The 103426-nt window shown below is 34.0% G+C and overlaps 5 protein-coding genes and 1 non-coding gene across 10 annotated transcripts; 4 read left to right on the top strand and 2 right to left on the bottom strand.

Moving 5' to 3' along the window:
- Positions 1 to 1164: 1164 nt before the first annotated feature.
- LOC132553686 (protein rolling stone-like) lies at positions 1165 to 9859 on the bottom strand. 2 transcript variants are annotated; one of them, XM_060217949.1, is made up of 5 exons: positions 9799 to 9859; positions 4635 to 4874; positions 3355 to 3565; positions 2710 to 2826; positions 1165 to 2130 (listed from the first exon to the last, which is right to left on the bottom strand). In XM_060217949.1, exons 2-5 carry the CDS (start codon positions 4845 to 4847, stop codon positions 1760 to 1762), a joined length of 912 nt encoding a protein of 303 aa, XP_060073932.1. In that variant the 5' UTR covers positions 4848 to 4874; positions 9799 to 9859; the 3' UTR covers positions 1165 to 1759. The 2 variants fall into 2 exon arrangements, with proteins under 2 accessions (XP_060073932.1, XP_060073940.1); XM_060217957.1 differs by lacking the exon at positions 9799 to 9859 and adding an exon at positions 5806 to 5861.
- Positions 9287 to 15402, top strand: LOC132553700 (uncharacterized). Its single transcript, XM_060217970.1, has 6 exons — positions 9287 to 9462; positions 12163 to 12380; positions 12872 to 13077; positions 13533 to 13630; positions 14173 to 14296; positions 14733 to 15402. Exons 1-6 carry the CDS (start codon positions 9287 to 9289, stop codon positions 14793 to 14795), a joined length of 885 nt encoding a protein of 294 aa, XP_060073953.1. The 3' UTR covers positions 14796 to 15402.
- A 7187-nt stretch (positions 15403 to 22589) lies between these two features.
- Positions 22590 to 27604, top strand: LOC132554560 (uncharacterized). Its single transcript, XM_060218888.1, has 4 exons — positions 22590 to 22903; positions 24142 to 24259; positions 25093 to 25335; positions 27388 to 27604. Exons 1-4 carry the CDS (start codon positions 22590 to 22592, stop codon positions 27499 to 27501), a joined length of 789 nt encoding a protein of 262 aa, XP_060074871.1. The 3' UTR covers positions 27502 to 27604.
- Positions 27605 to 39432: 11828 nt separating this feature from the next.
- Trnaa-agc (transfer RNA alanine (anticodon AGC)) lies at positions 39433 to 39505 on the top strand. Its single transcript has one exon. It is a non-coding gene; the product is annotated as a tRNA-Ala (tRNA).
- An 8351-nt stretch (positions 39506 to 47856) lies between these two features.
- Positions 47857 to 91750, top strand: LOC132554056 (E3 ubiquitin-protein ligase NEDD4-like). Of its 4 annotated transcripts, none has more exons than XM_060218363.1 (26): positions 47857 to 47943; positions 48045 to 48130; positions 49494 to 49578; positions 51142 to 51180; positions 54411 to 54464; positions 55857 to 55969; positions 57610 to 57624; positions 61099 to 61210; positions 62099 to 62283; positions 63120 to 63233; positions 64151 to 64328; positions 65686 to 65742; positions 69352 to 69471; positions 71627 to 71749; positions 74162 to 74216; positions 74405 to 74457; positions 74916 to 74981; positions 75205 to 75311; positions 77427 to 77549; positions 82175 to 82296; positions 83707 to 83777; positions 84104 to 84199; positions 84623 to 84696; positions 84940 to 85168; positions 85323 to 85492; positions 87132 to 91750. In XM_060218363.1, exons 1-26 carry the CDS (start codon positions 47902 to 47904, stop codon positions 87232 to 87234), a joined length of 2592 nt encoding a protein of 863 aa, XP_060074346.1. In that variant the 5' UTR covers positions 47857 to 47901; the 3' UTR covers positions 87235 to 91750. The 4 variants fall into 4 exon arrangements, with proteins under 4 accessions (XP_060074346.1, XP_060074338.1, XP_060074360.1 ...); XM_060218355.1 differs by having other exon boundaries at positions 61099 to 61219; XM_060218377.1 differs by lacking the exon at positions 57610 to 57624.
- A 280-nt stretch (positions 91751 to 92030) lies between these two features.
- On the bottom strand, positions 92031 to 102160 carry LOC132553828 (transcriptional repressor p66 alpha-like). Its single transcript, XM_060218111.1, has 4 exons — positions 101988 to 102160; positions 100596 to 100672; positions 99769 to 99846; positions 92031 to 97346 (listed from the first exon to the last, which is right to left on the bottom strand). The coding sequence occupies exons 2-4, from the start codon at positions 100652 to 100654 to the stop codon at positions 95192 to 95194; spliced, it is 2292 nt and encodes a 763-aa protein (XP_060074094.1). The 5' UTR covers positions 100655 to 100672; positions 101988 to 102160; the 3' UTR covers positions 92031 to 95191.
- Between the last annotated feature and the right edge of the window lie 1266 nt (positions 102161 to 103426).

The raw sequence follows: 103426 nt of genomic DNA, 5'->3' as shown, positions 1-103426 counted from the left end.
ACAGAACATTAACATGTAAAAAGCACTGAGATTAAATTCCAAATTTAAAACTTATTCATAGTTTTTGTTAGGGTTAAGTGTTGCATTGTGTAAAATTAATTACCGAGGTAATATGATAAGTTTAGAGCAAGTAATTTGTATTGCATAGGATAACACATTTTATTCCTGTAGTAACTGATTACATCCACATACATTATACAGCAAATAAACAACAAAAATAATTCACAAAACAGTGGACACACATTATGTAAAAGATTGTTTCAAAGAGCAGCACAGCAGTTCACTAGCTAAATAATCTCAAATAAAGAATGACTCCCGAGTCCACTTATATCACTTGCATTGATAATGGCAGAAAATGCATCAAAATTGATACTGGTAACTTATAAGGCATGGGTATATATACACGTATATAAATTGCTGTACATTCTATGGAAAATATGACATATACAAACAGATAAAGGCAATATATCATGTTAGAATAAATGTTGTCTCACATTTTGATTACACAAGTAAACAAAATTTGCCATCAAGTGGTTCCTAAAGGATGACAGAGCAGGTTCATTCAATGAGCTTTTCTGAATTTGGAAAGCCTAAATAGGAAAACACTGGATTATAAAGTAGACTTACAAAATCATGCACTAGTGTAATCGTTAACAAATAAATCTTGGGACAGTTACAATATTCAAATTTTAAGGATATTGTTATTTTGTTTGAAACTGATATAGCTATCATGGCATACATGGATACAGTAAAACCTTCTTTAACTGAGCCATCTAATCTCGATCCATATCTTTAGTAACATTGACATTTGGTCCTAGCATTTCCATCACACCGGTATATCATATCAGTTAAAGAACATCTGTATCTTGTCAATTTTGATAACCTGCAGTGTCTATTTTTTTTATTTTTTTTCCACAAGTTTCCTACATAAATTGATATTTCAGAAGTTGAAATTTACCAATCCCCACGAACAAGATCATTCCAGACAACATACAGTTCAGACACATGTTATACTGGAAAATGATGGAAGTCCTTCAAACAGGACTTTCTGTAAGGACTGTTGTTCTATGGAGTAAAATTTGTAATTCTTTCTTTTCATGAAGATTTCTTGCATTAATGCCAGAGATTACAACAAAAATATTTGTGTAAGATAAAACTGGGTAAATTTTAATAGAGATTTTTCAATTACCTTCTCTAATAAGCACATTTTATGGAACAGAAGACAAAATGACTAAATGCTAAAAATTCAAACATAAGACATTAATATATTTATGAATAATATTACATCAACAAAATGAGTTATTGTGCCCTCACATTCAAAGAAGAAAAATGAAAGGTCAAAAATAATATGTGTATTGCACCAATGTACAAGAAGCATTTAAAATTGGTAATGTTGTCAAGTGTATTTAATATACTACAATGCCCTTTCTTCAAAAATGGATCAGTTTCCTGTAGTTTTTACCAAGAGCTTACCTGTCTTTCAAAATCTGTGATAAAACTCTACTATGCCTTGTATTAATTTATCGCAGTTAATAATAAAGAGATTCACAACTTATGTAGAAAAGGCTGACTTTTAAGTATTGAATAATTCCAACACTCGCCAATAAGCACCAAAGTACACCATATTAAACATACAAAAATAATTTTACAAAAAGTGAAATCAAAATCAAGTTTCTTCTATATGTACATTTCAGTAAAGATAAGAAAAAAATAGAAACAATAGTTCAAAATAAATAACAAATTTACAAATATTTATGCTTCAATTTGACATTGATTGGCGCTTATCCATGGTCCGCAAAAATCTGTGAATGAAGACTCGAAACCTGTACAAGAAAAACACCATGCTGTGTAATAGAGGGGCTACTAACGAAGCTATCACTACTATGTAGGCTAATGCAGTGCCAGGTTTCTCTCCGTAGTTTAGAGGCTTGTAAATGTAGGGATTTCCATGATGACTTGTACCGCCAGCTAGAAAATACACAAAGGTAAAGAGGCTATAAATGCAGCCAAAAGCACTAGTGTAAATACATTGTAGGAGTCTGGTGGGTGTCCTGGTCACTAGTGTGTCAATTAACACAAACACAGCATTCACACCATGGCTATTGAGATTTATAAATGTATATCCAGAACCTGAAAAAGAAATTGAAAGTTAATATAAATTATTTTCAATTTAATATTTGCAATGATCAATATCATAAGCTTCTAAATTTACTGACTTATAACCATAACTGATATCTCTTATGTAAATTATATATAAAATGACAGTTGTATCATATTGTAAATAATTGGCGTAATTACTAGAACATCAATTAATAGTAATTAAATGTCAACATACTAAACATAAATAGATATTGATAAGAAGTTCTCTAAACAACAGGTCAAGTAGACACTTCTCACCTAGTATTCAATGTTTTTTGCAATCACATCAAAATAAAACTTCCTCAAACCTATTTTTCCACACTGACAGATCCTTGTTTGAAAGATATTTACCCATTAGAGTTTAACTTAGAAATTAAAACCAAAAAAACATTTTCTGTTTCAAAATTGTAAAGAAAATTAATTATGTACTGAATTGAACAACAATTTTTCATAATAAAACCAAATATAACACTCTATTATAATGTGCAATCAACAACTGAACACAAAGTTATTTCATGCTGAGAATATTATAATTTTTTTTTTAATTGTGTTTCAGCTCTGATGACTTACCATCATAGGCTATGGTCCAAAATAAAATGGTAACTATTTGAGCAGAGCCAGCAGAAATAATGTGTAGAAGCCATTGCAGTTTGATTCGTGGTGCATTCTTCAGTTCTGCATTAATATCTGTAATGAAACCCAAACCCTTTTCAGTAAGAGTCAATACAAATATTGGTGAAGAAATTGAGCTGTACAACTGTTATCACATTCTATTCAATATTATATTATTTTGTTAATAACATATATTGATCACACCATACACAAATTCCCTTAAAATGCTGCCGAGGAATTTGTGGCTATTTTTTGTTCTGTTATGTAAATCTTATAATCCAAATTAATAAATTCATATTTCCATTCTATTCTGATAAGTGATGTTGACCAGTACTTCTGCTCATAGTTTGTAGTTCTTTTCCTTCTTTAGGACAATGAAATGCCAGGTGTTGAAAATTGTACTTCACATGTTCTCATGTCTTTGAAGCAACAGTGTCAATTAATGTTTATCGCATGTTCATACCTTTTTTCCTCCTTCTTTAGGACAATGTAGTGTCAGACATTTACTGTTTATCGGGTGTTCTTACCTTTTATTTACTTTATATTTTGAGGACAATATAATGATGGGAACATTTAGTTTTTGCTTTTGTTTGTGTTTCTTACCTTTCTTTTCCTTCTTTAAAGCAATGTAGTGCCACACATTTACTGCACGGAGGATCTGACAAAAGGTCAAGATGTAGAAAGACCAGTAAGTCAACATTATGAATATCTTCCAACCAAGATTTCCCCCAAAGGCTGTATAAAACACCATGATGGAAAAATAGAAGGCCACAATAGTCCTGTATATTGCATAAGGCACCGGATTGTCACTCCACTGAAATCAAGTAGAAGACGATTTAAACACCATTTAGGCATATCAGAAATAGAAGCACCTGTTAAAATGTATAGTGATATTGGGGAGTTTAAAAGTTGACTTAAATAACAACGATTTTTTTTATACAGTACTTTTCATTATCTTCATGTGCAAATATGTGTGAATCTAACCCTATTCTATATTTAGTATTCAGAGCTTTTCATGAATCTATGTACTCAAGTAAGATGAAACTATTGCCACATCTTATAGTAAAAAATTACTAAACTTGCAATATTGAGTACAACTAAAATGTTGTAGATATCATCACCTTGTCCTGTAATAAGTCTATCCCCTGACTTTGAGTGAGAAGTTATGTATTAGCTCCCCTTGTGCTTTTTCAGAAGACAAATATCATACACTTTAAACAGACCAAGAGGCCCGTACCAGTCTGATCAGTCACATGTGTTGTACTACAGGTAACTTTAAATATGATAAGGTATACAAATCCTGAGACATACCTATGATTCAACGAATACCAAAATAACCATATATAAAATAGTTCAGTAACCAGTTGTAATTCTAAAAGGGTGACTGTTTCAAAAGTCCCCATATGGTGTGACCCTACCTGAGCAATCCTGAATGAAGATATCTTTGTAGTATTAAAAATGCCTTTAACCACCTTGATTTTTCAGTGGCAAGGATCTGAAATTAATTGCTCTAACCTTTGAGGAACCAGATCTGAAGGTTAGCTAAAACCAGCAATTTTGGCAATCTTGTAGAACTGTTATCAGTCTTACACCAAATTCCAGCAAAATCTCTCGAATGATTTATATTTGTTATTGACAACAAGTAAAGCCTATGAACAGCCTCTTTTACTGGTTCTGATTGAGTCAGATCGACCCCAAAATAATTATAATGCTGTCATATTTATATGTAGATAATGACCATGCAATTAGCTTTTGACACTGCATAATTTTAGAAGTCAAATTACAAATCTGAAGGGTCACAACATGTCTATGGATTGCTCTGATGACTCACTAAAATGCAAATTCAATATGAAATTGTTAGCATATGTTTTGTAAGAAGTTACCTGTGACAGTACAAAATCTTCCGGGCAAGCATGGTCCAATCCATAGCGAGGTTCATAAAGTTCTGAGGAGCGGATGCCACTCTTTCCAGATGGTCTACCTTTCTTGTCAGTAAGTGAGTAGTAGGCATAGCGAGTATAGGTTGTTAGAGCGCGATGAGCCATCCGCATACCACCATTGGTAGCGTCTACAAACTTGGCTGTAATCTTAAACATCACTAGACTTATGGCTAGGCGAACCACCTGCAACATAAACAACAGCAGAATTCTAACTGTTCATGAAATATAAATGAAAATTCGAATTGAATTGTGTGCTAGGTATACTGGTTTAATCCTTACAGGTGATTCAATAGCTGTACGTCTATAACTGCCAACCTTTCAGATTTTTCAAGAATTAATGTAGAGGAATGATAAAAACATCTTTCAAGTAGTTAACAAGTGTTTGACATTCAACCTGCAATGTGTATTTTTAAGTATGTGCAGTCTACAGACCCAATAACAAGATATCTATACCAAATAATACAACATCTGTATCAAAGGACAATCTATAGACACAGCTAATTGGATTTTATGATTCTAAAATTAACTACTGTCATGTAATTAACTAAAGCAAGCGTAAAGGTTTGTGCAGAATAGCAATCTGACAATATTCAACTTCATGAATTCTCATCCCCCCCCCCCCCCCCCCCCCCCCACCCCAACTTCTTGCTGGTTTGGGTGTATGTTACACTTATAGATATTCAGAATTAAAAGAATTAAAAAGTAATTTGATTCATTCTAAAATTTCAAATAGCTCTGTCTTCCAATAACAGATGTGATGATTAATGTTCTTTTGCCCAATGATTTACCAGTATATGAAATAGCTAGCCCACGATGTATTTTAGGAGTAGACTATAAAAAGAGAGAGAGTAAAATATCAGTCACATCAGTCTAAAAGGATTCCTTATTTAAATTCATACAGTAATATATGTCAAATCTTATAACACACAGATCATACCTTCCAAGTCATACAGTGCAGATATTTATGTTCCAGTACAAAAATACACTACTGTTATAACACAGTTTGATCTTCCTTTTCAAACATCAATTTTTCCTTATTTGTCTTATTCTGCTTCAATTATGCAATCATATATGTGAGGGTGATGGAATCTTACTATATATAGATTATACAGACCTGCTTTTAATGAATTCCCTGAAGTGAATAATGCTGTGTAAAAAGCACATGTATGACCCACAGACATGGACTGGTATTTATGTAAAGTAACGTGTTGTGAAAGCCCAGTGACATCACTAACATTTCCACAAAGGATGTAATTAAGTGTACATGATAAGTTGATAGCATAAGGACATGCACATGAATCATGGTACAAAGATCAGGTGGTTCAATACAGGAAATCGTCACAACAGTCAATATGTAGCCATCCAATCCAGTATAGACTTAGTGTGGATACAATAACTACAACAACACAATATACTATTTCTAAAATGTATCAAAGCCATTAGCTACGTAGTTAGGTTCAATGTATAATATCATATCTATTCAACAATATAATGTATTATATGTATATAACCCTTCAGGGCAAATAGGATTTGATAACAATAAAATACTAAACCAAAAAATATATACATATAACAGAATGTTAATTTATAATATACCTATCTTCACCAATACCGTAAATGACCATAAAAAGGTAAATAGGATTTGATAACAATAAAATACTAAACCAACAAATATATACATGTAACAGAAAGTTAATTTTTAATATACCTATCTTCACCAATACCGTAAATGACCATAAAAGGGTAAATAGGATTTGATAATAATAAAATACTAAACCAACAAATATATACATGTAACAGAAAGTTAAGGCTAAATTTATAATATACCTATCTTCACCAATACCGTAAATGACCATAAAAAGGTAAATAGGATTTGATAATAATAAAATACTAAACCAACAAATATATACATGTAACAGAAAGTTAAGGCTAAATTTATGATATACCTATCTTCACCAATACCGTAAATGACCATAAAAGGGTAAATAGGATTTGATAACAATAAAATACTAAACCAACAAATATATACATGTAACAGAAAGTTAAGGCTAAATTTATAATATACCTATCTTCACCAATACCGTAAATGACCATAAAAGGGTAAATTGGATTTGATAATAATAAAATACTAAACCAACAAATATATACATGTAACTGAAAGTTATGGCTAAATTTATAATATACCTATCTTTACCATTACCGTAAATGACCATAAAAGGGTAAATTGGATTTGATAATAATAACTTACTGAACCAACAAATATATACATGTAACTGAAAGTTATGGCTAAATTTATAATATATATCTTTACCAACCAACATAATATATACTTGTATATACATGTAACAGAAAGTTAAGGCTAAATTTATAATATACCTATCTTCACCAATACCGTAAATGACCATAAAAGGGTAAATAGGATTTGATAACAATAAAATACTAAACCAACAAATATATACTTGTAACTGAAAGTTATGGCTAAATTTATAATATACCTATCTTTACCAGTACCGTAAATGACCATAAAAAGGTAAATAGGATTTGATAACAATAAAATACTAAACCAACAAATATATACATGTAACAGAAAGTTAATTTATAATATACCTATCTTCACCAATACCGTAAATGACCATAAAAGGGTAAATAGGATTTGATAATAATAAAATACTAAACCAACAAATATATACATGTAACTGAAAGTTATGGCTAAATTTATAATATACCTATCTTTACCAGTACCGTAAATGACCATAAAAGGGTAAATAGGATTTGATAACAATAAAATACTAAACTAACAACTATAAAGCTTTATCAGACAATACACATATAGGATAAACATATTGAAACCAATAATTATATAGCTACAGATTATCTAGGTAAAGAATTAAATAAATGATAACTCTCTTCATCAGTTAAATGTAATGGATCTAACAACATCATAGCCATGATCGGCAGAAAAATACATACGGTTAGGACAACTCCTCTGTGTATATTACCCTTGAAATCAGTAAACATTAATGAACGGCCATATGTTTGCGTCATCTTTTTGTTGACAAGGATCCAACTTTGTAAGAATATATTTGTTATGAATATGTGTGTACCAGCTAGTTTTATGTCGCTCAGCTTTATGTCCATGTTTATACACAATGACATTAACTTCGAATGAAAATATTGTCATTTAAAATATACTAACACATACTGGAGGTTTTGAACAACTATTAAACACATGTACAGACTACACACCACATATATGTCATCTATAAATACAATATTGCAATTTGTTAGAATTTGTTCACTGCACATTTGTCTCATTAAGATAATATGATGGTCATTTGTAGAGTTGACAAACCTTTGAAAAATATTTTAATTAACCAAGGGTATAAAGTATTAATATGGCCAATAGCCAATTGAAGTGTTATCTAGTGTGTAAACATTTAATCTTAGGTCAAGGTTAATCCTCGTCTTTAAATAATATTTTTGCTTGTGAATTAAACACCATTGTAAATAAACAGCTACATCAAATAAATAGTTCAGACAGTTTTAAATGCTATCTAAATGGCCGAAAAAAAAAATTGTTTCCAGTAACATGTAGGAAAAATTAAATCAACATTAAGTAGGTGAAAAATTTTAACAAATAATCTGATACAGTTAATATATAGGTGAGAAATTTTAATATTTTAACATTTCATTTCTTCTTTGGAAATTACTTTAAAAGTTTAAGCACAAAATATTAGGGTATGCAGAGCTTTACAGTAGAACTGGTACTGGAAATATTTTGTGTGAATTGTGGTCAGGTTATTGTCATGATCATTGTGCATGTGACAAGTAAAGGTTTAAATTACATGATAATTTATGCTCGTTTTATCTGCTACAAATCAACAAAATCTTCTGGACCATATTCAAATCTCTTTCCAAACAAACATACAAATACTGTAAGGATTATATTGTTTAGGCAATAGCAGACTTGAAAGCAATCCATTTTTACTAATAAGTTTAACAAAATTGACAACACTTTCTATGACATTTTATAACCAATGCACTATTGTACATTTACATTTTTACATCCAAAGAAAAAGTGTATCATTTTTTGTATAAATCACAAATTTTATTGTCTCCATTGCCAGAGACGTATATATACGTCTCTGCCATTGCTTATTGTGTGGCAAAATTTAGAACATATGTAAATTCCTGCTCAACTATATGACATAAATACTGTATGCTGTAGTCAATAGAGAACAAAGTCGGTTATATAAGTTATCCTGGCATATAGTTAGATAACAAAAATGAATAATTTTTCTGTTGATAAAGTTTCACCTTGGCTACATTGGGTCATGTTAAAATGCATTTTTTTGTTGCGAATGTTGAAAGAACTTGGCATGTGAACATTGAAGACATCATCTGAAACAAACACTTTGGTATGCGTTTCCATTTCAAATGATCCTGCATTTCATTGACTAATTATTAATCAGCGGTAGTAACTATCACCGAAATGCAGGACAATTACCCATGTGCGGGGATCGTGCCCAACCTATTTAAACACTCCCGCTTTTACCGGTCACGAGACTCGACACACATGACAGTAACTCCTGAAAATGGCTGCCAGAGCCAAGCGATCGACACATTTAGAAGCATGGTCAGTCATGATTCTGTGCGTCTGGGGCTCCGGACTTATTGCAACCACGACATGTGATGATGTTAAACACTTTACAGCCACCGATTCGTGCCAACCTCCTGCTATGGAGTTCGATATCGAGAACATTACGAAAGGGTAAATGTTCCTATTACTCGACGTGCCCTTTTCTAGTTTTGCGGAAATATATTTGTAAGAGTTATATAAGTATTTTGTTAGTGTAATTATGAATTTGCAGCCTCAGTCTTTTCTGAAACGGATATAACTGTATAGGCTTATTCTACTCAGCATGTTTAACGATGTCAAAATCGTATTGCAAATCGACATGTTGACAAACAAAAAATGTCTTCCGTACAGGCTTTTAAGCCTAGGTTAAAATGCTACAGCTGACGGAAACGTCGCCTGTCCTTTCAGACATGTACTAATTAGAGTATTCATAAATCGTAAACTGTAAATAAACGTTCTCTGACTTACATATTGTTTACGGTGGTCCCTTTCAACGCAAAATGCCTGAAGTATTGAGGTCACTCAACCTCCAACTAGAGAAACGGAATTTGTTGACAGAACGGGTTTCTACGGTCACGTGGGATGAGACATTCGTACGAGTTATCTCCCATCCAATAGTTTGTGTAGAATGGCTCTGGCTGATCGTTTCAATAAATTTATATATATATATTTAAACTTGTACTCAGCGAAAATTTTAAAACAAGACGTATTATACAATCTTATTAAATTGACATTTAATACTGAGAAATCAAATCTAACTGATTTTTTTTAATGAGCGAGAATAAAAAAAAGATGTATGTATAACAAGGAAACATAATAAACATTGTACACCACTGATATAACAGGGTTGAATTTTAATGTGTCAATTTAATTATTTACCCTCCTAAAATTTCCTCAATATATTATGGTATAGATTTATCTATCTGTCTACTGTATCCCATGTCTGGACTGCTGTGATCTACAATCAGTTTTCAATTAATATATCTCTTGATGTCAATCATTGATTGGACTTTTCTATTGCTTTGTTTTCGACATTATGACTCGAAAATCAGCTAGTATCTTGTTACAACACCTTTTTATAGGTCTACAAAAAATTTAGCAAGATGTGTTATGGCGTTGCCCTTTTTGCCATCTATTCGTTCCTTGGAACTTTTCTTTGTTCTGAGGTGACTAATTAACAGTGAAGACTAATCAATGAGCTGTCTGTCTGGTTTGCATGGCTAATCTAGCTCTTTTACATTTGGTTAAGGTTAATTGTATAAGTATGACATGATATACTGATTCCTAAATAGCAGCTATCCGTCAATTTATTACCATATGATTCAATATTCTGTTTTTCTTGAACAGCATTAAAACTGGACATTTAAGTTACACTTTATGAAGTTGTATTCTTTGTTATCACATTATTATCGTAACATGAGTAATGAGAATTCTCAGTGATGATTCAATTGGACATAATATGACTGACATTTTGACACAAAACTATATTTTGTTTTGGTATAGGATGGGCCTGTCTGGATATTGTTTAGACCAATTTGTTCCTTTAAATCAGTGTATAGTTAAATGCTCGTATTATATATTAATAAATACATATATATTAACATTTTGCCCCAATTAAAAAAAAAGAAAGAAAAAAAGTTCATAAATTTTTTTTTTTATTCAAGTACAAATTGTCCTGGGTCTTAATATGTTACTGATGAAATGTTTTTGTCGTCATCCAAATATAACTGAAATATTTGTAATCCATGAATGCAGCACAAAACGTTACCTACCTTTAACATTAAGTGAATGATCATCCTCACCAGTTGTTCAACCTTAGAAGTTTCCTCACACTTGTATCATTGTAGTTCTTCCTGTTAAACAAACCAGCAAGTTCCTGGTCACATGTTTGAATTCACGGAAAAGCAAGTAATACAGCTGTCACTATGGTTACTGCATCCTCATTATATATATATTGATACATGTGCAGTATTTGTCTGTGTCTTTGACAGTGACCAGGTAGACAAGCTGTTATGTCGCCCACTCTAAACAGGGTTTTAGTATGTAGGTATAGCTCAGTAACATACTTAGCCTTAGGCTACCTGAATCTTGTTAGTTATCGGGTACGTTCCACTAACAACATGCAGAGTTCTGACAGAACATCCGTACATACCTGTAGTATAGCTATTGATCACTTCCTCGATCATCATTCATTTCTGATTTAATTTAATTATCTAATTTTCATGCATGCATTATATACATACAGCTACTGCAAAAGACCCTTAGTTGTATGTTACGTGTTTCTATCTAGGTCAACTGGAGTATAGAGTAAGGATCTTCCAGTTCATATAAGATTATGACACAAGTTTCAGTTAACTGAGCATATTGTAAAACTCTCCTAATTTATCTCCCATCTAATGGAAATGATTGTAAGATTTTGATAATCATACTTGACGAGATATTTTTGAAGGAATTCTAGAAACTGTGTAGACTGATACAGAATCTAAATTGGTGATATTCTCAATTGATTATTATTTTTATATTGGTGGCATCCAAATGCCTATAATTCCATGCAAGCTATAAGGCATCACAATTGAAATGTTCAGAAAATAGTGGTACTGTAAGGTGTTACACTGGTAACAGTGTGGTTATGTAATGAAAGCCGACGTAATTTGTTACACATTATTGGTAAAATAAAGTCTCATCAGAAATTTGAAAACTGTACATGTTTATGTAATTTAAGATGGAGTTGTATGTAAAAATGTTTTGATGGGAAAGTGACACAGTTTGATTTAATTAAATTAATTAAATTGAAAAAATAATTGATTTTCTGTTTATGATAAATGTTTACAGATCATGGACGTTCACAGAGAAAAGCAAGAACTGTGTGGGGAGTGTTGATGGTTCGGCTGGCAGCCTCTCCAACTGTACCTATACCATGGCGTTCTGTCAAATGTTACCCAACTGTAGCAGCGGTAGTATGTGTGTAGAAACGTTCAACGCAACTGGTAAAAATGACACTACCAAGCTTGTGCAAGGAGGCTATGTGGCAAACCCATTCAGTGTCACAGGTTAGCTTGATTTATATTGAATTAAGAAAACGAAAAAAAAGAAAGACTTCTGCATGCATTCAAATCATTCAATGCAATATAAATTGTAGCCGCTATATTGGAGCATAGTGTGTGCAAAAAAAGGAGAAATGTATACTGATATAAATTAGAATCTTCTTCATAACAATTAGAGAATTACATTTGCATATTCTTGCAAAGAATCTGCACACTTGCTTTTAATGATAGGCAAGGTGTGATTACCATTATGTTGATACCAGGGTAATTGGAATACTGTGATATCACTACTAAAACAAAACCCTGACAAAAATGTATGTCTTAGTTTCCAAATAAAATTTCACATACCTTTTAAAAGGATTTTAAAAGCTGCTTCCTTAATACATGTTTTCTGATCACTGATAATTTCAACTCAGTTTTTGTTTAGAATATCATTTGTTGTGCAACAAAATTGAAACACGATATTTTTACTCCTTTAATGAGAAGTCTTTTGACAGATACCTCTCTCAATGGTGGATTTCTAGCACGTTTTACTAAGGGAAGTAACTACACGAAATCAAATGGCACCTGGTGTCAGTTGTCTGCAGACATCAACTTTGAATGTAACAGGATGCAATACTGGGTTCCTTATGAAGGCAGAGAAACAACATCTGTTCCACAGAATGCCCTGAAACTAGTGAAATTTGACAAAGAAAGATGTCAGGTGAATAATGATAATGATTTTAACATAGAAATATTTCATAGACACAAAACAGCACACTGACACTGATAGTTCCTGTAACACATAAGTTTCAACTGCATGTGTTAAGTACCTAGATACACATGATTTGTTTCCCTAGACACTCAAAGTTTACTACCCTTAACACACTGTTGGTTCACAATGAGATACTCAAGGTTCACAATCCTAGACACTCAAAGTTTACTACCCTTAACACTGTTGGTTCACAACCAGTTACTCAAGGTTCACAATCTTAGACACTCTGGGGTCACTGATGCTATTTTCAATCATCTTTATTATGAAGGATCAAAGGAGTATGAAGTGCTATGTAAGGTGCTTCAATGTTCATCCATAAAAATAATCTAAACTATGGTATTTAGTTAAAGCATATAAATATGTTCTAACCTTCTGTCCATGTAATGAACATTGTTTTTTTACAGCTGCAGGTAACAGTTGAGTATGCCGGTGCCTGTATCAGCATCACTCCAGCCACTGCCATTTCCGAGACCTTGTCTGCTGGAACAGTGCTTATCATCATGTAAGTATAAAGCTGTGTTGGAGATCTCTCCACCAAGTATAAAAATAGCATGTGTTTTAGTGACATACATCATACTTCTGTGGTAAATCATTCCAGATTCATGACTGATTCAAGTATTGCTGAATATTTGAGGTTGTTTCTATATATATATAGCAGTTAGATGTGGAGGAAACAAAAACTTCCTTGTAAGCAAATTTGCAGACATCAAGTACAGTATCTGATTTGGGAGACAGTTCAATGTGTACTTATTGTAAACATGTACTTAGATATAGGTTTATATATAAATCTGTACTGTTAGTGGTTATATTACTGTAAGTGGTTAGATTACTGTAAGTGGATGTAAAGCACAGCTATCTAAGCCATTTTTGTTTGACTGTCCTCTTATCACTCATTCTAGTAATGTCATTGGTTTAGGTGATAACAATGGAGTGTTGTCTACTAAATTTCACCAGTCCCATCACAATTATTGAGTTATGGCCCTTTGTTGGAATCTTGTGGTTGGCTGATCAGACATATACAATTGTACTCTCATTGATTTGTAGATTTTTTGTATCCCTGGCTGTGTATTTTTCTTGTGGCATCCTCATAAATCTATTACGAGGATTCCACGGAAAGGACCTTCTACCACAGTCAGAGTTCTGGACACAGCTTCCAGTTCTTATTGCTGTAAGTTTACAACAAATAGATTTAATTCATTCAAAGGGAACGGGTGTGGATTGTGTTTTTTCAAGGGAGACAATCATTACTACTAATACCAGACCCAACATGTTTAGTCCTATACCTTTATTGTACATTGTAGTAATTTACTGATGCCAACACTTGGATGGAACAATTCAAAGATAGTAGTGAAATATGGAATCAGGAATAGATTAGATGATGAACTTTATTTCTTTTCCATTCAGTTTTTGACTGTCTCAATAATTATGTATATTCCTGACACAGGAAATGATGTTTTGATAATCTTTTATTCTCTGTTAGGAATTTGATTGTTTTAGAAATGGAGGCAACATCAATAATGGTTTAAAAATCTGTCTTTATGTATACATGTACTGACTAGTTCTATAAAGTGAAAATTTGATCAGAGTTTTGTATCTTCCCACAGGATGGATTTCTTTTCACCTGCTGTTGTAAAACTGAGGAAAAAGATGGTTATGACAGTATTTGATAATTCCAGATGATGTCAAAGTATGGAAATATATGTTAATTGAGGAAAGAAATAGTCAAAGAATTGTGATACTGTGAACACAGGAAAAGTTCTACTGATGGAGGGGACAGGAAACGTAAGACACTACTGGCCCCCAAAGATATGTGATACTGGAAATGCAGGGAACTTCATACTCATGAAATGAGTCATGAAATAGACGGCGAAAAAGAATCTATCCAATCGCTATTCTTTATAGACTATACACCAGACTTTAGATTATCCAATGAAATGGTTGCATAATATAGTATATATCCTAGATTGTGATAAAGCCTGCGATCTTGTTGATGTCGTTAAGTTATAGAAGTTAAATGCACACATTTTTTTCCAATATACACACTGGTTGTAAAGATACATTTTTTTACTGTTGAATTGTTCAGTGATTTGTTGATTTGCTTTACGACAAACTGATGTTACAAGTAATGTAGTATATAAAGTTGCTTGGTTCAATTATAACACATATAAAAACCTATATCTCAATACAGGATGTACATTGTATGATGTTCAAAGTCTAAAAAAGGTTGTTGTGCAAATACTAATATGATTGATGAAGGAAACTTTTAATACTACATGTACAGGAACATTATGGGAAATAATGTTTAGGTGTAATTCCATACCATTAATGTAGATATTGTAACATGTCTCTCCTGTAATAAGCCCAGGGGCTAATACATTATCTTGGACTCAAAGTCAGGAAATGGATTTAAAACAGGACAAAAAAGCCCAGGGGCTAACACATCACCTTAGACTTACTACCGATGAAGGGAAGGTGTGAACGTTTCAAGTACTGTAGTACTGAACAAAGTATTGATAGTATTGTACTGAAGTACTTCACCAATCGAATTCCTTAAATTTATGCAACAAGCTCTCTGATTGGCAGAGCCAAGTCTAGATCGATTGTGGGTGGAGCCAGGTGAAAAAATACTGTGCAGACATCGGCATTTTACAAACACTCGACTGTCGCGAGAGGTTAATTGGAAGAGTCCAAGTCACAGGTGGCTTCAGATCAGACCTAATTGGGTTGTCCCATTTTTTTCGTTCTACACCCAATGATACCTTGCTTTTCCATCGATGGTACAACGAGAAAACGAAAGTTACTCCGTACTAAACTAATTTACGTACAAAATATATATCAACTGGTTAGATCACTGGGACCGGAGAATTCATAACATCTTAACAGTGAATATAGTCATATAGTCATTTTGTACTAGTTTTATTTATTTATTTATTTTTTTTTTTGAAAGGGGGGGGGGAGGGTTGGCTCAAAATATTTCGGTTTAAGCCCAAGCTCTATTATATGTAACAAAGAATTACGAATTACCTGGGACCTCCTGATATATACCGATAATTCATACTGCATTAAAAAATAAAGGAATTCTGTGGTCCCATATATTTTTTATTTTATTTTTTATCTTTCCATCGAAAATTATACATATCCGCAACATGTGAAAAAACTTTGAAGTTGCTTGGGCGGAATATCTAGAGCATTTACTACTGCAAGTTCCAGAAATTCTGACACAAGTCGGGTATTTGCCCGAAGCCTCTGTCTCATGACATTGAATACATATTCAGTTACGCTGTATTCCGGGGAATAAGGCGGCTGAAAAACCAGGGACACGCCATATTCTTTCATCATATTTCTTAAAATGCGCTCTCCCTGTCTATGGTGATGGAATCCACAATTATCCATCACAACCACATCGCCTTGTACAAAAACAGGATTCCCCATATCGTTCGTATCGGACATAATTTCGTCGAAGAAAATTTTGCGTACTGTTGCCGTCGTACATTTTTCCAGCGATTACTTAGTAATTGTTATGTAACTGATAGTGTACAATAACTCCGCCTACCGGAACAAATTGGGTGTCAGATCAACTATTCAGGTTGTCTAAACTCCGCCCCCGACCAATCACAGAGGTCGTTGTATACTTGACTCGATTATTTGAATACTTCAATACAACAGTATCAATACTTTGTTCAATACTATAGTAAGTGTGTCGTTCACACCTTCCCTTCATCGGTAGTAAAGGAATCGACTAATGACAAGACAATGATCCCAATGGGCTCACACATCATCAAAGGATTGGCTTAATACAGCAGTGGTTTATAGTTCTACTGAATACCAATGTATACATAACCACACATGGGGTAATTCTGTGATATCTAACATATCTGCAAAGATACTACTGGGAAATCTTTAATTGTTCTGTACAATACAAATTGGATATTAAACAGACAGCATTTCACATCTGACCTGTATATATATATATATATATATGTGAACAACAGTTGTTGAACAAGTGATATCATTTACCTAGAGATATATCTATAGTAAGCTATACATTAAACAGGTTGTATTACAGGTAATGTTTAGCTCACCTGCCTAATGGCAAAGTGAGCTCATGCTGTGGCGGAGTATTCAGTGTGCATTCACATTTCCCTTTCATTGATCCAGTAACCAAAAGATCCAGGGGGTACTCATTTTTGTTCTGAGGCATGCTGGGATCAAGTGCTACAAAATTTGTTTAAATGATTGACCTTGACCCACTTTCAAGTTCAAAGGGTCAAATGTGTTAGTAATGTAAAGTTTCTTCTTTTCAACAAGCAATAGGTCCTGGGTCTTGGTATTTGTGTTGTAGCAAGTTGGAGGAATAGGCTTTCAAATATGCAAACTTTGACTTTATGAACTAAAAAACAAAAGCTTCAGAACAGGTGAGCAATTCTTCCTGATTATATGACGATATTTTTTTAAAAAAGGAAAAAACAATTATCATATCCACAAAGAGTTCTGATTAATGTTTTATGGTTGATCTGTGTGTGTGCTTGTTTGACATATTTTGTATTTCATACAGTGATAGATTACACGTAAAACTGTCTAGTTGATGTTTGTTTAAAATCATATCACTTTGTTGATAAGTTGAAATTCAGTAATGATGTTTATGTGTGATATACTGAAGCTTTGTATAGCTTTTGTTAGATATTGTTCTCTTCACAACATTCGGTTTCTTACAAACAAGGTATACAATACCCATGTACCCCATCATCAGCCCTTATACACATGCCACATTACCGTTTTGTCTTTGATATATCATTTACTGTTCTTCATTAAAGGAGGATATACACTTCTCCACAGCTAAAAAGAAGTTACAGATTACATTCCATTGTACATCAAAGAATCGTCAATAATTTTGTAATAGCCTGATTGTATAGAAGATTAACATATGCTAAAAAAATCATCCTTAATTGATAACAATTTAGAATTGAGGTGTATTATTGTCATAACCGATGTAAAAATTCTCAATCCAATAGTCATCAGGGTTTTCTTTTGCTGTTCTTATCATTATGTTTCTTGTTTACCTGTATATACCAGAAAACAAGTTCAAAATGTATCTACAGAACATATCTATGAAGTGGATCAATGTAAATACTATCTAGAGAGTGATGTGAGTTTTATATACATACAGAGAGGTGTGAGTGTTATACATACAGAGAGGTGTGAGTGTTATACATACAGAGAGATGTGAGTGTTATACATACAGAGAGGTGTGAGTGTTATACATACAGAGAGGTGTGAGTGTTATACATACAGAGAGATGTGAGTGTTATACATACAGAGAGGTGTGAGTGTTATACATACAGAGAGATGTGAGTGTTATACATACAGAGAGGTGTGAGTGTTATACATACAGAGAGGTGTGAGTGTTATACATACAGAGAGGTGTGAGTGTTATACATACAGAGAGGTGTGAGTGTTATACATACAGAGAGATGTGAGTGTTATACATACAGAGAGGTGTGAGTGTTATACATACAGAGAGATGTGAGTGTTATACATACAGAGAGGTGTGAGTGTAATACATACAGAGAGGTGTGAGTGTTATACATACAGAGAGATGTGAGGGTTATACATACAGAAGGGTGCAAGTGTTATACAAACTAAGGTTGGAGTGTTATACATACAGAGAGGTGTGATTTTTATACATACAAAGAGGTGTGTGAGTGTTATACATAAAGAGGGGTGTGAATGTTATACATACAGAGAGGTGTGAATGTTATACATACAGAGAGGTGTGAATGTTATACATACAGAGAGGTGTGAATGTTATACATACAGATAGGTGTGAGTGTTATACATACAGAGGGGTGTGAGTGTTATACATACAGATAGGTGTGAGTGTTATACATACAGAGAGGTGTGAGTGTTATATATATACAGAGAGATGTGAGTGTTATACATACAGGGGAGTGTGAGTGTTATACATACAGAGAGGTGTGAGTGTTATACATACAGAGAGGTGTGAGTGTTATACATACAGAGAGTTGTGAGAGTTATACATACAGAGAGGTGTGAGTGTTATACATACAGAGGAGTGTGAGTGTTATACATACATTGAGGCTTGACTGTTATACATACAGCAATGTGTGAATGTTGCACATACAAGAGGATGTTAAATATACAGAAGTTGCAACTGTTATATATTCAGTGAGTTGTGAGTGCTATATATAGAATGAAAAGTATTTTCTATACGCATAGATACTTCCTATTAGTGCAGTGGGAGAGTGTCTGACTGGAAGGTGTTTTTTCATTGCTATTACATACTAATTCATATATATTGTACAATGTAGAAATACATTCCATATCAGTAATAATGAATAAAATTAATAGAAAACTGATGTTACTTTTCTTGTATTTTTTTCCGAATACATCTTCCTGTTGTTTGGACCAGTATAACGATTACCACAATACAAGCTCCATCACAAACATGATCAAATATCTACACTGGCCAACACTTTACATTCGCCGCTTGCAACACAGGCTAATTATGACCTACAAAATAGTACATGGCCTTGTTGCACTAAAAATCTCCTCCCTGTCAACTTGATGACTTAATCAAGCCATCACAACTCATATGCTTTCAGACACACCCCTCCACAGACTGCTTTAGACACTCCTTCTATTCAAAATCTATCATACAATGGAACTCCCTCAGTCTTGTTTCTGCCGACACTGCTGACGCCTTCAAATCACTTGTAACAGTGTCGTACCTATCTCATTACTCAAATTCTTCTTATCTCTAAAAATATATGTCTTTTTAATCAACCCTTGGGACTAATCGTCAGAATTGACGGCCCCCAAGTACTACTGCTACGAGACATATTTCGGTCTCTTATAGAGTTGGCACATGTACAGTAGTCAAAATGATATGAAAACAAATATTTGATAGAAAATAAATTAAGCTTAAATAATATCAAAATTATTTAAACAAGATAAATGAAATAAGTGTTTTGTCTCTCCTAGTACTCGAATTCCTTTTGGCCTGGTCGACCCACACAGAGACGTATATTGTGCTATATATGTCTGACCCACACTATTAAAGGGAGCTAATCAATCTTTTCCAAATAAGAAGTAGGATCTAATAAATAAATAAAAAATACTAGGCCTACTTGACGAACGCGTATTATAATTTATTGATGGTATATCGCAAATGCACATACTTAATGAATATAATGGTGATTTTCTTCATTCCATGCTTATCTGTTTAGACATGTCTGGTGTTGGACGATAATCTATTTTTAGACTATAATACTGCTTATGTAATACGGGAATTTCCGCCAAGTTCCCTGAGGTTTGTTTTGGGCGCCATATTGAAAAGTTGAAATTGCGAAGAAAAGACGGATATTGGTTAAGAAAAGTAAGTTTGGAAGTGTCTAGATTTCTTATTTACGCCGATGCATTTTTTATGTAACTAAGTGATGTAAGGAGGACATTTCTTAGAATAATCTTTGGTATTTGTCTGTATCACGCCATATCACAAAGATGGTAAAATTTTGTCTGCCTGTGCATTGAGGTAGCTTTTGTGCTGCTTTTTATTTCGTTACAGTAATGTAGGACTACAGTACAGTAGCCAAATGATTGAAACAAATATGGTAACAAGTCTCAATCTGTGTGATCATGTCGCTTATACAGGTCTAGTATACATTTTGTCATAAAAGCTACGTAAGAACAGGGACGTATAATACAGATACGTCGCTGGTAAGAACAAAACAACGAAGTGTTTAATTTACTTCAAGATTGGGCCCAGTTTCCCACGTATCGTGACAGTGGTAATAACAGTACATTGTATGAAGAATATATGATATTTACCAGGGACGTCCCTGGATTTACATATAGGACTTTTAAGTACAAATTACACAAATAGTGGTCGGCTATCATAATAAATTTACAAAGACAAACATTCATGGATAAAGACATTACATGACTCAACCATCAGAATTATTAGCTCCATATAGGCTTTTTTCCCCCCACTGTAGGTTAATTAACAAAGATGTGAGCATGTAAGCTCTTAGTCAGAAGGGTTCTGACTATCCATCAACAATTTTGTTTTTGTCTTGATCATGGTCGATTAGTCCAGAACCCTCCAGACTGGCCCATACTTATATGTTAAGACAAGTAATCCTGAATTCAGCTGGGTATTCATGATCAGTAGCTCTCTCTCTCTCTCTCTCTATATATATATAGACTATGTATTCATGGTCTGTTTTAGACTCCAAAATATGATTCAAGAGTTGATGTAACAGATACAGAGATGATTTTAGTAATAAAATAATCATCTTGTATCTGACCAGCAGATACAGAGTATCGAGAGATAATTTTATTAATTGAATAATCATTTCGTAACCAACCAACAAATATAAGAATGTTTGGGTGAATTTTATTCGTTTGCACACAGAGACCAGTCAGAATCATTTTGAGACAGGGTCTCTTTGCAGCCTATTAGCTTATGGTTATATCTCACTGAATAACATACAGGAAGCTCATCGCATGACTTCAAAAACAATTGGAGTAATGTGCCTTACCCAAGGAAACAACCACATCAACATAGATGGGTCTTGGCTTCCAGAGAAACTATAGCCAGACTGCCACGGGTAGGGAACGTTGATCCATACACCTCAGATAGTCACCAGAGCTAAGTGCATTAGAGAAAAATACAACCTTAACAGGTCTTATGATCATGAAGATCGAAGATGTGGTGGTTTAATCAGGGCCAGTTTGTGTATTGTAGTAAGTCCAATCTATTTTCAATAGCTCTACTATACTTAGAGACTTCCATGAAATAGCCCAGACTGGCTGTGAGTGACAAACCCAGCTAAAAACACAATAGATTTATGTAGATTTTATAACATAATTGGACACTGACTGGGCAGTTTTCTTTTCTGTTATTTTACAAAATGCCAACTACTACTAGGTGAACATGAAACATATCTATCTTGTAATATCATGTAAACAAAGATTGAATAGACCAAACAAACGGTTGAAGTTTGACAGTTTGAATTTTCAATAATTATAGTAGGATGAAAAGAATAGAATACATGGTAACTGTCTTAAAATATAAGTTGCTTTTAGGCTCGCATCAGGAAGAAGAAGTGGCACGCCGAAGCTTGCCATTTTGTCTTTCTTCACTTTCGTCATATACATTTTAAGACACTGACCACATCTTCTATATATAGCTTCATATTGGTTGAAATCTACATCGATATCACATGTGTAAAGCTACGCTTATTCTGATGTGTCAGGCTACACTTCATAGTTGTAAATTATAGCTAACCTGACTTCATGGCAGTACAGCTGCAATACCACACTAACTTCTCAGGTGTAAATCAAAGCTGCATTCACTGGTGTAAAGCTACACATCAAAAGATATGAACCCCAAAATCAATAAGCATAAAAATGCAATATAACATGTATATTTTTCAGGCATGAATACAGAAGGAAAAGGTGATCATGATCAACAGGCAGACGATGCACATGATGGTACAGTGGTTCACCAGAGGAGGAGACATCGCTCTTTTACCGAAAAAAGACGAAACTCTATGAATCTTACTCCGTTAGTTATGCCAGGAAATGAGTCCAGCTCATTTGGTGGATTTAGTTTTCCATCACAGTTCAGCAGAAAGGAAGACATTAAAGAAGAAAGCAAGGAGTTGTTTGAACATTTTGTATATGATGAAATCAGTAGAGAACATCTGCATCTGCCTGATGATGTAGTGACATCAACATTGTCAGGGACAAGGTAATTAGGTAGAGTCTGATACAGCCTGGTGATGTAGTGACATCAACATTGTCAGGGACAAGGTAATTAGGTAGAGTCTGATACAGCCTGGTGATGTAGTGACATCATCATTGTCAGGAACAAGGTAATTAGGTAGAGTCTGATACAGCCTGATGATGTAGTGACATCATCATTGTCAGGAACAAGGTAATTAGGTAGAGTCTGATACAGCCTGATGATGTAGTGACATCAACATTGTCAGGAACAAGGTAATTAGGTAGAGTCTGATACAGCCTGGTGATGTAGTGACATCAACATTGTCAGGGACAAGGTAATTAGGTAGAGTCTGATACAGCCTGATGATGTAGTGACATCAACATTGTCAGGAACAAGGTAATTAGGTAGAGTCTGATACAGCCTGATGATGTAGTGACATCAACATTGTCAGGAACAAGGTAATTAGGTAGAGTCTGATACAGCCTGGTGATGTAGTGACATCAACATTGTCAGGAACAAGGTAATTAGGTAGAGTCTGATACAGCCTGGTGATGTAGTGACATCAACATTGTCAGGAACAAGGTAATAAGGTAGAGTCTGATACAGCCTGGTGATGTAGTGACATCAACATTGTCAGGAACAAGGTAATAAGGTAGAGTCTGATACAGCCTGGTGATGTAGTGACATCAACATTGTCAGGAACAAGGTAATAAGGTAGAGTCTGATACAGCCTGGTGATGTAGTGACATCAACATTGTCAGGAACAAGGTAATTAGGTAGAGTCTGATACAGCCTGGTGATGTAGTGACATCAACATTGTCAGGGACAAGGTAATTAGGTAGAGTCTGATACAGCCTGGTGATGTAGTGACATCAACATTGTCAGGAACAAGGTAATTAGGTAGAGTCTGATACAGCCTGGTGATGTAGTGACATCAACATTGTCAGGAACAAGGTAATTAGGTAGAGTCTGATACAGCCTGATGATGTAGTGACATCAACATTGTCAGGAACAAGGTAATTAGGTAGAGTCTGATACAGCCTGGTGATGTAGTGTCAGCAACATTGTCAGGAACAAGGTAATAAGGTAGAGTCTGATACATTGTAACTGAATTTATAGCAATTTTAGGTTGTTTTTTTTATCTTTCGAACTTTTCCCATTTGACTTTTAGATTTTCCACATGCTATATCCATAAGAATGTCTTGAGGAATGTGCTTTTCCTTTTGTTGACCCATTCAAAGACAGTTTCCTTTCTACTACAGTACACCACAGGGATATAAAAATCCCAAATGGGCAAAATATGGCCGGGAGCTTAGAATAATGGCTGATGAATTTGCAAAGACCAAGGAACGACAGCGAATAAAACAACGAGCTGGAGATGTAAGTTTAAATTATTTCTGAACAAGAATGTATTCCAGTCCCAGGTTAAAGATAACAGGAAAACTTAAATTTCTTGTCATATTATAAAGCATGCAAAATTGAAAGAAATCAGTTGAAAACTGATGGAATAGATCTCATTTCCATTTGGAAAAACAAAACATGGTGATTAAGCCTTCCTACTTTAAAAGAAATCACCTAAAAACTGTGAGAGAAAATCTCCAGACACAAGATTTAGTTTACGAAAACATGGGGCAGTAACTTTTACTAACCAAGTCGAATTAGACTGTATAGCTACCATTCATGGTGATTAAGCTCAACAAATTTGAGAGAAATCATTTGAAAACAGATCTAGGTCTTCAGAAAGAATAACATCTTGAAAACCAAACAAGGAAAGTAACTCTTCTAGAGAGACTGTTAAATTAAGCTGCCATTCAATAAGATATAGTGTCATTTTTGGTGATTAAGATGACAAAGTCACCAAGAAGTTAAGACTGAGAGAGGAGATTTTACATTATGAAAACAACACAAAGAAACACCTTTTCCAAATACAGTAAAATTAATGTTCAGAAAAATGCAACTTCATGTCATTTTGATTAAGCATACCATTTTGAAAAATATTGGTTGAAAAATCTGAAAGGAGATCTCTGTAAAATTAAAGCCTATGATGGATACATTTACCATACCATACCATGTCCTTTAAGAATTATTGACAAGTGTTTAAATCTCTGACGTCACTCTGGATTTTCATGTATAGATGTTTATTTTAAATGTGCTGTATATTTTGACATGTTTTATTTCTATCCTGTTAGATTTAAATTCTTCTTCTTTTTCAGGTGGACATGAATTCAGCTACCTATGAAAGTTTCAGTGACATGTTATCAGAGCTATTCTTCAGCAATGTGTTGTCTTCAGCTATAACGAGGGAGAGACTTGTTGTTCTCTTCTTCTTCTGTTCAGATATTGTGATACGCTCCCTGAAGGCAAAAGCTACAGACTTATTTAAAAAGTTTATTGAGTGGTCCACACGCTTCATAACTAGTAAAGTTGCTGAGACGGTTGCACGTCTTGGAGGCTGGGTAAGAATTTTTATTTTCCATTTTTTTTTTTTTTTTATATATCTATATAAAGATATTTGCAATATTATTGAATTTAATGTATTTCTTCACCAATCTATTTCCTTAGAAGTAATATTATGTCATCAGATACTATGCAAAGAGATGAAAAATATATTAATAAGTACTGTCGGAGGTCTATTTCAAATTTTTCCTGACATTAAGTTCAAATGTAAAGAGACTTTGATATACATGTAGAAAGAATGTAGTTTAATATCCGAGATATTACCTGGCAGCAGCATTGGTTTGTCTGTTGGTACTAACAAACTAATATAAAGGACCTAGTGTAGTCATAGTAAACAGCAGAGGTCATGGCTGATTAGATTGTTAAAGGGTACTGGGGCATTAATTGAATGCATGAACTTTGAATATTATCATTAGAGCCTGTTAAATTATATATGTTTATACACTATATATATACAATGTATAAATATTTTTTAACTTCATCTCATGGATGACATATATAGCTATTTATGTAATACAACTGATATAATGTATTCCTGTTTAGTTGAATATGAATGTGGGTTTTAAATTTGCTTTATTCACATTTTTAAAGGACAACATGAAATTAGATACCCACAAATTTCATACATTTAATCAAAATCTTTGAAATTCTGGATCTTCTTATGCTTGTATATGGTTTAGTTATTTAAGTTCAGTTTGGTCCAGTTCATAAGTATTATGATCTGGTGTCTATGTATACTTGCATGACATATAATTACTGAGATTTTCATTCACTGTTTGCTTAATCTTTTTTTTATAAGGAATATTGCAAAATTGATTTCATTTCTTTTAGCTGTACAGTAGGTACATTAATAATCATGTATAGACATGAACTCCTATTTACTGCCAAAGGCAGGGTAGCTCAGAATGTAAGTTTTCTGTTTCGATATTTTTCACCATATGATAAATTGTGAAACATCATGAGTCTTCTTGATTCATTTATTTACACACTATCACACTTGTGTGCTATGACTTGTATACATCTTACTCATGTACATACATCATCATAATCATCTTTATCATCATGCACATGTATCTACTACTTCCTGCACACAAACTCACTCATCAACATTCACACCCACTTACACTCACATAGCAAACTTACGTGTACTTAACAAAATACTCACACACACAAGCACAAAATCTTATCACCTACACTTATCAAAGATATTTCCTCACTCACATATACTCACTCATGAATACATATACATAGAAAAACCATTGTACATCCTAAACAAAGAAAGATAGAGAATTGGGAGGGTTATAATCATTATTAAATAAAAATAGCACTAATTTTGTGGAAATTTAATAAATTTAAAGACAGTTTGGTATAGACAAGCCATGGCCATTGGGAAAAGACTTGTTAGCATACATACTATAGTACTGGTATATATATAATGGGTATCCATTTTTTCCAATTATTCTCATTTTTTTTTTTTTTTTTCATAATAGTGTTTTTGCTACAGATGTTGTACTTTTGAACATGGAAATGATCCTTAATCTTATTTATAAGAGCATTTAAATTAAGAGATTTTTGTAGACATCTTGACTTATAAACATAGTGTTCAATGAGAATTAAAATTTTGTTATCTGCAGTGTTAGCATTAGGATGGATAATTCCAAATGAACATGTTTCTTTGTTTATCCAGAAAGGAATCAGAAGAATATCAAGAAGAGATTCAAATTTCTCCAATAGAGTCTGTACCTCTATACACTCCCATAGACAGTGAAGGATTGTTTCTCTTTCCATATTACACAGTGTACATAAAGGTCTAGGAATTAGATTTATATTGAAAAGAAAGGAGTTCGTAACCAGAATGTGATGTATAATCCTTACTTGATCTGTAGCTTAGAACTTTCTGTAATGGTAAACAGAATTATTAATATATTTTTCCACTTCTGATTATCAAAGTCAAAATCATCACTCCATTTCCGAATACCTGTAGGGGTCGGTGCTGGTTTAATAATAGAATTGTAGACATTTGATAATGACCTAAACTCTTTGTTTTTCAGGGATCTGTCATGAGGACATCTGGCCGTCTATTTACCAATATTCTTATAATTAGTGCCTGTATTGTTCTGGCATTTGCTGTGGGAAAGGTGATCTCCCGCAGAAACTCTGGATAGAAAGAAAAGACAATGAAACTAGTCACGCATACGGCAGGCACTGCATACACTGACCACCACACAGCATCAGAAGGATTAAATGTTTGTTTCAAGCTGTAAACATACTGATGAGAATGTTTATGTAAATATGCCACTTCCTTTATATGTATTATGTTTACTTATTCATTAATGAAACTTAGAAATAGGTCCTGATGAATTCAGATACACGTAATTATAAATACCTTTATGGCAACAGAAATTGAATTATAAAAATGTATAATTAGTGCACAAGGCTAATCCATTTTTGTCGATGACAGCTGGATTGGGAGCGTTTTAAGATTCCTGTGTTCAAGAGTCTTCAATTTCAAAATTTCACCAAGATTCTGATATCTAGTTAGGACAGATAGTCATTAACTTGCATGCAAAAATAAACAGCATTAATTTAGAATGCAACTGCTTTTTACAGAGCAAGATAATTCCTAGTAACAAAATAGTAAAAGTACAAATTTGAAAAAGAAGCTGAAAATTTATACAGAAAAAAATCATATGGAATAGGCTTATTTTTTAATGTTTGAGATATATATTGGCACTTTTCTGTGATTTTGTCATGTATATGGACTAGTACAATTTAAGCTCACATAATTAAGTGTAAAATCCTTTTAATGACTTGGAACAAACAATGAATTTTCATTGCTGAAGTAAATTCTGTATTCAGATAAGAGGATATATACATGATACAATTTCAGGTGTTGATATTCAGTCTTGCCAACCCTTTTTATCAACTTTCAAACAGTGGCTTTCTCTTGTAATTTCTTTTTCAATGAAAGATACATGTATTTTTATAAAAAGTGTCACTAATGGTTTTTGTCAGTAAGAGCACACTATGCTTTTTGTATATAGTAAACACATAGATATAAATGATTTTACCTACACCAATGGAGTTATTGTTCTTGAATACAACCTTTATATTTTGGAAAGAAGATAATTCACTATTTTTTATTGGGTAGATATACACTATGTAAATATTTGTTAAGGAATAATGTTGTTTGACCAATGGGGCCAAATGAGAAGTGAAAGATATCCTCACAGATTGTATGAATGAGTACACACTTACACATTCAGTCTTTATAGACTGGTCATCTCGTGATACATGTAAATATTTTTTTTAACCAAATATGTTCAATATCTATTACAGTGCAACATAACAAGCTGTCTGAAATAATTCCTGTGTAGAATTCAGTATAAATTTGATATTTTAACAAAGTCCTATTGTGTACAAAAATTCTGTATAAATTATACTGTTTAACAAAGTGCTATTGTGTTTTAATGTTCTGTATAAATAAAACCCTGTAAGTCCAGGTTTTTTTTATGAAAATCTTTATAAACAAGCTAAAGACTTTCAGATGAGTTGTATGAGATCCCTGAAGAACTGATTCCTGTCCAATACAATACATAAACCAGGTCTTTGGTAATTTCTCACTTTTTGTTTGCTGATAGAAATGGTGATATTAACACTGAAAAGATTGAGAAGAAAAAAAGTTACATAGATTATTGTTTTTGATTTTTTTTAGGAGTGCTACAATATATTGCCAGGTATATCTTATATTCTCTATGACAAATTATATTGTTTTGCTTACAAAAGGCACTAGAATACCTTATGTATAATTATATATTTGAAGTTACAATACACTACTTAACAAATTTTCATTCTCTGCACAAATTGTCTTCCTGGTCAGACAAAATAATATCCAAAGCATAATGCTGTGAATGTTACACCTACACAAAAAGTGCTAAATTTGTATTGAATTGTTGAAATGAACATTGTAATTAGAATACAATCAGTTATAAAGAATACAGGATAACAATAGATCGTTAATGGTCAGATTACATTTTCAAACTTACTGATCTTAGGTCGAATGGAGAAAATGAAGCATAGGTTCACTATACTGCTGTTATGGGCCATCCGATTTGTTCTTTAAGGTGGAAAATCACAATCTAGTCTTCTTGTATTTAGAAATATTGTGCAAAGATAAAATATAATAGCACTATTTATTTTTCCTTTATTTTTGTGTAGTAAGTAAATTCTATGAATTATGTACTCAGCAGAATGTTGATTTAATTTTTTTTAATTAGATTTTTATCATGTTATTCACTTTAAAAGTGATGATTCAATATGGTTTTCAAGCATTATATTCTCTTACATTTATCTGGGATAATCTTGTGTCTGTTTGATGAACTGACAGAATAATACCCTGCATAATGAAACTTATACAATCTTACAGTCCCTAGGAGCTGAGTTAGATCTTATCCCAACAGAAAGATGATGAAGTTGGCAACTATTTGGCTAATCTTATATTTGCCAACTTTATTATCTTTCCTTTGGGCTGAGAGCTCCCTATTTGGCTAACATTTGGGAGAATGATTATTTTTCTTTCACTCTGCTGGCTATCTTACATATACATTTGTATGTTTTGTTGTCCAAATGCTGTTCATTGTTGACATGACACCATTTATTTGAAAGAGGAATTCCTGTCTCAATTCTGGGGTCAGACAAAGAAAACTCAAATAGGTAAAATGCATGGATACAGAGGTCCAGTGAAAAGGAAAACAGCATATTAGGAGGTCATGTGTACAGCTTTCTTTAATACTGTTATTTCAAATATTCTATATTCATTTAAGTGTACTAATCTAAAGGGTCTTGTGTTTTTACCATTAGTAGATTATTTTGGTTGTTTACATGTTCATATGTATTCTAGTTTTTGGTAATCATTCAGAAAGCAGTCCTTGGGTGTTGGTAGTGAGCGGGAACAATCAATTAAATCTGTCATTGATCTCAGAATATTTTATACAGCATGCCATATCATCTTATATAGAAGGGTATTCATAACAAAAAATGTACAGGATGTTGTAGTCTGTACTGATGATAGTGAAACATTGTGTTCATTCCCTATTCTTAACTTTGAAGGAAATGATATTTTTTCTACTGGTGTTGTTTTGATGTCAGTTGCACAGTAATATAATTCAGTTCAAAATTCAATGACTTGTGGAGTCTTTGATAAATAAAGGTGTATCCAATTACAACAATCTTATATACATCAAATAGATTTTTTTTTTATTCAATCTGTAGAGCTTGGCCAAGATATCGTAATTGCAATTTTAATGATTACATTTTTTTTAACACATCTTACAGTAATATAAAAACCATAGATTTTACTTATATTGAACACTTTTGAAATTGTTCTCTTTACATTTTATTAATCTACCTTATAAAAATTGCCAAAAGAGCATTTAATGTAGATAACTAACAGAACCATAGAGACAGCTTCTTCTTTTGATTTCGAATGATAGAATTAATTGTAGAAATTGGCAATTTATAAATTTCAATTTGTGAAGTTTTGTATTTCATTTCAGTGACAGAAATCACATGGAAACCATATCCATCACGCATTTAACAATGAAAGCTCTGTTTTTTAGAGATATTAAGAATCAACTTTTATTGTGTTGATATTCCCTTTTATTCCTCATGTTCAATTCAACTCAACAGCATACATATTGAAGTATTTAAATCGAGACTGTAGAAATTATAATAGGTACTTGTATTTGAACAGTAGATAACTAGTATGTTAACATGGGTGTCTAAATGTATATACAAGTGTGTTTCCAATATTCCTCTAGGATGATCTCATGTTTATTGCTCAAGTATCAATAGTCAATAGGACAAGATAATATGTTCAAAACATCTTGACGTGCAATGTTTTTTTCTTTTTTCTTCAAAATATTTATTCTTTTTCACCCAATACTGCTGCTCAAGAATCAAGACTTTTTTAAGACAAAATGAAAATCTAGATGGAAAATCAAGAATTCTATTTACCGGTATATAGAGACCTTTCGTTTTTTTTTTTTTTTAGACAATTACGGTATATGCTGGTGTTGGATAAGGTCTATATATTGATGATAAGATTTTTTTCATTTACCTTAGCATCATATAACATGGTATTTCTGTATGATTTTTAAATAGTTATTTGATCATGTCCTGTAACACAGTAGTTCTGTGTGACTTTTTTATTGATCAGTAATTGACCAGCATGAATTTTAAAGCTTAAGAGAAACTAAATCTAGTTTTCAATCGCTTTTTTGTGAAAGTATTTATAGGCCACCTGCTTTTAAACAATTTGTGGGTTGTTTCCTGTAGACTTTTACGCTGTGCATCATTTTGATAAATAACATTATGAACAAGATTGTCGTTCCAAAAAGACATTTTTTTGGTATGTACATGTCCTGTCCTAGGTTAACAAATGAAATTTCTAGGTTTCTCATAGGCTAATATTTTAAGCCAACCATCTTCAGATCCTGGGCTGTTCAAATCGCCATTCGTCAATGGTCTGGCATCTGTCTGTTTGTCCTTCAAAAATTCTTGTTACCACTCATATATAAATGGTGAAGATTATCTTTTTACAACAATTGCAAGACAAGTTATGATAACTTCTAATAATCATTATATTTGATTTGGGTGGAAGTGTGAAAAGTCTTACTGTGGGAGTAACCGAGATATTCAATGGGAAACCCCACATGGTCAGATGTTGACCCCATACCGTTCACATCTGTTTAAGGAATCAAATCCCCAGTCTAGTTAAAATGCAAATTTGTTACCACTGCCACCTAATCACCAGAAGTTCCACATTATTTGAATCAATAAATGAAATTTGGACCTACTTTCAAAACCATGTCATATAAATATGACCCTCACTGTCTTTTCATCACTAATAACATTAGGTGATCGGTGAAAGATAAAAGACCCTTGGGCTCTTGTTTACATGTGATGTAGAATCAGAAATTGATGCATGATTATGAAGTTTTCAGCATTTCCATCTCAGCAATCAATTTGTATAATTTATCTTTTAATACATATGATGCGAGTCTAGATCCCTACCAAACATGTAAGTCAGAGGTTGAATAACTGTAATTTTGTAATAACACAGTTGTCTTTTGATAGCACAGTATCCATATGATAAATATAACACAGTGGTCATGTGATAAAACAGTAGTCATATGTTAAATACTACACAGTGGTCATGTGATAAAACAGTAGTCATGGGGTAAATATAACACAGTGGTCATGTGATAAAACAGTAGTCATGGGATAAATATAACACAGTGGTCATGTGATAAAACAGTAGTCATATGTTAAATACTACACAGTGGTCATGTGATAAAACAGTAGTCATGGGATAAATATAACACAGTGGTCATGTGATAAAACAGTAGTCATATGTTAAATACTACACAGTGGTCATGTGATAAAACAGTAGTCATGGGATAAATATAACACAGTGGTCATGTGATAAAACAGTAGTCATATGTTAAATACTACACAGTGGTCATGTGATAAAACAGTAGTCATGGGATAAATATAACACAGTGGTCATGTGATAAAACAGTAGTCATATGTTAAATACTACACAGTGGTCATGTGATAAAACAGTAGTCATGGGATAAATATAACACAGTGGTCATGTGATAAATATAACACAGTGGTCATGTGATAAAACAGTAGTCATGGGATAAATATAACACAGTGGTCATGTGATAAATATAACACAGTGGTCATGTGATAAATATAACACAGTGGTCATGTGATAAAACAGTAGTCATATGTTAAATACTACACAGTGGTCATGTGATAAAACAGTAGTCATGGGATAAATATAACACAGTGGTCATGTGATAAAACAGTAGTCATATGTTAAATACTACACAGTGGTCATGTGATAAAACAGTAGTCATGGGATAAATATGATACAGTGGTCATGTGATAAAACAGTAGTCATAGGATAAATATGACACAGTGGTCATTTGATAACACAGTAGTCATGTGATAAATATGACACAGTGGTCATGTGATAAAAAAAGTAGTCGTAGGTAAAATATTACACAATAGTCATGGGATGAGTATGATACAGTGGTCATGTGATGAATATAACAGTGGTCATGTGATAAAAAATTAGTCATAGGATAAATATGACACAGTGGTCATGTGATAAATATAACAGTGGTCATGTGATAAATATAACAGTGGTCATGTGATAAAACAGTAGTCATGGGATAAATATATCACAATGGTCATGTGATTAATATTACACAGTGGTCATAAATATATGAATATAATACAGGTCATGTGATAACAGTCATTGGTTAAATACAACACAAAGGTCATGTGATATAATGCAGTGTATTTGATCTAAGTGGCAGCTTTTTTATGAATTTGTATTTACCTGACTGAGCTCACATTTGATAATAGCTGGATTTTTTTTCCTCACCAGACACCATTAATCATGTATTAAGTATGTAGAATTAAATCACAATAGGCAAAGGAGCCAGGTTAATCAATTTATTTGATGCTTGACGGGTTTCGCCCTACTTTTGGCTTCTTCAGGACATCATTCATGTATTATTAGTAACATTCTAGATTTATACTTAAAGAACTACGATGCGATTGACTAATTTATCAAATTAAATGTTGAAAATCATCACTTTTCATTTGCATACATATATTTTACTGTCAGTTAATGGTTTTGAATCTTGGGCAATGAAAAAAAAAAAATCATTATAGTCACTTACAAGAATTCAAATGTTCTTGTGACTGGTTAGCAGCTCTAAAGATTTCATAGATGTATCGTCTTATTGAGGTGTCAAAGGTGATAGTGAAAAAACAGATACTTCAACATCACCAGAGATGTGTCTCATTAAATTAATTATAAATCCATGTATCATTCCTTAGTTATACACAGCTTTAATGATAGAACAATTGCAGAAGAGAGTATGACATGATTATCTCCCCTTATCCAAGTTTGCCTGTAATGATTTTGATGTATTCCACAAATAGTACACATGGGTATTTTTTATAGAACAGCCTTTATATAAAGCTCAATTTGACTGATGTGATGAATTATATATATTCCTATCAAAAAAGTGAAGAAAAATATCAAATAAGGAAAAAATATACCAGAATTGATTTTATTATAGGAAATTTGTACAGTGTACTTGTACTCAAGTACATAAATATTGTATATCTGGGTTATTTAAGTGTTTTGTATAATAAATAGTGAATTTCACAGCTAGAATGCATTTTGTTACTTAATGAATGAAGGATTCATTTTGAAAGAAATACATCATATTTGTACATGTTGGAATTAAAATGATAAAATTTTTCACAAGACATGCATGTTTTTTAATTGTTTTTAGCTCTCTTGCCCAAATTGTATGTGGGCTTATGCTGGTGTCCATCATCAACTCTTCTCTTCAAATGACTTCTTTTCCATAACGAATTGGCCAAAGGCGACACTTTATTGGGCCAGTAGCTTTCTGGGATGAAGGGATAGCAAGTTATGTTCTAATGAATATCTGAGAGTCCCACTTTGCACTTTGCAGAGGTCAAATGTGTTAAGATCTTAAATAACTAAGAAGCCCATTTTCAAAGTTACATGGGACAAATATGATAAGAACTTCACAACTTCTTCAAGGGGAAAAAACCTCAAGTCATGCTATTTGTCTAGTAGCACACATTTGACTACAATCTTTTCTGTACCTGAATACGTTTTGGACTGGTCAGAGAAACAATATGGTTGATAGGTAACCATCTTGGACTTTGACCGTTGGAAGGTTGTAACTGCTATTCCATCAAGAATCCCCTCAGCTGCTGGGGTTGTCAGTAGATACAGTGAAAGTACACATGTAGAGAGTTCTGTTTCAACCTGTGGTGATGTTATTCGGCAAGGAAAACCTACATATACGATTTGAAATAGATCTGTCGAGCATCTTATGACAAATCATAATTGTCAAAAACCAGACTTCTGACATGTTAACAAAATCTTAATTCAAATTCAAAATTGATGGAAACAAGAAGAGATAAGAACAAAGGACCAGGTGTTCAGTGGAGTGAGCATCTTCTGCTTCAATAAACCAGATGAAGCATCCATCACATCCATCTCCATATTACACAAGAATAAGATTTGTATTACAATAAAATGATGTTGAAGAGTTGCACTTCATAAGTAATTTTGAAGTAAGTTGACAATGTTTGACATATGAGTTATACATCTCATTGAATATTACATGTACTAAATAAGTCAAAGATTCAAAGACATCTGAACATATCTTATCCTCTCATCCTTTTTCTTACTGACGTGAATACCCAAGGAAAGATAACTTGGGGGTAACCAGAAGGTGTAACCCTATTAAGAGTAGTTAAGTCAATCCATCTAAAGATATGTTAATATGTAACCTTCTCTCTGCTCAGACACTGACTCATGAGTGATACAAATTATTCATTTACAATAACATGTACTGAGCTTAGCCTACATCTAGTCAAGTACCATGCTATTCTGTCATTGAAGACCATATCATTGTATTTATGAGGATGAAATAAACACCTACAAATAACACTAATACATTGAATGAATGCACCAGTATCATTATAATGGAGTAAAGCATTAACACTCTTTAATGATTTATCATATAAATTGTTATTTTCTTGAGTCAAAATTTTCATTGTTTTCATTTTGAAACCAGATAATTAAATTTAAGGAATTAAAAGTTTGTGATCTAGATGTAAATGGATATCAAATTTTTGCGAATATCGAATGTAAAGTTTCCAATACATGATCGCTGATTTACCAGTTGATCACCAGTATGATTCATACAAACCGTAATGATTGATGCTTATATAAGTAATCTGTACCAACATAGCATTTAATCTGTTTCATACAAGTGTATTATCTGCAATATCCTTGGATATAAAGACAAGACAGAGCTGGCCAGTCACAGTACCATTATTTAGTCTTTAGATAGTTTTATAATACCACAAAACTGAGCTGGCCAGTCAGAGTACGAATATTTAGTCTTTATATACAGCTTTATGATACCACAAAACAGAGCTGGCTAGTCAGAATATCAATATTTAGCCTTTAGATAGTTTTATAATACCACAAAACAGAGCTGGCCAGTCAGAGTACCAATATTTAGTCTTTATATACAGCTTTATGATACCACAAAACAGAGCTGGCTAGTCAGAATATCAATATTTAGCCTTTAGATAGTTTTATAATACCACAAAACTGAGCTGGCCAGTCAGAGTATGAATATTTAGTCTTTATATACAGCTTTATGATACCACAAAACTTTATATACAGCTTTATGTTTTATAATACCACAAAACAGAGTCAGCTTTATGATACCACAAAACAGAGCTGGCTAGTCAGAATATCAATATTTAGTCTTTAGATAGTTTTATAATACCATAAAACTGAGCTGGCTAGTCAGAGTACCAATATTTAGTCTTTAGATAGTTTTATCGTGACAGTGTGTTATTTATGCTTTTTAATTTTACCTAAGTACTAGGGCATGTTTTGACAATGTCAGAAATGCATATTTTATATCTTCTGACATGGGTCAGGTTGTTACCTTTATATGTATTTTTAATAGGTAACATGTCTATATGTCTGACATGGGTCAGATATTTATGATGTTTCATTTTTACTTATAGAATGCCAGGTAAGTATGTCTTGTGATGTGAATTGTACTCACTATTACCTGTATGAATCCCATATATGGTAAATACATGTACATGCACAAGTTTGACCTATGACAGCCACTGACCTGTCCAGTGAACCGACATTGACGATTTTGATTGGCTAGATTCCATCATGAGAGGGAAAGTAAGCTTGATTTGAACATCGGTATTCAGTTCTTTGTTAGGGAACAGATTTAGATTCCCAAGGGGAAAGATGCATTTTTAATTAGAAAGAAACGGAGATACATTATAATTGGTAAGTTATATGTTTATTAATATTTCAGAATATTGTAGTTAATTTATTGTTTAATATATATTACAATAAATTAGTCCTGTAGAATAAATGTATTTTTTTAATATAAAGTATATAGAATAATACTTGTATCATTTTTCTCTTTGGAAGTTTGGCTATCCCAAGTTTATCTGCAGTACTACAAAGTTGCCTGATCATATTTTTAATTCTCAATTTGTGTTGTCTATTGTCATGTTAAACGGTATATGACAAGTATTAAGTAGTTGTATTAATTTTATAGATAATTGGAGAGTGATAGCGGGAGACAGCATAGTTTCAAGTGTGTATATTAGAGAACCTCTATAAACCTCTACACCATATGTAGGGTGAGTTTACTATATAAAATTATTACGTTGAAATGTATATTTGATGTTAATGAATATGAAATATGGATAGTATATGTATGTTTCAGGAAAGTAAGACAATTTAGTCATAGAAGTATTTTCTGTGTTTTGTATTATTTAATCATATAACAGTACTGTATAAGTAATGTTAATTTAAATAATCTAATTATGTTGTAAAGTTGGTAAACAATTTGTATTTGCCATAATTTAGATAATAGAGGAAAAAATAGGTAATTATACAGTGCGAGAGTTATGTCCCCTGATGTGTGTGCAATACTAAGTGTTTGTCTTTGTTTCTTTTCTAGGGTTTTTTATGCATTGAATAAATGTTATTAAGAAGAAAACAAATTTTGGCATGGTGTTTTCACCCTGTTACATTATAATACCACAAAACAGAGCTGGCCAGTCAGAGTACCAATATTTAGTCTTTATATACAGTTTTATAATATCACAAAACAGAGCTGGCTAGTCAGAATATCAATATTTAGCCTTTAGATAGTTTTATAATACCACAAAACAGAGCTGGCCAGTCAGAGTACCAATATTTAGTCTTTATATACAGTTTTATAATATCACAAAACTGAACTGGCTAGTCAGAGTATCAATATTTAGTCTTTATATACAGTTTTATAATATCACAGGTAATATTTACATGTCTTTTCATTTGATGTATGTCTTATTATTTTACAAGCATGTTAATTCCTGTGAAAAAGCGACAATATTGTCAAGAAAATAACTGCATATATGATGGTCCCTTTTTCCAGGAAGTGTGTACATGATGGTGAAGGACATAGAGACTAGGACAGGGTAGGAATATGATAATGATGAGGTATTTCTTTTACCTGAGTAGCTGTGGTGGCCTGCTGAATTGCCTGCTGGCAAAAATCCTGTGTGGTGCCAGATGCACCTGCAGGCCTTTGTGCGGAGGTGGAACATCCTTGAAAAATAATGCAGATTTATTGGATATCAGACTCCAAAAAGGTGAATTGTAGAGTTGGTTAAATAAATACAAATAGTTCTGTTGAACAGCAAATATTGAAGACATTAGAATACCAAAGAGAAGTTTTGAAATACTGTCAAACCTGTCTTAGAAGGCCACCTTTATACAAAGGCCATCTGTTGGTAAAAACCACTTTTTGATTCCCTATGTAATGCAACTTATAGTAATTGAACATCTATATAAAGACCACCTGTGTATAAAGGCCACTTTTCTTTACTCCCTTGAGTGACTTTATATACAGGTTTGACTGTATCAGAATAACATGATAGGTTGATACCAGTTCTAATGAAGTGGACATATCAATGGAGAGATCATGATTACAAAATCAGTGGTATTGTATTCTGAAGAGGTGACCACACCAAAGAATACAATCTCATTTATTTATTATTATTATTCTGTGTATTCTTGTTCTGTTGTGTCGATATCACATTTCTAGAGTTTTTTAAAATAAAAGTTGACCAGTATTCAAGCAGACAAAATACTGATGTTTGTAAAAATGAAGTTTAAAACCGGTAGATTCTCTGACTACCAGGTCCAGATGAGGGTTTTGCGGCAAATCATCTGACATCCGTGCGGAATATTTATCGTATCTAACGTCACACATTTTCCTGCAAACTGCTCTAAGAACCCTAGATTGTACGAACATACAAATCACTAAACGGCGGCCTCAACCGTATCGATCTATTTTAAGCCATCCAACAATGGCACTAAGCTATATAAATATACTTTTACTATCTAAATGATATCTGGGGAATTAGCTCAAGTGGTAGAGCGCTCGCTTAGCATGTGAGAGGTACCGGGATCGATACCCGGATTCTCCACCATATTTTTCTTTTCTTATTTTTTTTTATTAACAGTAAATTTTAATTGCAGCACTTTTTCAAACCGTTCATTTAAAGCATACTTCTAAGTTAACATTTTAGTGGATGATTTCGGTAAAGTGAAAGTCACCATACAAACACAGATTCCACTAGAAATATTTTATTTGATATAAGTGTTTTACAGATAATAATATTTAAATCAGGTACTGAGCGCTGCTCGGTTACACGATGATGACAGCTGTTTATTGAATATCTTGCATATCTTAAATATGACATAGACAATATATGTATATCTTCAGTATAAAATGGAAAAGTAGTCAAAAATAATATACATTGTACCCATTGTATGAGATGATCTTATTTCATTAAACATGGGATCAACATTGCTAGTTAAATTGGCTTTGCATACTAAGTTCTCACATAAATGCACACAGAAGAATATTTCTTCCTCGTGAATATTTAACAGGCCTCATCGTTAGGTTTAGTAGACTTTATGGTACTTACCCAGAAATGTCGACACCGTCGAAGGCAGGCTCATGGTAAATAACTGTTACCATGGTGTCGTTCATATCTAGATTCCAAAAACGCCATGGTGTTATTAGCGACTTTGTTCACTATTTGATCAACAAAATCAAAGCTGTAGGACTTATCCTCGAATATCAGGAACGTTTTCTGAAGGTGAATGGCCAAATGTCTCCCGAATACACCAACAGGATATTCCATGTTCTCCAGTCCTTTCATTATTTGTCCTGATTATTGGGCCATATGTCCTAATATTGTCCCCGAGATAGGGAAGTAGTAATCGCCAAGCTTTAAGGACTGCACCCGTGACCACAGCAACAGTACCGAGGGCGATATCACTTTTGTCCGGTACGTTGCGTTTTCAGCAGAAATTGATTACTTACTGAAAAGTAATATATCATTAGAAAATGTAATATTTAAATGTTCAGCGCTCAAATGAAAAAATTGATATTGATTCATTAATGTGTTATCATTAATTTTTTCCCAAAGAAAATGAGCTGACTTTTAAATTGTCTAATAACCGACCTAAACAAAGTATGTTTCTATAATAAATGCTTAATTCAGGAGATAATTTTGAATCGTTGTTTGACAAAAAATAAATAATATTATGCGAAGGATTAGGACATAATGGCTGTCCGACAGACATACAGAAATTGCCGGCAAAACTAAAATTAAGCGACAATTTTTAGAAATTTGACATTGGCTTTAAAGAACAAAGACGTTCTCTCAACGCTAAATGCAATCAGTTTCGTAATGATTGGAAGCTTGTGTTGTTTTGTTTTTTGATATGAATTAACCTCAAATATCTGTATGGTTTTCCCCCACAAAGGTGAACTTACCATAGACTTAACTAAAACATTACTTTTGTCATAGCTGAATTCAAATAATCCAAAACTCAAACTATTTCTCTTTTAATTGCATAAGAGTGTATCTCAATACTTCTCATTTCAGTACAAATTTTGTTCACGCCAATAAAAAATCTCCGATCCAGAAAAAAAAATCTTCAAGAAGAGATTTGATTGTTCCACTTTCTACACTATAGGACTCGTCAGAGATGATATATCACACAGCTTTTTCCTCTCTCTTGGACTCGTCAGTAATGCTACATCATACAGCTGTTTTGACTCTGTATGAATCGTCAGTGACGCTACATCATACAGCTGTTTTGACTCTGTATGAATCGTCAGTGACGCTACATCATACAGCTGTTTTGACTCTGTATAAATCGTCAGTGACGCTACATCATACAGCTGTTTTGAGACTCTGTATGAATCGTCATTGATGTTTTCATCAAACAGCTGTTTCGTCCTTCTAGCACTCGTCAGTAGCGTTAGAGCCTGAAGTCTATGAGTCGAGCTAGGAATATCAAATCGTATGTTGAGAACTTTGTAATGTATTTTAGACATAACAGCAAACAAACCGATATTTTATTACAACGACCCTTTACACTTTACTCAAGATTACTCATGGTCTGCATTATCATGGCTTTTTATTTCTGTCAATTTCCGATATAGTATACTGCTGTCCGTCACCTTTTCCGTTACCATGTAATACAGTAGTTAAGCATGTTCAGTTTGAAAAGGTTTCTCGAATTTACATTTAGCGGTTGTTTTTTTTTCATGATAAACAGAATGGTAATACATTATAATATATTTATAACAATAATAATCTTTGACTACCAACTAACTTACTGCTCTCTATTATTTCGTTATAAATAACTCAATGTCATTCTTCTGTAGGTCCTGATTCCCATGTTGTTGTTATCAGGGGAAATCGATATGATTTGTAACTTGTTCAATCCATTGTAATATTATTTCAATGAGACGTGATAAAAGCGTTTGTAACGATATGTCTGACTGCAAGGTTCCGTTTCCAGGTTTTAAAGGCCTGTATTGTATTATCATCACACAGCGAAAGTTATAACCTTTTAAGGGTTGTCAGGGTACCAGGGAAATCCCCTAATGGGGAGGGGGTATAGTCTGAAAACTTTAAACAATACATATCCGTGCCACAATGGTTTTCTTTTACATCCGATCAATAAATCCCATAAATCAAACATTTTCTATATTTACTATGTATGTTACCCAATGTTCTGTTCTACATAAACCTAATTAATGACGTTATACCAACTTAAATATCGAATTAAAAGTCTGTCATACTTACCCGAGGTAAACCTCACCCTCTCTTGACGAGAAATACTAAATCTAATTTAAAAGACTACATAGGATTAGATACCGGGAAAACATGATAGACATGGACCGGCGTTTCTTTAGGTAGTCTACAAGGCTGATATCACTCGGAGGACGGTAATCTTTTCTAGAGTTATCAAAAATAAGTTTAATTCATTTGAACAGAGGTAATATTTAGCAGAATTAATGTACTGCTGATTTCTGACTGCTTCAGGTTGTCTTACATTAATGATTTGAAAAAAAAAAAACATAGGGCATGGGCGAATTAATTGTTTAACAGGCGGATTATGTTATTTAAACGGGTGTTCATACGCCTCTATCTGCATGTCAAAGCTTCAAATAACCATCATCCCTAAAATGTGAGACTGTGGCTTATTTTCAAGCATTCAGGGTATGGTAAGGCTGCTTATATACACAACATTAATTATAGGAACTTTGACCGACGGAGTTGGTGCCTGAAGTACTATGTAGGTTGATGAATAATGCTCTGATAGATAAGGCTTTTTGATGGTTGATGTTGAGAAGTAATCAAAAAAGATTTACATATCTTTATGAACATACTTTCCCTTTGACGATTTACTGTTGTTTCGTTCTCTATTTATGTGGGTTTTTTATTGTTTATGTATGCTTGTGTTTATAGTTTGATGTCTATGTACGTTATCACTTTAATATTGTACAACGTCAAGTCGAAGACTTTAGAAGCTGATATCACTTGTGACAAGTTCTTTTCTTGAATAAAGGCAATAAACACGTTCGACCAAGCACCGTGTTTATTTATTTATTTAATTATTCTTTTCCACGAGATGAAATATAAACGTTATTTATCAAGAAACAGTTAATATTCAATTTGATACATTTTTTCACGCCTTTCATTTATATATTTAAATTGTACCCTGAGTGTAATTTTATATTTAGATATAATGTTAAGAATGCCGTAAAAAATTGAATATGCGTGCTTCATTACAGGCATGGCTTTACTCCACCTGATATACTTATATGTTCGTATCAAATAATTTAGTATAAAGTATTCAACACGTGAAACATGTTCTATATTGACCAGGAGCAATACAATACAGTAAAGCGAGAGCTTCGTGCCATAAGGCACTCTGGGAGATTTTCTGTTTTTAGTTGTAAATGTTGATCGGTCAAAATAAATTAAAATGTCGTAACTTATTACATGTACTTTCACAGAGTAGAAATATCCTTTCTTTTTGATAGTAAAACAACATATTTCACCGCGAAAATGTAATAAATCATTATATTCATTACAAATGTATAACTCATATATCTCTACAATAAATAAACCTTAATTCACGTCCCCCCTCCCAAAAAAAAGACGAAAAGACTGAAAATTAACAGTAATTAAGGTTTGTTAATTATTGTATTTCAGTCGGGGCGCAAACACGAAAAGATGGGAATCAATATTTGTTAATTCTCGTATTTTCGGGGAGGAAACACGTAAACAGTAATTAACGTTAAGTAATTCTGGTATTTTCGGGACAAAAAGGCGATGTTATTTAACCAGAAAAAAAAAGAAAATTAATGTCACTGATTACCAGGCATTTGTTTAATCTTTTCGCTTATGATTAGTCGTCAAATTAGCCAATTTGTATTACATGAATTATAACTCCTATTATAACACATAAATGATAACTCGTATTATATAACTTTTATGATAACCCCTGTTATATTACAACATGACAACTACTCCTGGCTCTGAGGGGGTACCCGTGTACAGCTCGCTGTTAGAGCAAAACTTGCTATTTTAAGGTAGCATATGATGAGACTCTTCAAAAAAGTTCAGTTAACATTCCTGTATCTGGTACGTTTTTTCTGTACAGCTCGATATGTGTTTTTGGTTTGGTGCCCTTGGACGAAAAATGGCAAATATTAAGTTTTATTCAAATAACATGCAAAGATAAAGTCTTAGATCCAATAGTACTTTTAACTTGCATGTTTAGACGTAGCTGATACATTTCTATCATGGTTTAATGTAATGCACTACGTTTTGCCAATTTTCGCCGAAAAATCATTTTCAGTTTGAAGGGCATTGAAAGTATGCAGACTCCCCCAAGGTCTACTTTTTATGATGTGATGACCAAAGTTGGTCAAAAACATCCTTAGGGGGTCCTGATTAAAGGGAACTCTCCAGATTTGGTCTCCTTTGTAGGGTTTGTTGACACATGGGGTCAATATAAACAAGGGTTACCCCTACTCCCCAAAAAACGGATTTTACCAAACCTGAAGAACTTCTACAGACATCAAGATCTTGTAATACAATACTAAGCATCTGCAAGCCTATGAATGGTATAAACCTAGGCCCATCCATCAGAGGATGATCAAGTTCATTGAAGGAAAAGGAAATCCTCTCGCAGCTGGTTCGTCCACGAAATTGTCCAACTTCGTAACGAAAGAGATGCCAGATGACGTGAGAAGTCACATGCTGAATGCTACCTCAAAAGGGAAAGAGAAATACCTGATGTTTAGAAAGGAGAGATTTCTGGACAAGACAAGTAGGATCAGTGACTGCATTCATCGCACCAGTTTGAAGACAATGAAGTCTATCCGCAACAAGCCACAGAAGACAACAGAATGTGAAGGAGCTGAATATAGCAGAAAGGAACATTGAAATTGCTCGGGAACGTGGTCTCACTACTGATGATCTCTTACAGTATGATGATGCGCCATCCCTAGTGTTATTTGATGATAAAGGATTGATGACAAAGCCAGCCAAGAGTCAACTGGTGAAGGAATTAGAGGTGTACCTGAAACAAGAAGATTACAGCTACGCTTCAACAAGCGAACATGGCGAACATTCGAAAGATCAATGCTTCAAAACTGTCAGCATTCAGCGACCTCCTGGAGAGTTTCACATCATTCACGGACGCTCATCGTAAGAATGGTCGATGTGACTTTGTCTTTAATGTGTATTCTGAAGCTGCATCTGTGAAAGATAGTGAGAGGCAGACAAGATCTGAAACCAAGCCAATAGAGTTGAGTTCCATTGAGCCGTCGACACAGCTTCCCAAGAATATAGACAGTTTCTGGGGTTCGAACACGAACAAAGCTCACCCTTGAGAAGTTGATCCACACCCATATCCGGTCCCACTGTTCTACCCCCTTGCAGCAGTATCCAGTGGTACTCAGCCAGGTCAGCAGTGATGGACAGTGTTACAGGGTCTACCGAGGCAAGGAGAACACTTTGCCAGAGCTCCAGTCTACTTTTGAGGAAGCAGATCTCCGAATCATTCTACATGTGATGCACTCACTTGAGAATGGGCACAGCATTTGTGTTGTGATGTCCGGGGATACGGATGTAATTGTTGCCCTTCTTTAACACATGCAAGTCTTCTTTCGAAAGGGTCTGAAAGAGTTGTGGGTTCGTGCTGGTGTCGGAGATTCAACTCGCTTTATACCCATACTCTGCATGATCGCCTGGAATCGGACCTCTGTTCAGTACTACCGGCTGTACACAGCTTGACTGGATGTAATATAACAAGTGAAGTAGGAACCAAGAAGGCTTCATTGAAGGCTGAACCTGAGAAATATCTGAAGCAGTTTGGGAAAACTAGGAATCTTCCTCCAACAACTGTGAAGGATGTAGAAAGGTACTTGGTCAAGGTGATGAACAAGGGACGTGAAGCAACAATTTTCAATGAATTGCGGGCGGAAGTCTACCACCACAACATGGGTAGTTCCCATCACAATCTTCCGCCCACAACCCAAGGACTAGAACCGCATATCAAGAGAAGCTTCTACAATTCGTACATAATCATGAATGCCATAGAGATTCACAGCGGAGAAGTGTCGTTGAAGCCAGAGGAATTTGCCTACAAGAATGACGAGCAACAATTGATCCCCGAAACATCATTGAAAACCCTGGAGGCTCACTGGACAGTTGTGTGCTCATGTGCCAAATGTGCGAGGTTTTCATGCCCCTGTAGGACTTTGAAACCAAAATGCGTGAATTTCTGCAAATGCAGGAAAGACTCCAAAAATGAGAGCAAGAATCCCTTCCAGAAGTAGATTAGAATCAAAGTAACGGTAGATTAGAATCAAAGGAAATTTTGATGAGAACTGCCCTTGGTGTGATGGAAAACCCAGCTCTCATACATGTTTCTGTGAAATTCTTTATTGTCAGTAGGCCTCTCACTCTTTCATGACACCTAAGCTGGGTTGATATCAGAGTGTTCTGCTCCTTTTCATTATTTGTACGGTAATAAGCCTCCTGTGAGGCTGGATCGTCTTGTTTTTGACATTTTAGGTCTTTTGCGATTATGCAAATGAGATTGATGTCTGATTGGATTGATACTAATGCCAATGAATCTATTAGTGTCCAAAACATATGCCTAGACCCCCCAAAAAACTCCTCTCTCAATTATCTTGAGAGGTAGAGCCATTTGTGTGAATTCGGTAAAATCCGGTTTTGGGGGTAGAGGTAACCCTTGTTTACATTGACCCTCTGTATCACCAAACCCTGCAAAGGAGACCAAATCTGAAGAGTTCCTTTTAATCAGGACCCCCTAAGGATAATTTTGACCAATTTTGGTCATCATAACATAAATAGTAAACCTTGGGGGAGTCTGCAAACTTTCAGTGCTATTCAAACTGAAAATCATTTTTCGGCAAATATCGGCAAAAAAAAAATGACATTTCACCACGAGAAACATATTTTATTGCATTCAAACTTGTCAAGAATGTGTAAAATATATCTAGAAATGCTAATTAAAGGTACCTTTGGGATCTAAGGCTTCCTGGTTGTTTGTATTTCAAGACAAGTCAGTATTTCCAGTTTTTGCCCAAGGGCATCCAGCCCGAATCACATATCGAGTTGTACAGAAAAAAACGTACCAGATTCAGGAATGTTAACTGAACTTTTTTGAAGAGTCTCATCATATGCTACCAGAAAATGGCAAGTTTTGGTGTAACAGAGAGATATCCATGGGAACCCCCAGAGCCTATAAGTAAACATGAAAACTCCTGGTAACACAAGGATGAAATATACATGAAGTATGATAACTCATTGTTACCATTATGGTGAATTAGGTAACACATGTACGCGAATTCATCAACTTGTGTTTTTACGTATTATATAGAATCTAGTGATTTATTACAGAGACATATATAACATATATAGGTCTCCGTTTATTATAAGCGGTTTATAATTTCATTGGCACAGTATTATTTTGGGGCATTGAAAAATCACGTGCACGGTACGGCGCCAATGTAATATATTTCTAAATATTCACTATCAACGCTACGGCGATATGAAAAGAAAATGACTAGGTTTTCGTCACTTATGGTATATGTTATCGAATCTTGTGACTGAGTAGTTTCGCAATGTCATATACCTGTGTTTGATGTCGTCAATGTATTGCATAAGTCCAATATTTTGCGTCATGAAAAACTACAAATAAAAAAGAAGTCTGAAGGGCTGAAAATACCAATAAAAAGCAATGTAAATCTATTAAAACAGACTTATAGGTAAAAGTGACACGAAACACGAATTTCGGTCAACTTTTTATTTTGTAAGCAAGTGCGTGAACTGATTTAGAAGTGCAGGGCTGGGTTACTTATTTCGTAACATCCGGGATCTTCATCGTTTCTGCCCATGCGCAATAGAAATGGGTCCTATGGAATATCAACATTGACGAAAGGACTGCGAACGAAAATTTAATATCTTGTATGGCAGGTCACACGCAAATTCTAGGCTTACCCGAATTGTCGGTAAGGATGCTACTAACTGACGCATTTATCGATTCACCTGTCACTATGATAATCTCCTTTTATTTCTTATTTCACCTAAATTCTCATTTGACATATTTCAGTCGGATCAACCGGGGACAACTCGGGTTTTGCGGATCAAAGTCATCAACGGAACAAATTTGGCTAAAAAAGATATATTTGGTGCAAGGTAAGATGATCAGTTAGACATTAAAGCCACGTTTAGTTATGCATGCTTACAAACAGGTGGCAGCATGCTGGGTAATATGTGTAAATTTAAGTGTCCAAATTAGGTTGCCCTACATACATTTGGCAGGGCTAGTGTCATGTGAGTAACTTACTATTATTTAGCCGTCTAAATTTGGTGACATGTTTACACGTCGTTAAAGAAGTACTTCTATAGCCGTCTGGTATTCTGTCGGATTTCCTCCTCCAAAAGGAATGTTCCTGTAGGGGAGGAAGGAGCCTTCCTAAAGAGAGAGAGAGAGAAACTAAAGGTTAAATAGGTTTAGTCCAGCTACTAGTTAAAAACAAGTTGATAAACAGAGGAAAAGCTAATATGAATACAATTAAGTATAACAGCAGTTATTTGTTATGAACCAATCGAGTCCAAAGGACAGTATGAGATTGATGCAACTTATTATTGATGTCGGTCACCACTGGCAGAGGGGGAAGCACCAAGCACATGCCCCCACTAAAATTGGCCAAGTGACCATTTTTTGTAAGAAAAATAAACTGAAAATTCATCATCACACATGTTGATAGGTCTAGTACACCTTAATCACATACGAACTGGGGATATTAAATGTTTGTATTCATAGGAATTTGGGCTATGCCCCGAATCTGACCTGATATCAGTGATTTCATTTGCAAATTTGTTTACTTCTACTACATAAGCTCTTTAGTTCTCGCTCTCTTAAACCTTTGCAACCAGTCTCAAAACTTGACATGGATAAAAAAAAAATCATCAACAAAAACGTAACCTATGAAATTTTGTTTTATGATTTGTCAAAATTCAAGATACATATGTTTTCTTTTGTCAACATTTATCTCTGGTACCCAAAACTGAAAAACCAAACACTAGGAAATGGACACATAAAAGTTTCTGAGAAGTGTTCCTCCCTTTCTTTCAAGATATATCAGTAAAAAGCCTTTTCATTCAAAATCCAAGAAGCAATTTTTATCTTATCAAGGTCGCAGATTAAAGTTGCATTTACCCAGCTACGCACAGAGGAAAATCTATGTATGATGAGAATGATCTCTAGAACTCTTTGCAAGAAATAGCAATAGGAGATTTTGAAGGATATTATTTTGGAGGATATCATAGTCAGACGAGGTGCCTTCAGGCACGTAGTTGCCTGTGCAAAAATATTTTTCAGTTCTAAAAATTTGCACCTCCTCTAACTTCAAATCCTGGACGCACCCCTCAACACCTGCATACTATATGTAGCCTAGTTAGAAATAATTGGCTTAAATATTATGAAATGATTCGGTGTTCAACCAATTTGTTTGATGCAATTAACATTTCAAAAACATTTCATAATCTTTTTCAGTGACCCTTATGTGAAAATCAGCTTGTACCGAGGTGATAGGGAAGCTGGTGTTATTGACAGTGTTTGTACCGCTGTCATCAAGAAGGTAAATACTGGAATTATCAGCGATACACATGCCTATAACATCAAATTTTTTTTTTTAACATATTTTTGGCGTCGGAACATTGTTTATCTTGACTGTTGTTTATAAAGATGTTCACGCTCGGTTAAAGCCGCGTGGGTCACATGACAAAGTCATTTACATCCGCCGCAAAGAAAAAATCAATTACGAGGTAAACAAACCCACATGTCTTATGTATGACACTTGCTTTTGCGCCTTTCTTCTAATTCTTGTTTGCAGTAAATGATTCTATAGTGTTATAACATATGATTTTAAACAATCAATCTTGGTCATTCGTTTTGTTTTGGCTTTGTTGTGCCAGAATTATCTATGTCAGTCGAGGGCGCTAAACTAGTGAGGCCCCAAAGGGGGTAAATACAATCGGGGAAAAAAAAGTCATTGTGCAGGAATGTACAGGAATGGGTACTTTGTCTGTACACATTAATTTATATTGCACTGATTATTATGAAGGCTATGCTTATCATCATGGTTGTTATTCTTACAGTAACACCAGAACTGTCATATTTTTACACTTAGAACGAATACCCCCCATTGGACCACATCTTGCAGTCAACAACAAACACACGTCAATAGTAAATTCAAGCGAATATCACAACTATTTTCATTCAACATTTATCTGACAACACTTTTAGTAGTGTTGTTCATAACATTTTTGCGCGTGAAACACTGGATGCTGGATTATAATAAATTACAGGCAGATACGTTATAATTATAAGGCTAACGTTAAGCTAACCAGTCAAGCAGCAGCTTTGCAAAATCCGAATCCGCATTCAGTCCAAGATTCTCCTTCATCTTTAGTCATCTATCTATCTCCTGTCTAATATAAATTCTTGTCTGTCCTCTTTTCTGGTCTGACTCCTTCCTATTACGCTTTCTGGCACTTCTGTAAGGTAACTTTAAGGTCCGTGTCACCTTTTTGTATTTGCGTCTGCCATATTGCTTCTTTCTAGGCATATAAGCATGGGCAGCATCAGGGTTACGAGTGTTAATGTATGAATTAGATCAGGACCGCAATGTTTACATTCTTTATTTTTCAGATATCAATAAAAAATGGTTGCTGTGACATTTAATTTTAGTAATTAACAGAAAGTCTTAGTTTTGTAACATGCTATTGGAAAATATAACATTTTACATCTTTTTCTAATAGCGTTTTTTAATATTATAGTTGCTTTAATAGGTTATGTCATTTCAATAAACTCATTCATTCACAATATCATACCATTTAATTAAATTTTTTTTGTGTGCAAGTGTAACAGAACAGGAAAAAAATATGATATCTAACAGGATTAAATTCCTAGTCTCTGGCATGATAATCTATGGATGTACAAACTTAACAATTAACACTATGTAACAAGCCACACATTAAAGTGCAAATTATACAAAGTGGACACCCAATTACCGGTAATAGAAGAAAAATCATAAGGAACACACAAGATCAATTCTAGTGTCATTGTTTGATTAAAAACATAACTTTGACATGGTCAAGTGGTTAAACACTTCAATGGTTTAATTTTATTTACTTTTCAGACATTGAACCCAAAATGGAATGAAGAATTTCAGTTCAGAGTAAGTACAAGTAAAACATGTTGATTAACATAGATTAGATAAAACTGTTTTTGTGTAGCTTATATTACATGTAAGCAGCTACCAGCTCTGGTTGAAAGCTGTACCAAAATATTTGCCAATGGATGCACAATGATGGAAAGTGAATGATTATTTTTGACATGTTATTTCAAGACTGACCTATATGTTCAATACATAAGTTAGATTGTTTGATTGATTTGGTCAGTGATAATTGATGTATCACAAGAAGAGTGTCTGTTACATGTACCAGGGTTTCCAAAAATTTAAAATACAGAGGGTCCTTAAACGCCTCCATATTGTAGGAGAACAGAGGGTCCTCAAACACCCTCATAGTTCAGAAATATCAAAGTCCTTAAACACCTCAATATTGTAGCAGAATAGAGGGTCCTGAAACACCTCTATATTATAGGAGAACAGAGGGTCCTTAAAGACCTTCATGTTGTAGGAGAACAGAGGGTCCTAAAACAGCTTCATATTTCAGAAATATCGAAAGTCCTTAAACACCTCAATATGGAAGGACAACAGAGGGTCCTTAAACAGCTTCATATTGTAGAACAGGGTCCTTAAACACCTTCATATTGTAGAACATAGGGTCCTTAAACACCTCCATATTGTAGAACAGATGGTCCTTAAACACCCTCATATTGTAGGAGAACAGAGGGTCCTTAAACACCTTCATGTTGTAGGAGAACAGAGGGTCCTTAAGCACCTCCATATTGTAGAACAGAGGGTCCTTAAACACCTCCATATTGTAGGAGAACAGAGGGTCCTTAAACAGCTTCATATTGTAGGAGAACAGAGGGTCCTTAAACACCTTCATGCTGTAGGAGAACAGAGGGTTCTTAAACACCTTCATATTGTAGAACAGAGGGTTCTTAAACAGCTTCATATTGTAGGAGAACAGAGGGTCCTTAAACACCTTCATATTGTAATGTAGGAGAACAGAGGGTCCTTAAACACCTTCATATTCTATTGTAGAAGAACAGAGGGTCCTTAACACCTTCATTTTGGAGAACAGAGGGTCCTTAAACACCTTCATTTTGTAGAATAGAGGGTCCTTAAACACCTTCATATTGTAGGATTTTTTAATCAAGAAGATTCAGTCAAGGATTGTATTTTTTTTTGCATGGATGAATTACCAGGAAAGTGAACCTTGTGTAAATGCAGTGACTGTAAAGCAGTACATGTATCATTAGCATGAGTTTACTTTCCTTCATCATTCCATGCAACCATTTCAAAAAATCCTGCAACTCCATTGTACTTCAGTTGACCCTGCAGCACAATGTAGTGGCACTTTGTAATACTGTAGCAGGTGTTGTATATGTGGGTAAACATATACGGAAAAGCTGCAAGCATGCTTCATTTGTTGCCAGGCAACAATAATCATAAATTCAAAATTCAATTGATTATCACAATATAGGTATGCTGAAATCAGACATTTTGAAAATTCACTTTCATCTTCAATGAATATGAAATTTGATTTTTATAATGAACAACTTTCACAAGTGTTCTTTATTTAGTATGGGTTGTATTGCACAGCAGTAACAGCACTATGATTTTGTAAGTTGGACACTCAAGGGAGTTTCATTACATTGTCAGATTTTGAAAACGCATTGATAAAGTGGAATTTGACTTTCATATACTAATACAAGATAATGAAAATGCTGTCATGAATGGTTACAGGTTTAGTGTCCTTGACGTTTGTATTGATTGACTCAAAGTGTGTATTGATTGACTCAAAGTGTGTATTGATTGACTCAAAGTGTGTATTGATTGACTCAAAGTGTGTATTGATTGACTCAAAGTGTGTATTGATGGACTCAAAGTGTGTATTGATGGGCTCAAAGTGTGTATTGATTGACTCAAAGTGTAGTGATGGGCTCAAAGTTTGTATTGATTGACTCAAAGTTTGTATTGATTGACTCAAAGTTTGTATTGATTGACTCAAAGTTTGTATTGGTCGACTCAAAGTGTAGTGATGGGCTCAAAGTTTGTATTGATGGGCTCAAAGTTTGTATTGATTGACTCAAAGTTTGTATTGATTGACTCAAAGTGTGTATTGGTTGACTCAAAGTTTGTATTGATTGACTCAAAGTGTGTATTGATTGGCTCAAAGTGTGTATTGTTTGACTCAAAGTGTGTATTGATTGACTCAAAGTGTGTATTGATTGACTCAGAGTGCAAATGCAGCTGAAGCAGTCATGGCAAAAGTTTTAAGATCAGGCTGCATGTTGAAAGGCATGCATTGTGGTAGGATCATTCAGCCCAGACGATCTTCACTCATGACTGGCATTTGAGTTGTCAAATAACAACATATTTTAGTTTGGAAAAGATGTGGCATTTGAATTACCAAATAACAACATATTTTAGTTTGGAAAAGATGTGGCATTTGAATTACCAAATAACAACATATTTTAGTTTGGAAAAGATGTGGCATTTGAATTGTAAAAGAACAACATATTTTAGTTTGGAAAAGATGTGGCATTTGAATTGTCAAATAACAACATATTTTAGTTGGGAAAAGATGTCATATTTATTTGACCACTTGCACACACTGTTTGGTACTGTAATAATGAAATCTTGACTGTTGGATTATTTCATAATGAGTCTGGTATAAGCTTTGAACAAACTATTACAGGTATGTAGAATCATTGTTGATGTGATGGTGCTTTTTTTAGAAATGTCAGCGTTTTATCAGATCATCATCATCATCTGTTTTTAAACTGACTGCTCCACACTGGTATTTTTCATTAGCATATAAGTCTTACTCTTATATAGATAAGTTATATAGATACAGACAATATTTTAAATCCTTCTGTTTTTATGCTTTCTCTTTTATGGAAGGTTATATTTATATGGAAGGCATTATGATGTTACCCAGATCTGTTACTCCTATTGTATCCTGTTCCAAAGCAACAAATCAGTGTCTTATCTTGAAAACCTCTCTACAAATTTTAAAACTTTGTTCATATTTACTCCATATTTTCATAACATTACACCCTATTATGTCAAGGTGGTCATTGGCGAAGGTTAAAGGGTTAAAGGTCAAAGCTGACATATTGCGCATTGGAGGGGAATTAATGTCGTAGTTATTTTGCAGCTACATTACTTCAACATATCTAAGGTGTTTTGTATGTAGGTAAAGCTCTTTTCTGTTCAAAATCCTCATCCCATGTGTTATGTGATAATGAAATATTTATGTTATATTTCAGGTAAACCCAAGAGACAATGTGTTATTGTTTGAAGTGTTTGACTCCAATAGAGTGGTGAGTATCAGATAATACAAGTGAGTCTTAGATAACCAGGAGGTCCAGATTGAGGAATTTCTGATACCGTAAATATTCGCGTATAGTGCACACTTTTTTAAGCTGAAACTGTTGTGTCAAAAAGAGGATGCGCACTATACGCAGGTACATGCCATTCCTGGGGTTATCATTCCCGAGTTCTGCATCCGCCATATTGGATTACCTCCCTTCACATAGTTATATGTAAAAGTCGTCGGTCTTATATGATAGTTTGGAGATAAAAACAACAATAAAATCACCAAAAATAAATTTCGAATGTTTTAATCATCTGCCATTCACGCTAGCATTACGGTGAATCTAATTTTTTTTTCGTTTCCCGTCGGTCTTACTATTGGTCGGGGCTATATTAGTGTCTGAATTTCTGCCTCATTTTGATGATGTATCTGTGGAATTCAATGAATCCGGAAGTTTTTAGGCAATTGTCGTTCTGTTCATAAATCAGATAGCCCATCCCACCGATGCCCAAAGTTGGTGACCCCATGACCTCTCTTAATCTGCATGGCCCGATGCCGGGATATCGGTGATCGCATACAAAGTTATACAGCTCTCTCTCTCCATCTCTGGGTGTTTCGCTGTCGCACCTATGTCAGCCCTTCTGGTCAGTGGTTGGGACTTTAGACGGTCTTTTCTTTCTTCCATGCCTTGATATTTCACTCTGGAATGTCGAAGTGGCGACCGGCGGCACGAAACTACAGTCTCTCGGCGTAGTCAAATGGCGTTCGTAGTTTCCCCATGTCGAAGTTGGTGTAAACAATCTATTATTTAATACCTTCGGATACCGCGGTGGGTACAGATACCATGAAAGATCATGCCTATACTGAACAAACCACCTGCTTTTATGGGGACAAGGTAGGATTGAAAATGTTCAGACAGTTAAAACAACATCGTTTTCTGACCAATATTACGCGTTCAGCCCAAGCCGGGTGTCATCAGTCTCCTCGTACTCAACGTGTTAACTGTAATTAACCGTTAATTATACAATCAGCCAAGCCTTTCATGCTTGTTAGGTCACCTGGGTAAATTTGTTTACTGAAGGTAATTACATGTGTTAGGGTCCCGCCCATTGTGGTTTCCTAATTATCAATGGATCAGTCCACATCAAATGTTTCGTCGCAGTGACCAGTCAATTAATTTTTCTGTAGATTTTTTTTTTTTTAATCTGATCTCCAAAAAGTACCTGCGCACTATACATGAGTGCGCACTATACGCGAATATTTACGGTATTTCATATATAACAGACATAGTGGGATTAGAATGGAACAATAAAGTCTAAAAATTTTCATCATAATTTCAATATTAATAAACAGTAAGATATTAAGAGTTTAATTTTGTAAAGTACATATTTTATCTCAGACCCGAGATGACTTTTTGGGATTGGTGGAGATCCCCCTGGCACACACCAGTATTGCCTGTGAAAGACCGGGTCGTGATTTAGCAGCCAAAGACTACATCCTCAGACCACGCAGGTAGGTGGACTTAATTAATTGTTAACTGCAGAGCAGCTATTTATAAACCGAACCACAGCTACAACTAACTTTAGATGTTCAGTATATTAAGGTATTTTATGGGCATCTGAGAAAGAGTTGGTAGTTGTCAATATCATATAAAATAACTCTATGATAATGCTTATACCAGATATCATTCAAGAATTGTCTTAACCATAGATATTGATATAAAAAGAAAAAGGATCTTTGGTCTGGAAATGAGTTTGCACAGTGCTTTCTTTGAAAGTGAAATGTAGATCACTGATGGAAGACAAAAGGCAGGTTCACCTGGTAGTTTATCTGATGGATAGATTATTTTGTCTTTTGAGAGATTGATAGATTATTTTGTCTTTGAGAGATTGATAGATTATTTTGTCTTTGACAGATTGGTAGATTATTTTGTCTTTGACAGATTGGTAGATTATTTTGTCTTTTGAGAGATTGATAGATTATTTTGTCTTTGAGAGATTGATAGATTATTTTGTCTTTGACAGATTGATAGATCATTTTGTCTTTGAGAGATTGATAGATTATTTTGTCTTTGACAGATTGATAGATCATTTTGTCTTTGACAGATTGATAGATTATTTTGTCTTTGAGAGATTGATAGATTATTTTGTCTTTGACAGATTGATAGATTATTTTGTCTTTGAGAGATTGATAGATTATTTTGTCTTTGAGAGATTGATAGATTATTTTGTCTTTGAGAGATTGATAGATTATTTTGTCTTTGAGAGATTGATAGATTATTTTGTCTTTTGTCTTTGACAGATTGATAGATTATTTTGTCTTTGAGAGATTGATAGATTATTTTGTCTTTGACAGATTGATAGATCATTTTGTCTTTGACAGATTGATAGATCATTTTGTCTTTGACAGATTGATAGATCATTTTGTCTTTGACAGATTGATAGATCATTTTGTCTTTGAGAGATTGATAGATTATTTTGTCTTTGAGAGATTGATAGATCATTTTGTCTTTGACAGATTGATAGATTATTTTGTCTTTGACAGATTGATAGATTATTTTGTCTTTGACAGATTGGTAGATTATTTTGTCTTTGAGAGATTGATAGATTATTTTGTCTTTTGTCTTTGACAGATTGATAGATTATTTTGTCTTTGAGAGATTGATGGATTATTTTGTCTTTGAGTGATTGCTATAACACAATAGTTTTTTCCCAACCTTCATTTGTTTTGCATTTGAGCAAAAATTTGATATTTTATTTCATTTAGGTTTAATTTAATAGTGTTTGTTTTCAATGAATATGTTTTTCTGATATCCTTGTAGAAGCAATATGTCTTTTTACTGAAAAATTATAGAACTTTTTTTAGTTTCTTAACCTTCTTTAAAAAATGCTTGAATAAATTACATGTTTCTTTGACAAACACAGTCACACTCTGTAATGTCTTAGATTCCACTCTTTTAATGACTTTTTGCTCTAGAATCCTGCACTGATAAAAAATCAGATAAATTTTAAACTTCAGAAAGTTTTGAAGTGAAAGTTATATTTCCAGTAATTAGATGTATTAGATACTGAGTGAATATATATAAAAATCCATTCTATTACTGTCAGATGATTTTTATAAGTTAAGAAGTTAATATTTTTTGCTATAAACAGAAGATGGAATCGATTGTAAGTAGTTAAGATGGCCTCTGATTTTATTCATTTATTTTTGTGGATGACCACTTTTTCTTTCTCTGACCACCAGGAATGGCCGCACTGGACAGCATGTCTGTGCTGTATACTAACTGACTGACCAGTTATATACAAATCTTCTGTTTTCAATATCAGCCACCCAGTATCATTTTAACATAGTTTACAAATGTACTGTCCTTAGAATTGCAATGCTTCATTGCTGGAAATATAATTGTGGAGCACAATCCAGTACACTGTTTACATTGTAATAGTTCCTGAACAGAAACACCTAGGTACACATAGTGCATTCAACTGTTATCATTTCATGCTGCTTCCCCTTTACTGTTGACATTTGTGAGGTTTGGCTTTTTTTTTTTTTAAGTAAAACTGATGATTTTTGCAGTTTTATAGGTTTACTTCAGTTATCTTCCTTTGTAGTCTGTTGTAGAGACTTTGTTTAATAGTCTACTGAGCTCGTCTGGCTTGATGGACAAAAGATGTAATTTCACCATCTTCTTTTTGCAGTTTTAACAGTACCTATATTCAAATTTCAAAATTCTAATGAGCAAAATAAACCAATTTGAACTTGGCATACATATTAGTGAAAAGTTTGAAACACTTTGAACTCTTATTTCTGACAGGAAAAAAAGATTTTTGAAGTTAGATGTTACCTGTCATGAAAATATCCCCTATAATGATGTAACATAGTCTGAATATATACCTTCACATTTCTGGACAATCTGCATGTGCAAGAGGTCAAATTTCTACCTATACTATATAAAACATTCTGAAATTTGAATTTCAACAATACTTTATTTAAAAATCCATTTCTTAGAAGACATTCAATTCATTATTTCTGGCATGGATCAATTACATTCTATATCTACATAACTATATTTTCTGTACAAAAGTCACTCCCTAGTTATAACCACAGACAAAACTCCCATTACTTTCATTAATTACTCCATACTATTAACAAGTAATGACTATACTAGGAATCTTTTACATTAACCTTTCATGTAAAATACTATTGTTACCGATGAAATAATAAGTTTTGCAATAAACGTTAATGTATTTCTAATAAGAAAATCTCTTGTCTGAAGGACTGATACCTTTCTAAAACACCCATATATTTTGCTGTTTGTACGTGAATTGGATAAATGTTTATTGTTTATTTATAAACCCCAACATATTCCTTGTTTTAGTATTAAAGTTCTGATTTCTCAAAAATGATGGTTTAAGTTTTACTTAAGAATAGTCTTCCTGTTTTTCTCATTTCATTATATGAAAAACAACTCCATATTTCTTTTTCTTAGATTTGATATAAAAAAAAAAAAACATTCTGGAATTATACAAGTGTTTGAAACAAAGAGTTCACTTAAATACACTTACCAGAACCTTTATTTACATCAGCCAGACAAATGTGCTTCTAAAATATTATTTGTTGATGTTGTAACTCAGGAAAGTGTTTGATATCTTTGCTAGGATTTATCATATAATATTGGTACATGAAGACAACAACAAGGACCAATATTCTCTTTATTGATAGGATATTATACCTGGTATATATAGTTTGATATTCCTGTTTATTTCCAACTAGACATTTACCAACAGTTAGAGGTGGTAACCAATAAAAACACCACCCCTTTCCTGGTCTTTACAACAGTTGTCTCATTGCAACCAAAGAGAGAGACTGAAGTTTTACTTTGTGCATCATATTAAAGGAAAATTAGCTCAATTTCTCTTAAAGTATCAAGTGTTTATAATATATAGTTACTGTAGATTTTTTGGTGTACAACCAAAATTGGGTCAAAAATTCAAAATGTTTGTCTAATTTTCAGGTGAAAACGAAGTCTCAGTTGAATAGGAGAATAAGTAATTTGTTGACTGTCAATTTACCAGTCAGTAAACAGTGTTCTGGTCTCATATGTGCTTTTGGCACTTTTTGGACTTAGTCATGTTGGCGACAATCAGACATCATTGAAGAATTAAAAAAAAAGAAAAAGATGCATCAGAAATCAGAAACCAAAATGACACCATCTAGAACATTGAAAGGTTCTGTACTCAATTACGATAAAGATAATAGGATGAAAATGCACCTTTAAAAACTTATGTTTAAAAAAGACTCTAAATCAAGGATATGCAACCATATGTCATGAACTAATTTGGAAGGAACGTGTTTTGCAGTACATCACAATAGTTAACATGTTATCACGTACCTACCTGATTTTCGACACAACATTTTCATGAAACAGATGAGGATATTAAATTGGAACAAATCACAAATATTCATTACATGAAACAATAGAGCACAGGAGACTTCATTAGGACTATATGCATTAACATTCACAAAGTCCTTTTTATAATTGAATTAAAGATAGAAATTTTGTTACCTGATGGTAGACAGAGGTACAAGCATTATTACCTGGTGGTAGACAGAGGTACAAGTATTGTAACCTGGTGGTAGACAGAGATACAAGTATTGTTACCTGGTGGTAGACAGAGGTACAAGTATTGTTACCTGGTGGTAGACAGAGGTACAAGTATTGTTACCTGGTGGTAGACAGAGATACAAGTATTGTTACCTGATGGTAGACAGAGGTACAAGTATTGTAACCTGATGGTAGACAGAGGTACAAGTATTGTTACCTGATGGTAGACAGAGGTACAAGTATTGTTACCTGATGGTAGACAGAGGTACAAATATTGTTACCTGGTGGTAGACAGAGGTTCAAGTAACAGAGGTACAAGTATTGTTACCTGGTGGTAGACAGAGGTACAAATATTGTTACCTGATGGTAGACGGGGGTACAATTATTGTTACCTGATGGTAGACAGAGGTACAATTATTGTAACCTGGTGGTAGACAGAGATACAAGTATTGTTACCTGATGGTAGACAGAGATACAAGTATTGTTACCTGATGGTAGACAGAGATACAAGTATTGTTACCTGATGGTAGACAGAGGTACAAGTATTGTAACCTGATGGTAGACAGAGATACAAGTATTGTTACCTGATGGTAGACAGAGATACAAGTATTGTTACCTGATGGTAGACAGAGATACAAGTATTGTTACCTGATGGTAGACAGAGATACAAGTATTGTTACCTGATGGTAGACAGAGATACAAGTATTGTTACCTGATGGTAGACAGAGATACAAGTATTGTTACCTGATGGTAGACAGAGATACAAGTATTGTTACCTGTAGAATTATCTTAGGTTAAATGTTTTATTTCTTTTATTTCAGAATAAAAAATCCTTTATGTGTAATCACAATGAAATTACAGTTGTGTAAAGCATTCAGATTTACAGCCGTCATAAATCCTACAATAGGAACTATTGTAGGTCTGTACATAAATCATGCAACAACACAAATATATTGAAATTGATTTTTCCTTTAGAAGTTCTAATTAATTTGAAATACATTGATGTGATAAGTAACATACACAAATTTCCATGTTGCAGTGTAAAATCAAGGGTCAAGGGCCACCTATGGCTGTATCTGGCTTTGTTACCATTGTCGGACACAGAGGAAGAGGAAGGTGAAGATACAGCAGCTGGACAACCACAACAAGAGGTGAGTCAGGTACATTTAATTGTTTTATTTATATGTATATATTTACTTTCTTGGTAATGGGAAAATGGTCATCCTTACAAGGTGTTTAACCCATAGTTTAGGATGAACTATAGCAGTCAGGCCCCAGTTGCTCCAAGCCTGGTTATGCTCATAAAGTTGTTATGGAAAATTTAAAAACAAAATTGGGAATGTTTCATGCAATTTCACAGCTGTAGATTTTTGAAACAGGTCAGATTGATGCATTTCAAATATCTATTTGGCTTTGAAAGTTTTTGTATTTTCATTTGCAGCTAGTTGATTTTTCCTCATAAAATTGTAAACTCTTAATGTAGTTTTGAGTAAATGTAAACAGACTTCTTATTGTGGTTTCCTTCCACCTTGGAGATTGGCCAAGTTGTTTTATTTCGGTTAGTTAGTAAATCATGTATCTGAAACACAGAAATATGTTTTGTTCTCATGAAAACCTCATCATTAATATTGACTTAAAAAATACATCTGCAGAGTTACTTCCCTTACATTTAAAAAAATGTTAGTTTCACAAATGTTCCCTGAAATGGTCAATTCATAATCGTAAAATTTTCCATACAAAAGCATTACAGAACTAAAGAACAATGTTCTTGTCAGTTTTTCTTGAACTCCATCAAAGCTTTTTAATGGACAAACGTCACGTAAATAAGATGTATGAAAATTTATACTACACGTCCTTCCACAGATTTTTGAGTTGTTCCAGTATCTTTATTATAGTAGTAAAAAGTATCCAAATATTTCTTCTAAGTATCGCATTAAACTTAAAATATATTATTGAATATGAAGAAGTTTAAGTATATTTTATATAGCTCATATAAAGATTGCTACAAGTATGCTTATAATATTTGAAAATATTTGCAGTCAGGATGGGAGTTTTTAGACATGAACAATAGTTTAAATGAGGCTGGTGCCTCTGGCCCCACCCAGGAGGCTACAAATGCTGAGCCCCTACCACCAGGCTGGGAGATGCGAACCCATCCGGAAACCCATAGGAAATACTACATCAATCATACCACACGTACCACACAATGGGATCCTCCTACTGGGTAAGTATACATAAGTATTACATGTTTTCTTCAACTAATATACAGATGTGGTAATGTTCAACACACCAAATACTTTGTGTGCTTGTCGTGCATACATCATGTGCACACACACGCACACACACTCTACAGACCTAGCACCCACACGAGCGATAGGACCGCACATTTTGTGGGATTTGGTGAAAATGGTTGGCTGACATTACTGATTGAAAATTTAAATGGAAATTTTCTGTAGCTATAACTAAACAGCAATCACAGGCATATTTAATTTCATCAGTGATTACAAAAGTAAATATTAACACTGGACCCTACATTAATTAGTCTTTCTATTGTATAGTTTCAGAAAGTGACAAGTAGTGTTTGTGTCTAGAGCAACAAAAATGACCTGTATACAGGTATATATGTGACATGTCCAGATAGGTACTGTCTAGGTCTCCTGTGTAACAAACACAGCACTGAAGATTTACCTGAGAATATATCTTTTGTTTACAAATTAATGGCAAAATGAGTGTAATACAGAAATATTCAAAATAAACAAACCCTATCCCACACTTATCTATAAGTAATTTTTCAACCACAATAGTATCACACATCTGTTCCATAGCTTATTTTGCCCAGTTTACTTATCGTGTATACATCTTGCTCACATCTGTAACACTGTGCAATCCCACAACTGTAGAAACATACTTTGAGTAGCAAGGATGCTTTTTTCTTACCAGGTTAAAATATGGCTGAACCTGAAAGAAGATAGCAGCTTCAGGTCTGGACCAAGACTTACCTATTGAAAATTTGATATGTATGAACTTAACTGGACTTGATAAAGATTTGTTTTGTTACAGGGTATTAGGAAGCAGTGACCTCCCTGCAGGCTGGCAGGAACGAATGGACTCCAATGGGAGGACATACTATGTCAACACACAGACCAGATCCACACAGTGGGAAAGACCTTTAGGGTATGAACTAGAAACCACATGTCATATCAGTTTATGTCAAGTTTCTGTTATCACATTTTCTTGAAACGCCACTATCTCTCACTATATATTCTCAGTAAATTTGTATCTGACATTGTCAGTTACTTTCATGTGAGCAATGCTTAACATTGCTTCTTTTCAGTGACAATAAAAAAATACAGGTAGATCGCATGTTAATAAGAGCTTTGGATTCATGCCTTGATGACCATTAGTCACACATGAACATGTTAGTGTAATAAGGCTTAATTCCTTTTTGCCTACTATCTAGATAATGCAGGCAGATGATTATGTAATTGTATTCATCTTTGATCTAGTCGAAATTTCACTTGGAATGTTTTCTTCTGTTTTGTAGTTTTTCAGAATCGACCACTTTCTAGATTAAGTTTATGTGAAGACATTCTAATCCTGATTAGTTCTCTTTGAAATTTACTGTTATCTATTCCTCTCATAGGAATGAATGGATGTTGTCTAAATTTGGTCTGAAACATTCTTGGGTGTAGGAGATTCAGTTCTGTATAAAGATTGGATTCCATCCCCATAGGATGGGAGGGATGGGGTCCAATTGCAAGTTTTTAAAAATCCATCTTCTGTTCAAGGATGTTTTCCAAGTTTGATCTGAAGCACTTTTTATGTACAGTATAGTGAATCTGACTTCTGTTTGACCACAAGGGTGGGACCCAATTTGAGCACTTTATGGAATGATCAAATTTTAGAGGCATAATTCATTTATGCTTATTAAAATTGTTTTATCACAGTTTGACACTTGTCATGAAAATGAAAAATCCTTGTCTCATAGGTCTTGTTTTCTTGTCAGGGTTCAGTTGGTATAGGTCTAGTACTAATATGTACTATTGTTTAATGAACTCGTGTTATTACACATATTATCTCATATATTACAGAAGTAATTCCACAGAAGAAGAAACAGCTGGGGAGGATCTACGTCAGCAACAAAGAAATGTGGCAGCCCAAATGTATCGGGCTCGACGACACATCAGTGTGGAAGACACTATTAGTATGCAAGGAGACACGGATAGTCCAACACCAACTCCACGCCCTGCATCTACTGGTCAAACAGAGGTAAGTCTGCACACTCCAGTGGATGGTAGACTGGGGACATTGATGGGCTTACACATATTGCTTAGATTCTGTCTGTGAACATTATTTATTTCTTTTCACAGCAATAGAGTCTTTCTTTTTGTAATATGCAGTCAAACTTGGTTAATTTGAAGTCATTGGAATTGTGATGTGAAAAACCCTAAGAGGTATCAGAGAATTTATGTTAAAGAAGTTTGAACGTTTTAGCTTAATGAAATTTAAATATATGTTACACTAAATAAGTAATAACATTTACATGCAAGTGTTAGCTCAGGCCTTACAGTAATCAGATGGATGTTTCAGATCGGAAATGGAAGTAAATACATGTACAACAAAAATCACTGCATTGGAGTGTCAAGGTAGTTAGAAGATATTGATGAGCACCACAGCTCACACAAAAGCAATAAACATCATCAGTAAATCCTACTTAGCACCTTCTCATTGGTATATCATTCATTGGCTATTTATATCAAAGTTCAACTGTGCAGGTAGGTTCCTTGTGACCCATATTTCCACATCAAAATGTCTCAAGATTTTGGGTGTCAGTAAAGGGCTTTCCCAAATTGTTGTTTACTGTTCATCATCATTCTTAATGAAGTCTTATTCATAATATGAGCATGTTTTTATTGTGGCAATAGTCAGATAGATTTTCTTTTCCAAATTGAAGTGATAACAGGGCATAGTGTGCACAATGATAACAATAATAGTAATTTTTGTAAGATTTTTTTCTGATGAGCCCACAGCACCATGTCCATAATTTTGAAGAGTCCAGTTACACAGAGATATCATAGGTGCTCAAAAATTTGAGTAAGTCCTATAGGGAAAGTATGGAGACCAGGACTCAAATGTTTGAGTTTAAAAGATCACTGAGTGTTCTGAGACACAAAATGACTGTGTTAATATTTTGTCAAAATAAATAAGATTTCTATTTTTGGGACCAACTTTTTATCAGAATTTTTCCAGATTTAAGTTTTATGAGTTTTTTGTTACTTAGATAGAGAGAGAATTTTGTTGGGGCCAACCAAGTATTTAAGAGTTCAATATAATATTCAAATAATAATGATAAGTTCAAATTAACAAATTTGGAATGTATTATTAGAAAAAACAAATTTTTAACACATTTTAGAATTTTTGTGTTAAAGGTGAAAGCTAATTTTTGATGTCAATTAAAATTCCGGTGCAATTTCCCTACTAATCAATAATATTGTTATATACCACGGAAAGCTTTATCATTGATCCAAACAACAATGGAAAAACATATACTGTACATCACCAAAAAAGAATTATTATAAACAAAAAATGATAGCCTTTCTAAATTGAATGGAACTGGCGTTTCCAGATCAGAAATCAACTCAACCGTCACAGATTTGCATCAGTAAACTCAGCTCCCAGATTAGTAAGTATTAGAGGAAGTGTGCTTATGACCTGTTATCCAATTTGATTGCATTTTTCTTACATTTTTTTTTTCTGTAAATTATTGAATGGGCTATGCATTATTTAAAGGCATGTCAGCTACAGAAATGAAAGGATTTTCTACTCTTGTTACATTTTGTAAAAATGAAGCCTTGTTACACTTTCCCTATCCAACAGAATGTTGTTGTTTTTTTTTTGAAGGCTGATATACTTTACATTCATAACTTATTGAAAAAAATTATTGACTTATATATACTATACTGTACTTGTATATTACAAAAAAATGAATTAATGAATATTGAATCCAATTCAAATCTTTTTAATCTGTGTTTCTTTACAATATCAAGTCAAATGGATAATTAGTATAATTATGATTTATCTAACAAAAACTAATCAATTACCTTATCATTCCTTAACCTCAGGAAGGGTTGACTGTGACATTGTATTGTGTTATCTACAAAATATTGATATCATTTATCATGAAAGAAAAATGCAGTTCAGATAAAAAGTTTGATGCATATCCTGCAAGATAAGATTCCATCAACACTTAATGCTTGCTTAATCCTATGCTAAGAATTATTCACTCTGTGTGTCTCACAGGTACTGACCATGCTAATTGTTTGATGTTGATGTGATTTGATGGATTTAGGCCTGAACCTAAACACTATTTAACAAGATATATTTGAATAATTAGAACTGAATGGATTGAATAACATATTAATTATTATATAATATGTAGAAGAGATTTGTCCATTGAAAAATTGTACAAGGTATGTGAGAAATCCCTTAGCAGAAATAGTTCATATTCACACTAAAGTATCACAGCATCAACTTGTACACTTGATTGAAATTGATGGTTATTATTAATTTTCAAGGATATATAAACTTATCACAAGTGTTTACATTCATCATTTCTTCTGAATAAGGGATATGTCTAACGTATGTGAATCAATTTATTTATATTTGAAAGAATGATTTTCTGTTTAGTTTATGTAGAAAGTTGTTACGATATAGAGGATCTAATCATTCTATAAGGAGTTGACTTCAGGACAGATGTCTCTCATTGCATTGACCTGAGGATTTAATTGTCTCCCTCCATTGTGACTTGAGGATTTAGTTACCTCCCTTTGCTCTGACCTGAATATTCAATGTATCTCTTTACTATGAATGATGATCTAGTTATATCCCTCAGTATGATATGATGATTCAGTTATCTCCTTTCACTCTGATCAAAGCATTTAGTTATCTCCCTTCACTATGACCAGGGGATTTAATTATCTTCCTTCACTATAACCAGGGGATTTAATTATCTCCCTTTACTATGTCCCAATGATTTAGTTATCTTCCTTTTTTATGTCCTGAGGATTCAGGTGTCTCCCATTGGATTTAGTTATTCCTCATCACTATGTCAGGAGGATTCTGGTTTCTCCCTTCACTATAATCAGGGGATTAATTATCTCCCTTTACTATGACCAAAGGATTTAGTTATGTCCCTTCTTTATGTCAGGAGGATTCAGGTGTCTCCCATTGGATTTAGTTATTCCTCATCACTATGTCAGGAGGATTCTGGTTTCTCCCTTCACTCTGTCCAAAGGATTTAGTAATCTCCAATCACTTTGTCACAATGATTTGTCTCCCTTCACACTGACTTTTATTTTACAGTTGTCTCCTTTCCTTTCAACCTTGCTGACTGGGTTGTTTCTCATTCTTAAGATTATACTTGTTCAACTGCACGTTATCCCAAAGCTAGCTTCAAACTTATGCTCATTAAATTTAATACTTGTATAATTGTAGTGATCTTGCTGCAAGTAAAATCAATAAAACAGTTAACATGCTAGACCACCTAGTCCCATTGTGACATAGGCGTTGGTGCTTTATATGAGGTCGAGGTGTCTGGTATTTGCTAGATTGTATACTGACTACCAGTTTAGCTGGCACTGCTTAACTCTCAGAGATGCAATACAAATCATCCGTCACAAAGCTATTCTATTCTTCCCATTATCTATTCTAAACCACTCCTTGTTTAAGGTGTACCATCTTCACAGATCTGGACTCATGCATGTGAAAATCTTGAAAGACAAAGCATTGTGATCCTATGTACCTCTTACAGAGCCATGAAGTCAGTCCAATATTTTCTTCATTTAGCATGTTATTTATTGTTTACATTTGTCATAAAAATCATTGAGGTTGATGTTGTAGATTGTAAAGTTGTTTAAGACTGATGAGAGTTAATAATCCTGTAGAATTTGGTACATTCTCTTTCTGTTCCTTTGCTAGTCAGATTTGCTTTGTCATTATATGTTCTTTTAAATTTTACTTGATATTTTAACAGTCCATTTTCTTGATATCTTAAGTCTGATTTGAAAACATGATATTTATTCTTCAATATTGAATTTTGTGATGTTAAATTTTAAAACATATGAATGCTATCTACTCTCTGTTTAAGTAGTAAGTTACTTCTTGGCTTATAAAAGGCTTTGTGGTTTGATTAGAGAAGATTTGTGGTTGAGCTGAGTGTAATTTTCTCATGATACCAGATAATTAAATAAGTTGAGATGAAGTAATCCAACAAATGAGGGCAGGTTCGTCTGTGTATTTATTAGGTAGTTGGTCTACTGGTTTCGCCAATTTAAGTCGGGCGTTCAAAAAATACATAGAAGAACGCGCCCTAGTCTGTTGGATTGATTCATCTCAACTTAAGCTCACCTCATCTATCCCTTGCATACCATCGGGTATCTAGATGAAAGGCGTAGGACCTTTGGATTCCCCTTTGACTGAGCAGAGACGTTGGCTCTAAATGGTATACATTAATAAATAAGGTTATATCTTTTAAGTGTGAATATAATTGGGCAAGAGAAAGGAATAAAGGCATATTTCCTCTCTGGGATCTAAATTATAGGTAGTGTGCTGGAGTATTATGATCCATTGGTTATAATAATTAAAATTTAACATTCACTATTAATGATGATTTTTTGTTATCTGTGTTACTACTAGTTATTACAGAGATTGACAGCAGACTTCAAATTGACTTAATTAAAGAAATGTTTTACTAATAAATATAGACTAAGATAATATTTCTGTGCATAAATGTTTGAATAAGAAATATTGACCTCAGCTTATTTATTTCCAGGTAGAATTGAGTATATAATCAACTATTTTTTTAATCAATCAATTATCCATCATCTTTTACTGAAGAAATTGATTGAACTTTCATTGTGAAGTGATTTGTAATGCAATATGAAAATATCAGTTAGGCAAATTTTTCTTGTTAGGTCTGATTTAAAAAAATATATTGTCCTTTCAAATTTTTACACTGTATTGATGTTACAGTTGTAGAGGTATCAGAATATAGATCAATGGATTTGATCACCTGTGTTTTAAGGACATTCTGCTACTTAATTGACATCATGGTTGCAACCTTTCAATATATACAATCTGCAATAATTCTATGTGACGGGTGATGGTTCATATTTTTTAGGTGTACTAGTCTAAGACTAATTATAAGTGCTGTGTCAATTATTTCTTGGTAAAAGGCACTAGATATAGGGTGCGGCAAACAGGAACATCATTATTGTGGCTTTTATATTACCAGCAACCCAGTGCCACAGGAGGCGATTTAGATGAGGAACCACTAGGGCCGGGCTGGGCAATGGGTATGGCGCCAAACGGTCGTGTCTTTTTCATTGATCACAACACCATGAAAACCACATGGGTAAGTAATGCAGTGGTAAACAGATTATAGCAAAGAAGAATTAAAACAACTACAGTTTGTGAGAGTTTGACTAAAGAAGACACTAACCACATTTTAAAATTCAATTTTCTAATAATTCATTCACGATCAAAATGAAAATGATGAATTTAAAACATTACTAATTGTGTCAATCTTCTCTTAAATAGACCAAAGTCAATTTTGTGGGAAAAGTTTTGTACTAAGATTATTTAGATTCTCAATGTTGGAGATAGTGACAACGATGTGGTGGTCATAACATTGAACTCATAGAGGCTGTATCTGGACTACTAGCTGTAAATGTTGTTATAGCATTGTATCTAGACTGCTAGCTGTAAATGTTGTTATAGACGTTGTATCTGGACTGCTAGCTGTAAATGTTGTCATAGACGTTGTAACTGGACTGCTAGCTGTAAATGTTGTTATAGACGTTGTATCTGGACTGCTAGCTGTAAATGTTGTCATAGACGTTGTATCTGGACTGCTAGCTGTAAATGTTGTCATAGACGTTGTATCTGGACTGCTAGCTGTAAATGTTGTCATAGACGTTGTATCTGGACTGCTAGCTGTAAATGTTGTCATAGACGTTGTATCTGGACTGCTAGCTGTAAATGTTGTCATAGACGTTGTATCTGGACTGCTAGCTGTAAATGTTGTCATAGACGTTGTATCTGGACTGCTAGCTGTAAATGTTGTCATAGACGTTGTATCTGGACTGCTAGCTGTAAATGTTGTCATAGACGTTGTATCTGGACTGCTAGCTGTAAATGTTGTCATAGATGTTGTATCTGGACTGCTAGCTGTAAATGTTGTCATAGACGTTGTATCTGGACTGCTAGCTGTAAATGTTGTCATAGACGTTGTATCTGGACTGCTAGCTGTAAATGTTGTCATAGACGTTGTATCTGGACTGCTAGCTGTAAATGTTGTCATAGACGTTGTATCTGGACTGCTAGCTGTAAATGTTGTCATAGACGTTGTATCTAGACGTTGTATCTGGACTGCTAGCTGTAAATGTTGTCATAGACGTTGTATCTGGACTGCTAGCTGTAAATGTTGTCATAGACGTTGTATCTGGACTACTAGCTGTAAATGTTGTTATAGACGTTGTAACTGGACTGCTAGCTGTAAATGTTGTTATAGACATTGTATCTGGACTGCTAGCTGTAAATGTTGTCATAGACGTTGTATCTGGACTGCTAGCTGTAAATGTTGTCATAGACGTTGTATCTGGACTGCTAGCTGTAAATGTTGTCATAGACGTTGTATCTGGACTGCTAGCTGTAAATGTTGTCATAGACGTTGTATCTGGACTGCTAGCTGTAAATGTTGTTATAGACATAGACATGTATCTGGACTGCTAGCTGTAAATGTTGTCATAGACGTTGTATCTGGACTGCTAGCTGTAAATGTTGTCATAGACGTTGTATCTGGACTGCTAGCTGTAAATGTTGTCATAGACGTTGTATCTGGACTGCTAGCTGTAAATGTTGTTATAGACGTTGTATCTGGACTGCTAGCTGTAAATGTTGTCATAGACATTGTATCTGGACTGCTAGCTGTAAATGTTGTTATAAATGTTGTTATAGACGTTGTATCTGGACTGCTAGCTGTAAATGTTGTTATAGACGTTGTAACTGGACTGCTAGCTGTAAATGTTGTTATAAATGTTGTTATAGACGTTGTATCTGGACTGCTAGCTGTAAATGTTGTTATAGACGTTGTATCTGGACTGCTAGCTGTAAATGTTGTCATAGAAATGTTGTATAGACATTGTATCTGACTGCTAGCTGTAAATGTTGTTATTGTTGTTATAGACATAGAAATGTTGTTATAAATGTTGTTATAGACGTTGTATCTGGACTGCTAGCTGTAAATGTTGTTATAGACGTTGTATCTGGACTGCTAGCTGTAAATGTTGTTGTAGAGGTTGTATCTGGACTGCTAGCTGTAAATGTTGTTATAGAGGTTGTAACTGGACTGCTAGCTGTAAATGTTGTTATAGATGTTGTATCTGGACTGCTAGCTGTAAATGTTATTATTGTTGTTCTACTAGTTTTGTTGTCTCAGCTACATCTAGTAATGATTCTGTGGTAGCAGATCTGTGACTTCCTTGTCTAACTGTCACCTTGACCTTTAGGAGGATCCTAGAAAAGCCACGACTAGGACTGCCAGTATGAGAAGTCAGCACGGAGATATGCCAAATGTAGTCACCAGGGCGTCCTCAAATGAAGACCTTCTTGTAAATTTGGGGCCATTACCTGTAAGTAACGAATCACTACTAGTTGAGTTTAGTTTACATGATGGATTACCAGTAAATATTTAACAAGTATTGCAAGACACTAAGGAATGTTTACATATTTTGGATGACTGACTAGTCCACAAACTTCCATATCGCTGAAGAAACCTGCATTATTTGTCCCATTTACCATACAAATAGCCCTTTTATTACACCATATTAGTACCTCAGGATTGAGATGAAAACAATCCACTTTTTCAACATGAAGAATTCAAAGTTGATTGACCCTTTTGTGACACTTTCCAATGTTTTCGGAGTTGACATTTCCCTGTGGTGTTTAAAGTGTGTTTTTACGATTCACTAGACGAAGCATAGGTGGGAAATTTTGTAAACAAAAGCAATTTTAAAAAGATTGATATATTAGATAAGGGCGGAGGAACACGATGATCACTCCGTAATGGTATAAACACCAATAGCAGTATTATAAATTTTGGACAGTTAGTAGTAATAATTATGATTATCATTGGTTTTACAGAACGTAAACATAGTTTATAGCATCCTTTTTGTTTTCTTAATTTCATGACATATTTATGTCAGATTCTAAAGAACCTGTGGAATGGATTGAGGTACTGGCAGTAAAAGTTTAAAGAAGGCTAGAGGTTAGGCTATGTCAGTACTTTTTGAAGGGAAATCTAGGTGTAATTTTGTAAAATTATGGTGTAAGTGAGTGATAAGTTAATATCATATTGCATTACTGTCAGACAGATGCATCAAAATGTAGAAACAGCTGTATTGCTCTGCAGATACAATAAGTTAAGAGCTGAACATAAAGTAATGGAGAGGTACAAGGTCTTAGGGCATTAGCTACCTGGAATCCTTGGAACTGTGCTTCAGCTACAATGTCATTTTATAACAGTGCCAGCTATATAATCAATCATAATTTGAAAAAAAAGTTTAGTGAGTTTATACTTATTGATGTCAAAGTCAAAATTTAAATAGAAATTGAAAAAAAAGATGATTTTTCAATAAGACTGAAAAATATAAAAGAAAACATGGAGATAGTTTTCCAATAAAAAAAAGACCAGGTTCACAATGTATGGATATATAAATCTGAGAATTTTCAGTATCTTCTGGTAAAGATTTTTTTGCTGGTAGGAACAAAATATGTTCACAGCATATTTCACCACATGCTTGATATTTACTTGGTACACAGCATATTTCACCACATGCTTGATATTTACTTGGTATCAGTAATTGTAACCAGTTCTGTTTCATCCAAGGTGGCAAGTCATTCTTACGATTGACAAATAGATGAATGGAGATAATGGTATTATGACATCACAATATATCAAGTCAACTCATTGCCCTTGACTCAAGGCATTGTATACTAAAATGTTGACTGAGGCAACTACAAGAATTAAATTGACAATAAAATGAATGAGGTAAAATATTGCTATATTGGATCTGTTACCAATACTATTATCTAGGTCATTTTGAACCCATTACCAATGTCTTGATGTCAGTAAATATTGCTGTATTGAACCTCAATCTTGATGTCAGTAAATATTGCTGTATTGGTCCTCGATCTTGATGTCAGTAAATATTGCTGTATTGGACATCGATCTTGATGTCCGTAAATATTGCTGTAGTGGACCTCAATCTTGATGTCAGTAAATATTGCTGTATTGGACCTCGATCTTGATGTCAATAAATATTGCTGTATTGGTCCTCGATCTTGATGTCAATAAATATTGCTGTATTGGACCTCGATCTTGATGTCAGTAAACATTGCTGTATTGGACCTCGATCTTGATGTCAGTAAACATTGCTGTATTGGTCCTCGATCTTGATGTCAATAAATATTGCTGTATTGGACCTCGATCTTGATGTCAGTAAACATTGCTGTATTGGTCCTCGATCTTGATGTCAGTAATAGTCAGTTGGAAGATTAAGACTCAACCCTAGTTGTTGCTAAAAATGTTGAGTTAGTTTAACTTGGTGACTGGTACATACTGAAATATTGTACCTTCAAAACTTTATCAATCAGATGTATTTGTCAAACTAAACACTGTAAATCTTTCTTTTTGATTGCATATCAATAAGATATATTTGTCAAACTAAAGCACTGTTAATCTTTCTTTTTGATTGCATATCAATTAGATATATTTGTCAAACTAAAGTACTGTTAATCTTTCTTTTTGATTGCATATCAATTAGATATATTTGTCAAACTAAAGCACTGTTAATCTTTCTTTTTGATTGCATATCAATTAGATATATTTGTCAAACTAAAGCACTGTTAATCTTTCTTTTTGATTGCATATCAATTAGATATATTTGTCAAACTAAAGCACTGTTAATCTTTCTTTTTGATTGCATATCAATTAGATATATTTGTCAAACTAAAGCACTGTTAATCTTTCTTTTTGATTTCAGGCTGGATGGGAAGAGAGAACCCACTCGGACGGCAGAGTATTCTACATAAATCACTGTAAGCTTCATTGGTAAACAAAACATATCTGACAAAAGTGTCAGAAAAAATAGGAAATTGTGAACTTTCTGAATTATGATCTTTAACAATCTAAATACATAATCTATTAAAAATGTCACTGTTATATCCTAACTCTTGATCTTTATTTCCTGAAAAGTTCCTTCTGATATATGTTTTTGTTTCCGCAGCAACCAAAACGACCCAATGGGAAGACCCTCGTCTACAGAAGTTAGGAGGACAGGTAAAAAGCTTCCTTTTTAAGAGACAGGTTTATTCTTGTATGAAGTCATGATTTGTGTGGACTTTGGTTAGCCATAGTGATCAAAGTGTTTTTAACTTAAAAAATTTTCATTGATCTGTTATTTATTTCAATTCAATTCAACAGACCCGAGGGTCCAATTACAGAATTGATAACAATGGAAACAAAGTTATATTAAAATATCACAGAGGGTTAAGGGTTGGATAATATTTCAAATTCGTGATGCACAATATTGCAAACTTTGAAAGTGGATTATTAAACTGATAACAAGGTGATTATTAAAGCCATTTACTTACAATGATTAATTTGATAGTGTATAATGACTAAAAATTCATTAAGATTGTTTTACATCATTTTGACCGAAAGTCCGAGGGGATGCATCAATACAGTCCTGATATGTCTCTGTAGTATTACGCTGACAAGACATTCTGATTTTTCAGGCTGTGCCGTATTCTAGGGATTACAAGAGAAAATATGATTACTTCAGATCAAAGTTACGGAAACCTGTGAGTATTCATTGTCTTGGCCAACATGAATCATAAAACCTTTATTATTAAGTGGATTTTTACTGGGTACCACAAATTTACTTCTATAATGTTTTTGATTTGGTACGTCAATTTTGATAAAGATATTGGATAGAAAAATTGTCATATTATAAAGAAAGAACATGTAGATATTGTATTTATCATTATTGAAAGTTTGATTCAATGTTGGTATCTTGTGTTTCAGCAAAATGTGCCGAATAAAGTTGATATTAAGATTAGTAGAGACAACATATTTGAAGATTCTTACCGCGCCATCATGAGTGTAAAAAAGCCAGATATTTTGAAAACCAGGTGAGATGATTGTTGTTGTGTATTTGTAAAACTTTTTTGTCTACATAGCACATAGCAAATCGTATGGATTATGTATTTGTGACTAGACCATACATCTTGTCGCTTTCATTAGGCAACTCATCTATATGCTACCTAGCCAGGAAATATTTCACAATAAATAATTAGTTTCCTACTATTGTGTGGTACTGCCAAACAGACTTATTATGCTAAATGTAACAGAGTTACAGTTTTAGACTTTTGTCACAGCCTTTGAACCTAGCTGTTACTACCAATCCAAGCTTTCTGATTGATGAAAGAATTCTGATTTACCAGTGACCCCTAGCAGCAGTCATATGCTATAAACATTGCTGCCATCTTTCAAAACAGTGTCAAGCATGCATACTGTCGCTACAGAAACCATCAATAATCATACTAAAAACTTATCAAAATTGACAGGTGTTCATGAAAATATTTAGAGCTTTGTGTCAATCACACAATAGCATTGCTCTGGTTTGCAAAGGGTTCTCTGAGTTGAGACAATATGGAAGAAATCACAAAATCATGAGATCATCGACATGTATTCTTACAGGTCTATCTAAAAGTTGGCAACAAATGATTATCAGCAACATCAAGAGTTGTAATGATTTAGAAATATATCTTAAAATAATCAAGTTTTATGTTAATGTTTGTAAAATTGATTGAGTAATGAGGAGTACAATGTTCTGTGATCTTCAATTATATAGCTTAAAATATCAAAAAGTGACATCAATAGATATCTACTTAATACGATTATAATGCATTGATATACAAAGTTTTAGTTTTATTTATGAAAAAATGGCCAAGTTATGATGATTTTACTCCAATGAGAATGACAGCTTGGCACACATGTGTAGACCATAGGTAATTGTGATGTGTTTTCAGACACTGTGGCCTAAAATGCTCAAAGAAGTTACTGACGTCAAAACATGTTATGAATATGACTATAATTCAGGTTCATTATCCAGTAGCAATATCTTGATTTGGGACTGAATTATTTCCTTGAATTGTGCATTTTGCACAAATTTCACTGATTTCAAGGAAATTGTATTCAAAATTTCAAATTTGGCCATTGATAGTCGTTTTCTATTAAAGCGTTGTTTTGCATGTGTTAGCTTATATCTCACAATAAAAGTCCAAAATAAATATGTTATCAACAGGTTTAGCCTTTCAGTCAGTACTTTATCAAAGTTATGAAAGTTTCACTCCATTTGTCTATGCATTATTGGTTGGGGAAATTATTGACAGATTGGTTGAGAAAAGCGTCTACTTTCACCAGTAAAACAGGTGTTAAGCAGACCTTGTGGGGTTCCACCTCTTATAAGTCTACAGTCCTGCATGTCCCTGGACATTGTCAGAGTTGTCGCAGATCTCTGAAATGGATGAAAGGACAGAAACATTTTGTGTGTTTATTTTATATGGGAGTATCTCTTGTTAATGGCAGGTGTCTTATACTCCAATGTAAGTCTCTTGTTAATGGCAGGGCTTATACTCCAATGTAAGTCTCTTGTTAAAGGCAGGTGTCTTATACTCCAATGTAAGTCTCTTGTTAATGGCAGGGCTTATACTCCAATGTAAGTCTCTTGTTAATGGCAGGGCTTATACTCCAATGTAAGTCTCTTGTTAAAGGCAGGTGTCTTATACTCCAATGTAAGTCTCTTGTTAATTGGCAGGGCTTATACTCCAATGTAAGTCTCTTGTTAATGGCAGGGCTTATACTCCAATGTAAGTCTCTTGTTAATGGCAGGGCTTATACTCCAATGTAAGTCTCTTGTTAAAGGCAGGTGTCTTATACTCCAATGTAAGTCTCTTGTTAATGGCAAGGCTTATACTCCAATGTAAGTCTCTTGTTAATGGCAGGGCTTATACTCCAATGTAAGTCTCTTGTTAATGGCAGGGCTTATACTCCAATACAAGTCTCTTGTTGCATTATATAATACCCTTCCACAGCATTGTCAAAGGTATATCCAATATATCTTTGAGTCTTGATAAAAATTTTGTATGTTAGGACACTCTAATTTCAATTGATTGTGGTTGTCTGTTATAAAATTGAATATCATTTTTTATTTGTAAATCTTGTTATACATTTACTGGTTACAGATTATGGATCGAATTTGATGGTGACACAGGTCTTGATTACGGTGGTGTGGCTCGTGAATGGTTCTACCTCCTTTCTAAGGAAATGTTTAATCCGTTTTATGGCCTTTTTGAGTATTCAGCCACGTAAGTACACAAATATTCATCATATTCAAATTTTTAGGTTACTTGAGACAAGGTTTCATTGTGACTTAATACAATAGCCTATTGTGTAGCGTCTCAGGGGGGCTGATGGGTGGAGCCAAAAAGGGTCAAATTGATTGAAATTTCAAAGTTATTCTCAGTAACTAAATATTGTAGAATGAAATGCTCTTCATGGATGGAAAGGTCTTTAGGTGCTTTACCAAAATTGTGAATTTCATGACCTTTAGGTCTCACATTTTCTCCTGAGGAAGAAGTCAAGTTTACTATAGTTTATACAAAAAATGACATTTTTGATCATAATATGTATATTTTTTTAATGGAAATGGGTCAACTTGGTTAGAATTGTAAGTATAGAATGACAGTTCATTGTCTTGCACATATTGACCCTGGCTGACCTCCAGGGCCAGATACCCGACTCTACGATGTACCTTTGTACCTTTTCAAATATAATGATATTATCATCTTGAGACAGGTTTGGGTCACCATAAATGAGTAATTCTAGTGATAAATTGAAATTTAATGTATCTAGGGTATTTTCTCTAGCTCGATTATAGCGTACACACTGCATTAGATAATGATAAGGAGTTTCAACCTGCCCACATACACATAGATCTGTATCTGAAACATGATTATTACAGAGATAATTTAGAGAACTACATCCAAGACGAAGACGTGTGTGCAGTACCTGAGCCCAGCGTTCACCAACAAAGTAGTATAGAGGTTTAATAATTTGTTTATCGAGGTGTTTTTTGAAAGTGTTCAAAGTTGGAGAGTTTCTTATGTTATTTGGTATGCCATTCCATTCCCTGATAGCAGTAGGTAAAAAAGAGTTCATATAGATATTTGTCCTACTTGCTGGCAGATGCATATTTGAATTGGTCCATAATTTTTGGCATTTCCTATCCTAGAAGGAAGCAAATTTTGTAAGTATAATGGTGCAGCACCATGAAATATTTTGTATGAAGTTAATATTCTATGCTTGTAACGCCTATGTGCCAAAGTTTCCCATCCTGTTTCAAGCATAATGGAATTGGATGAAGCAGATTTGGTTGCTCCAGTCACGATTCTGCCAGCTTCAGTATGAAGTTTCTCAAGTTCTTGGCAATCTTGTTGGGTACAGTTAGCCCAGATTATATCAGCATATTCCAAGATGGGACGTATGTAACAAAAATACATAATTTCTAGAGATTTCCTATCTAACTTAAACCTTAACTCTCTAAGAATATCTAGCCTTTTCCATGCCTTAGCAAGGATATTAGTAATGTGGGCATGCCAAGAACAATTTCCATCTATAGTTACACCTTGATGTATATGTTGCTGGACTTCTTGTATTTGGGTATTATTCATAAATAAGGGAGGGTGAGCTGTAGCAGTCCTCTTTTTAGTTAGGACCATTCTTTCAGTTTTGTTGGGGTTGAAATTAACTAACCACTGCTTGGCCCAGGTACTAATTTTGTTTAGGTCAGAATTTAAAATAGTCCCTGCACTTTCAGGATTTTCAACGATCATGAAAAGTGATGTATCATCTGATAAAAGCCGAATATGAGCATCAATATTATTTATGTCATTTATAAAAACAATGAAAAGAAGTGGACCTAATATTGAGCCCTGTGGAACCCCAGCATGTAGTTCCTTAGTAGTTGAAGAACTTCCTTCAATAATTACCTGCTGGCTTCGATCCTGGAGGTAGCTCCCAAACCATTCTAAAAAATTACCAGATATTCCATTTTGTTTTAGCTTAAACAACAAACCCTTATGCCACACTCTGTCTAAGGCTTTACTTATGTCACAGAAAACAACACGAACCTCTTTTCCACTATCAACAGCCTGATAGAAAGTATATGTTATATCAGTTAATTGACAAACAGACGAGTCATTCGGAGTAAAACCAGACTGGTAAGAAGTAATACATTCATTCAAATGTAGGAAATTATACAAATGTTTGAAAACACACTTTTCAAATACTTTACCAATACAACTAATGAGTGAAATAGGTCGATAATTTGAAACAAGTGATTTATCTCCCTGTTTATAAACTGGAATCACATTAGCAATCTTCCAGGCTGATGGAAATTTTTTCTTAGACAGTGATGCATTAAACAAACAAGACAATGGTATTGATAACTCATGACCTGCTTCTTTAAGTAATTTGGACTAACCAAATCTGGACCGCTAGTTTTATTTGTATTGATAACTCTGAGTGCATCTTCTACATCTCCAGGTGAGATATATAAATTCAAATGGCATTGTTTTCATTTGTGAGTTTCTAGACTGCTTTATCATTTTTAAAATGTCAAGTCAAAATAATTCTAGTTTTGTCGTCATAATTCTGTGCAGAACCTCTGAGTACAGGACATAGCTATGTATCTGTTTAGCACTTTTAGAAATAAATAATAAAAGAAAATGGAGACTGTGTCAGGTATGTTATTTGTCCTGTGATAACAATGAGTATTTAGTTCCTCTCTTAATGATAACAATGAGTATTTGGTGCCTCTCTTAATGATAACAATGAGTATTTAGTTCCTCTCTTAATGATAACAGTGAGTATTTGGTGCCTCTCTTAATGATAACAGTGACCTTGGGACATGTTTTTTTTTTTTTTTATTTCTTCAGTTATGTTTTGTAATGGAATAATTATTCATTTAAGACTGATTTGATATAATTTTGTGTGTTAGACCCAAACAACCTTAAGAGTGTTATATAATTTTGTGTGTTAGACCCAAACAACCTTAAGAGTGTTATATAATTTTGTGTGTTAGACCCAAACAACCTTAAGAGTGTTATATGATTTTGTGTTTTAGACCCCAACAACCTTAAGAGTGTTATATAATTTTGTGTGTTAGACCCAAACAACCTTAAGAGTGTTATATAATTTTGTGTGTTAGACCCAAACAACCTTAAGAGTGTTATATAATTTTGTGTGTTAGACCCAAACAACCTTAAGAGTGTTATATAATTTTGTGTGTTAGACCCAAACAACCTTAAGAGTGTTATGTAATTTTGTGTGTTAGATCCAAACAACCTTAAGAGTGTTATCTAATTTTGTGTGTTAGACCCAAACAACCTTAAGAGTGTTATGTAATTTTGTGTTTTAGACCCAAACAACCTTAAGAGTGTTATGTAATTTTGTGTGTTAGACCCAAACAACCTTAAGAGTGTTATATAATTTTGTGTTTTAGACCCAAACAACCTTAAGAGTGTTATATAATTTTGTGTGTTAGACCCAAACAACCTTAAGAGTGTTATGTAATTTTGTGTGTTAGACCCAAACAACCTTAAGAGTGTTATGTAATTTTGTGTGTTAGACCCAAACAACCTTAAGAGTGTTATGTAATTTTGTGTGTTAGACCCAAACAACCTTAAGAGTGTTATGTAATTTTGTGTGTTAGACCCAAACAACCTTAAGAGTGTTATGTAATTTTGTGTGTTAGACCCAAACAACCTTAAAAGTGTTATGTAATTTTGTGTGTTAGACCCAAACAACCTTAAGAGTGTTATGTAATTTTGTGTGTTAGACCCAAACAACCTTAAGAGTGTTATGTAATTTTGTGTGTTAGACCCAAACAACCTTAAGAGTGTTATGTAATTTTGTGTGTTAGACCCAAACAACCTTAAGAGTGTTATATAATTTTGTGTGTTAGACCCAAACAACCTTAAGAGTGTTATATAATTTTGTGTGTTAGACCCAAACAACCTTAAGAGTGTTATGTAATTTTGTGTGTTAGATCCAAACAACCTTAAGAGTGTTATGTAATTTTGTGTGTTAGACCCAAACAACCTTAAGAGTGTTATGTAATTTTGTGTTTTAGACCCAAACAACCTTAAGAGTGTTATGTAATTTTGTGTGTTAGACCCAAACAACCTTAAGAGTGTTATATAATTTTGTGTTTTAGACCCAAACAACCTTAAGAGTGTTATATAATTTTGTGTGTTAGACCCAAACAACCTTAAGAGTGTTATGTAATTTTGTGTGTTAGACCCAAACAACCTTAAGAGTGTTATGTAATTTTGTGTGTTAGACCCAAACAACCTTAAGAGTGTTATGTAATTTTGTGTGTTAGACCCAAACAACCTTAAGAGTGTTATGTAATTTTGTGTGTTAGACCCAAACAACCTTAAGAGTGTTATGTAATTTTGTGTGTTAGACCCAAACAACCTTAAGAGTGTTATGTAATTTTGTGTGTTAGACCCAAACAACCTTAAAAGTGTTATGTAATTTTGTGTGTTAGACCCAAACAACCTTAAGAGTGTTATGTAATTTTGTGTGTTAGACCCAAACAACCTTAAGAGTGTTATGTAATTTTGTGTGTTAGACCCAAACAACCTTAAGAGTGTTATGTAATTTTGTGTGTTAGACCCAAACAACCTTAAGAGTGTTATGTAATTTTGTGTGTTAGACCCAAACAACCTTAAGAGTGTTATGTAATTTTGTGTTTTAGACCCAAAAAACCTTAAGAGTGTTATGTAATTTTGTGTGTTAGACCCAAACAACCTTAAGAGTGTTATATAACTTTGTGTGTTAGACCCAAACAACCTTAAGAGTGTTATATAATTTTGTGTGTTAGACCCAAAAAACCTTAAGAGTGTTATATAATTTTGTGTTTCAGAGACAACTATACACTACAGATCAATCCCTTGTCAGGTCTTGCCAATGATGACCACTTGTCCTATTTTGAGTTTATTGGCAGAATTGCTGGCATGGCGGTGTATCATGGAAAACTACTGGATGGTAAGATTGAAGCTGTTATATACCAAGCACAATTGCTTGTAGAGTTTAATATTTAAACATGGGCAGTGTAAAGCTAATTATTATAATTTTGCTATGCTTCCTTGAAATTTTCCCCTTTGAGTATATTGTAGCTGATTTGTCCGTCCAACTGTCTTTCTGTCTGTCTGTTTGTGTTTGGAGCATAATTTTGCCCATACTTAAGCAAGGATCATGAAACTTGATCTATATGTTAATCATACTAAAATGATGTGCAGTGTACCAAATTCAAGGCCTGCAATCCTCCATTACAGAGTTATTGCCCTTTTTTACAATCTTGTGTTCTGGAGCATAACTTTTCTTGCATTTAAACTTAGGTAATGACACTTTGTGTAAACTTTGGTCACACTAAGACAATATGCAATATACCAAATTTATGGCTTGCAACCTCTTGATTACAGAGTTATTACCCTTTGATAAGAATTCATGTCTATAACATAAACTTGCAACTAGGATAAAGAAACTTGGTCATACTAAGGAGTATAGTGTACCAAATTTAGCACCTGATACCCCTTCCTCACAGAATTATTACTGTTTTTTTTTTTTATTTTTATGTCCAATAAAGTTGTTTTGAAGAGCATTCATCAATTTTAAATGGTATCTTATGTTCACACATTGGTATCACATCATCAAGTTCGTGTAAATGGTATCTTATATTCTCACCTTAGTATCACATCATCAAGTTCATGTAAATGGTGTCTTATGTTCTCACCTTGGTATCACATCATCAAGTTCATGTAAATGGTGTCTTATGTTCTCACCTTGGTATCACATCATCAAGTTCATGTAAATGGTGTCTTATGTTTATACCTTGGTATCACATCATCAAGTTCATGTAAATGGTGTCTTATGTTTATACCTTGGTATCACATCATCAAGTTCATGTAAATGGTGTCTTATGTTTATACCTTGGTATCACATCATCAAGTTCATGTAAATGTTGTCTTATGTTTATACTTTGGTATCACATCATCAAGTTCATGTAAATGGTGTCTTATGTTTATACCTTGGTATCACATCATCAAGTTCATGTAAATGGTGTCTTATGTTTATACCTTGGTATCACATCATCAAGTTCATGTAAATTATGTCTTATGTTCTCACCTTGGTATCACATCATCAAGTTCATGTAAATGGTGTCTTATGTTTATACCTTGGTATCACATCATCAAGTTCCTGTATAGAACATATCATTGTTCTTCTTTTCTCCCTTCTATAATTGATAATTGATCAGTTTTTGCAGCTAGATATCTTGTATATCTTATGACATGTGTATAACAATATGACTAATAAGTCTCAGGTGTACAGCAGTATGTCTGCTGTTTTCTACTGTCAAGTGATGGCAAGCATCTCAGCTCTCTTTCTGTGTTCTAGGATTCTTCATTCGTCCATTTTACAAGATGATGTTGGGAAAAAGCATGCTTCTGCAGGATATGGAGCCAGTTGTAAGTCTTCATCTTCTCATTTTTGTCTTTAGGGTTTTTTTTTTTTACAAAACTTTGATACATTGGAATTCCATGGAAATCATACAATGGTCTTATGTCTTTTAAATTATGCATGCTTAATAAAAAAAAATTTTTTAAACTTGTAATGTTGTTAATAATAATCTTAGTAATAGCAGTAGATCTTCCTGCTATGATAACAGATAACAAGCATGTCACATTTTATTTGTTTGTGGTTCATGTTCATATGAGGGACACATTGTCTAAAGGTGAGGTCAGTTACATTTCACATTGAATGTATTTGACCTTCATGTTGTTTACAACAACAGGACTCCGAATATTTCAACTCGCTGTGCTGGATACGGGACAATGACCCTATTGACCTTGATCTGACCTTCAGTGTGGAAGAGGACTACTTTGGAGAGGTGAGGCAACTGCTGGCAGTGATCATAAATTGCTATTGGTGTTTAATAACAATTAATTTCTTCTTTTGATTTAACAGATATGTCTGTCATTCCTCATCAACTTTTTCTATAGATCTTTACTAGTAATGAATGACAGTGTAGATTTTAACCTAAGTTGGTCTGAAGCATTCTTGGTAGGAAAAGTATTTTTGTATAAATGGAGTCTTAGGGGCACTTCCAAATGGGGAAAATCTATTGTTTCTTTTCTAAAAAGAAAAAAAAAGAAAACCATATAAGGGAGAATTGATTCTCAATAAATTATTAATAGGTAAATATAAATAAATTTGTAATGGTGAGTAAAGTAAACCCATGAAAACCTTTGATATGTATGGAGACTGGTATGTTTTTATGTTTCATGTGTAACACAAATTCTTGATCTTTCAGATAACTGAACGGGAACTTAAAGCAGATGGAAAAAACATTGTGGTTACGAATGATAACAAGATGGAGTATATAAAGTAAGAACTATTGAGTTGAAATAGTGATAACGAGATGAATTATATAAAATAAGGACTGTTAAGTTAGAATAATGATACGTTATTGATTAACATTGCTTTATATTTCTTGCCGTGGCAGATATTTATTTTGTGTGATCTTTAATGGCTGTGAGCATAGCAAATTTAAATCCCCCATCAAGATAATAAACTGTATGGTAACAAAAGAAATCCTATTTTAACTATTGGATTCACTGCGTGTTACAGCTTGGTGATCAACTGGAGGTTTGTCTCCCGAGTGTATAACCAGATGACAGCCTTCAGGAAGGGCTTCAATGCTCTAGTTCCCCAGACACTACTGCAGATATTTGATGAGAATGAGCTGGAGTTGTTGATGTGTGGGCTACAGGACATTGATGTAAATGACTGGAAAAACAACACTGCCTACAAAGGAGAATACAATCCTAACCACCCAGTTATTATCTCCTTCTGGAAGGTAACTTGTCATGTTCTCTTCACAAGCAAAACACTAGAACTGATATCATCAGTTTGATTACAGCTTCAGTAAAAAATTGAAATAAAAAGTGGATTGATTTCTTGTTATTTGAAATTTACCATATATAATGTTGTTTTGAATTTTGTACTTTCAGGCAGTGTACTCGGTGAATAATGAGATGCGGTCCCGATTGCTCCAGTTTGTTACAGGAACATCTCGCGTTCCAATGAATGGTTTTAGGGAACTGTATGGTAGCAATGGTCCTCAACTGTTCACCATAGAAAAATGGGGCACCACCAAGAAGTTGCCACGAGCTCACACCTGGTACTGTAGCATTTATTTCGAACTTCATTGTTGGTGCTGGATAAAATTACTTTCATAAAAATCTTTAATGTTTGGTTTCTGATAAACTGTGAACCCTTTTGTTTATGGTAAAAGTAAAGAACCAGGAAGTTGCTATCTTCCTTAGTGAATAATTGCATGTAGCTTTAAGGAACGACACCAGTAACACCTGGCCAGACAATTCTCTCCTAGTACATGTGTAATATATCACTGTCAGTAAGGAACGACACCAGTAACACCTGGTCAGACAATTCTCTCCTAGTACATGTGTAATATATCACTGTCAGTAAGGAACGACACCAGTAACACCTGGTCAGACAATTCTCTCCTACCTGTCAGAACGACACCAGTAACACCTGGTCAGACAATTCTGTCCTAGTACATTCTATATCACTGTCAGTACATGTGTAATATATGTGTAATATATCACTGTCAGTAAGGATCGACACCAGTAACACCTGGTCAGACAATTCTCTCCTAGTACATGTGTAATATATCACTGTCAGTAAGGAACTAACACCTGGTCAGACAATTCTCTCCTAGTACATGTGTAATATATCACTGTCAGTAAGGAACGACACCAGTAACACCTGGTCAGACAATTCTCTCCTAGTACATGTGTAATATATCACTGTCAGTAAGGAACGACACCAGTAACACCTGGTCAGACAATTCTCTCCTAGTACATGTGTAATATATCACTGTCAGTAAGGAACGACACCAGTAACACCTGGTCAGACAATTCTCTCCTAGTACATGTGTAATATATCACTGTCAGTAAGGAACGACACCAGTAACACCTGGTCAGACAATTCTCTCCTAGTACATGTGTAATATATCACTGTCAGTAAGGAACGACACCAGTAACACCTGGTCAGACAATTCTCTCCTAGTACATGTGTAATATATCACTGTCAGTAAGGAACGACACCAGTAACACCTGGTCAGACAATTCTCTCCTAGTACATGTGTAATATATCACTGTCAGTAAGGAACGACACCAGTAACACCTGGCCAGACAATTGTCTTTTAGTAACAGTAAATAACAAACATGGAGTGGAAGACAGATATGTTTATAACTACATACAACAGTATCTCTTTTATTCTGTATTGACTATATCATGACTACCTTCCAAAGTTTCAGAAAAATCAATCATTTGAGTGAAAATTCAAAATCTGGCATTAAAGTGTTTAACTTATGTAACAAGCCTTTGGTTCTCTTGTGGTGACATATGAACCTTAGTCTAAGTGTTGCTCATAATACATACACTTCTACACACTTACATGCATTCACACATATACAAACACACATCATGAATACATGTACACACATTTTAGAGAAGGGAGGAGATAGGTATTGCAATGGAAGGAAGGTAAATAGAATGAAGAGAAAAGACCAGAGAGGCACAGTTTCATGGTATATAAATATGAAAGTGGGTGAAATAGTGAGCTAATCCGGCAAAACCAAGGTTAAAATGATGATGAAAAAGTATTCAAAGTTGCTAACTAGAATCAAAATCATAAATTAGTAGTATTCATATAAGGGTTATTAATAATGCTAATATCTATTATAATCAAAAATCATTTGTAGGTGATTGTAATATTTCCTCTACCATTGCAGCTTCAACAGACTTGATCTTCCACCTTACGACAACTACGAGGACCTGAGGAAAAAACTTCTGTTAGCCGTTGAAAACACAGAAGGATTTGAAGGCGTTGACTAAATAGGTGTGATAATAATTGAGAAACCATGACTTCAGCAGACAACTGCTTGCTCCTGAGCTTACCCTTGAGTCTCTGGATTTGTCAGATACTGAAACTCTCAAAAATGTCAGCAATTTGAGGATTTCAAATGGAAGCAGTCCTGTTACAGAGAAAATGGTCAGTTAGCAAACTGATGCTGCCCTCGTCAGTTGGATTTGACCAAGTTGACATGCTTTTTACACATGCAGGTTTTTTGTGCAGGCAAAAGTTAGATGATGCTAGGAAGAATGAAACCTAAGGCATCAAAGCCAAATATTCAACAAAGAGGACAGATTTTAAACTAGGATAAAGTTTGTATAAAATTATCATATCAATATGTTAGTTACTATTCTGTATGTTTATAAAGGACTACTTCAACTCTGTTATTTTTTGAGAGAAAACTTTATTTCATAGTGTCCAGTAGCAAAATTATTTAATACAAAGATACTGTACATCTATAGAACTTGGCACAATTAAATTCCATCCACAGTGATTATTATACAAACGTATAGAATCAAATTGGTGCAATCATATTATAGCGCAAAGATTCCAGAATGAAAAGTGCAAAAATAAAATTACTTCTAAAATATGTATGTGTTCAGTGGATGAGAATGTTTGTTTATCATTCCTGTGTAAGTCGATACATAGAAACAGCTAGAATACTAGACTTCACACATGTTATTTGTAAGTGGTATGCAGTCATACAGCAGGTAGTTTGTATGATTTAAGGTACAATACCCTGATGCATCACAAGATACAGAGGGAAGGGGGTGGGGTTGTTCACACTGCATCTGTGTTATTGCGGATCCAGATATTTTTGTTTCATGTGATAAATGAAGTTTTTTTTTAATGAAAAAATTGCTTTAACTTGCCAAACTTTTCATCTTAGGTACAAGTTGTAAAATGGATGATGCTGTTACTGTTTCCTGTTGTGATCAAACCAGTATTATTAGTACTGTTAAGAACTTTACATCTTGTGAGGCATTTCATCATTTGTAAAATTAGTTTTTCTTGTATTGATTAGAAAAAAAAATTGTTTTATGAAACATGTTTCATTGGTATTTTGTTTTAGAAGTCAATATCATCATTCATTGGGTATTTTTTCAACTTTGTAAAAACTCATATTGATGACAAGAACTTAATAAAGATATGAAATTAGGATGGGTGTACTAGAAGGAAGAAACCATATAATTGTTTTTAGTTTTTCAATCCAAAACCTTTCATGCTCTTGTGTTTTTGACAAGAATCTTACTGCTATAGAATATATCATATCAGTCAAATGACACAAATTATAGCATCCTCCAGGATCAGCTAATTCATGAATGAATTGTGAAGTAGTATATAGTAGCTACCCGAATGTTATAGTAGTAAGATATTCTCTACACCTACCACTTCCCATTGTATCCGATTCCATATCAGTGTCACATCTTGAGAACTGTTAGCACTTGACCACTATTGATTTGTATAATTTGATAGATGACTGTTAAATACACCAAAGAACCATGGTAAAGCGTTATTTTTTGTGTGTGTATTCTGCTCTTCAGTATCACTAGTCTGGGGACAAGACTGCTCAAGCTGTATCTTATGTTTAACTTTCTTGAGAAAATAATAAGTATACTGTTGATCACTACATTTAGTTACAAAGAGAAGGCCTCTTGATGTTGCACCTTTTTGTTACCCATCAACTGTGTTATAAGTTGTTGTGATGTACAACATAATCAGCTGCATGGGGTTTGTTGTATGGCCTTTGTTTTCTTGTGGGGGAAACCAGAAATTTGCTCAATAAATGAAAATTTTAAGACTTCCTGTGTCCATGTGATCAGTAGGTTTTCTGGTTTCACTGTTGTTATACAGGACTGGTTCATTGTAAGACATCCAAATCAAAGCATTAGTCTGACCATTGGTCAGCTAGAGGGTTGTGTCATTTTATCCTGATATTAACACTTATTTTGAATGTTTGTATTAACTACATACTCACTTTTGTACGATTGTCCGGAGGATTAATCCAAATCATGTAATGAAAAATGACTTATTGGATATCTATGATGGGTCTAGAGAAAAATGGTGTCCTAAACATTATTACTCATAGAATTGTGTTTTAATTGGGCATTTTTAGGGGAGACTTAAGCAATGAATATACTGTACACCTTAATTATATCATATTGGCCAACAAACCTGTTACAACTTTTTGTTATATTGAAGCAATCCTCGTATAGTATAGGATAGATTAATAGCCACAGTTCTAGGGTAAAGTCTACTATTACTAGGTCCATATCTAACTTGTTTTATCACATTTTGAAGAATGAACTAAACATGAATATTGTTTAAAATAAGATTGAAGTTTTACAGGGATGATTTTAAAATCAGTGTATAATTAACTTTTAGCATGGCATCATTGTTGAGATAAAACTGAGTAAGATCTCTATAACCTATATCTGATTGACTGTAACAGAAATAAACTAAGCCATTGTCTATGTTAGTGTAAATATGTGTATATATATTTCAAGATAATGGAAATGACTTAAATTTGAATATTCACAGACACAACAGGAATAAGGAATACAGGTCCCAGAAGCTAGCACATTTTAAATGTAGTTATACGACTTGTAAAATGAGAATATCTTCAGTAATTGGTGGCATGAATTGCTCCAGTCATAAATAAAACTGCTCCAACTTCAAATTGACTCTCATTGCATGAAATTTAGTGTCAAGGTATCTCTTCCTTAAGTCTTAGCATTCACAAAATTTTACTGACTAACTGAATGCAAGATTTTCCTGTCAATTAGGCTGTAATGATCAACGAAAACTGCCCTGGAAACTGCTTTATATCACAAGTTGTGTGATATTCATTTTAATTTGTAACGTCAATGATTGCAGGTAGATTCAATTCAAAATATTTATCTTGCTGTTTTGTTTTTTTTTTCTGTATGAAGGTGATCAGTAGAATTTGAAAATGCAAATCTTAAGGATGAATGGACAAAGTTATCCTTGTGATTTTTCTGTGTTTTATATAATATTGGCATTTAAAGTATATTGACATGCATCCTTAATGATTGGAAAATGTGCAAATAAGGCATGTGTAATGGAGATATGCCCTTTTTTGGCATGGATTATCAAGTTATAGTCTTATGTGTGATATAGATGTGTAATAGTACAGAAATTTGATGATGTACATTTATATTCCTAACATAGATAGGAAAGTCTTTCTCTTTTAGCTTAGAAGAAAAAGTCTTCTATGTAAACATTTATCGTCTTTTGTACAAATTTGTTATGTTTTTTAATTAGGAAATTGCATTTATAGATGATAATCACTCTCATAGCCATCTTGTCATTGATTGACTCACAAGTATCAATTATGCAGGAAAAATGCTGGAGTGTGGAGTACTTTTCTGGAGCAGATTTGATCAAAGCTTTTGTGTAGAGTATGGGAGGCAGTAATTGAGAGATGAGCGTGTAACCGAAGTGAATGTTTGAGGCTGATAATTGTAGACAAGATTAGTGTTGTACTATAATATACCTTGTTTTCCACTTAACTTATCTTTCTAATGGTGTAATATTTTGATTTCATTCTGAACTACTATTAGTACTTATAGTATGTCACCTCTGATTTCTTTATCAGGTGAAATTGCTAGTGATTCAAACTGTTGATAAATTATTGCATTGCATTGTGGTGGAAACATTCTTTTTAACATACAGTAATGTGGCAAGTAATATGATGTTCATTCCGTAGTGAGCCCATGAGCCCGATACATTACTTCTAACTAAAGCCAGGGGATGGATTTATTACAGGACAGTTAAATACCATAGGTTGATAATTTTAGTAACATTGATATACCAGGTACATGGATTGGCTTAAAGCAGGATAAATACAATAGTATAAAGTCACAAGTTTCAACAAACTCCTAATATTACATCAATTTAATTTGATGATCTAGAGTTTCAGTTCAGAATTTATTTCAAAATGATAAATGGTCATCTCTCTAGCTTACAAAGTGTTGATTTGTTATTTTGTAAAAAGAAATTGTAATTGAGCAAAAAAATCATTTATGTTGTTCACCTGATGTTTTTGTAGTAGCCTCAGATTTAACCAAGAAAGTGATATCTACTTTGTAATATTTACTGATATTTTGATGTTAGCGTATTACAGGGCCAGGTTTTTTAAGTCTTCTGTATGACTTGTAGATTTACTTTGGTGTGGCCAGGTATGTAGATGCCACAGGTTGTTTTTACATTGGTATGGATGTATACAGAAGTAAACTCGGTCAGTCTGTGATGGTTTCTGATGTGTTTAACTACATCACCTTCCATTTGTGAAACAAATCTGTGCAAAGAATATTTTGTGATGAATTATAAATTCTCATGACCTTTATATGTATCGACCTGTTTTGTCTATGTCCTTGAACCTGATATTTATTAATGATTGAGCTATTGATGATGAGGTTTTCTACTCTCTCTGTTAACAAGATAACATTAAATCAAGATGTTTTCTTAACAGCATTTGTAGTGATCGCTTTTATGTATTTCAAAACGGGCAATCTTGCCAGAGTTAATGAATACCGCCAAAAGGTTGGAACACCTGAATTCACAGTTGTTATTGAAAGACTCAACTCAAAATCAACATGATTGGCCCATATTTTACAAGGATTCCCTTGTCTGTTTGCTATACCTCAATTGATGCATCATACTTCTCGAACCTCTTGATTACCGTTTAGGGGATTCTAATCAAATTATCTCCCTTGCACTGCAAAATGGATCGACAACAAAAACTTCCAAAACATGATTTTCAAACATTTACTTTACAATGTTTGACATTAAATAACAATTTCTATACAGCTTGGTAAAGTACAAATATGTGACACTTGTGTCTTGAACACAACAACAAACTTCCGAAGAGGACCAGTTATGTCATGAATGGCTAGCTATATATGGCCGCAACAGGCTTTTCCTTCAGAGCTTAGCTAGCTGTCCCACATGATATTGCTTATCATACAAAATACAATCAAATACCCAACAGTCTGCTATAATAATAAATAGTTTTGATTTGTATACAACCAATATTAACATGTGAACTGAAACAGTTCTTAAAATATCCATGTGTAATAACAGGAGACTTTGAACAGCCCCTATTCCCACTCCTTTAGTTTTCAACATTAATTTACCATTTGCCAAATCGTTATCCAAACTGAAATAGGTTTTATTTCCTTTAGTTGAAATGTGTTATGAATTGTGCAATGCAATGAAAATCCTTACAATTTGCACAAGAAAAAAAATATGTATCTGAAATACAATTTCATACACTTACATACTATAATAGACTAGAATTCAATAAATCTTTAAATTTCTGAAAATGTTATTTGATCCATTTCTCTTTGATTTGTGCTACTTTTATCAAAAAGTTAACATTTCTTATTTTTGTATAAAGTCCCAAGTTCCATCTGTTCTTCGCATGACTGGTTGTAGTATTACTTGTAGCGTTTCATTGGTACCCGTTTATCTCCCCTTGTTACACAATGCATTCTTTTCATGATCATACCAACTCATAAAACATGTCCATAACTATAGATTGTAAAATCAAACAAAGGACAAAAAGCTTTCCTTTATATGACAGCAAATGCTTTGCATTAAAACTATAAAGAGGAAAAATTATCTTTATCTGAATTCCAGTAACTATAAGAGAGCCTTAATTTTAAAAGACATAAATACTAGCCGTTTTTATTAAGTGGAACACAAACCCTAGTCCAGTGATTCTAAGCAGGGCTTGTGCCATTTCTTTTATATGTACAGTGGAAAAACAAGATGAGCAACAAAGACAAGCATCAGTAGCACTAGCAATATATAACAATGTCTTGTACAGTGGGATCTACAAGGCATTTAGTAAAACATATAGACTTGGTAATCTTGTCCACTCTTTTGATACCTACCCTGCAAATGTCATATTTTAGTTTCGATTATAAAAGCACTATACAAATCAAAATAATTGCTCAAAAAAAAAATAAACCCAAAAAAATATGCACACGAAATAAAAAAGATTCTGTACTGTCTTCCAATTCTTTCTTTTCCACAGCCACTATCAGGCAACAAGTTTTATTTGGCCACAACATACATCTTGTACTGGTACTTAAATACAAACATAACTGCTGATCTAGGTCATCTACCTGTATACCTAGTACAGGTATGAGGTTCCACTGTATACATCCTCCAAACTGCAGTGAAAAACATCTTAACAAGTTCTATGTACAAATGACCAATGTTTATCTAAAATGTTCCATGCAACAGAGAAAATCTCATTTTAGTGTGTATCTGAGGTTACTTTTGGCATATAACACATCATATTTTTAATTTATATAAATACATATAATTACCTAAACATAATGAATATTGCGAAGATTTAATAAGTCGAGACCAGCTCTCCTTTGACATGTATAAGGGAGGGGATGCTGTATACGGTTTAACATTTGCCCTGTTTTACTTAACACCCTCGTATATGACTTACCATTTTCACCCACTATTAAATTTGCCCAGAAGTACACAACATTTACATTTCATCTTAAATCAAAGTTTAGCTCCCCACCCAAATTTTTGTGATATTGCCAAAATTGCAAAATTTGCACTGCAGCAAAATTTTCCCCGTATACAGTATTCCTATGGGGTGAAAAATATGGAAACGCTGGCAGAACATCACAAGCATTGATCCAAGCTAATCTACGAAAAAAAAAATTCCCTGCTGTCTGTATTAACCATCAGTGACTGATGAGGTACATGTTTTTCCCACTCAACCTCCCTTCCCCCCGCCCAACAATTTTTTTACATTTTTTTTCCAGAACTTTTCATAATACAAAAGAAAAAAAAGCCAAATGAAAATTAACCTCAAGTTTACTATAATATATAGCACTCGACAACAAAGAAATAAATCTTACTAAATCATATTTCTATATTTTCAAACATACATGATCCTGAATACAATAGAGAAATGAATAATTCAGTCTAACAAGTGATGAAGTGATTGCAGTATACCAGTACAAATCTTTTTCATGTACAAAAATGAATGATATCAATGTATGTGACATGACATGATCCAAAAATTTACTTGAGCATCGAAACTGTTAAAATTCTAAATCACACCATCTGACTTTAAACACAAGACTAGTGTTCAGATTTGACACAATCAGAACAGAAAACTGATTGGAGTTAGTGATTTTCTTTCTGGTTTTATAACCGTAAAGAAGCTAAGAAAATGTAAACTTCATTTACCTATACTTGTGTATATATACATGAGAAAAAAACAAAAATGCGCAATAGACAAGACGAAAAATAAGTTTAAAAAAATTCGTTGTTTTGAGTTTTGACTACGGACATTTCACAGCAACAAGAAAAAATGATCAGTATCAGGACTTTTGAACTTCAATAACTATCGAGAGCTTTTGAAGCATGTTGTCAAATTAAGTCAAGTTAACAATGAAAAGGGCAAAATGAGTCCAATTCCTTTAATGATGCATTATATACCTCATAATATACCCCATGAGGCATATTTCTTTAAATTCCAATAAGTGATATTATGCTTGATTTGACTGATATTTACTATTTTATACTTACACACTGTAATGTTGAATAAGTTCAAGTAGACAATTAGATCATTTTCTATTAGGGAGACTAGCACAAAAATCTCCTACGGCCATCCAAAAGGTCATTGGGAAATGAAATATGGCCACACTCGTCTATATATAAAGTTCAGAGGTACACACCTTAACAACTGAGGAGTGTCATAGTTCAAATAATTTTTTCAAAATTTATGTTACCACTTCTCTCTTGGAATATAAAATGCATATAAAATGCTTGACGGATATAATTAATGATGAACTGAACTCTAACATAAGCAGTTTTATAGAAGAGACAATAAATCGCAGGTGATACATCTACACACTATCAATCCAATGTAAATCAAGGTCGCCATGACATTGCTCCCTTGTTCGGAATCATGTCTAGGAGATACTGTCGTTGAAGCTGTAAATCAGACGGCTTGGCCCCATATGGAATTTGATAGGGAAAGCCCCCTCTAGCTGCTGCAGCAGCTGCAAATGGAGCCATACCTAGAGGCTGACCCATCCTCAGTGCTGTTTGATGGGCAGCTGCCGCTTGGTGTGCCTGTATGAAGTTCTGATGCTGGCGAATTGTCTCGGATGTTGCCTTGTAAACTGATGAAGGAAGGGAGGACGGGGGTGGCCCTGAAGACAAAGAGCTGCTGCCATTGTTGCTCGAAGAATTAGCCGTTGTATGGCTCTGCGAAGAAGAAGAAGAGGAGTTGGAGGAAGCACTCGCACTGTTGGATGAGGATGTCGTTGTTTGGGACTGCATCCTTTCTATCTCCTGCTCCTGCTGAAGAGCCTTTACAAACGCACTTTTCAGGCGATTTGTGTGCTCCTGTTTTAATGCCTTCTTTTGATTTGTTGTTACACAATTTTCACAAATCACATTCTTGGACCCTGCTTTCTCACGTTTCCACACAGGAGTAAAATCTGTGTTACACTGAATACATGTGAAAGGATTACACACCATCTTTTCATCAGGATTTTTCTGTCCTTTTGATATAAGTGCAGCATCAATGATGTAATTGACTGCTTCCTCCAAACCAAGCAGTGATATGAAGTCAGGGCTACCCAGACTGGGAATGAAATTCATTTCTGGGGGTGGAGGTTTTGGTGGAGGAATCTGTAGCAGAGTCTTTTCCAACTGTTTCCTCAAAGCCATTTTAGCTGCAGCCTGACGCTGGGCTGGAGTCTGATTGTCTGCTTCCCTAGCCTCCCGAGCTGCCTGAGCAGCTGCCTGGGCAGCTTGTGCCGCCTGAGAATTCTGATTCTGTCGGTAGTTTGACATGATACTCCCATGACTTCCATGAGACTGATGCGATTGTCCTGGGACAATGCCACCCTGATAACCCATGTGTGGTATACGACGATTGTCAATACGCTGTCCACCACCCATATTCACCAAAGGAGGCGGCCCCTGCTGATGTGTCCTGCTTGACTGGGGCATCTGGTTGCCCCGCATGAGTTGTGGGGGCTGGCTATGAGCATGAGCAGGACGAGCCTGTGGCTGCTGCTGCTGCTGTTGTGGCTGACTGCCACGCACCAAAGGTGGTGGCTGTGATACAGATTGTTTAATTGAGGGTTGTTTGTTGTTAACACTAGTATGCTCCTGTAGCTGATGTGATAATTGACTCTGTTTCAATCTTTTCAACAGAACTAATTTGGCTTCTTCATTACGTAGCTCGGATTCAAAATGCTTAATGATCTTGCGCCTCTTATGGATTTCACTCTGGGTGAGTTCATGAATATCTCCATTCATTAAAGGTTCCTCTTCCGATTCTGAATCTGACAACATAATAATGTCATTGCCATTTGTTGTGGAGTTTGACTTGGTACTGAGATCCATCGGAATGTCTATATCTAACCGACGATTTTCTTTTTCACTATCCTCAGACTTGCCTGTTGATGCATCATCATCTATTTTACCATCACTGACACCGTTCACTTTCATTTCTGTGGGTTGAAAAGAACGTTTTCGTGGTCTGTGTGGTAAACTGTTAGATAAATTTTCACCATTTTCATTTGATTTTTTCTCATCAAAGGATGTTGTGGTATTATTTTTTTCTGAATCATCACCATTTGATGTCACTAGATTTTCCTCTGAAGTACTATCACTCTTGCCATTAGCACCAATTTTGTTTCTCTTATTCTCAGTTTCATCTGAATCACATTTCCCCCTGTTATCACTCAGTGAACTTTGATCTTTCTTTTCCTCTCCATCATTCAGACTAGTAGAATTATCCTTACTATCCTCGTTGGATAATGTTTTGTCTTCTTTCCTACCACTTGCTTCCTGTTTTTCCTCTTTGCTTACATCACTTTTTGAACAGTCATTCTCTATCTCATCATCTTTTATTTCAGATGTATTACAAGCATCATCCTTTAAACTGTTGGAGTCATCAATGCTGTCCTGCACATTTTCAGAATCATTCTCCTCTGTATTATCCTCCTTTTGATTCTCTTTCTCTTTTTCAAAATAGGATTCCTCATCAGAAGCTTCAGATTTTGTCCTGAAAAAAGTGAAATAATAAGACTTGTAATCAAGACACAACTTTGGAATATTCATTTGAAGATTCTTCAATTCAGCGAATTTTTTAAACCATCACTTAAAATGTTATGGAATTCTTTTCATCTTCAATTAAAACTATGAGTCTGAAAATATGAAATAACATCCGACAAGTTTTTTCTGTGAATTTGTATACCCTTTTATGACAAAACAACTTTCAGTAAATTGATAAAATTAGAGCTGTTTTCAAATGTCCGATGCTGTCTAACCGACAACATAGGCCCGATTTTCTTTTTCAAAAGGTCAACAGATTTTGGCTCTCAAATACAAGATTCTTTCTGCATGTAAATATGTGTAATATTAAAACTAAATAGAAAAGATAAATCAATTGTCCATTTTCATTTCATACAAAATGATACATTTTTGTTGGTATACAAGACAGTTAAAAAATAATTCTTGTGTGTTCATATAATGATCACTTTTTGTCTACCATCAGTCTCTCAACATTTCATCATAGCAATTAACTATTTATTACAAAGTTTCTCACATTAGGACTTTCAAGGTTCTCAGGTACCTAAACAGACTTTCCCCACTCCTCATCCCTCACCCCACCCCAAAATTTCCAGTCCATTTTTACAAAAATGTGCATCAATCCGGTTCTAATTGTATGTATTTTTCAAAGCCCCTATCTTTCCCTATGCCCACCTGATGTGATATTTCAATATAATTGATTGAAATATCTACCAACACCCCTTGTCATTAATTAAAATACTACCATATATAATAACCTGTTTTTCTCCAACACCCAACACACAAAGATCAGTGACCAGAAAATACCATGGACTTTTAAGTATAGATATCTAGATAGGCAGAGAGAACATAGAAAAACAATAAAGGTCAAGGACAGTGGAATCATTGTTTCATGTAGAGGCATATTTTCAGATTTATACAATATATGCTCAAATGTAACAAATTCACACAGGAGAAAATAACACACCACACAGGGTTTTACATATAATAGTTCAACAACGATGAAAAATCAACTGAATCTCTTTTGTAATATTTAGGATATCGCCTTCTCCTATTGCTAACTTAACAGTTGCTATAATCTCTACAATGGATTTAAGATCACTAATCTAGAGACAGCATTGTTTTGAAAATCTTCAATATATAAATGTAATTGCATAACTCAAATAACAACCTCTTCACCTATGCTATTATCTCCCCTTTAACCAGCCATGAGGTAAAACGGCAGGATTGACGACCATTCTTTTTTAAATTTCCAAACTTGTGAGTTTTTAAAGTGCACTTTCATGTTTTAATTCTGCTTCAAGATCAAATTAATTGTGAAACATTTAACATTCAAGTCAATGTCTCACAACATCAACTGCACAAAATTGCCACAAAGAAAACCCCAAATGGAATTTTTTTTAATACTACATTACCTATTTTCAATGTCAAAACAACTGATGATAATGAAAGGAACACTGCCTAAAAAAATCTTAATTTCTCTGTCTGGAATTTGGTTTACCCATAAGTACAGCATTAGTGTAACATGAGAGCTAAGATAAGCAAGCTTGTAGTCAACACATTTTAGTGACTTCATGTCAAATGTAAAATGGCAAGCATAAGTCTAGCTCAAACATTAAATTAAATGGTCTGAAAAAAACCCAGTAACTTTATCTGACCAATTCCTTGAAATTTTATTAATCTTTTATTGTTTATGTCATTGACATCAATGTCTCTTATGATCAGCTTGGGGAAAATCATGTATTTGCATATAATTTACAAAACTGCCTAGGATACACCCATTTCATGTGTCACTAAAAATAGCTTAAATCATTTAAACAGTAACTTTTGCAATTTATTATCAAAAGTTGCATTAATTAATGACAAGGTATATAATTTTTACTTACAAATGTTTACAGAAAAATTCTGGTTTCTTAGTAGTAACTATACTTATGTAACATAGAAGCCTGAAGTACAGCATTTATTTTCAGTAATTTCCCTTGTGCAAATAAATTTTATTTTTCCAGTTTTATGATTAACCATGATTAAATAAATGCAACTTAGGCAAAAAGAAAATTAAAAAACTAAGTTTGAAGTGACGTTGGCTAAAAAAAAAACAATCCATACACTGTGTTTTATGGGCCAGTTTAAATAATGAATGCAAAGTCATGTTTTTTCCCGACCTGATGATGATGTTACATACTTTAAACAGAAATAGTTCTATCCCTATTATTTTCTAGAGAGGTGGGGCTTTCCAGTAGCCTAACTTTTATATCTACTTACATGACGCCAGTAAAAGGTATCAAACTAAATTTAGATCACATTTTCAAGGATGATTTTGAATAAGGGAATGAAAAATAATAGTAAAAGAACTAATCTCCAGAGCTTATTCTAATTTACAATGAAAAGACATTAACCTTTTCTCTGGCTGATCACCTGATATTTCAGTGTCACTAGAGGATCTTTTCCGCTTGGTAGGAATCGCCTCAGCATCACTGCAATAAAAAGCAAATGTTTATCCTGAATGTAAATGCAACATTTCTGAACTAAAATAAACATTAACGTCCCCGCTCCTTATATACATACCAGAATCTGATAAGGAGTAGATCTTGAAGACATAATAACATAAATATGAACCAAATCTGTTTAGAGTTTCTCAAGATCACACTATATCCCTGTCCCTCAATAAAACGGAGGGGTACAACCTTCATTAAATCTATTCCCAAACATCAATCTTGAATGCTGGAATGGAAATGTATGTGGGATCTTACTCTGAGGGGAAAGTACCAAAAGGAAACTTGATGGGGTCATGCAGGTGACACCAAATTTTTAAGGTCCAATCAGGGAATTAAACCCTAGTCACCTACGGGAAAGAAAAGTGCATTATCACTCAGAAAGAATATTGTAACGGAGTTGGGTCAATGGTAAGTTCCCAAATCTACCCTCAAGCTAAAAAGTGTAAAAAAAAACCTGAAGACAAAACACATTTTTATGTGTCATATTAGCCATACAAATTCACCTGTCTGTGGTAAAGACCATGATGGTTATTGATAGACTGTCTTCAGACTAAAAGCCACATATATTTGTTAGTGTAAGATATTAATAAATGTTACATGTTCTAACTTAATATCTGTATCTTCATTCAGAGTGGCTATTACATTACCAATGATATCGACATGGGAGCAAATAAGTAAATATCAATTTGATATTTCCAAATGTAGATTTCATTGTGTAGATAACTTACCCATCTTCTTCTGGTTTATTATCTATATCCTCTGTAGGTAGTTCCTCTGTGGATGCCATTTTTACGTCTTAATTAACCTGAAAGTGCCAGAAACTGTGTATTCAAGTGCATAGAAATCTCACATTTTCTACATATGACTTATTCACTTATCATCGCCTGCATACATTATATGTATACTCCATTCACAACACATCTGCGTTAAATTTAAATCTGACATGCATAATTAAAATGTGCAATAAATGAATTACCCAAGGTAATGATTCTCTTTTATTCAGAGTATCGTTGGTGAGCTCAAAGTTGCTATGAATATTACAATATTCTATGCCACAATTTTTAATTAGGTATGCTGTCCGTAAAGAAAATGACAACACTGATGTCTTCTCTAAAGACTGTTGGTAAATTAATACTACCTAATCTCTTGTCAGAACACGTTGATGATGTTTGGCCTTGTTTCAAATCTACCATGCCTACGACATACAATGTGGTTTTCTCTTTGTGAAGTACGCGTCACTGCGAGTATTTAGATATGCTACAAGCCATACTTACAACTTCACGCTTCAATGCCACATTGCACGAGGCGACCCTCACCCCTGGGGATTATCAAGATGGCGGCTCCCCACCCCCTGTATACCAATTCTATTTACGAAGAAATCTCACAGACAGTATGGTATGCAGCGTATACAGAGGATGCAGCACGCGTCAGTTTTTGACGTCAAGTGCTTTATATTTATTACCTGATGCAAATTAGGCAGTCAGATCACGTTTCACGGAAAATCAAAACGAGGCTAGTGACCGACACTTGTCAATTTTTCGCGTGCAAGACGCCCGATGACCCGATGGCATCCGCATTTTAACCTTGCCATATGAACGATACACATTCAAACCAAACACTGAACTAGTCGTCAGCCCTTATTGATAAATAAACAACATATCTGCCGATCAATAATCAATTAACTGATTACGTTAGTATATATAAAGCTGTTATCTACTAATTAGCATTGTTCTTATCACAACGTTGAATAATTCGAGTGAATCCACGAGCGGCCATTTTGAAATCAAGTAATGCACAATTTCACCCCAACAAGCAGGCACATTTGTTTGATATTTCATAACATCGTACTTACAAAATAAAACCACGTGTAAACACAAGAATTTTTAGTAAAATGTCCGGTTTATATGGCGGTTCCTGCATCTGTTAAGAACTTTCTGATGTCAACATCAGGAATCCACATAGTACACACACAAGTAAGTTAAAACATTAGCCAAACTAGAGCTTTTGAGCACATGAAATAACGTTTAAACGTTATGACAGCACGTTAACGTTACTGGACCAACATGATTCATGAATGAATATAACAACCTTACACACAGACCGAGTGTATGTGAACTTACCGTAGACCGATCCACTATCGGCCCGGGGTAGCAAGGTAGAAATCTGCTGTATAATCCAGAAATAAACTGAAATCAGTGGCTAAAAATAATTTCTAACACAAAGAAATGACGCCGGCTCAGTTTGAACGCGAACACCGCCTCTTCCGTGTTCGATAACACATTCCTGTGCCACTCTTTGTCCCTTGTTATCTTCTCTCCATCAATAGTTCTTTCAAAGATGGCATCCTATGTCTGCGGGGTTCACCAACGTTGTAGCATGGAGCAAACAAACAAATTGTTTACAGATAAACAACACTCTAATAATGATTGGATTACAACAATCACGTGACTCTTTGAGGAAACTGCGAACATGCTTTTATGTGGCAATACTCCAGTGACCTTGTTTCTAAAAATAGACCACACATCTCTTCACATGGCACTGCCAATAAACAATATACACTTTGAAATGACACTGCAGCAGATAGCTATAAGCAGATTCTTTTTCCGACAAAGTTATACATATTTTTTCCAAATCTTTATTTTTTTTTAAATATTTGAAATAATTTTAATCAATATTGATAAATCAATTCGAAGCTTATAAATGTACTGATCTACCTGGAGACACACTTGACTTGCAGCTTGTATACTGAAGTCATTTACTGTGTTATAGTGCCTTTCCCCCCAAGCGCATTTATTAAAATTAAAAGTTTTCTACAGGTACTTCACATGATGATTTATTCGTTAAAAGAATGATATAAATAATCGTTTTTCTTCATTCGATAGCAATATTTGTCTTTGTGGGAGTGTTACATAATTATTTCATGTAAATCGAATGAAATTAAATAATGAAAAATGTGGACTACTTTCAAGGCTCCGGACATCGTCCCATTGTGTTTGATGTCAAAGAAGAACTTTTTCATATATATATTCTGTGTGATTTTTTCCCCCGAAACAAACCTTTATTTTTTTCATTTAAATGATATTATGATACTATCATAAAAGATTCTGATGAGGTTTAGGTTTCCATGTAAATATCCTCTACTTATCATATAATTGGATATACATTTCAGCTGGAAGGATCTTAATAAAGTTTACAGATTTTACAGGTGTGCGACGGTAATTGAACTGTGACGTCATGAAAATTAGTTCTAAATGACGTCAGGTTCCAAAATCAGATGACGTCATACTACAAGCGCGGATCTTGGCGACACATTTTGTTGTCAAGTTAAGATAATATTTGTAAACTGGCTTATCAGAAGATATGATACGAAGAAATAGCATGACTTATTGGATCAATTAGTCAGTTAGCAATGTCACCATGATATGACATATCATTCCCACCATACACAAAAATGATCCATTAGTCATCTATCGATTCGTCATTTACAATTTAGATTAGAAGGGAAAGGATAAATAAATATGCAAATGGGAAAAGTCATTCTCCAAACCAGTGCTAGCCT

This window comes from Ylistrum balloti, unplaced genomic scaffold (genome assembly GCF_031769215.1).
Source record: "Ylistrum balloti isolate Yb309-2 unplaced genomic scaffold, AGI_CSIRO_Ybal_v1 Utg369640, whole genome shotgun sequence".
In the NCBI taxonomy this organism is placed as follows: domain Eukaryota; kingdom Metazoa; phylum Mollusca; class Bivalvia; order Pectinida; family Pectinidae; genus Ylistrum; species Ylistrum balloti.
This window is presented reverse-complemented; position numbering and strand designations above follow the sequence as displayed.

Coding starts and splice junctions, on each gene's coding strand:
- LOC132553686 (XM_060217949.1), bottom strand. CDS start 4,847: ATGTTTAAGATTACAGCCAAGTTTGTAGACGCTACCAATGGTGGTATG. Junction 3,566..4,634: donor AAGATTTTGTACTGTCACAG/GTAACTTCTTAC, acceptor ACTTGATTTCAG/TGGAGTGACAATCCGGTGCC. Junction 2,827..3,354: donor TTTAAAGAAGGAAAAGAAAG/GTAAGAAACACA, acceptor GTTTCATTACAG/ATATTAATGCAGAACTGAAG.
- LOC132553700 (XM_060217970.1), top strand. CDS start 9,287: ATGGCTGCCAGAGCCAAGCGATCGACACATTTAGAAGCATGGTCAGTC. Junction 12,381..12,871: donor AAACCCATTCAGTGTCACAG/GTTAGCTTGATT, acceptor GTCTTTTGACAG/ATACCTCTCTCAATGGTGGA. Junction 13,078..13,532: donor TTGACAAAGAAAGATGTCAG/GTGAATAATGAT, acceptor GTTTTTTTACAG/CTGCAGGTAACAGTTGAGTA.
- LOC132554560 (XM_060218888.1), top strand. CDS start 22,590: ATGAATACAGAAGGAAAAGGTGATCATGATCAACAGGCAGACGATGCA. Junction 24,260..25,092: donor TAAAACAACGAGCTGGAGAT/GTAAGTTTAAAT, acceptor CTTCTTTTTCAG/GTGGACATGAATTCAGCTAC. Junction 25,336..27,387: donor TTGCACGTCTTGGAGGCTGG/GTAAGAATTTTT, acceptor TTTGTTTTTCAG/GGATCTGTCATGAGGACATC.
- LOC132554056 (XM_060218355.1), top strand. CDS start 47,902: ATGGCAGGTCACACGCAAATTCTAGGCTTACCCGAATTGTCG. Junction 61,220..62,098: donor CACAACAAGAGGTGAGTCAG/GTACATTTAATT, acceptor AAATATTTGCAG/TCAGGATGGGAGTTTTTAGA. Junction 62,284..63,119: donor CAATGGGATCCTCCTACTGG/GTAAGTATACAT, acceptor GTTTTGTTACAG/GGTATTAGGAAGCAGTGACC.
- LOC132553828 (XM_060218111.1), bottom strand. CDS start 100,654: ATGGCATCCACAGAGGAACTACCTACAGAGGATATAGATAATAAACCA. Junction 99,847..100,595: donor AATAAACCAGAAGAAGATGG/GTAAGTTATCTA, acceptor TTTTTATTGCAG/TGATGCTGAGGCGATTCCTA. Junction 97,347..99,768: donor GGTGATCAGCCAGAGAAAAG/GTTAATGTCTTT, acceptor CACTTTTTTCAG/GACAAAATCTGAAGCTTCTG.